Source organism: Abrus precatorius, unplaced genomic scaffold, assembly GCF_003935025.1.
Source record: "Abrus precatorius isolate BTA unplaced genomic scaffold, Abrus_2018 Scaffold9, whole genome shotgun sequence".
Classification (NCBI taxonomy): Eukaryota; Viridiplantae; Streptophyta; class Magnoliopsida; order Fabales; family Fabaceae; genus Abrus; species Abrus precatorius.
In genome coordinates, this window is record NW_020874439.1 from 2177465 (window position 1) to 2321643 (window position 144179).

The 144179-nt window shown below is 31.7% G+C and overlaps 6 protein-coding genes across 8 annotated transcripts in view; 4 read left to right on the forward strand and 2 right to left on the reverse strand.

The window, feature by feature from the left end:
• Positions 1 to 12725: 12725 nt before the first annotated feature.
• LOC113849552 (carotenoid cleavage dioxygenase 7, chloroplastic) lies at positions 12726 to 17981 on the forward strand. The gene is made up of 7 exons (XM_027479540.1): positions 12726 to 13482; positions 14911 to 15039; positions 15163 to 15294; positions 15928 to 16203; positions 16491 to 16573; positions 17139 to 17453; positions 17826 to 17981. The coding sequence occupies exons 1-7, from the start codon at positions 12726 to 12728 to the stop codon at positions 17979 to 17981; spliced, it is 1848 nt and encodes a 615-aa protein (XP_027335341.1).
• A 13430-nt stretch (positions 17982 to 31411) lies between these two features.
• On the forward strand, positions 31412 to 33825 carry LOC113849188. Its single transcript, XM_027478895.1, has 4 exons — positions 31412 to 31704; positions 32177 to 32312; positions 32698 to 32794; positions 33450 to 33825. The coding sequence occupies exons 1-4, from the start codon at positions 31427 to 31429 to the stop codon at positions 33704 to 33706; spliced, it is 768 nt and encodes a 255-aa protein (XP_027334696.1). The 5' UTR covers positions 31412 to 31426; the 3' UTR covers positions 33707 to 33825.
• Positions 33826 to 34454: 629 nt separating this feature from the next.
• Positions 34455 to 53260, reverse strand: LOC113849187 (nuclear pore complex protein NUP62). 3 transcript variants are annotated; one of them, XM_027478894.1, is made up of 10 exons: positions 51711 to 53168; positions 51498 to 51596; positions 49695 to 49794; positions 49069 to 49147; positions 39296 to 39418; positions 39112 to 39189; positions 37150 to 37253; positions 35530 to 35617; positions 35356 to 35454; positions 34504 to 34994 (listed from the first exon to the last, which is right to left on the reverse strand). In XM_027478894.1, the coding sequence occupies exons 1-10, from the start codon at positions 53134 to 53136 to the stop codon at positions 34902 to 34904; spliced, it is 2289 nt and encodes a 762-aa protein (XP_027334695.1). In that variant the 5' UTR covers positions 53137 to 53168; the 3' UTR covers positions 34504 to 34901. The 3 variants fall into 3 exon arrangements, with proteins under 3 accessions (XP_027334693.1, XP_027334692.1, XP_027334695.1); XM_027478892.1 differs by having other exon boundaries at positions 34455 to 34994; positions 51498 to 53260; XM_027478891.1 differs by having other exon boundaries at positions 34502 to 35162; positions 51498 to 53168.
• A 9761-nt stretch (positions 53261 to 63021) lies between these two features.
• LOC113849186 (elongation factor G-2, mitochondrial) lies at positions 63022 to 98961 on the forward strand. Its single transcript, XM_027478890.1, has 20 exons — positions 63022 to 63495; positions 64391 to 64612; positions 65038 to 65159; positions 65248 to 65398; positions 75547 to 75618; positions 76676 to 76771; positions 77462 to 77550; positions 77691 to 77757; positions 84563 to 84601; positions 84860 to 84920; positions 86253 to 86362; positions 86451 to 86525; positions 86609 to 86677; positions 86792 to 86913; positions 97007 to 97132; positions 97338 to 97458; positions 97589 to 97689; positions 97770 to 97830; positions 98448 to 98501; positions 98588 to 98961. The coding sequence occupies exons 1-20, from the start codon at positions 63106 to 63108 to the stop codon at positions 98690 to 98692; spliced, it is 2253 nt and encodes a 750-aa protein (XP_027334691.1). The 5' UTR covers positions 63022 to 63105; the 3' UTR covers positions 98693 to 98961.
• Positions 98962 to 117815: 18854 nt separating this feature from the next.
• LOC113849554 lies at positions 117816 to 118901 on the reverse strand. The gene has a single exon (XM_027479543.1). It carries the CDS (start codon positions 118899 to 118901, stop codon positions 117816 to 117818), a length of 1086 nt encoding a protein of 361 aa, XP_027335344.1.
• A 23929-nt stretch (positions 118902 to 142830) lies between these two features.
• The window catches only part of LOC113849558 (squamosa promoter-binding-like protein 7), a 5237-nt gene continuing 3888 nt past the window's right edge, over positions 142831 to 144179 (forward strand). The window contains exon 1 of the mRNA XM_027479548.1: positions 142831 to 143489. Coding sequence (XP_027335349.1) covers positions 142831 to 143489 — 659 coding nt within the window. The remainder of the gene's footprint in view (positions 143490 to 144179) is intronic.

Below are 144179 nucleotides of genomic sequence, written 5' to 3' on the forward strand. Positions count from 1 at the left end.
TATATATATATCGTGTATGAATTTTTATTTAGTTTAAATTTAAAAAAAATAAATTCAACAAAAAAATAAAAATAAAAAACTGGTTCAACCCAATTTTTTCCCTGTTTTCTTTTTTTACATTTTGGCCTATTTTTGTCTAATTTAATTGGTTCCTGACCTATTTTTAACTCTACCAATTTTAAATTTTTGGAATTGACCATTTTTTGGTCAAACTGATCGAATTGACAACTGTGACTCATTCTGTTAACTATGACTAGGATTTATAATCGTGAAAATTAAAGCACTTTCTAGTTATCAATGAACCTATTCCTATTGTATGCACAGTATAGATTTATAAAATCATGTTATATAAACACAAATTAAAAATATATTTTATTCAATGTACCTGAATTTTTTAATAAAAAATTGAGATTATTTTGATTTATGATGAGATTTAATACTTTTAACCTTTTTTTTCATATTTATTAAACAATTGGCTTTTTATTTGATAAAAAATGCCTCTTAAATTAAAATGAGCTATTAAAAAATTTATATAATAATATGAAACTTTATTCATTCTCTAATTAATGATTATTCACTTATTTGTTAAAAAAATTAAAGTTGTATCTCTTTTAAAAAAAAATAAAGCAAAATACAAAAAAAAATGATCTAATCAAAATTGTAAAGTATCATATCGAATTGGTTTATTTTTATTATTATTCTCAAACAGAAACATTTATTTATAATTAATTAGAATGATTTTTTTCCATCTCAATTCAAAATTACTCTTCCAAGATACTAAGCTGTACGAAAATATGCTGTCCTCAAATTAATTGGTCAACTAGAGAAAAAAGAAATTGAAAAAAATGAAAAACTTCTCGATATTTAGCTTGTCCACAATTTAGTAGTAGAGATTTTAGCTCATTTTCAATTTAAATTAAAGTGGTGAGGAGTGGATGCCGCAATGCATGAATAATGTTTAATATCGCATAAATATCTCAACACTGTAAGGTGGAGATGGCCGAGTTGGTCTAAAGCGCCGGATTAAGGTTCTCGTCCGAAAGGGCGTGGGTTCAAATCCCACTCTCCACAAGTTATTGGTATTTTGGGCGCAGATGTGATAATTAATATTTCATCCAATGCTTCATTTTCTGTGACCAACTTTGTTCTCTATTGTTTTGCTCGGGTATGGTATGTAACGTGGTCATTGTTTTGTTTCACCAATGTTTCATTTTCTGTGGCTTTTTCTGCAAGTCTCTTGTTGCTCTAGTTTAGTTGTTTCCAAGTTATCTGTTTTGTTTTAGTAACTTTAGTCTACTCTTATAACCGAACCAGTGCATTCTAATCTTAATCTCCTCTACTTTCACTCTTTTTTTTTCTTCAACAGGTTGTATATATGGTTATCAGTGCAACCATTTTCGGCTATAAGCATATTATCTGGAAATGTGTACAATTTCTTCTGGCCACGTATGTTTCTATAAAACACCACTATCAAATTAACATTTGAGTTTCTTTAACTTAGCTTAAAAGTGTTGATTTTGCCGACAATACTATCAATTTGAATTATTCTTCCAATTATGGTGATCTGTTCATCGAAAAACTTGCTGTGTGAATTTTCTCTAGCTATTTTAAATAATATTAGTCAAGTAATAACAATATTCTGTGCTTCATTTTCCTTTAATCTTGCATTTTTGGCCTTGTTTTGTTTCAATTCAAACGATTATGTTAATTAGTGTAGTTTTAGAACCCGGGCTTCTTTCAGTCTTGTTTTTGTTTTCTTAGTTTGTTTCTAGAATTTTGGCTCATAAATCCTAAGTACATCAGCTAAGACACATGTTTATTGTTCCAATTTTGTGGTTTCTGAAGTAATATGAACTCCTTAAAGAATGCAGCTTTTCAAAAATTGTACCACAGCTCATCATTTTTCTGAGGCTGATTTTTAATTCTTGGTTCTTCGTTATTTTTCCGTCTCTTCCTTAACCAATATCAGTCTATATTCAGAAAGCAATAGGTTCTTGGAGAAAACTTGTGTACTGTTTTATAGCGTTGTTAACTAATTAAAATTAGAATTTTATTTTAAAAATAATTAATGTTATCTCTAAAATAAAATTTAAATTTAGTTAATAAACAGTGCGCAGATAATTGGAGCTAAGTTTTATCCTAATTTTTTTTGTTTTAAACTTAATTATAAGATAATAAATGTTTGCCATAGTATTTTTTTTCAATTTTACATAAAAACTCATGTTTGATTCACGACTCAAATCATCTATGTTTGTTTGTTTCTCTTCTTTAAGTCGATTTAAATATATTTTAATTTTTTATTATTTTTTTTTGTCTTTCTGTGTTACAATAAGATATAATATGTGTTAGAATTATCTAATAATTGTTTTTAACTAAAATAAATTGTTATTGTTTTTAATAAAAATAGAATAAATTATGATTAAGATGAAGTGTACAAGTAAGTCAAATAATTAATTTAAATAGTCTATTTATTTAATATATGTATTTAATTAAAGTGAATTAAGGTTTAAACCTTAGCTGAAAAGTCTATAATGAAAAGAAACTAAGGTTAATAATTTATAGATTTACCTATATCTTATTTGTACTCTTCCAGTATTGTATAGTAACGTAGGTTGCTTTACAATCAAAAGTTATAATTTGATAGTGTGATTTAAAAAAAAAATTAGTATATCACTTATCACATAATTTAGAGCTTGAATACAATGAATTTTATTTAAAAGTTACGTCTTCAACGAGTAAATCTAAAATTTTATTATAATTATTATTAATAATTTTAATTATTTTTAGTATTATAATTTTATACAATGTTACATGAATATTACAAGACCACATATAAAATTTTAATTGAACATATTATAATCCTAAAATATCACTACATTAAACTTAATTTTAATTAAACATCTTAATCACAACCAATCAAATAATAGAACTCCCTCTTATAGATTTTGTATTGCTACAAAAAGTCTTGGGGGCCTAAAGCTGTCAATATGGGTCATTCAACTTAATTTGAAGTAAATAATAAGTTTATGCGAGATCCAATAAAAAAAACACTTCAAACCTAACCCTTTTCTATTTTGTGCAGGTAAGCTCTTTTTTTTTTTAAAAAAATTCTCATACTAAATTAATGTTAATTTTATTTCATTAAAATTCTCATATTCACATTTAAAAAAAATTGAAGCATAGACATTAACGAGTAAAGTCTTGTTAGAATATTATAATATCTATCTCCGTACTCATGTTTTAAAAAATTATTTATAATTGTGTTCACACTTGTTAGATAATAATTTTTATCTTAATTTTTATGAGTATCTAAATTCCTATATTTATTCCTTTTAATCACAATTTATTTAATTAAAATACAATTCATATTTTTTTTCTACAATCTAAGAGAATGATTTAGGTTTTGAATTTCTTAGAGCAATTAAACCCCGATTTCTCTCTAATTGCTAGATTAGAGAATTGATTACTGTCAATTGCTATTTAATATAACACTTGGAGATTAAGTAGGGGTTTTACCACTGTCTAAATAATAAATTAGAGAATAGTTTACCCTCCAATTTAACATTTACATAGCGATTGGATCTTAACCGTTTTGCAAATAGTTTTTAGTAATACTTACAACCAGTTACAAGATAGATTAAACGACATAAGCATAGATTAAATGACATAACGATGAGCTTGAAAATGTCTCGCTGATAAGATTGAATAGTAACAAAACTTGACAGATATTGAGAAAAAAAAAAAAAAAGATCTTCTCCATGTAATATTGTACTACACATTGTTTCTATACCACGTTATGTTTCCTACTATTATACAAAGTTTGAGATTTATGCGCTAAATGTTAAGTTTAGAAAAATTAAGGAGAAAAATAAAAGAAAATTAATAAAAAGTATGAATGTAATGTTATATATTATATAGTGTAAAATAATATATTGATAAAATAAATCTTAATATAGTATTATATATTATATAGCATATATATTATAAAATAATATATTGATAAAAAAATTAGAATCCAATATTATATATGCATGATATAATATACACATATATATAGTATAAATAAATTGGTGTAGATACTATACATGGCAATAGAATCTAGAAAGCTCAATTGATTCGGCCCTAGCCTTGATCTAAGTAGGTTAGGGCCAAAAAGTCTAATAAATCACTAGTCTTATGAATTAGAGTTAGGATTAAAGTTTTATAGGCAAAAAAATTGTATTTAAAAAACATATTTTATTAATGGAAATGTAGAACATAACATTGGTTTCATAGCAAAAATATCAGACTAGAGGTGCTGCAGAGAAACTAAGTGTCTAAATACAAAAAGTTAATCATAAATTATAAGACAAGATACAAAGCTTATATCAATACCTAATATTAAATAAATCTCCATAGAAGCATAAAAAAAAGTTTCCACACCAATATATTTTGGATTGGATTCAAGACCACATGCTTAAGAGATCTAAGCCCCTTCCACTCGGACCAACAGAACTTTGTGCATTATATTAGCATCATAAATATCATTCTCTTAACAACAACCTAAATTACATAGCATCCTTGATCTTAATAATACTTTTGGACCTAGTTACTTACACATGAACCATATCTTTCCTGAAATGAAATTCAGGTGTGCTCTGCAAAAACTCTAATCCATGATGTGTGGACAATAGTTCCCTCAAGACAAGTTTGAAATCATCCTACAACCAAAATAGAAAATGTAAACACATTTGTAATATATATCATAATAAACCCTTAATAATGTGTTGAGTGACAATAAATGGCAAAAGTAGTTAGGAATAAGGGTATAATATTTTATAAAACAAAGCAAAATTGTACAAGATTGTCTAACACAAGCAGAACATAAGAATTTAACTTGTGTAAGGCTTAATTTAACTCTTATTTCATACATAATTTTTCAATAATCACCACCAAGCCAATATTTACAAGAAAAAAAATCATATATTTTCAATACTAGAAGATTAAGACAAGTGCAGATCAACAAGCTAACGTTCATGTGATAAAAAGGTCATGAAATCTGGATTTTGGCTATAAGCACTTTAAAACAGTGTTTGCACAACTTCCGTTGCGTAACTTAAGATTTGGAAGATGGAATTAGAGTTGATTTGGGATTGTTCTGAGATTGAGATTAGGAATGGATAAAAATTAAGAATGTTTTCAAGGTCAGGTTAACTCGTGAGTATCTCCACCCTGACCCACGTATTATAGACTAAATAATTTAGAGTTTAATTATAATTTTTTGTAATTAATATAAGTGTATGGCTAAATGGGTTATTTTATTATTGGGTAGGACTGGTCTCAAGGCTTTAGACCTTTTTTACACCTCTAATCCTCACCTTGACCCACATATTATAGACTAAATAATTCAAGACTTAATTAATTTTTTATAATTAATATAAGTGAAGAGCTGAATGGATTATTTTAGTATTGAGTAGGGTTAGTCCAGGACTTTGACCATTTTTGACACCTCTAGCCATATCCATGCGTTGGAGCTCATTGAATAAGTAATTACTTCACCATTTTAAGTATTTTTTTTACAAGTACCCATCAAATAATATACCCATTATCATCATTAGTTTAATTACATTATCTTATATTTTGTGCATGTAAATTTTTTAATATTTAATTTAAATTTTAAATAAAAAATAAATAACTTAAAATTGTACGGTAGAAGAAGGATAATTATTTTCATCAGACCATGAATTTATGAGTGTTACTTCAATATACTTTAATACCAAAATTAAAACCTCGGCCCAAATTAAAACGATCTTATATTTACTCATTTATCTAAATTTTATAAGTAATTACTTCAATGTTTTTTATTTTAAAATATTTTAATTAATAAAAATAATAAATAAATAAATAAATAAATTATTTATCAATTTATATATTATAAATTGAAAGTCTATTATTTAGTTTATTTATTTTCATTCAATTAAATAGGATAATTATTTTTACAAACATCTTTAGATATTAATATCTTCTCCATAGGTATTAAACTCTTAAACTTGGAAATTGACAAACAAAATTTTTTTTTTAGGCTTTTCAAGATTCTTTTAAAAACTTGAATAATAACTCTTTTCTTCGTTATTTTTCTTTCTTTTATTTTTGAAAAGTAATTATAATTATAATTATAATGCTATGTGTTCTAAGTTTTTAACTGTAGTCTTAAAATTAATTGAATTATATATTACTTGTTTAATTTGTATACATTGTAAATTTAAAAAAGTTGTACATCAAATAAAATTTTTAAGCCAGTAGTTAAAGCAATAATTTAAATAATATTACGATTTTACATTTGATAAATTATTAATATAATAATTTTTACTAAAATTTAATGAATAATAAATTTTATTTAAACCATTTTTTATATTTAAAATATGATTCCTTCTAATTAATTTTGTTAAAAATAATTTAATAAAATTTATAAACAATCCCGTGCTTGCACGGGTATAATTACTAGTATAAAACTGATATATACATTTTCTAACTTTTATTAATTTGACTTAATTTATTATAAATTTGATGTACATTTTCAAACTTTCATATAAGCTAATATATATTGTGTTCTCATTTTACCATTTCATACATTTTAAAACATTAATTTTAACTGACGGACAACAAATAAATCGCATGTGTTTTATATTTTTTCTAAATAAACATTTGAATATCTTAAAAAATTATATTTATCATTCCATAAAACTAAACTAAATACATCCTTGATTATGTATATCTTTCTAAGGTATATAATTTGTAAATGATAGACTGAAAATAATAGTTACTTTTATCTTTTGTTGTTTTAGATTATTACAACTTTCAATCCTTTTAAAGCTCTAGAACTCAACTATAGGATCATACGTGTGAAGGAAATCAATTGAGCCAAACTGAAGAATACTCAAAAAGTTGTAAAAAGTTGGTTGAAAGGAGAGCTTCCATTGATGCCATATGCCAAAGAAGAAATTATGAATGAAGAGACATAGTTTGTAATGTGTTATCAATGACCTGTGAAATGCATATTATATTCGTTCGAAATAGATTTTTTGACATTGAAAATTATTGTTTTATTTTGAATATTAATTGGGTAAATGTACCATGTATATTTATATATTTGATATTTTGTAAATAACCAATATATTTTTTTAACTACTAAAAAATATGTACATCACATAACTTAATATTGAATTATTTATTTTTACATTATACAAATTAGTGATTGATTTAATTAATAATTTTGTTTTAAATTGTGTAATTAAATCTTAAAGTCTACGCAAAATGTAATAAAAGATTCTAAAATAAGTTTTCAGAATTTTGTCTCATAATAATTATTCCTAAGTATAAAAAATATTTTAATTTAATTGTTTGAACTAAAGATGTGTAATGAAATAAAATAAAAAAGAATTCAAATTTAAAAATAATTCAAATGAAATAAAATAGCACAACCTATGACAATAAATTATTCAAAATAAATTTTAAAGCATGAGTTCAACTTTACACTTTTTTATGTTTATTTTAAATTAATCCTAATTTTGATTTTTTTTATGATTATCAATCACTTATACTAAATCTATTAATACTTAATACTTATGTAATATTAACAATATTTTTTCTAAACTATATCTACAATGGTCAGGTAAGGCAAAAAGAAGAGAAAACATAAAAAAATTTATGAGTTTGTTAATTTAATAATAATTGAAAGAGAAAAAATTACGCTTAATCTACTTAATTTTTTGTCTTATTTTATCCTATAGATCCATTAACTATATGTGATGCAGTTGTCTACAATGTGATTAATTATGATATATTTAATAGTTGTCAATTTCGAACATATAAATTATAGCATAATAGGATAAACACCAATAAAAAAATTAAAATTATTGTTAGTCACAAAGATCACATAGAGTCATATAAATGATCTACCATAACCCTAATTATGAATTTAGCTAGATATAATATAATAGAAAATTAAAACAATAATAAATCAATTCATAATTATTCGAGAAATAAACACAAACTAAAAGAGTTTCCAATGGAAACGAGATTAAGCAAATTTTTTTATCGTAAGTCTCACTCCAAAAATTGTCAACATTTGACCAAAATCAAGATTATCAAGTCAACGTTCTCAAATTTCTTTGAATAGGGTTCCAAAATCCTAAGAGTTATTTTAAATTTGTTTCTCTCAATAAAAAGCACATCCATGCGTATCAATATGCATAATCGTGCATATGCCTCGAAGCTTGAGTGTGTTAACCCTATCTTTTATTCAATTTTAGCTAAAATGCATTCAAAACTCAATTATGATATTCAAATATTAAAATGCACAATTAATACAAAAATTGGTGTAAATTGCTTTCACATAAAGGTCAAGAACATAGAAATAGACTACAAAAGTATGCAAAAAATAAAGACTTATTAGCTATTAAATTTGGTTGCTAAATTAGTCAATAAATTTGATCTTTAAATTATTTGTTAAAATTTGTTTTAAGCATTGAAAAGTTGTTTAATAATTTTGAAAATTTGTTTAATGCTATAAAAAAATAGTTAAAATTAATGGATGATAACAAAATTTGAAATCTATTTAAGTTGTCTAAAGATTTAAAGCAAGTTGATTGTAAATAGATCTCTAAATTTAAACAAGACTCAAGGAAATGTTAAAAGATTTATGACTTAGATTTGTTGATAAAAGTTACTACCAAAATGATGATATTGATTATATAAAGGCATTTTCTTAGTTTAATTTTAAAAAAAAATTCTTTGAAAATTGTTATGACTTTAATGACTCATTATAATTTATAAGTTTACTAAACAAACATAAAGACTGTCTTTTCTAATATTGATTTGAAAGAAAAAGTTTTTATGGACTAATCTAAAGAATTTTTAATAAAAGAAAATTTAGTGTATAATTTGAAGATGTAAGAATTTATATTAGCTTCCTAACTATAATATTTTAAGTTCAATGATATATATATATATAGGGAATTTTAAATAAGAAGAGTTTGTTATTATAAGAAGTGAGAGATATTAATAATGACCATTGTATCAAAATAAAGAGTTTAGATTTAATATTGCTACTCCACTATCCGCTTTCTTCTCTTTTTTGCCAATGACCATTATATATTAATATCTTTCACCTCTCACTTGAAATGCCTATATATATATATATATATATATATATATATATATATATATATATATATATATATATATATAAATTAGTAAGAACAATATTTTTATTTTACTAATGTTGTCTTGTTACATAATGTAAAGAAATTTAAGTAAAGTTATAGAAATAAGAAATGATAATAGAAATGAATATATTTCATAATACTTTAAAATAAGTATTAAGATTGTCTCAAAAGTATTGTATCGAATAAAAGGTTAAAGAGAGGTACAATAAAAAAAAATGTTCATATGCCCTATCACAAAATCTTGCCTTAAAATGAAATGCAATATTATAGGAAGGATTTGAAAGAAAAACTATGAAGTTTTTTCTATATGGATTAAAGTTTGACAATTTAACGTATATTTATACATGCGCATGACTAGATACAAATTTTGCTATTAAAATCTTAAGCTGATTAATATTAAAGTAATCTTGAAGTATAACTATTTATAAAATTACAAAGAGAATCTTTAAATATTTATAAGATAAGAAGAATAACATGCTCACGTTTAGAAAGTTAGATCGGCTTGAAGTGATTAATTAGTCAAATTTAGATTGTATTGGATGTATAAACTAAAAAAAAAAAAATTTACTTTTAGTTACTTTTTTTATATTATTAGCTAGACGAACAATTTTATGGAAGAGTGAAAAAGTTTATCATTATTATGTTCCTATAAAGGCTGAATTTGTGGTTGTGACCAGACAATTAATAAAATTACACCACTGTACACAGTTAAAAAATTGAATCCTAAACTTGATTTTAGAAAAGTAGATAATTAAATTTATCCCATCCCAATCTTAGGTTGGGGTTAATCTTAACTTTTTAGGACCCTGTCAAAAACTAAAATTTAAAATTAATGATCAGTAAATTTAATTTTCTTTTGAAAAATATTGATTGATGGTGTTATTTAATAGCTTGATTAACAATAACCGATGAGATAAAGTGTTTTTTATGATCAAATTTAAAGTAAATTTACTATTATGTTTAAAAACTATGAAATAGAAATACTTGTAATTTTTATTATTTTTACTACATGAAGCATTTTGGCATTTTGTTATTACTTCTTTTCCGTATGTGGTAGGCGGTTCATAACACTAGTATTGTTGTACGTACGAATGTTAATAGACGCACATGTTACTGCAGAGTTTTATACTTTGAATTATTATAATGAAAGGCCAATTTTATTGTTAATATTGTAAAAACACCCTAAAATTTTGTCAAGTTTAAACTTTATGTTACAATTAAAATTAAGTTACCAATTTTATGATAAACTGAACATGAATCATAGCATTGATGGAGAAGGACAGCGTTTATAGCATTGTAATAAACAAAGGGTTCAAAATTAAAGAAAGGAACGGAGAAGCACGGTGATCATGGCATTGTAGCCAACAAACAAGGGTTGAAAAACAAAGAAATAAAAGAAGGGTAATTAGTGCACATATTTAAGAGTAGACCATGCAAAATAAAGTGGGCCACTAACCGTCTAACCAATTAACATTGAAAAACATGGGTATGGACTATGGTCAAGCAGAAGTTAGATTGCAAATTACAATATTAAGGTTAAAGTAAATATGGTCTGGCCAACAAAAGTAAAATTTGAATTTGGGAATCAATATTTGAGAAGGAATGGAATGACAGGATGAAATCAGCAGATTCCTCTATAGACGGCTAAAGCAGGGTATGTAGGCCCTTGGTTCTTGTCATCTTGTAAGCAGAATCACACCAACTACGAACTTTGGTATCAAAGATTGGTCATTATTTTATGTCTTCAAGTGGCCCTAATTATGAAGATTTCAAAGTCAATCCCGCACAACTGCCCCTGCTTCCTTTCCAAATCACTCTCCAATGCCACCGTCCCATGGCGTTTTTCCAGCTCTTTCTAGTCCCATCTATCCCTTGTTTTCATCATCACATTATTTTTGGTGACGTTTGTGCATTTCATGGTTAAATTTTACATATTTCTTCATTCTAATACCATGTGAAATTGCTGTATATTTCATATATTGTCGAAAATTTTATAATATTCATTTGATAAATTGATTATTATTAAATTTCATGATAAAATTTTATAATTGATACATTAAGTTTGGAAACCCTTCCTTCTCCTATGCGGACATTGCTTTCAGGTTATTGTTCTTGAGCATTTTAGGATTATGTATGTTATAACTAAGTTCAGTTAAGTGTCTATTGACTGCAGATTGAAATTAGATATAAACTTGGTTAACTTTCTTTTTTGTTAGTCTATTGTTATTTTTATTAAAACCTTTAATATTTTCTCATTCCAACTCTGTCTAATTGATCATTTGATGATTGTTATACTATCATTTAAAAATAAAAGATAAAATTCAATGATTGGAAATACCCCGGATGCTGGCAAAATCTGTGTCATATTGTTATTATTAAGTTAATGTTCTTTTTCGTCTTTCAAAGAGCAAGAAACCAATTAAAGTTTGAACTTGAGCACATGGTTTTAATAAGTTCATTAGCTTCTTTACTTTAGTTTATAAAAAGAGAGGTTCAAAGTTGGTGCAATTGTAAAAGTATAAAAAGATGACTGACTACCATTTTTTTTCTCTATTTTCTTTTTATTTTTTTGGCCATTTCTAATTGGTATCAATGGTACACGATATGGGGACAAAAATTAATGGAAACCATTATACATTTCTTGATTAGTGGGAAAGGTTTGTCTAGGATAAGTAGACAAGAAATAAACAATGTAACTTATTAAATACTACACCTAAATTCAATGATAAGATGACCATGAACGGGTCACACTTCACAAGTGATTTTAATTAGTGCAATTTATCTCTTTTCTTCCTGTGTGTATTACTTTGCCATAATTTTCTTGATGCCGTGGAGGTTTTGAGTTATAATAATGCAAATTGCACCTTTTCTCGTCAACCATCATAATTAGAAGGAAAATGATGTTTAGTACAAAAATATTTCGTACGAAATTAAATGAAGAGTTACAATGGGCATTTAGCACAATAAATGGTCATGAATGCTCTTTATCTATGCTTCCACACGACCTTAGTCACTTTCAAAATTTGTCAAAATTCTTAACATATCATTCGTACTCAATTGCCATTCTCTAAATATAGAAGGCCATATTGCGGCTTTTATGAACAAATTGGTCCTCTCAAAGAAAAATAACAGTAGGATAGGTGAGAAAAAAAATCTTTAACTCATGGAGCACCAAGCAACTCTACTCATAAGCCATTACAAATAAGCTAAATCAAAACAAGACAAATTAAATGCACAACCAAAGAAATTGAAATGCTTCATGTCTGCCACTTAAAATGCAAGAATTTTGGTGTCCACCACATTTTAAAATGCTGCCATATACTACTACCCCACATGAACATTGATAGAGCACAAACGAAAACAACCATGCAAAGCCAGGATGGCAAATCTGTAATTAAAGGAAACACACAGTGCAATTGCACATAGCAACTGTTCTACGTCCACATTTATATAGCACACGTCCGTTGCCACCTTCAATGCCAACACTTAAAATCAAAGCCTTCATAGTTACTCCCAAAGATGCAAGCTAAACTTGTCCACAACACCCGAACATACATTCCTCCACCCATTAAACCACCGCCTCCGGTGCATCAAGCACCCTCTCTGCCACCAACCAAGCCTGGAAAAACACCTATATCCGCACCCAATACACGGGTTCCCGTTCCAATTCCACCATTCAAGGAACCTGATGACTCAATAGCTGCCTATTACGACTACCAATTTTTGTTCATTTCACAAAGATCCGAAACAACTCAACCCATTAACCTAACCGTGGTGGATGGCGATATTCCGGTGGATTTTCCCTCCGGCACGTACTATCTAACCGGACCAGGGCTTTTGGCCGACGATCATGGGTCCATGGTGCACCCTTTAGATGGCCATGGGTACCTAAGGGCATTTACATTTGATAATGTTTCTAAAAATGTCAAGTACATGGCTAAGTACATTAAAACTGAAGCACAAGTGGAGGAGCATGACCCAAAGACCGACAAGTGGAAATTTACACATAGAGGCCCATTTTCAGTGTTGAAAGGTGGGAGAAAGGTTGGGAACACTAAGGTCATGAAAAATGTGGCTAACACTAGTGTACTCAAGTGGGGGGAGAAACTCCTGTGTATGTGGGAAGGTGGGGAACCATATCAGATCCAAGCCGGTACGTTGGATACCATTGGCCGCTACAACATGATGGACGGTGGTGATTTGAAAGATCTTGATGAGAACCACGGTGGTGATGTTTGGGAGGTTGCTGCCAACCTATTGAAACCTATATTATATGGTACGTATTGATTGATAGTTTCGAATGATTAAACAATATGATTTTTAACAACTTTTAGAGACAACCATCTCTCTAAAAGTTGCTCCTTTTACTTTTTAGATGTATTTCTTTTATATATACATGTATAAAGGATAAAAAAAAGTTAAGTAAAAGATAAAAAATAATTTTACATGATATTATGAATAATATCAATTTTTAATCATTCAGATTATTGAACCTAATAATTAAGTACCTACATTGGAGATTTTTTTCTTATATAATGAAAGAGGTTGGGATCAAATAAAATTATCAGTACTTACATTATTCAAATTTTGTTATGTATAACTGTACACTTATTTGTATTTAAGGAACAACTGGTTTTATTTAAACTTGAATATTTACTTGAATTAAAAATAAACTCAAGCATCTCACAAATTTGTGTGCATATATATGTTACGTATGCATAGTTAATCACAAATTTAAGTTGCATCATTATTGGTACTAAAGTTATAATACAAATTTCAAAAATTTGAAAGTGTTAGAGTTCTTACTTAAAATTCTAACAATATTGAGAGATAAAAAAAGAAAAGAGAGAAAAATATGGGATAGATGAGTAATGTGATAAAAAACAACTATAAAAAATGAAAACTTTAAATAGATATAATATCAGTCATGAAAGTAACAGACCTTTAACAACTTTGTATGAATTAATGTATAGAAGAAACCGCTCGCTCTTTCCTTCTCCATATATGAACAGAAGAGTTTGAATAATAATACACACTATAAATGTCTATGACGTGACAGGATGGGCACAATCAAAGTGAATTATTTTTCCATTTATTATATAAATAGACACAAGAAAGGTACCAGAAGTTGTGATTATGATGTTGAATAATGGTAATCAACTTGATACTTAACAAAATAAAAAACAACTTGGGTGGGAAATGGTAGTTGGTTGGGCATGCAGTACAAGTATGGGACTCTAATTAAGCAATTCATTATAGCCCTTCCAATATCTGCCCAACAAAATTTTAAAAAAGTGAGGCTTAATGACACTTTCACTAACAAAGTTAGTGGCACACAAGGAATACATTTCCAAGCTAAATGTTTGCTGGAGTACTTACAAGCCATGTGACTCCAAACAATAGTTTATTTTAAGGGTCATTGTAGTTTTCCATGGGGAAATTAAATATAACTTTTCCTGTCACTTTGGCATACTTTAATTAATTTACACGTTAATGACATCGAATTTCACTAATGGGATGTTCGTACAAGAATATAATCCGTTTTATAATATTCTATAATATTAAAGTATTTGTTTTGTTTTATTTTATTGAATACAGGAATTTTTTTATTTAACTAATGGGATTTTCGTACATGAATATAATCTGTTTTATAGTATTCTACAATACTAAAGTATTTGATTTGTCTTTATTTTATTGAATACAGGAGTGTTTAAGATGCCCCCAAGAAGACTCTTGTCTCACTATAAGGTGGATTCTAGTAGGAATAGGCTACTCACTGTGTCATGCAATGCGGAAGACATGTTGCTTCCACGCAGTAATTTTACAATTACTGGTAAGTAAACTTACCCAAGGTTTAAATAAATTCTGTTTAATTAAATTGAATGTTCATCTTAATTTCCTACGGAGGCTTAATTTTGTAGTTATCTTCTTAGATGTATTTATGTATATATGGCAGAATATGACTCAAATTTCAAAGTAGTACAGAAGCAAATTTTCAGAATCCCAGATCACTTGATGATCCATGATTGGGCTTTCACGGATACCCATTACATAGTATTTGCCAATCGCATAAAACTTGATGTACTAGGTAAGAATTGATTCGTGCAAATTATTATATAAATATTTCTTTGTTTGTCTGTAATAAATGTTTTAGGACGTGTGAATATCACAAAGTGAATAATCATTTTCCTAATTGATGTCAATAATATATAACTAGATCAAAGTCAAGTGGTAAAGTTATTTTCTAAGTTTAATACATGTTATATTTTACTAACGTTACATATACTAAATTTTAAAAATGTAAGCATTCGTACGTAATTTAATAGTAAAAAATTGTTTAAATATATTTTAAATAATATATTATATATTAAAATAAAAAATATGATACAATACTAATTATATTTTTAAATTTTATACAATATTATAAATTCAATTTATTTCGCAGGAATTTTCAATTTAATAATTAAATTAATGATATTTATCATTTATTAAAAAATGTCGAGACTTATATAAGTGGATCTTGTTTGATATATATATATATATATATATATATATAACAGTAACAAAATCTTGAGGGATCACTTTCAATTTGACTAGCTCTATATATGATAGTACGTGCGCATGGAAACAAAATAATGAGGAAATGAACTTTTTCTATGTGATATGTTATGTCAAACATATCTTAAATAATAGTAGCGCTTTGCTTAAATATATTGGTCAGGATCAATGGCTGCAGTGTATGGGATATCTCCAATGATATCAGCATTAAGAGTGAACCCAAGTAAGAGCACATCGCCCATATACTTGCTTCCTCGGTTTCCAGACAAGCCTAAAGACAAAGAGAGAGATTGGAGAGTACCCGTTGAAGCACCTTCACAATTGTGGTTGCTCCATGTTGGCAATGCATTTGAAGTTAGACATGTTCATGGGAATTTGGACATCCAAATACAAGCCGCTGCTTGCTCTTACCAGTGGTTGAATTTCAGCAAGTTATTTGGTATGTGGTTATATTGTATATATGTATATATGTTTATGTACGTGTTTAATGATAATGCATACGTATATGTGCATCAAAGAGAAATTCAAATAAACTCGTGACACTCCTAATAAATATTTTCCCCTAACTAATTGAATGTGAGTGGGGGCGGGGTTTATTAGTTTGCTAGGCCTTGTCTATGGTAAAATTGCAAGGGGTATTAATTGTGATATAAATAAAATAAAAATTGCTTTTCTTAATCATACCCACGTTTCTTTAATAAAAACTCTAATTTGGTTAATTATCAGGATACGACTGGCAAAAACGCAAGCTGGACCCCGCAATAATGAATGTTAAAGGTGGAAATGAATTATTGCCTCATCTTGTTCAGGTATTGATGCTCCCTCTCCTTTATTCTCTGTCTCTTTGTATGTGTGTATAAAGTTGTCGTTTAAGTAAAACATATATATAATAGATTATTTTGTCTTCAATATTATCAGTTGTTTCTGATTGAATATTCTAATTCATCTCGACATATTGCTTTATTTTCTCGTTATTTCAAATATTTTATCATGCCTAAAGGATTAATAATGTGATAGATACCCCTTTAATTTCTTCTAACGCCTTAATTATTTTGGACTCCCTAAACGAACAAATTTATACCCACAAACGTAGTTTCTTCCTTTCTCCAATATTTATGAGAAATGTAGCAATACACTGTTAAATATACTTTTTTTAACACAAATTCTTTATCATTTATTGAAATTTATTAAAATTCATTAAATTGTCAGTGATGTTCATTTTTAAATAGCGAAATCCACATTTTTTAGTATATACAATATGAACTTCAATTAAAACAAAATATATGTGAAAAAGGATGTGTTAAAAGTGTATGTTCTTAGTTTTACATTTATATAGATTGCTCTATGCTCAATACGTTATACAATATAATGTAGGTGTCTATAAAATTAGATTCTGACTACAATTGCCAAGAATGTGATCTCAAGCCCATGAAGAAATGGAAGAAATCCGCAGATTTTCCAGCTACCAATCCAGCGGTTTCCGGCAAGAAAAACAAATATCTCTATGCAGCAACAACCTTAGGATATCGAAAAGCATTGCCAAGTTTTCCTTTCGATACTGTTGTGAAATTAGATCTAGAGAGTGACACTGCACAAACTTGGACTGCTGGAAGTAGAAGATTTATTGGTGAGCCTATTTTTGTTCCCAAAGGTGACAAAGAAGACGATGGCTATCTTCTTGTCGTTGAGGTAAGGATGACTATAATAACGGGTTCTTTGTTCCATATAGGCCTCCATATTTACAATATTCTCTTAAAAAATTGAAAATAATAATAAATTAGGGATAACTATCTAGCTTCTTGAAGGAATATACTGTAAAGAATGCTTTAATGACAAAGACATTTTTTTTTAAATTTTTAATTAGTTGTATGCGTTACAGAGCTATATTTGCCTTTCAATATAAATTAATCTACATTTAAATCTTGTTTAATTATAATTTGGATGTTGACTATTTTGTAAAAGAGGTTTTATTTAGTGTGCATATATAGAAGTTGTGGTAGGTCTTCGAATATATAAATTATAAGATGTTTCTAATGATGACATCAATTGCTTGTTTTGCAGTATGCCGTTTCAATGAGTAAATGTTATCTCGTAATCTTGAACCCAAAAAAGATAGGAGCAGATAATGCCCTTGTTGCGAGACTCGAAATTCCAAGCCACTTACATTTTCCTCTGGGTTTTCATGGTTTCTGGGCAGCTAGCGAGCTGAAAATCTAAATGATAGATCTTCTTTTATTGTAAAAATTATGAAATTCCATTCAAGGTTCGTATAAATGATTGTAGTTATGTGATAATTATGTGCAAATATATTTTATTATTTATCAATATATAGCTGTAAGTATTTATCTAAATCGAACTAGTTTTTTTTTTTTTTTCCTTTGCGTCGTGAATTGTATATGCGATGTGCAAGGGCATGTTTGTTTAAACTTGTAATTGACACGAACGGCGTGATACCAAAAGCTCCCATAAGAAGTAAATGATTTTTTTTTCTTTTACAAAATGCCATTTGGAAAGAACTAGGAATTTTAAAAAAAGATCAAATAATATAATTATGATAATAAGATATCGTATATTACAAAAAATCACTAATTATTTATCATTCCATCTATTCCTTTGGAATTGTACTTTATTTTAAAACTGTGTAAGAATTAAGAAAGATATTTAAAACTTTCATTTTCATTAGAACTTTTATCTAATTTTCGATTATAATTATTTATCTCTCTTATTACTTAGTTACCTAAGTTAAGAGTATAATTGATAAAAAGATAATCAGTGCATACTCTTGAACTTTTACAAGTGGCACAATAAAATTTATTAAAAAATAACAAATAAAAAAATGAAGAGATTAATCACTAACTAAATACCTACTCGTTTTCGTCAAACAGACGAAATAAACAACAAGAGTAAAACCGAATTTAAAAGAACGAAAACTCTAATTGAAAGAAAAGAAGGGTGTGTGATTTGAATTGTTCATTGTTTAAGACCGTTTAAATTCAACTATTCGTTTGATTGATGTTTGTATGGCCTGATATAATACTATTGAAGTGGAACTCGTGATTGCTTCTTGATTGGATATAAATAGAAATTTCGCAAACTTTGAAAACAGTTTACTGTTTTAAGTAGTATAGAATTGTTTTATGTTATTTTTAATTTTAAAAAATTTCTAAAATCACAAAATATATTTTCACAAGTTAGAACACTTATTTTTTTTTTTTATTTTAGAATTGTTGGAACTATTTTAAATTTTAATAATATTTTAAACGTATTTGTAAGGATTTTGATAAACGATTTTAAAAGAAAATGAAACAAAAATGAAAAGTGACTGTAAAATGAATTATAAAATTTTGGACCTTTTTGGAACTCCTAAGTCATGTGAAATACATGAAGTTGATAAAGACATTGGAATAAATTTGGAAGATTGAACCTTTAAATAAGAAAATACCATGATTTTGACGGTAAATGAATGTCAAAAATTCAAAATATTTGACTAAATGAGTGGTAGGACCAAAGAAATATTTTTAACTATAATGAGACTTAGGTAATGACTTAGAAATAGGGGAGAAATGTGACATTTCAAGAACAAATGTAAGAGGGGGTTCTTGGCTGGTATGTTGCATCTCAAGCACTTATGAGAGCGGGGAGAAATTATCAATGCAATGTGGCATGGACAAAGACTGGCTCTTGGCAGGCTTCTAGTAGTAAAAGACACATAAATGAATCGAACATACACTGAAATAAGAGGGATTCAGAAACTGTACAGGTATGAGACTATACAGTTAATGATAGCTTAAAGGAATTGATTAATACTACATATATAAACAAAATGCATTTACTTTTCGATATCCTATCTTGATAAATTCATATTTTGATATATTTTATAACTTATATTCATACACTTAAACTCTATTTTATATATATTTACACTAATTATGTTATTAATTATTGCAGTTTAGCTTAAAGTTATCATTAGTGCATTATGGAGATATTCTGGATAAAAATTAGATATTTTTAGTCCTTGGCAATGCCATGTTAAGTTGAGTTTGAATTTTTAATTTAAAATTTAAACTTAGATATAAAGATTTGGAGCGATTCTGACTATAGATAAAATTGATTTGAAAAGATAGAGTTCAACCGATTGGAAACTCATGGCATAGCCTATATAAAGAGGTCTTATGCTCCACACTTGAGAAATTTTTACTTCTTTATACACATTCTTCCCCTTCTTAGTTCTACCCAAACTCATCTTTGAGAGTTATTGGAGACCTTTGGCAAGGACGACAAACTTTTCCTTGGAGTCTAAGCAAGTGATTGAGAGCCCTTGCGGAGAACGATAATTCTCTTCATCTTCTACCTTTCTGGTTTCTTTTGTTTGAGTTTTCCTTTGTAGTTATGTGTTTATTTATCACGTTCTTTATAGTTTATTTTATTATGAGTAACTAAACTCATAGCTAAGGTTATGACGGATCCTACTACAAACTTTATGTTATTTTTACTTTAATGTTTGATTTTATTCTATTGAATTATATTGTGTATATTAAGATTTGATCATCCTTAGTATTCCATAGTTAGTTGTATTGTAGTATTATAGGTGATTGATAAGTTCATATTTTTATATATTTTATGACTTATATTTATACACTTAAAACTCTATTTATATATATTTACACCAATTATATTATTAATTGTTACAATTTAGCTGGAAGTTGTTATTAGTGCATTATGGAGATATTTTGAATGAAAATTAGATATTTTTAGTCTTTGGCTGTGCTATGTGAAGCTGAGTTTGAATTTTGAATTTAAAATTTAAACTTAGATATGAAGATTTGGAACGATTCTTATTGTGGATAAAACTAATTTGAAAAGATAGAGTTTAACCAATTGGAAACTCAGGACACAGTTTATAGAAAGAGGCCTTATACTTCACACTTGACACTCTCACTTCTCTACACATCTTCTTCCCCTTCTTAGTTCTACCCAAACTCATCTTTGAGAGTTATTGGAGACCATTGGTAAGGACGACAAGCTTCCCCTTGGAGTTCAAGCAAGTGATTAGGCACCTCTTCAAAGAACGAGAACTCTCTTCGTCTTTTACTTTTCTGAGTTTCTTTTGTTTGAGTTTTCCTTTGTGATTATGAGTTTATTTATCATGTTCTTCGTAGTTTATTTTGTTATGAGTAACTAAATCCATAACTAGGGCTATGGCGGATCCTACTGCAAACTTTGTGTGATTTTTACTTTAATGTTAGTATTGGTTTTCCCTTAATATTTGGTTTTTATTCTATTGGATTATATTGTGTATGTTAAAATTTGATCACCCTTAGTATTCCATAGTTAGTTGCATTGTAGGCGATTGTACTGCGTATAATTAACGGAACTATAGGATAAAACGAGATAAAGGGTTAGGTTAATCATACTTAATAAATTAACAAACTCATAGGGACTTCATGCTTTCTCGACCAATTACCTTGCATGATCATTGGGAGTGTTTGTTCAGAGAAAGGAATATTGATATTGCATAATCATTGGGTGTTAATAAAACTAATTATGAGTGGTTAACAAATATTTGGATACCAATATCAAGATTAAATTAATTAGAACATAAAAAGTACAGTAGGTGAACCCATAAGTCTTAGGCTCATCTCATCTAATCTCTCTTATATATTGTATTACTGTTCTTTTAATTTATTGTTAACATTAAGCTTTATTTTTAGTCTATTACAATCCCGTTATGTTTAAACAATCGAATCAAGTTATTCTTGGTACTTGAAAATAATCTCTGTGGGACGATAACTTGGGAACTCTTTTCAAAAACTCTTTTTACTTTTTAATGGGTACACTTGCCCACGAACAAATCAAAAAGTAATAAAGGGTCTACCTCCTAACAGATTTAACGCATGTGCGAGGAGAAAGCTTAGCAATAACTTCTATCTTAGCAGGGTCTACCTCTATACTCCTATTAGAAACTTTATGCCCCAAAAAAATGCATTCATCAATCATAAACTGATATTTTTTCCAATTTAAAACCAAATTATCCTTTTTACATCTTTGTAAAACCAAATCAAGGCTATGCAAACAATTATCAAAAGTGTTATCGTAAATAGAAAAATCATTCATAAAAATCTCAATACAGTTTTCCATTAAATCAAAAAATAAGGCTATCATGCATCTTTGAAATGTAGCGGAGGCATTTCATAATCCAAACGACATCCGTTTATATACAAAAGTACCATAAGAGCATGTAAAAGTAGTCTTCTCTTAGTCTTCCAATGCGACAGGTATTTGCATGTAACCTGAATAACCATTCAAACAACAATAAAATTCACGCCCCGCTAATTTTTCTAACATCTGATCAATAAAAGGAAAGGGAAAGTGGTCTTTCCGGGTGGCCTCATTGAGCTTCTTATAGTCTATGCACATATGCTACCCAGGTACTTTCCTTACAGCAATAAGTTCATGTTGCTCATTCTCCATAACTGTGGTCCCTCCTTTCTTTGGTACAACCTGCACAGTTTCGAATAAGTTCATGAAAAAGAAAATAAAATATAGCAAAAAGAAAAGAAAAATGGTTATATATGAATGAAAGGAGAGAGGAGTAAAAATATTGATTAGATGTAAAATATAAAAATTACTCCAAGAACTTCATTTGTAAACTTAAAGGATGTTTATATTTTTTATAATTTATTACCCTTTTGTACATTCCCTTCCTTTCATTTATCTCACCTCAATTATTATAACTCCTTGGCCACATTATAACCTTAAAAAGACCTCATAATTTTTACTTGCATTTAATTTATTTAGTGGAGAGTCAGTTTATAGTCAACCCTACGGTAGTACACTTTTCTTTAGGAGAAGTGAGTGATATCTCATTTTGTCTCTTAATGAGAGAGGAAAGTAGAGTACCTTAGTTTGACATTTGAGTGAAAAGTATGAAAATATAAGATTCTAATTAGAAATTCTTTTGATTACATATGCTCAGTGATATTACTCTTGTTGCTCTCTTTATCTCCTTTATCTCGGGTTCTTTGTGTGGTATTATGTTTCAAGTTATTATGTATTCTCTTAACCAACACTTTGCTTGAGGACAAGCAAACAGATAAGTATGGGGGAGTTGATAAGTTAATCGCGAGTGTCGCTCTCGGACAAATTAATAAAAACTGAATTGCATAAAAATTATGTAAAAAGAGGTGCAATCTGAGTCGTCTCTCAACGATGATAACGTTATACAATTATAAAATTTTTAGAGAGGGTTTGATTTATAGAATAACTAATTAGAATCAAAAGTTAAAAATAATTTAAAAACTCTAATTCAAGAATTTAGAAGAACTACGACCACTCTATCACCGGATTCCAAGAAGATGCATCAACCAACAAATTAGTGATTAACATTAAATTCGAATGAAACTTCAATTCAAATTAAGCATTCACACGAGAACCCTCATGCATTCGATTAACACACAATTCGCTCAAAATTTAGAAACCTCTAGAACCTAATCGATTTGTGTTAATTTAATTCACCAATGTCATTAATCTTAGATCTCAAACCTGAAAATCGAATTCACACTCCATCAAGAATTAATTACATACATCAACCGAATAATATGTAATCAAACAATTACACAATTATCAATCCAAACGAAGAACTTCAATTCGAAATCATAATTAGCAAGAGGAGAAAGAAGGAAGAGATGAAACCGAATTTGTTGTTGAATAAATTGCGAAACCAATCCTCAAGAGTGTCACGTCCCTTTTAATCCTTGAATTAGATGGAAATCTAAGCCTCCATGGATGGAGGGAAACAAGTCGTAAAAGGGGAGAAAAAAAAATGAAAATGAGAAGAGAGGAGAGGAGCCAAAAAAATTAAAATTCAAAATTCTGTTTGTCACTTTGTTCAGGATCTGAGATATAGCCCCAATACTGTACCTTGCTCAGGATCAGCGACTGCAGCGTTCCGACTTTTGTCAGGCCCAGTTTTAGCTTCTTATCATCAGAATTGATTTCTGACCTTTTCATAGGAATTGTGCACATTTCTCTTAGCTTTTCTTAAAGGAGTTCTACAACTCAAGATATGGTCTAGAAACCAAAATAGTATCAGAATTTGGCAAATACTGGAAAAATTAAATAAAGCCCAAATAAAATTCAAACATTATAAAATGATCCAATTCAACCAATTAGGCACAAAAGAGGATTAATGAACTAGGAATTAGAAGAAATAATGTTATAAAAATCTAATTGATCGTAAGTCTGTAATTAGACCCTCTTTTACAGCCCATATATTCATATTTGACCTTTATTTTATTTGAGTTTTACACTAATTTATATATTAATTGTGCAGTTTGGTATAAAGAGGTCGCAAGTGGATTTTGGATGCATTCTGAGCCCAAATTTATGGAAGATTAGAGCTTCACAATAATTAGCATGCCCAGACCCATTTAATAAGCAACGGGGGTGCTTCGAGCCCATGCACAATCGTGCTTAAGGCCTTGCACGGCCGTGCTCATATGCGGAAAGCTGAATTATGAAAAATCTTTAGGGTTTTCAAACCCTATTAAAAGAGAGACCTCAAGCATCGTAGAAAGGGGACAATTTTGATACCTTGGCTTTTGCTCTTTCACCCTATCTCTCTTCTAAGGGGATCTTTGGCATATTCTTAGCGAGACTTGGAGCTTCGAGCGACCATACTCAAAGACTGGGAACTCATTTCATTCTAGTTTGCTTTTCTCTATGACTTTGTTTATGATTGTTTTAGTTTTTTTTCTTTAGCATGAGTAACTAGGTCCATAGTTAGGGTTATGGGAACTATCATTCATGAATTTATGAGATTTTGATGTTTGAATCTAAATTTGATTTTTGTTTTGTGATTAAATTTTATCATATTGCATTTCTCTCTTAATCTTAATTAATTATATCATTAGACAACTGTACCTCGGTTAATTAATAGATCTATAGGGTAAAACAAGACAAAGAATTAGGTAGACCAAATCAATCTTTCTCTTCTAATCATTATTAAATTTATAAGTTCATAGGTTCCTTAAACTTTCTTAAATTGATGTCTTGCATGACCATTGGGGATGTTAGTTTAGAGAAAAAAATATTAATATTGCATGACTATTGGGTATTAATAGTATTCGTATAAATAATTGGTAATCACAAGAAAATTGGATTTAGAATTAAACAGAAAAACAACATAAAGGATTGAATAAGAAAACCAATATGCCCTAGGTTCCTCTCCGATAAGTTTAACCAAGACGTGCATTGTATTTTTTGCTCTTAGTTTTATAGTTGATTTTATAAATTCTTGTTTTAATTAATCTTATATCTTTGAAGCTTAAACAATTGAATTAAAAAATTCTTAGTAATTAAAAATCAGTCCTTGTAGAACGATATTTTGGGAACTTAATTTAAGAATCCTTTATTACTTCTCGATAGGTACACTTGCCTTCGAACAAGTTTTTGTAAAACCTATCAATAAGTTCATGTATTGTAGGCGATCGTACCACAAGTAATTAACGGAACTATATGATAAAATGAGATAAGGGGTTAGGTTAATCACACTTAATTCCTTTCTTTCAGCTATTATTGAATTAACAAACTCATAGGATCTTTATGTTTTCTCAACCAATTACCTTGCCATTGGAGGTGTTTGCTTAGGAAAAAGAATATTGACATTATATAATCATTGGCTGTTAATAGAACTAATTATGAGTAGTTGGCAAATATTTGAACACCAATATCAGGATTAAATTAATTAAAACATAAAGAAGTGTAGTAGGTGAACCCATAAGTCCTAGACTCGTCTCATTTGATCTCTTTCATACATTCTATTATTGTTCTTTTAATTTATTATTAAAATTAAGTTCTGTTTTTGATCCGTTATAATCTCATTACGTTTAAACAATCAGATTAAGTTATTCTTGGTACTTGAAAATAATCTTTGTGGGACGATAACTTTGGAACTCTTAATTCAAAAAATCTTTATTACTTTTTGATAGATACACTTGCCTACAAACATATCACTTAAAAACTCCAATGTTAAACATGCTTAACTTGGAGCAATTATGGGATAGGTGAGGAGAAAGCACACATTGATGACATTCAATTTACTAACCTTGACATTCAATTCAGATATGAGAAATTCACTCAACTTTCATTGAGTAAGCCTAATTCCTAACTAAAGAAGATTAAAATATGATGTTAAAAGAAAGAGAGAAAGAAAGAGTAGATTCAAGTCCCAAGCCTGATTCCTCAAGAAATAAGCTTTGAAATTCATCTTAAGTTCTCTCTTTAGCTCTCTAAAAGTGTAGAAAAAAAAAGAGAGAAAAAGATCCTAAAAAATTTGAATTTCTGACTATTTATAACTTTTCCGTGCTTTTGGCATAACGCCCAAAATATATTTATGCAATATTCTAGAGTGACTACTCTTGGTACTAAAAGTGCATATGCACAATATCTATCTCATTTAAAAGTCTTTAGAGTGACTACTTTCATCATAAAAGTAGTTGTTCCTTCTCAAAAGCCTTCAGAGTGACTACTTTCATCATAAAAAGTAGCTACACAAAACTTGTTCCTCCTTTAAAAGCCTTCAGAATGACTACCTTTAACATGAAAAGTTACCACATACAAGTCATGTTCACTTAAAAGCCTTTGTAATGCTTACTTTTGGTGCCAAAAGTGTTTACGCTCAACCTTAATTATCTTTCAAACTTCTAAAGTATTCATTATTTGTACCCAAAGTGGTTACACTAGACCCATTTGACCTTTTAAAGCTTTCAATTCATATGTTTTCTTTGGAAATTCATGCAAAACTAATTCAATCAACAACATTTACATAAAAATCCTATTTAATTCTAACAAATTGAGTTACTAAAATAAAATTTGAATTATTTGAACAATTATATATTCTTATGAGATTTTCATCTTCTACACTACACTTTCTTATTAAAAATATCCTAGAAAACTAACTAAAACCTCATCAAAATCTGAATTTATCACTAGCAGAGTGAAACTAAATTTTGTATGGCTCTTTATAGTATTTGATTTATGCTTGTATTTTTATATGAAAATAGACACTTAAATAGAGAAAACTCCTATGATTTTATGATTTTTGGATTGGAATTTATTTAGTTATAAATTTTATAAGTTGGTGTATGAAATCTAGAAAAATCTAAAAATGGTCATGTCCATGATATGAATTGCTATCTAGTTTGAGGGATGTGTAATTATGATAAATTTGAATAAAATGGACAAATTGATGGCTATGATTTGTTTTACGATTATGAATTAATTTATAAGAAAATTGGTTGAAAATGTCATGTACAAGCAACGGAAAAATAATGTTAGTTTGACCATAAGAGATAACAAAGTGCCCAAGTTCTAGCAAATGACCAAATTTAGCTAATTTGTGTCGTAGGCAATAAGAAATATGTTAAACTATCCTAATAGGAACTAAGACATACGAGAATTGGTTAGAGTATAAACTGTTGGAAGTGATTATAATAGAATTGTGCACTAACATTTAGTTTGGGATGTTGTACTTATGACATTATTTGAATTGTGGGCATAAAACTCTCAATCTTCAACCCAGAAATTAAAGAAATGGATAATTAATTACTTTGTGGAGAAAAGTACAAAAACAAATATTACAATGTTTGTTTGATTTACAGAGTGATTAGTTATATTTTATTCATTAAGTAATTAATATTATCTTATGATGTAATTTATGAATAATTTACTCATTTTGTCTTTTGTTTTGTGTCTCTCAACTATGTTATGGGTATAGAATGAGCTTTGGGGGTACCTATTATTCTTAAGCAAAGCATGACCTTTAGTATGGAGGCTAGAAGTTGAAGTCATAATACTATTAATCAAACTATTATCTTTATTGGTTGTGTTATATTAACAATTACTTCCATTAACAATCTTGGTGTTGCTCCCATAGTTATGCAGAGCCATGTTAAGGTTGAGATTCTCTTTCCTATGTATTGCGCAGTAGCTTACTTAAGCCTTCATGACAATCCTCCTCTAGATGGACTAGAGTAGTAGATAAGGGCGAACTGTTGAAAAAGGTTATATACAAAATTATGTTTTCTTCGGACTTTTTCATTAGACATTCATTTTTCTTTAATTTGTAATATATTTAAATAATTTAAAAAAATTTAGGAGGTCTAAATAAAATTACCTACTTTTGGATATGACTACTCATATATATATATATATATATATATATATATATGTGTGTGTGTGTGTGTGTGTGTGTTACATAATATTAGTAAAGTGACATGACAACTTAGCAAATTGAGATAAAACTATTAATAGTAATAGGAATATTTCAATTGTCACCATCTTGACCACTTAACTATGAGTCATTGCACACTACAACCCATCAACCACTTAGCCAATTCCTTATGTTATAAAACCACAATCACCAATAGAAATTGTAAGTTCAACCACCAAATGTGCCTTTTTTAAACATAAAAATAAAAAGATGGATTCATTTTAATATTTTAGTATCCTATAAAATTCAAATAATTTTTTATTACATCAAAATAATAAATAATTTAACAAAAAATATTATAAAATGTTTTAAATATGTGAATTTAAAATTTATTTTCTACAATTAGTGTTACACATGCAAATATATCACAATACAATTTATTATATACACATCTATTTATCAAAATATATTATGCACTATTCAATTATTAACACACTGCATGTACATCAAAACATTTTAATGTAACGTGAAATAAAGAGAGAAAAAAAGGAAAAAAATTGATATTTAAATAAGTTAAAATAAGAGCAAAAATGATAAAAAAAATTTCTATTTGCTTGAATGAGTAGAAAAAGACTAAAAAAAATTTGAATTATATTAAAAATATTCATAAAAGAATAAAATAAATAAAAATATTATGTTAAATAAAAATTAATTTTATATTGTAATATTTTTTTAAAAAATTATATTATTTTAATATTTCTTAAAAAAGAAATTGGGGAGGGGAGAATGCTGTGGTGGGACTATGAAAAAACTGCTTCCTGTTCCAAACTCAAAAGAGATATTAATTTTTCTACCTTATTTCTTAATTTCAATGCATCTAAATAAAATGTTAACAGAAACAACTTAACTACAAAATTGCAACCATGTTAAAAAAATATATAACTTAACCATAGTCCAAAATTAAATTGATTATGACATATTCCAACACAATCTTGTGTGAAATCAATGTTCTCGTTTTTTGACGCATGTTTCTAATACATAACTGTAGATTATAAATCAGCACTTTATAAATAAAACATCATATTTACATTACAGGCATAATAACTATTTATTTCCATTTTTTATCCATGTTTTATCAATTAAATAGGCATAATAATAATATCTTATATGATAAATGTTTAAAATCTAGACTTAATTTAAATAAACTTTTTTTAAAAATATTATAACAGAAAAAAGTTAATATAAAAATGAATTATTTTTTTTCAAATAAGAAATAATTTATGTTTCTCTATTCTTTGAGAAGTTTTCTCAATTAATTTATATAAAATTTGAGAAAATAAATTATTTTTACCTTATATAATTTTTTATACTAATTTTTTTTATTTTATACAAATTTTTCTGAAAAATATCATAAATGGCCGTATTAAATACTCTGTGAACCAAAGTCATATTTTAATTATTCCAATGCATCCGTAAGATTCGCCATAGATATCTTAAATGTTAATGATGTCAGGCCTGTGATTTATTATTGAGTAATATATAATATTTTATATTTGTTAAATGTTAATTGAAGGATTAATTGGTATTGGAATAGATTTAGATGGAGTTTAAAAAAAAAAGTGAACAATACCATATGAACAGTGTCAATGAAGAGTAAAATCGCCTGTGAACAGTAAAACCGCGTATGAAAAGTACAAACCGTGTATGAACAGTAAAAACCGCGTATGTACAGTGACTGCTGACGTCATCAGTGACATTATCATGACGTCATGGCTGACGTCACATACGCGTATAGTGCGTGTACAGTACGCATGCACAGTATTTTTCAGCGTGAATAGTGCCCTGAACAGTGTTTCCGGCGATAAACAGTAAATTCCGACGGTGAACAGTAAATTTTGAAAATTTTCTATAAAAAGGGGGCTTCACACGAAATTTTCATTTTTTCATTCCTCTTCAAGGTTCTAAGGCCGTATACTACCATTTTCTTTCATACTAAACCCTTCTAAACTTAAATTTCTCGCCAGATCTGAGATTCTACGTCTATTTTGAAGGATTTGAAGTAAGTTTCTTTAAGTTTGAAGCTATATTTACCGTTCGTTTCTCTTCTCCTCCTCTTTCTCATAGAAGTTCATGGTGTTCTTAGGAGAAACTTCGTTCTGAAGCCGAATCTTCGGTGAATCTTGCATTAAAACAAATAATATTCGGTAGATCTAGTGTGAATCATCTTTCTGAGGTAAGGGGAGTTTACTTTAACCTATGAACTACGTTTTGAACGGTTTAATATGCTATTTCAAGATGTTTTTATATGATTTTGTTAGATCTATTGAATAAAAGCTATTTTCTAAGCTGTAACTGCTGTTAATTGATTTAAAATGCTGAGATTTTGGCTGATCTATCTTAAACTTGCCTTAGCTGAGCTGTTCAAAATAATTTTAGCGGTGTGCATCATGCTGATATATATGTTTTGCATCATTATAGAGTCGAGTTACATGTTTAGGTGGGTAGACGTGTAACGGTAAGTTCATGCTGAGCTGTTGTGCTGTGCTGTCTGGATCCAGATACCGGAATGGGTCGTCACGGACCGGCTCGGTTCCTTCTGGATTACTTAGGCTGTGAAACCAGTTAGAAACCGTTTTCATGTTGTGCATTAGATGGGCTGGAAATGCATGGGATTATTGCTGTGAGAAATATTTTGCTCTATATATATGATTTTATTTTAAGTTTGGTAAGCTCACCCTTGCATTTCTTTCTATGTCGTTGTGTGCGTGTGTACTGCGATGATCGTACGGTGGTACGTGAGCAGATGTAGCAGGTGTTGCATCTACTTCACAAGCTGAGGGGCCAGTGAAGAAATTTTAGAAGCTGGGGTCGAGTAATATTTCATCAAAGTTCTTTTTCCCTTATATTTTGAGACCTCATGTAAAGGGAACTATATAGTATAATTTTGGGTATTTTGAATATTATGAACTAAATGTAATATTATGTTATTCTGTTAGATATTTATTGTAAGAAACTTTGTTTTATTTTAATTGAGAAGAGAATTTCATACTTATATTTTCTATTATTTATTTATGTTAAATAAATATGCGATATACAACCAATGTTCTCAGTTCCTTACAAAAAGGGGTTGTGACAAATGAAATAGCATTTTCTTAAAAAAATCCAAAAATAACATGTCCATCATAGTATTCCTCCTGATGACATTCCGTAAGTACTATTATTTTTTTCCTTAGCTAAAATTCCTCATACACCGTATAATTAAAAGTACTCCTCGAAACTACAGTGCATTATCCAATACACAGTCACAGTTTATGCTGACCTAACACTGCCCATGGGCCTATAATTTTGTACAAGCCCACCCAATGATCCACACAACCCACCAATTATTAGCCGAAGAAGATTATGAAAAAGAGTAACAATTAACAAGTGCAAGTTTGGAAAGAAATCATCAATGGGAGGTGGAACCGTCATGCATTCTGACCATTCTGTGCCTAAGTTGAGAAACACCCTCAACAAGTTCTCTTCACCTTCTCCTCCTTCCAATATCAAGCCTCCACTTTCAACTGACAACAACTTATCATGTAGCAGTTGTCACACTCAACTTTGCACAAAACAGGAGCTGCTGGGTGGAAAAGAAGCCACGTCAGCATGTCGTTGTCTCTATAATCATGTATTTGAACCTGTTCCATCTCAAAGTGAAGTTGAGGATGCGGTATATGCTCTTCAAGAGTGAGTTCTAAGTCTTGAATTTCTTTTTTCTGTGTTCTCTTATGGCATCTCTAGAGTCTCCCTCTGTTGTTACAGATACCTTTTTGAGATTATGATCTTGGGCAGGTTTTAGATTGGACGTTTTCGTTGGTTCGGATATGTTTATCTTTTTTTTTTTTTTTTGGGCACTTAGCATGCTTCTAGGAATGCTCATGTGTTTGGATACATAGGTTTAGGATTTCTTGGAATTTCAAATGCAAGAAGGTTGTTGTTACTGTTATGGTAATGAATAGTTTGACTTCAATTTTATTATTGTCGTTTTCTATTGGCATAATTTCAACTCATGTATTATTTTGGTCAATTAGTGTTCTATCTTGAGCCCTGATGTTACAACATTTATTGTTACTCATGATTCAGCCTTATCTCCTTTGATGTAAAAGTCATTTCAGAATCACGTGGCAAAATTTGACGGTTAACAATTGTTAAATGATAGATTTATTCAAGCAGTATCATCCTCAAGCACACTTCAGCAGATCTTAGGCTCTTGTGATCCAAGGGTAGTGATGTCTCAGGGATATAAAAGACTTAATGATGCTCTTCAGTTGCTGCAAGCTGATCCCGCCATAAAGGTTTCCTCTTCACTTTAGTAGTTTTAAAACAGTGCAAAATCATTTCTATTTCCTGAATTGTACCTAAATGACCCCTTAGTTTGGATCAAAAGTAAAATTATAAAAATTCTCTTCTTTTTCAATCATATATATATATATATATATGTTGATTTTGAAGATATATACGTTCTTTTTTGCCAAGCTTTTGCACCGCATTTGTCCCATTAACTACCACTTTAAGGGATTCTTGTTATTAATTTATTATCCTCAATTTGAATGTATTTCTATGGCGCCTTGGTGATATTCATGCTTTTATTATTTTATTTAATTTTCTATGAATTTTGCTGTTGCTATTGTTATGTTTCTATTTAATTTGTATCTCTTTGGAATTGTAACTTGCTTGTAGAGATTAGTGGTTTCATTATCATCTGATAAAGCTCTTTGGGATGCTGTCATGAGCAATGTGCTGCATCAAAAGCAGCTCCTAGAGTTGCCTGATTCAGGTTTGTATGTGTGTTTTGTGAAGTGTAAAAGTACAGAAGTAAATAAATTAGTGGCAGTGGCTACTAACTGCATAATGCATTCATGCTTTTCAGAATCACCCCCTCCCCCCGAACATAAGAAAGAGAAGAAAGGATATAAGAGACATAATTGACAGTGGTTAAGCTACTGTTTTTGATCTAGTGTTATGAAAGAAGGAACGGAACCAACTATAGAAAAAGGTTTTCCGTTCTTTCATAAAATCTCTCCAGTGTTTGTTTCATAGAATATTAAATAACCCTGCTTTTTCACATCCCAATTTCTCTGTCCATCTCACACCTCGTTTTCTCCTTCTTCACTTTATATATATCTCTTTCCTATACACCCCCGACTGATGTGAAAACAATGTTTTTGGAATGTTGAAATACTAGATTGCATTACGAAAAATACACTCTTAAACCCATTTTCTGGGTGTAAAATGGGCGAAGGGAAGAGAGAGATGGGTAGAAAAATATAAAGGAAGAGAGAAAAAAGTAAAAAACGTGATTAATGATGTAATAGACAAGGAAAAGAGATAGAAAGGTGGGTGGGTGAAAAAGAGAAAATGGGTATGAAATTATAAGAATTGATTGCATTAAACTTCTACTAACTCATTTCACATTGTATTATTTCATCCAGTTGAATGTAGAAGGCCTCCCATTTCTGAACAAAATGAATTTGGCATAATATGCAGCTGGATATTGGATATCATAAAAGGAAAGATTTTGGAACTGATTGAAAGTTTCCAGTCACTTGTGAATGATTTGTTTCAATCCCCTGGGATGAAAAATGCTACCACCGATGCAACAGAGCTGGATGAAAAAGTTAGGTCGTCTTTCCTGCTCTCCATACTAATCCTCTTGATTGTAATAATGGCTCGATCTCAAAAGTTTTAGTCAATGGAGTATGAATATGACGAGTATTTCCTTGTAGATTTATAATTTGGACAATTGATCCATGTGCAAACTTTCACTTATTTTTTGTATTTTTTTTCTTTTTGTTCTAAAAATAAAATAATCGGGTAAGTTGATTTTAGCTCTCAGTCTACAAAAATAGCATATTTATGAATTTTGATATCACCTTTTACTTCTATTTGATTTTCACAATGTTTATTAATTTGATATCTGCAATATGTCAACAATACCTTCATTTCAAAAATGACACGGAATAAAAGCAATATGTCAATAATCTGCAACACGCATATTTAAGAATTTCGATATCACCCTTTTTGAAGGCTAGATTAGCTGCCTAAATCAAAATTTAGTTATTTGTAAATAATTTACTAAACTACTGGCAAATAATGTCTTAGTTCTGGAGTTGAACGAAGTATTACATTAGTCTAGTTTCCTTCAGTTCACCAGCAGTTCACGTGCCAACTAGTGATGATAATTGCCTCTAGATTCAACTAGGTCTCAGAATTTTAACTGGACTACATAGATATTTTACTCATTGACAAAGTCTACACTTGAGGCTAAATAATAATATCCTCGAAAGTTTGAGTACAGGCCCAAAATGCATCAACTAGGAATTTACAGATTTTAAATTTCTTTTATTAAATTATGCTATACTTCCATATTTTTTATTTAAATAATGTCATGATTAATTTAATCATAAATGCAACATTCTGGCTGTACCAATTTATCAAAATAAAATAAAATATAGCATACGTCATTAAAGCAGGAAGAATGAATCTAAAATTCTGATACATTAAATACCCGTCAAATATGAAAACAACCTAAAATTACTGCTCACAAATATCAGCCCAGATACAGGCTTTTCTCTTTAACGTAGGTATGGAGATTTTAGTATTTCACCCAGCACATTGCCATCCTGTTTCTAATATCTCTAAATTCGTAGGCATTAACTCAAAGGAATCTCAAACATTTTCATAGTTGAAAGTTGCTACAAAAAAAGTTAGTCCTTCGTGCTTTACCGCTAAATATTTGATAATGACAGCTTTTCTTCATAAGGAAATTATAGAAGTGATATCGGGAAGTAAATACAAAAATAGCCTCTCCATACAAATATAAATCTTGCCGGTATTTCATCTAATTTTGGAAAGGTTGATATAAACTGTACAAATTTGAAATATCAGGACATCCAGATTCCTGGACCCGTCAGTTCACGATCTGAAGTAGAACCTTGGTTAGCTAGCTTCTGAATACGGGAAGAAAATTCTTCAGCCTGAAGTGGATAGATCAAAGTCAGAGCAGTTGCAGCAAAAAACAAAACGGACTGTATGAAGTATGCACTATGCAGGCTTTCATTGGATGTCACGTGTCCCCATATTTCTAATAACTTGCAAGGGGGAATAAGAATAAGTTCACATACGGCAGAAGCATCTTTACACGGCTAATTGCACAATAATCAGACATTAAAATAGTGAAAAATGAATCTATACAAATTTTTAAAAAAAAAAAACACTAGACCTTGATCATGCTAGTTAATCTTAACCCTATGTGTGGTCCATTCTATGTAACTATACCACAAAATAGCTAAAAATTCCATTATATAAAACAAATAGCACAATGAAAAAAATACAAACCTTTTCATCAATCCACATAAGAGAGGTTAGTTGATTATTTAGAATTCGAACTACTGCATCTAATGGAGTCATTCCATCAAGTGTATCAAATTCTCCACCCTGAATGAAACATCATTGTATAAGCAAAATTTCTTGTTCTTTCATTTGAATAAATGAGCAACTAACGACCTGTACCTGGTTTGAATTAAGAGATTGGATAATTGATTTTATCTGTTCTGTCATCTGCTCTAGTTCCCTTTCTATCAATTCAGATTGCTCATACCTGCAAATGAAAATATTAGAAAAATAAATAAATCAAACTGATGGGAAGGGTCAGCAACGAAGTTAAAGTGGAAAAGGGAGTTGAAAAACGTAACCCTAAATCTCTGATTTCATTAGCATGCAAAGCTGAAAACTCTCAAATCTCAATTCCAAGGTCAGCAGAAACCACCAACCTTGGTGAAGATTTGCCATGAAATTACATATGATATACCAACAAGAATTCCTATATTTAATCACAAGTCAAACAATTGTAATGAGTAAAGTTAACCAAGTGAGCCAATCCCAGTTGGCAAACAAATGAAAGGTTTGGGCGTTTGGCATGCAAGATATGTTGAAACTAATCTACTAACTACTTAAATATTCTGAGTTTAATTTTAATTGTAGGTGACTAAACCTTGAAATTATAAAAATAAATTTTCACAAAACCACTAGTGTTTTTGTTTTTGGTATTTAGTGTTAGTAGGTTTCGACAACTGCAATTGGACAATGGGGATTGAATTATAGAATTCCACCAAGGACTCTCACCAAGACCTAGTTCCATGAATTATCATATTATTTAATCTCCGACCTCAGGACAGAGAAAGAAATAGAGAAAATAGATAACAAAAAGAGACAAAATTGTGTATTATTTTCTAGTATAACCCCAAGGTATTTGAGAGACCCTGTTCTCTCCTCACTCTTCTAATCCTTTCTAAATGAGAATAGATCCCTCTCATAACCTCCCCTCTTATTTATAGGCAACATCCCCTATTCAAACTATTTTACCTAACTATTCAGTAATATTAACATACTATAACTAACTACTAATGGAGGTTACCTAACAGATTTAAATAACCCCTACATAAGTATCATGAATAGTAATCCTCCATGTAATATATATTTCAGTCAACACCATGAAAGACCAATTTGTATTCAGTAATCAGTAGTACAGAAATAGTCGAAATCTAATGAGATTAATTAATGCAACTTGACTCAATTGTCAGTACGACAGCAAAAAGCTGCTAAGTTACAACAAATTATTGGATGTGATTTTGATAAATCTGACTATTAGCTTAAATTTAGTTTTATCATGTTGATTCTGCATGTCAAACTTATAAAACTTAAATAACTACAAAGCACATGATCATGCAGTTGATATTTTCATTTATCTGAAAATCATATTACACACGGATTTTAGGAGACTTTGTAGGAGTAGCCAAAAATATTGAGCCATTATCATGCATACTTGGTTGTTTTACAGTAATAACTTTTCCTGGTTTTATGAAATTAGGCATACAAGAGCGAGACATGAAAACTAAGAAAATAATTCAAACAGTCATATTAAGTCAAAATCACTTCCTATTACACACAAACCAGATTGAACTGAAAATTAGACTCTATGACAAAGACTAGGTTAAAAACATAGAATATAGATTACATCGGATTAAACCATCCATTTCAGGAAATTCATATTACACGGACTTAATATGTAAATCAGTCAGCCTCCAGTGGACCCAGATAATAGTCAATAATATTTGATGATTCAAAACTCACATTGCATCTCTTGTAGATGCAGCCTCATCATCAAGAAGTAGCCCACGCTCATCCTTGTAAATGCGTTCAGCTTCTTCCTCCATGCTTTGTAAAGCCTTATCAACCTATTACAGGGGCAACAATAAAATGCTTCTATCACATGAAACACATTTCAAAAATGTTTTTATGTGCACTGAACTATGTCAATCATTGTGAATATTTTGATGATAACCTTTACTTATTTAAGGAACATAAATTTTCTATCAGGTACTGAAAAACCCAACTTTTGACAGCCCTAAAGAAAAGAAAGTTAGATGAAATGACTATATAAACATTAGCTTCATTAATAAATTAGATATTAAAATAGAACCATAGTGGTCAAAATGGTAATTCAGATCATCTAAATTTTAGTTTTGGGTGGTACTTTTGATTGTTGGGTGTCAGGAAAATGCCATCTAGTGTCCCTGCTGCTTCCAGTACTCTTAGTGGTTCTAGACTTCAAGTGTAGCTGCTAGTGCTACTGGTTCTGTCAGTGCAGAAGTGCTATGGAAGAATGTAGGCTTAATTAAGTGTTTGGTCCCTACAAACGTTGCATAATTTGGATTGAGTCCCTATAAAAGTTTTTGTTATGATATAGTCTTTGTTTTCTCACAAACTATTGTTTTTAATACTTCTAACTGATGTGATCCATTCAGATACTAACAAGTGTTAGTTTTTGGTTGGATCACATTAGCCGGAAAAACTAAAAACAATAGTTTCTAAAAAAGTAAGAACTATATCTTGACAAAAAATTTTATAAGGATTATATCCAAATTGGGTAACTTTTGTAGGGATCAAACACTGAATTAAGTCAAGAATGTATATATTTAAAGGTTAGTTGTGACTGTGATTGTTAAAAAACTTAGACCTAACTCACTCCCAAAAGCTAGCTCATAGGAGAAGGACTGTCTTAACTCTTATAAGGAGTATTCTGACATAATTCCTAACCAATGTAAAACATCTTAACAGTGATTTTTAAGGGCATTTGAAAGATCTTATGGGGAGCTTATGAAAAATAGTTTATAGCTCCCATAAGATATTCTCAACTTATTTCAGTATAGCCTATCAAAATATACTCGTTTCAGCCTATTCCAATAAATTTTTGTCAAGTTTATTGTACACCCCTCATGTAATAAGAACTTATTGAATAAACACTGAATTGAATTGTGTTCCCAAACATGCGATTTATTGTTATTATGCTTTATTCTTGCATATAAGTTTACACAAGGGATAGGATCTTCCATCTTAGTGTTACAATCTCACATTTTATGTTTCTATCTTCTTTTTCTGATCCAAGGTAGGATCTACAATTTTGAAAACCTTGAATAGAATTATCTTCCTGAATTTCTGAATATATCAATTTCAATTTTGGACATTTCCCTTAAGATTTATTTTGATTTCTATATTCTAAATTAATATGTTTCACTAGCTAACTTCCCAGGTTTTATTTAATTTGTGAGCAATGGTGAAATTGAATTTAATAACCTCTGCTTGCTTGTTGAATCTGAGTATACCTGAATTTATAATTTGATTATGTTGGGGTGCTTAATATACCAATAGTGACCATTTGATTTTTTAAGGAATGTTCTACTGGGCACATTCCAATGTAAAGGAGCATGTCCTACATGTTCGATTTAGCAAGAATTAAAGGAAAAACAATTTTTTCAAATGCTCTCAAAAAGATTGTTTTAACATAAAACAAGCTAAGGAAGACAAGCATGATGTTTAGTTGGCACATAAATAACTTTCTAACCCCAATGGGATAGTATGTTACCATTAGAAGAAAGCAAGGATAGAAGTTAGATAACAAAACAAAGAACACTATAAATAAATACAAGCACAATATTTTTATTAACACCATACCATAACAACAAAAAGAAATTATCTCCTAAAATAGAAGAAGCTCAGAATAAACTATTTAGAAATAACTGGTTCTCAAAATACCTCCTGTTGATGAGTCTCTATCAACTCCAATTGCCGCTCCAAATTTGACTGTGTCTCAACTACTTTTGCCACTTCGATCTAAATTTATAACTTTATAAATAAACTATACAGTTATAATTGCCAAAATTTAGGCTGTTTGTATGTAGGAAATAATTAAAAAATTTATTAGTATATGTAGAAAAACCTCAAGCCTCAATAGAACATCACGATTGTGCAAAATCCTGCGATCCCACTCAGCAATTGCATTTGCTTGTTTTCTAAATTTTCCAGTTCGCTCTTGCAACTCAGCATTCCACTCCTTGATAATCTACATAAGCTTATAAGATTAGGAATGGGGCAGATATAAACAGAGGAACGATAAATTCCAAACACTGTAAAATATAAATGATGTCATTGTTACCAATACCTAATGTCTTATCCTTCATGCTATTATAGAAGTGATAAATATTGGATATAATATTTGTTAGGGGTGAGTTCTTTGAAGCAAGTTTGATTCATAGATATCAATCTCATATAATAGCGTGTAGTAGTTGACCCTAAAAATGCTATAGCAGTATAGCACATAGCAGGACAGCCACTATTCTGAAATTTTTTATACAGATCACATAATGTATACTATGTACATAAAAATGCTTAAAAAGTTAAAAAAAATATATATATTCAAAATTCATGACATATTCATAATTGATAATAAGTCTTAAACAAAACATTCCAGTAAATAGCAAGAGCTCTTAGACAAAATAAATTAGTCTAGGTCTTGGGAGACAGATGACAAAAGAACTCTCGGACTTGAGAGAACAAAAAAATTAGAACAAGCAGAGCACTCAGACAATAAAAAAGAATAGAGTCTGGAACCAACAAAACACAGAGAAAAAGAGAATAAAAAAAGAAGAGGAAAAGGAAAGAAGAACAGCAACCAGCAGGACAGTAAAACAAAAGGGAAAACAGGGCACTTGACCTAAAATGCAGAATAAGTGAGCCGAGAGCATGGGTTAATCAGAACACAGCAAGTACTGACCAGAAAATACTAGGATGTGGTCGGAAAGTCACCGAAGAGAAATGGGCTGACGAGTCGCATAGTAATAGAGGGGAAAAGACAGAAGAGAAAGCACTAAAATGCAACACAATTACATAAGAAAATATGCAACACAACACTGCTATAGCAGTGCTGTTGTCCACTATTGACAATCTATATTTGATTAGCTTCATTTTTAGAGAAAACGTGTCTTTTTGCCCCCTAAAGTTTTCACAATATAAGATTTTGATCATAAGTAACTTTGAACACAAAATTTGATAATCAAAACACATTTAAGCTATGGATTTGAACATATAAATTTTTCAATAGGAAAAAAAATGAGAAATTAAATATGCTTAAAATAAGTATATGATAGAAACTAGCTATCTTGTTAAGAAGTATTTAGGATGAATCCCAATTACAAGTGTTAGAACTGTGCAGAGGAACATATCATTGATGTCAAGAAGAGACCTAAAGTGTGGAAGGTTTATTTTAGGAGGAAGGGTAGAAAAGAGTCAGCTGCAGAAGGATAAGGCTTAGCTAATTTTAGTTAGTTTGTTAGTATTGATTAGTGTAGTAAGTATCGCACAATATGCGATACGATAAGGATTTTAGCAGCAACGATACAAATCAAGCGCAGTATCGTTTTGGATCCAAAATCGTTTTGCAAATCGCACAAATCAAACAAATCAGTGCTGAGATGCGATTCAGTGGGCAGCGCATGATTCAGGTACGAACCGGGTCGCACAAAAAGCAGGTTGGGTCAGCTCGACCCGATACAGTAAAACCCTAAAAAACCTCTCTTTTTTTTTTTACAGAAAGGCCGATTTTTACCTTAGATGGTTTCTGTTGACAGATCCACTACGTAATATTAAAAGAAATCCCTATTTTCTCATTTGCCTTTCATTCCCGCTCTTTCCTTTTCTCTTTTCTCCACGTACACATTTCAATATTCATGTTATTCCCTATTACATTGTTGTCATTATTGTGATTCTTCTCACAACTTCCCACTTCCTATTCAATATTTCTGGTAGTCCCCTCTCCCTCTACCACGGTTCCTTTTTTTTTATTTGGCTTCTCCTCTCTTTTCTACTTGTTGTTTGCTGTTTGGGGAGACAAATGGATCCTACCAAAAAAACAAATGAAAGTGATATCACATGGAAAGTGTCCCTCTGCACAGGCTATTAGTGAAATAAAAATATTGTTCTCATTCTTGTTGGGGTGGAATTGCAAGGGTGAAACATCATCTAGCTAGAACAAAGGCAAATATAAGTGCCTGTACAAGTGTTCCAGATAAGGTAAAGGAGATATTCATCAAACTTTGGAAGAGAAAGAAAAGAAAAAAAGTGAAAACAGCTTGGAGTTTTTTTAAGAAGCTAAGACCTAGGATGTAAGTGGTCATCAAAAGAAAAGTATGGATTCTTTTGTCAACAAAGAAAATGGAGGGACATCTAAAAATTTGAAGCAAACAACAATGAATACAATGTTCAAAGATAGAGATGTTGTCAAAATTTAGAGAAATACAAAAGTGAATGAGAAAAATGGGGCTACACTTTGATGTGTGATGGTTGGACAGATGAGAAAGGAAGGTCACTTACTAATTTTCTTGTTAACAGTCCTAGTGGGACTGTCTTCTAAAATCTATTGATACTAGTAATGTAATTAAGGATGCCAAGCAAATGTTTGAATTATTGGACAGCATGATAAATGAAATTGGGGAAAAAATATAGTGCAAGTTGTAACAAATGGTACTTCTAATCTTGTGGCAGCAAGAAACATGTTAGAAGAGAAGAAAACTAAATTATTTTGATCACCTTGTGCAGCTCATTGCCTTGATTTAGTTCTAGAGGATATTGGAGAGCTTCCAATTTTCTATGCTACCATTACAAATGCAACGAAAATCACAACTTACATATATAGGCATAAATGGATCCTTAATTTGTACAAAAAGCGTTCTAAGGGAAGAGAGTTAGCAATACCAGCCGTAACAAGGTTTGCAACTGCTTATCTCACATTAAATTGCATTATGCAACAAAAGAATGCTCAATCTATGTTTGCTTCAAAAGAGTTTGCTTCTAGTTCTTATGCTAATAGAGTTGAGGCTAACCAAGTGATGAGCATAGTGTTGAGTGATGATAAATTTTGAAAATTCATCAAATATTGTTTAAAGTGTGTAATTCCACTTGTGAAAGTATTTAGACTTGTAGATGGTGATTCAAAACCAGTCATGTCATATATTTATGAAGCAATGGATAGAGCCAAAGAGCAAATTGCTGAAAATTTCCAAAAAAAAGAGTCAAGGTATAAGAAAGTGTGGAAGATCATTGATTCTAGGTGGAATTTACACATACATAGACATCTCCATGCAGCTGCATATTATCTCAATCCTAGGTAAGTAGACATTCTTAATATCATAAATTTCATTTAATTGCGTATTCATCCTGACTCTTTTTTATTGTTTGGTTAGGTTCCATTATGACAAAAGCTTTAATCCAAATAGTGAGGTTTTGTATGGTTTATATGAAACCATTGAAAGAATGATTCCAGATAGAAAGACAAAAATTTTAATTGATCAACAACTTGAGAAGTTTATACATATGGCAATAGACACTAGAGACAAGAGGTAACTCTTCAATCTTCATACTTTGCCAACTTTACAAATAATTATAAACCAATAAGTAACATGACATACTTCGCTAATTATTTATACATATTTTGTTTTGAATTTTGATAACTCTTTGGTGAGAGAGTTATGGTAGAGATGATAAAGAGTTGCAAAAGGTAGCCATGAGAATTTTGAGTCTTACATGAAGTGCAACAGGATGTGAAACGAATTGGAGTATATTTGATCAAGTGCATACTAAAAGAAGAAATCGCTTGGAACAACAAAGACTAAATGCACTTGTATTTGTTAAATATAACATACAATTAGAGATGAGACAAGAGTGTAGAGAAGAGAGGGGAGAGACTTATGATCCCATATGCTTATCCGACATTGAATTAGATGATGAATGGATTATTGAAAAAGAGAATCCATGCTTATCAATTGATGCTTCATGGATGGATATACATGAGTGCTTTCCTTTTGAAGAGGGAGCTTCAAGGAAGAAAAGAAAAAGAGGTATTTATGCTGATTTAGAATTAGAACTTGAACAAAAAATACTAAAAATTTAATTACTCTGATACATTGTCATGCTTGTTCCATTATTTTAGTTTCATAGGTCCAAGAAACTTAAATGTCAAAGCTAATAAGAAGGAAAAATCTATGATAGAAGATGATGATAAAATTAAAGGCATTATTAGAGAGGGGGTGAAAGAGGAGGAACTTTTGATTTTGGAAGATGAAGAAGATGAACTAAGTGACATAGATCTTGAAGATGATGAATGATCATTCATTATCTTTCGAATTTTTGCTATAGTGACTTGCTGTCATTTTTTGTTTATCTTTTTGAAAGACTATATGTTGATTTTGAGCAGTCACTTTTTTTGATAATGTGATTAAGTGTTATGATTTGAATCTTAATTTGCTTACAAGTGTATGTCATATTGTTAGTGATATATTATTTACTTCAAAATATCAATATATAGATATTTTTTTATGTTACAATGCTATTATATTTATGTTTTAAATTATTGATCTTGAATCTTATGATTCAAAATACGATTCGATTCACAATTCAAAAAATAGGTCATCCAATTCACAATTTGAATCCCAATTTAACTACCTTGGTATTGATGATGCAGAAGATAAGGATAAGGCTTAGCTAATGTACTTAGTTTATTAGTAATGTTAAGATAGATATAAATAGAGTTAGTTTCTTTATTGAGGAATTATTGATTCCGTTGTTTGTTTTGAGGTGAATTTCATTCTCTCTTTAGAAGCTGTAAGCTATGGAGAATTCTTTTGTAATCCTAATTATTTCTAGTGATTAACAAAACCATTTTTTTCTTCAACCCTTACCTTGATTTTATCTCTGAACCCTAACAAGGATATAACACTGTAGTTCTTCAAGGGACTGCTCCCCCCAAGCCAAAGGCCCTAACTCTCACAATTCACAAGATATTTCCCCCGCATCCTGTCTACTTATTTTAGGCAGCATACCTAATTAACTAATTCAGGCTAACTGAGAAATATAATTACTAATGGGTAACTTACATTGTAACTAAATACTAATGGAGCATACCTAACTATACTTTCCCCTAAACATTCACCTTGTCCTCAAGTGAATAGCTATAGCAGCTACAAAAAGAAAGTTCTATTAGGATTCCATTTGTTTAAAATATTATGATTAAGCTAACTCCACTATTGCAGCCCCAAAATAGCCTCAACCACTCCTAGATCAAACACAAACAAGTGGCTGCATTCAATCTCTTCCAATTCTTTGTTTTCTGTGGTATTTTTGGCCATCAAACAGAACATCCATTATTATATTGAGATCCCATGGCTCCTTGTGAATTGCAGTTACAGCTGTGATTATCAATATCCTTGACCTTATTTTGCTTATGTGGTGGGTTTATTGTACTACCCAAACCCAAAACCTCCATTGTTGCTATTGGTTTAGTCCTTGACTCTCGCTCAGTGCCTATTAATATAATAAAGTCCCACATTGATGGACTAACAACAAATCAATGGATATATAAGTAAGAGGGTTACAAGTCTAAATTCCCTAAGGCATTATAAACAAATAAACCACTCAAACTTATAGCCCACTCTCACCTCAAATCTTGGATCTAGCACACATCAACGTTTTCAAATGGCAGCCATGGCAGATGGCAATGGCAGTTTCCATGCTCTCTGTTTTAGGCATGGCATTTTCCAGTGGCGGTGCCATGGCGATCATTATGCACATGGCAGTAACGGTGATAAAGGCAGAAAAATGGCAGTTTTTGAAGAAAAATGGGTTTTTTTTGCAGACAAAAGGGGTTGGGCTGTGGATCTAACCCAGCCCAAAGCAAAAACCCACAAGCCCAACCCTAATAATCTTGCCTCACTGCTTCATCTCTCACTTCTTCATCTCTGGTTTCTCTCTTCTTTGTTCTTTGTTCGAGGCTGTTCCAACTCCTGTGTGTGGGGCGGGATGGGTACTTAGATACTCATACCCGCACTCATCCCCATTAAAATTTGCAGATTTTTACCCATACCCGTACCCGTATAACGGGTAAATACCCTACCTATTGTGGTTAAATTTTGCCCGTACCCATCAAATACTTTACCCATTGCCATCCCTAGCTTTGAATTGTGGGATATACTAATGTTTTGAGTTAATTCTTTTCTATCATTTTCTATGACCTATAATATTTTTTTTTTGTTTTATTATATTCGCCGTAACCCACCATGGCAACTGCCATAATTTTATGACAGTTTTTTTGGTTACTGTCATCCACCATTGATAACCTTGGCACACATTCAAATCCTTATAGGGTAAAACATAGGGTCTCACTCAATTTTGGCCTCCTCTATGCAACCCAAAAAAAGAGCCATTTCTCTGTCATCTCTACAACTATTGTTCTTGATCTCAAGAACTTCATTTTTGTTTCTATTTTCTACTATTTTGTCTAGAATGTTGTTTGGTTGCTGTTGTTGGGTTTCTCCTAATTCTTGTAGCTTTTTTGTATTCATTTCTTCTCCTGGTCCTTCAATTTCTGGTTTTGTTTCTCTATTAACCTTCATTTTTGTTTTGTTTTCAGGCACCCAATGATCTTCCTCTTTGCTTCTATAATCTTGGACCAATGATTCATATTCGTTATCTTAGATACAAACGGGCATATCTGAGCCATACTCAAGCTGAAAAACTTTGATAGAAAAATGGTATCTTAAATACAATTCACAGAATAGAACACACTGTAGAACTTTGAGGGCCTGCACATCCCAATGCCAAAAGGCTCTACTTTCCTCTCACAAATGTCAAATCTCTTCTCTCTCAACCTCTCCCATTTATAAGCAAATTGAATTTTTCTGTCTTAGTGGATCTAGAAAGAATATAATTAATAACTCAAGTTCCAGACCATTTCTTTCCTGGAACCTATCTTGGGAAAAAGTTTTACTAAATTGATACTGTCTATTGTTTCATATAAAATTACAGATCGAACCAAAAGAAAATACTTTTTTTTGGTAATTGTGATCCATTGGACATATATCCCCAGAAAATATTTTTAATAACAAACTAACATTGATGAAAGATAGGACCATAGTAGTTAATCTCAGATAGCAACAAAATAGCAAATGGCGAGATGACCACTATTTTAGGCATTATAAATATACCCATACAAATTAAGTTACACACATATATATGCTAAAAAATATAAATTTAAGATCCAACTTAAAATCAAAACAGAGAAAAAAAATTGTTAAGTCACCAACAAGTTTGTCGTTCGCCAAAAAGAGATGAAAAAATGCCCCTTTCTTGTTAGAAGCCTCGCCGGAGATGAAGGTCACACTCCAACGATGGAAACAAAGAGAACAGAGATGAAATGAAAGGAGAAATGAGAGGAGAGCTGAGGAGAGAGTTGAGGGGCTAGCGTTTGCGAGAGAGAGGGAGAAGATTCAGAAAATAAAGGGGGGCAAAATCCCAAGATCCCCCCCCCCCCTTAAAAGCCTCTAATGTTAAAAAACAGAGGGTAGATTCAGAATTTTCAGGGAGGACAGCATAGCGGCTGCTACAGCAGTGATTTTCAGCCACTATTCACAGGGTCAAAACTGCGACACTACAAGGTCACCATAGCAGGACTGCGCCGCTCTGCTGCAATAGCTGCTATTGATAACTATGGATAGGACAACCAACTCCATTGACCATTGCATATTGCAACCTATTACCTCAACCCTATTTTACACTATAGTTATGGTTTTAAGGCTGATTTGAAGTTAAACTATAATAGTCAATAGTGGCCACTATTACGGTGGAGCAGCACAACACTGCTGTGGAGAGTTGGAGACCCCATAGCGTCGCAATTCAAAGGAGTGGCTGTCGCACCGCGAATCGCGACCAAAAATGGTAGAAATGGTGGCTATTGCGGCCACTATTCTATTCTTGCTGAAATTCTGAACTTACCCTCTATTTTTTAACATTTGGTGACTTTTAAGGACGGCAATCTAGGGATTTCTCTCTCTTATTTTCTGATATCTTCTCCCTCCCTCTTTCGCGAGCCCTAAACTTCTCATTTCATCTTTCATCTTTGTTCTCCACAATTCCACTACTTTTAGTGGCCTTCATCTCCAACAAGGCTTCTAATGCAACAAAAACATTCTCAGTTTGTCTTCTACATCTCCGGTGAAGCCTCCAACATGACCCAGATTGTTTTCAATCGTCGTCTTCATATTAGGTTGTCTTCTTCAAATTCAGCAAAGCTTCCAATGTCGTCCAAACATTTTCTAATCATCTTCTACATCTACGGCAAAATTTCCAACAAATCTACACATTTTCCAAGGACTGAACATTTTTTTCTATTTTCCTTCTCTGTTTTGATGCTCCTACTTTGTTCTATTTCAAATTTCAAAGCTTAAAGTAGAAGCCACGGCTGGTCTTGCACCGTTCACTGTTTGTTGTTTATCTCCTTCTCTGATTAGAGTTTCCCTTTTTTTTTTGTTCCAAATTTGTGTATTATTTTTATATTTTTTAGCATGTATATGTGTGCATTAAAACTTCAGAATAGTGGTCATCCTGCTACTGCTATCCCCACTATAGCATTTTTGTGGTTGGCTGCCCCACAACGCTATCCAAGATTGACTACTATGAGTTAAACATGAATTATATGACTATATAAAAAGGATAGGGGAAAGTGATGAAGAAGAAATGACATGAGTTACATGTGAATTATATTAAAACTTGAAGATTTTAAGGGAAAGAAGTAGTTTTTGGCATCAAGACAGACCTAAATGCACTTTAAAATAGTATCAAAAGTCGAACACAATGGTGGGAATCTTATGGAGATGAACATATTTTCTATTCATATATTGGGCTTAACATGTAGTTCCTCTAAATGTGACCATAATTAAAGTGCCTCTGCATTGGAAGGATTTAAAACTAAGAACTATATTTCATTTTTTAACTTGTTACTGGCACTGGCAATTAATTAATTGCATTTATATATTTTTCAGGTCCACACAAAGATACAGAATTGTTTGAAGAAACAAACTATGAATTATGTTGTTTATGTGATGGATAACTCAAAATTGGTCAAGAAAAAGACATCTAGGAAAACAATGAAGCTTAATCTTGATGATCTTTCATCTGATGATGAATGAAGTATGGATAATAAAAGTTCATCTACTGCTTATGGTGTAGATGTGCAAGACTTATTATTGGACTTGGAGTTGAATCCAAATGAAGACTTGGTCCAAGTTGGAGATGATGCAATGATGGTGGTGATCCTATAGGCTATTCAGATGATTTGGAGATTTCCACTTTTGATGATGACCTTGATGAAGTTGGACTCCATGGAGAAGAAGATCAAGTAGAAGATTATATAATGACCAAAACATGAATGATTTTGCCGGAGTAAAGAATAAAGATGTTTGACTTGTAGTTGGTTTTTTGCATTATTCTCCTTGGAGTTTTATGTGTTATTGACTTGAGAACTTATCGATTGTCTTTAATGTTTAAAATTATGTAGTGACTTAAATGTTCAAGGCTATTAGTTGTCTTGTCTAAATTTAAGACTTTTTTGTCTTATTTATCTTATTTTTTACATAAATAAGTATTTAAATATAATTTTACAAGTTAAGTGAGATCTTATGATCTGTGTAATGATTACACAATTTACATGTTTTCCTAACTTTTCTAATTCAAGGTAGGATCTTTATTTTACTACCTTGGTCTTAACCAGGCAAATAAACTCAATTTTCTAAGGCAAATGCACTACTGTTGATAGTCTTAATTACCTTCAAAGAATAAATAAAATATGATGTAGGGAGTGGATTAAAGAACAGGGAACACATCAAGTACCTCCTCCACAGTCTTCCCTGTGATTTCAGATGGCAATTTTGGTGCAGCAGCAACAGAAGTGCTGACAGTTGAAGTAGTTCTATAAGACAAGCAGAAAAGAAAGTATCAAAAGAACCTTCCTATAATTTATTAATGACTCCTTATGCACACACAACGTAAAGCATAGGGAAAGGAAATATATTGTGGAAAACAATGTGATTTAACAGAAAATAAAGCAGGTAGATTCAATGCAAAGAAAAACAAGTGTGGTCACTTTTACAAGTAGAATACTAACAATCAGTTGTCATGTGCAACTTGGATCCTGAAGGCACCAAAGTACACATGAATGTAATACTCCTACTACTGAAAACTGTGTAAGTAAAAACAAATAGAGGAACATTCTGAATGAGAATAACCGTTCCTTATTTTTTAAAATAAAAGTAAAATGCATATAATTTTCTGAACGAAAATAGCAACAACTCAATACCAATATAACCTATTGCAGATACATAAAAACAGAAAATCAAGAGTGAGACAGAAAGTAGAAGGTAACACAGATACAGAGTAAAGAAATACCTTAACTACATTTACTGAAAGGAAAAGAGAGGGAAATACTTCAACTATGACCCTATAAAATGTACGCATACCCACTGGTGGAAGCTACAACAACAGCAGATGATGTCTGAGTTGCACTAGTACTCAAACTGGAAATTGCTGGAGCAGTGGCAGCTGAAGAAGTGCTCACCCCTGCAAAATCAGTTCTCCAATGAACAATCAACCATCAAGTTTGAAAAGGATTTTGCATATTTTATAAAACAGAAAGAATTTGTTAGAGGGAAAAAAACAAAATTACAAGAATGAGAACAAGTAATTTTGAAAAGTGAAATAGAAAAAGGATTAAAAAAAATACAAAGATGACTCCCAACTTCATAAAAAGAAAGGCATCAGGAGAAACTGCAAGTTGTACTACTTTACTTTTGAATTTCTCAACAACTTAAGAAGTCTAGATCAACTGTATTTGGCATGTCATAGATATTAAAAGTTATTCACTTCAACTTAGAAAGTTTAAATTCTATAGTTGAGTAATTCTTAGAAATGGTTATGGAATTTCATCAATGCCTTCTCTTTCCCTTCAAAATGAATTTTTAAGACAAAACAGCTGAATTACATGCAATTTAATTGAAGCATGTGCTGTATCCCTACCTAAAGCCCAATGATATTTTAATTCCACGTTTTGGGGTGTGACAAAACATTGATAAAGAATTCATTATTGGAAACCTGTGCTTCACAGCTTTAACTTATACAAACAGCGTTTCTTTGTGTTTGTACAAAGAAGTAAAATCTTGGATAAACACTACCGAAGCAGTGAATCAAGGTAGCTCTCTCATCCTCTAGCTCAGCAAATATTCTGATATACTAGTACCAATAATTGAGGTAAAAAATGATTATTCCAAATTTGCTTGATTCAAAGTAAAACGTGGATCAGCTTCTTCCACATACCGTTCACAACAACTCATTGACTATAATGCTACCTACAAACTAAATATAGTAATATATCCTACCATAATACCACTCTTCAACCAACCAATCTAAATCACATAGTTCCTGTTTTCATTCAAAAAGTAGTTTATAGTGTTAGACAGAGGAAAATTGAACTTAACCTTTACCCTCAACTCACAATATACTCGAGTCACCAAGGTAGTGCTGAACAAACTGGCCCTTAAGCCCATAAGTAGTGAAATAAAAAAGCTTAACCATATTGGGAAACAAGTTAAAATTAGACCAAAGGAACAACACCCCTCACAACTAGAGTTTTCTGGGTTGGATACAAGGCAACAGGATATACCATCATCAAACCTCAATTAGAAAAAGAAAAGAGAAGATTATAAACATGTGGACTTTGGTAATAAGCATCTCCTAATATATTTGGGATTGAGGGATATAAAGTGGCCCTGTAATGGTCTTTATACCGAGATTTAGATTGACCAATTATGTACTCACAATGACAAGAATAATGTTACTACTTACTGCCATCAGTGCACAATCATGTAGAGCCCTCCTCCCCCTCAGAGTTCATAACAAAAGGCAGTTAAAGAACCACAGAGGAAATTACTGCAAGAATCAACATAAATTCTACCACAGAAAAATCAACATAAAAAAAAGAGAAGATAACTGAAAAATACTCAACTTACTTCAAGAGCAAACTCTTCCCCCTACACAGTTTTTTTTTCATTAAATGTAGAAAAGACAATCATCTACATTCTATCACATTCTATAAAAAGTTCATCTAAGCAACAAATTGATTGAAAGCAAAAATCAATAAAGAAGTAAATCATCGCAGAATATCCATTTCAATGATAAAAATAGGCCAAACATCTCAAACACAGCAGTAGACATTTTTTATAAATTTATATAGATATTCCTAAAAAGATTGAAATCGCGTAGCTCACCAAATGCAGGAGCAGTAACACTCGAAACTGCTGGCGTTGATGCCTTAGTTGCAAAGGAAAACCCGGTCCCAAAAGAAGCAGCAGATGTGACCGTGCTTCCTATGCCGAACCCAGTAAAAGATGATCCTCCACTAGCAGATGATGCAGCACCAGTGGTAGCCACAGGAATCGCGGAAGCCGACGAGGGAAAACTTGCAAGAGCAGCAGATGCACCCGTGGCACCAAAGGCAGGCACAGAAGACGACAAGGCCGTGCTGGCAGTACCCACGGTAGATGCAGTGGTGGTCGTCACCGTCGAGAACAGTGGTGCTGAAGACGTAGTGAAAGAAAAAGAACCTGCTGGCGTGGAAGCCGGTGTGCTGGTCGCAGCAGATGCGGAAGAAGCCGAAGCCGAAGCTGCATTCGGGAACCCAAGAGAGGGTTGAGAAGCAGAGGAAGTGGGGGTTCCAAAGGAGAATTCCGAAGAGCTAGAAGATGTCGTCGTGGAGGCTGGAGCAGATGGCTTTCCAAAGGCTGAAAACGACGTCGTTGAGCTAGAAGACGAAGCACCAGTAGCGAACGCACTTGAAAACAAAGGAGAGCTAGCTGCTGCTGAAGAGGAAGCTGAAGAAGCAGTGAACGCTCCAAACGGCGTCGTTGCAGCAGCTGAGGATGATCCTCCAAACACCGAAGCGGCAGAAGATGCCCCAAACGCGGTCGCTGCGGCATACGATGACCCACCGAACGCAGTAGAGGAAGTACTACCTCCAAACGGCGTCGTTGCAGAAGTTGTTCCAAGCGAGGTCGATGAAGAAGACGTTCCTCCGAACAGCGTCGATGCAGAGGACGTTCCTCCGAACGGCGTCGTTGAAGCTATGGTCGAAGCAGGTGACGCTACTCCAAACGTGGTCGAAGCAGGTGACGCTACTCCAAACGTGGTCGAAGCAGAAGACGCTCCTCCAAACAGCGTCGTTGAAGCTGAGGATGCTCCACCAAACGGCGTCGTTGAGGCTGAGGGTGCTCCTCCAAACGGCGTCGTTGAGGCTGAGGGTGCTCCTCCAAACGGCGTCGTTGAAGCTAAGGATGCTCCTGCAAACGGCGTCGTTGAAGCTGACGAGGCTCCTCCAAACGGCGTCGCGGAAGCTAAGGTGGCCCCAGCAAACGGCGTCGTCGAAGTTGAGGCCGTTACACCAAACGGCGTAGTTGAAGCTGAGGACGCTCCAGCAAAAAGTGTCGACGCAGCTGAGGACGCTCCTCCAAACGGCGTCGTCGAAGCGGAGGAAGTTCCACCAAACGGCTTCGTCGCAGAGGACGGAGCCCCGAACGGCGTCGTTGCAGAAGAGGATGTTGCCCCAAACGGCGTCGCTGCAGGAGAGGATGAGGATAACAAGGGGGAAGCCGAACTGGCGGCACCGAAGATTGGAGAAGCGGTGGTGGATGAGGAGGAAGAAGAAGCAAAGGAGAAAGTGAAAGGAGAAGAAGAAGCGGTGGAGGTAGGGTTTGCGGTGGTGGTGGAGAAGAGGGAGGAAGATCCAAAGGAGAAAGCAGGGGAAGATGATGAGCCAAATGAGAATGGGGAAGATGAAGGATTCGAGGAGGAAAATGGAGATGGGGAAGATGAAGACTGGGATGAAGCAGATCCGAAAGAGAAACCCGACATTATTGCGCGCTTTCTCTGCTTTGCCCGAAGGACACAAATTGAAGTGAGGACTGAGGAATGTTATTTGCTTTTCAAAAAGACTCCATTTCTTTAGGTTTCGGCCGGGGTTTGCCTTACTGGCCGCATGAGCAGCTTTGACTAGCTTCAAATAATTATACAATATAACTAAGATAGTTATTCATAATCATATTAATTTTAATTAATAATTTTATGCGATAACGTTACATTTGTGTTTTAGCTGAATAAGCATTATTTTTTGAAAAAAACAAGGAAGTAAATTAAATTTAAGTTTAAATATTTTTTTCTTCTTCAAAGTGGTTTTTTCTTTTCTTTTTATTTTCTTTTCGTTTTTATAAAAACATATTTTTTTATTATTTAAATATAATTATATGGTTTTAACATATAATAAGAATTAAAATACACAATTGTTATAACATTTTATATTTGAAAAAAAATATTTAATAAATAAATAAACAATGCATATCTAATCATTAAAAAAATTATACTTAACTTTTAATTTTAAAAATTTCAAATCACAGATTTTAAATAAAATTACAAGTAAAAATAATTAGACTTTACGTATGAGTTTATTTTCTTAAAATTACACAAATTTAAATAAAATAAGTTGTAAATTATTTAAAAATAATTCTAAATCTTTTTCTTATATATGTTTACAAATTTTTAATTAAAAAAAAGATAATGTGTATTTATGTAATATATTGTAATCATAATATATGAAACTTAATCATTAATCTATTTACTCGTTAATGTAATTTTTATTTTTTTTGTTAATATCATTTTATTAAAGGTAAATTTAGAGTACAAGTGATAATTTAACCCATTACAACTTTAAAAAAATTGACAACACATGTTAAAAGTACTGTTGCAAGCCACTTCTAAGAACGATACTTAATAGAATCAAACATTTCACTAATATTTAACATACTTTTATTGAAAAGAGAATATTATTCCACTAAAGCCAAATTATTCATACTATCGCAAATCATACCATTACAATTCCCCTCAATTTCTTTTTTTTACATTGGATTCCACACATACTTAGTAACGTTTCATGCAAATTTTCAGTTAAGCATAAACTGATATCAAATTATTCAAACACCATGTACCACAGTTTTATGGAGATACTGCAATGCAAAAAAAATGCAATGTCCTTATTTTTAGTATCACACAACCCACAAGCTTCTGAAAGAATCGTCAATCCACGTTTGGTTAAGTTATTCCGCACCAAGACTGCATTAAGCAATAGACACCAAACGAATACCAATACCTTTCTCGACGCACTGACCTTCCAAATATTGTGTAAAGTTTGCACTAGACCTAGCTCTAAACCACTACCTGTAATAAAGAAATGATGAATATAGTGATAAACCGGATTGCACACTATATTTTTTGTCACCATCACACTTTCACAGCAACATGTCATTCACATTTTCTCTCAGCCTCTTACCCTCTATAGTTTTCTATAACTATTGTTGCAAATCCTCCTCCCATGAAAACAATTGCCTTCTCCAATGAATTTTTCACACTCATTGACCCATCTTAAATCGTTTGTTATCCTTCACCCGCGTCTTTTTATTAGTTGTTACTAAAAACAGCCTTAAATATAAATTTGCTAATGTAATATTTCGTGCCCATTTATCTTTCCAAAAATTAAAAGAATAACTATTACAAAGTACTCATGTGAAATTAGAATCTATCCACCCATTAGCTTGCTTACAGACCTACACCACGTCCCTCCACCAATTTGAAGCACTTTAAGTTACCTCCAAAGAAATTAACATATCAGCACATGATTCATATTCGCCCATAACACGTCAAAGCACAACAAATTTGGAGAGTTCAAACCTCTCCAAACATATTTACCTAACAAGCTCCAATTGAACCATTTCATATTTCTCACCCCTAGACTGCTTCATTTTTTGACATGCATACTCGTTCCCATTTAAGTTAATACAAGCATATTATAATGTTCAAATATGAATATTTAATTAGAGATATTTAAAAACAATACCATTTAAGATTTTATGATCAAATAATTCATTTAATATCATATAAATTTATATTTACTGTTATTATTATAATGTTATTATATTCTCTTATAATAATAATTACATAATGCCTTAATTTATCAAAATAAATAATTTTGATACAAAAGATGTATTTATATTATAAAGACTTTCAATGTATATACTAGTAATTTTTCATTTGCCCTAAAACTAATTAAACATTAATAATTTCTTGATATAAATAAAATGTTACAAAATATTAATAAAATGTGAAAAATAAATTTATTATTATTTTTTAATTTAATAAATTGATTTATATAAAAAAAATTTTTTGATATTAGACAATAAGATAAACTAAATAATAATATCCTAATTTTCTCTCTCTTGATATACATATATTTTTATAATAATAATAATTATTATTATTATTATAATAAACCAATATATCTCTATATTATAATTAATATTTATCATATCATTCTCAATAAAAATAATTTTATTAGTATTTCTATTATATTAGTTATTATAGCAATCACTATGATAGATATTATTTATATGTAACTATGATAATATATATACCTTTTAATTAATACATAAATATTGTAATTTATTATTATCTTGTTTATTCAGAGAGTATTCGTCTTTATTTTCTAATTCATTTTTATTTATCTTTATAAATTCATCCGTAACTCCTTTTTATGATTCAATTAAAGTCTTAACTCTTCTCTTTTTCTAAAGTTTTGAATGGTTTGATTCATATTTTCTAGTTGACTTGTTTATATATTTCTATATGAAATTAAATATTATAATATATAAAGTACTAAATATAAGTATATTATCAAGAAAATGAACTTAATCATAATATCTTATTTTGATGTCTCTATTTGTCCTCTAGTAAATGTTTATATTTAATTTTCAAATTTCAATGTTTTTTCTTGAATCTACATAAATAAACCTCAATCAACAATCTTTTTGTATTTTTGAGCCACCTTGTAGGGTCCATAATACTTGGATGATGTGGATTCACTAAATCAAGATCAAGAGCAAAGTACTTGAAGTTTTACAAAAGTTCAAAACTATGACTGAAAAGTAAAGTGGCAAGTTTATCAAGGTTGTTAGGATCGATGGAGGAGGTGAGTACACTTCAAACTTATTTGAGGTTTTTTTGTAAAGAAAGTAGGATTCAATATTCTCTTATTTATTTAGAAAAGTTTGGATTTTTATTTCTTGATTTGCCTTACTCTTATCTTTTTTGTGTTAGTGATTGATTTTGTTCATTGATTTAAATTAGTGCTTAGAAAAGGTGAAAAGTTTCGCAAACCAATTTTTAACATGACATTTTTGTCCTCAAATTGTATGTATATATCTAATAAAATTATTAAAAATAAAAATTTTACCCATATGGAAGATCTTATATTTTCTTTTCCAAAACACTCAAAACTCTTTTTTCATCCCAAAATTACCTTATATCATTTTTCCTTTTGTTTCTTCTCCCTGTATCTTTAATTCTAATCTTAAAATTACCTAAAATGTAATAAATAGCATGACTATTTAATAAATCGCATGACCATTTGATTACAAGGCCAAGTATATTAATGGACAAAACTGGATTTAGTCACCCCATATTATCCCACTTGCACAAATGAAAGTTCAGATCAATCATTCAAAAAAAAAAAAACATTTCCTTCTTTCTATTCTATGTGCTACATGGTTGGCTCCAAAGTGGCTTGGGAAATTCTACACTTGCATTAAATGAAGGAAGTTTCTATTGTCTTGTCCTACCACCTTAGTAGCCTTCGAGGAAGGGAGAGCTTGCAAGTCTTGTCACCTCCCTTCTCCTCCACTCACATTTCATGCACTCACTTTCTCATACACCTAATTTTGTTCTTGGGATAGCACTCACCAAAATCAATCCATTTCCAAGTTACTTGGTCACTTTCATGCCAATTAGAAAACAAAAGGGAGTTCTCTCAAAAAGTCCTTTTTGGTTCTCTCCCCTATCCAACACCTAAACCATATTCCAATCTTTCATTTCTCTCTTCTCCAACTATGTCACTACCTCTCCTTACCTCAATCACACTTTGCAGCCCTTTTTCTATTGGAAGAATTTTAGAGAATACTCCTAAGGTGAGCCTCACCTTATTGCACCATACCACACATCCATCATTTTTCTCTCATCTATTTCCCTTCCCTTTCATTTTAAGGTACCTTGATACGTTGTTGTGAGGCAGGATCACTTCTTTTGCCATTTCCTTTCTTTTTTTCTTCTAAAAGAACTCCTCATCACAAGTAAAGGGGAGTCCATTCCTTTAGACCTTACTAAATTTTACCTTGCTTGCACATTTGGAGGACATCTCTTTCATTTTGGATGCTTGCATGTTATGTGTGTGGCATGTGCAGTACTTAAACCATGGTGATAGTGATAGATTGTGTGAAATTCCTCTTGCATGTTGTGTTTGGACTTGATGAATGAAGTGTTGAAACTGCTGCATGTTATGTGTGTGGTGTGTGCAACACTCAAAGTGTGGTGATGGTGATAGATTGTGTGAAATTCTTCTTGCATGTTGTGTTTGGATTTGATGAATGAAGTGTTGGAACTATTGCATGTTATGTGTGCAACACTTGAATCGTGGTGATGGTGGTAGATTTGTGAAATTCCTCTTGCATGTTGAGTTTGGACTTGATGAATGAAGTAGTGGAGCTATTGCATGTTATGTGTGTATGTACACTGTAAATAAAGGAAAAAGAAATTAGGATCCTAACTTTTTAACATAAAAATTTGGGGTGGTGAAGGCTGGACTGAATAGTCATCTAACTTTTATTCTTTTGGAGTAATGGTTTTAGTTAAAAAAAATAAGTTGTTAGGTGAGAAAAAGTTAAGGAATGAAATAAAAAGGAGCGAATGACAAATTTAGTGCAAGGAGGACCTTAGACAATATGAGTGAAAAGGATAAAAATAAAGACTCACTTCATCACTCTAATATGAAAAGAAGTGTTAAATTATAGTGTGAAAAGAAGGAATCAAATGAGGACCCCTACGACCTAAACGTCTAACTAGCTCTCACTATTATTCTTGAGTTTTAGATCTAAAAGTAGTCTTTCTACTAAGTTCAACTTGTAAACTAATTTACCTTTTCTCTCCTTTCTTAAAATCAGAATCCGTTAGGCTCTGGTACCAACTAGGGATGTATCGCACAACATTCAGATTTTAACAATTGATTTTAATGCAAATAGCATAATAAAAGTATAAAGCTAATAAAAAATATTAAGAAGATAATAAAAGAGTACTGAAACTTACAGAAACTGATATCAAATCTTGTATTGATGATCAAAAGCTCTTACAAAGTTGTTGAAGATTGATACAAAATATTAAAAAGAAAACTAATACAAAGATCAAAAAATAGTTTCAAAGCTTGAGAGAAAATGTGTATGGTTTAGATTGGCTATTTTCCATTGATGTCCCTTCCTGTTTCGAAACCAACATTATATAGAACCTTTCATCTTGTAAGGAGATTCCTTCTTATATCTTTAGTCTATTTTTACTATTTCCCGATTGTTGTCTGTCTGCCATGCTTTAATTAAAGTTATTGCCAACATTGCTTTTTACTGTTTAACAGATCCATGCACTAGGCCAAAATAGAGATGTTAGAGCGATTTTATTTTAATTTAGAAAGCGTTTAGAACTGCTCTAAAATTTCGCGCTATCTAATATGTTGCACTTAAAAGAGCGGTTTAACCGCTCTCACAAAGTGAATGTCATTTAAATTATACCGCGAATCTAGAATTTAAAATTTCTTTCTTCGTGAGTTTTCTATTTCAAACCAAAATTAATTTATTGTTATGCTCAAACTTTCTTCATTTTTATCACAAATCAAAAGTGAAACTTGTTGAATTTGTACGTTATATTAACCAAACAGTCCACATTTGCAACACTTTTAAGCAGAAAAAAGAGAACAAATTAGCAAGATGATTTGCAGTTAATAGAGGAAAAAATAACGGATGGTTTACTCCACCATTTAACTTTTATCACTCTTACTAATAGCTGAATTGAAGATTGTTATGCTAGTTTTGCGAAATCATATGCCCACATCACAATCCAAGAAATTTCTTGGCTTGCAAGAACTAATATAAATTGGTATTCTTGAGTGAAATTTGTCTTAGTGGTAAAATAGTGTAAAGCTATTTTTGCTTTTACAAGTAATATGCAAATTATTGGTCCAAAGTCATAGAGCCAATAGTCAAACCATTTAGGAAATTTAAGAGAAATCCCTTTTCTAAACCAGAGAAACCATGAATGGGTAGCTGGTCTAAAATAGGGAATGTTTTTCCATCCACTAATATAATCAAAATAATTGTATTGTTTTGGTTGATAATCAATTATAAAACTCTTGTAATGATAGAGACGTTGCCCCAATCTCATATTGTCAGAATATTGTTAATTTTGAATTTTGAGAATATTATTTCTTGTGTGATCATTTTGGTGAGTAAGTTCTATTGATTGTGTATCCACTAATATGAGTTCACAAAACTCTCTTTTTTGTTGTAAAGAAGTTGGTACAAAATGACAGTTTGGAGGAAATATTTTTTTAGCAATTTCTGATATTAGTAGAGAGAACCATTTTGGTTTTATTGGTAAAATAGTGATACAATCTAGTTTTTCAATATATGACGTCTCTAGTGGTTTTGTAAGATTTGAAGGGGTTAATATTGCAAATTTATTGGAAGTATTTGTTATTTCTTTGAGAGTAATTGGGATTGGTCGTTGAAGGGCTTGTAGAGTTTTCATTGCTCATTGGCCTTTTCTCTAGTTTGATAGGTGTTTGTGGTTGTTTTGGTTCAGTTGGTTTTGGAGGTCCATAACTTGTGCTAATCATTCTGGACAATTTTCTTGTTGCATAAATTCTCTTGAAAGATAGTTTGGGAAAAAGTTCTTATTTTCTTTTAAATGTATTATATCAAAATTGAAGTTTGATAATAATGTTTGTCATTAGACAAAAATATGTTTGGAAACTAAATTTTTAACACATATTTTAAAACTTGTGGTGCTGCTTTGCAGTATATTTTTATTAAAAAATTTTTATTGAAAAGATCATCTTGAAATTTTTGTAGACAAAGTACGATGAATAAAATTTCTTTTTTAAAAGTTAAGTATTTTTGTTGTGTTAAATGTCATATCCTTGAATGATATCTTACTACTTTCCTTATTTATTCAAGGAATGTACTTGTTTTACTTAACTTTCTTTGACCTTTTATGTGCATTATTGTTTACATGTTGATATTTTGTGAAGGCGTTTGTTTTATTGACCTTCTTTCACTTTATTTGTTTTTTGAATGTTGACATATTGATATCTCATGAAGACATTTACTTTCCTTAATTTTCTTTCACCTACTTCATTTCTTGGACATTTACATGTTGATATCTCATGAAGACATTTTCTTTTCTTAACTTTCTTTCACCTTCTTTGTTTCTCAAACGTTTACATGTTGATATCTCGTGAAGGAAATGGTCTTGGTTTTTCTCTATAAAAGCAAGTGTATGAAGTTGTGGTTGTGTGCAGTTTGGAGAGTAAAATGTTTAAGTTATTGTAGTGTCTCAATGTCGTGGACGAAGGCAACAAAGTGAGTGAAGTATTAACATTTCTTTATTTGCATTCTCACTGATATCTGCTAGCGATGACAGAACAAGGATGTAACATCCTTAATTTGTCTAATATAATAAGAAGATAATTTTGAAGTTAAGAAGGAAAAATTTAATTAAACTCATTTACAAGCCAAATACAACTTGTGGAAATTTTGAAACATTTCATACTACTTTACTCAACTTATAAAAATTTAACTGACAAGTAATGGGAATAGAAAAATTTAAAAAGAACCGTGAAATAACATTAATATATATTGTTTTAATGAGTTTACAAAAGGTTGACATTAGCAAGATATATATTAAAATACATAGGACTCGTCTATATCATTTACAAATTATAATAAGTCTTAATGAACAGTCTATCAACTAAGAGACTAAAGATGATACTAGTTGTCCCTATGCCATCCCGCTACCTCAGCAAGATTTTTGGAATCGAGATCATCATTTGATCCAAGATAGAGATCTCTGGAGTCTGCAGTGGCTTCCACAATCAAAACTTGCTCAAAGGTGACTCGAGTCAGCCTTCCAAGAAAGTCATGATCATGATAAGTGAACAAGTAGGTCATTGTTGATGGAGTTCTAATCGTGCATTAATAAATGTACATACATAGGGTGTGGTGGATCATATTATTTATAGGAAAATTTAAAGGCATACTATAGTGTAATTCCATTTCCATCATAATAATGTTACAGGATATATACAGCCAACTTAAAGTAACAAGTCCTTTGATACTCGTTAAATACATAATTTAACATATACTGTACAAAGCTATGTATAAGTCTAATTCTTTCTCTAGGTGTTGTCATCTGGTTCCCTAAAAGGTTATGTAAGGATGAATCTTTATTCTTATTAGCAAGCATACATTCATGATTACGTCAAACAACACAAGCAAAGGTAAAACAATACTCAATCATACCACACAATTCATATTCATATACATGCAACAATCATTATTTATTCAGCTTATTATAATTTCTTTCTATTAATACTTAGAGTTCTCTTTTCATACTTCCGCTGCTCCTGTGATCCCTCGAGGTTTTCCTTAGCATAGATAGTTACTGGATAGCCATAGCTACATGGATACAACGTGAGCTACATGGATACAACGTGTGCCGATCCGGCCCCTTTTAGCAAAAGTGTGGTCAGGAGTTTAAGTTAGGAAATGAGTGTGAGATATATGATGCTTTTACTCTCAATTGTTATGCACAATTTCAGTGTATCTTTGAATTATCTACACATGTCCTTATCATTTTCCTTCTCATTCCATTTTTCCTTCCTCATTTCATTTCTCTTTTCATATTTCACATCAAAACCCAACTTGGCATTTCTACCTTAATATTTTGTTCATCCTTTCCTCTATCTCTTTTATTCTACTTCATTATTTATATCACATACCAATCAAACATTGACGGAGGTTGGTCACCCTCAGACTCAGTCCACAACATAAATACATATATATGCTCAAAATAAAGGTCATTCATATCATCAAACATAGAAAAACATATTTCCATCCATCATCGTCCATCACACCACAACATTTTCATAAGTACAAATATACTATATTTTTAGTAATAAGATAAAGCTCTTCTTACCTTAAAATAGAAGTTTAGAAAAGATTCATGAAATATCTTACTTAGTTATTATTTAAGAAGTATAAATATAATAAAAATAAACTTTTAAAAAATATTTTATTTTAATTTTTTAAAATTATAAATATCACTTAATTCACAATTTTGTAAATGGATAAAATTTATGATATTTTTCATAATTAAAAAGGTCTGTTATCTTCTTTTTTACACGTAAAATAATTATCCTATTAGTTTTATACTAATAGATAGTTGGGTTAATGATTTAATTAAAAAATGTTAATTTTTTTTAAACTTTAATATATTAAAATAAATTACCACGTATGATTAAAAACGTATAAAATACAATTTTACGTTTATAATTAATATAACATATACTAAATAAATATTTTATTTTAATTTTTTTACTTTAATTTTTGATTGTTATTTTGTAAAGAAATTTGAAATGAATATTAATTTTTAAAGTATAAAATTAAAGTAAATTTTTTGTTAAATCAGATATCAAAATATTAACTCTTATAATGTAAGAGATTAAATAGATAAAAATAATATTAATAACATTTTTTAATGCATTCTTTTTTTATCTCCAGCGCGCCTGAAAAAGAAAAATCGAGAGCTCCGGAAACCCGATCCATTTCCTCAGGACTAGGGTTTTAGATTCATTTCTTAAGTTAAAACCTCAGAAAGAGTCAAAAGGCAAAACCTTCCACCACCATGGCACGCGTTTCCCGGTCCTCCGCCCCACGCCTCCTCTACGCCCTCTGCTCCTCGGCCCAGCGGTCGCCGGCGGCGTCCCTCCTTGGCGGCGCCTTCCACCTCCGGCACTTCTCGGCCGGGAACCTGGCGCGCGCGAAGCCGGAGAAGGAGCCGTGGTGGAAGGAGTCGATGGAGCGGCTCCGCAACATCGGAATCTCGGCGCACATCGACTCCGGGAAGACGACACTGACGGAGCGGGTTCTGTACTACACGGGTCGGATCCATGAGATCCACGAAGTGAGGGGAAGGGACGGCGTGGGCGCCAAGATGGACTCTATGGATTTGGAAAGGGAAAAGGGAATCACCATTCAGTCTGCTGCCACTTACTGCTCTTGGAAAGACTACAAGGTTTGTATAATGAATTGTTGTGAAAAGTCGCCGTTTCTTCACTTCAATTTCAACCGAATTTCTCTAATGTGCTTGAATTGAATTGAATTTTGAGTTGGTAGTGGGCTTTTAATCGAGACTACAAGGTGGTAGTAGTACTGTTTTGTCATTGTTTGTTATAAACGTCGCCGTTTGTTCAATTGAAGTGGATTTTGAAGTGGTGGTGAGTTTTTGATGTGAAATAAAGTTGGACGAATGGAATGAGTTTATGATGTTGGTTGAATTGAAATTTGAAGTAATAAGAATGGGGAAAAGTAAAGGGAGAATTTGGGGAGAGTTTGAGATTTGGGTTTAGGGTGAATTGTACTATTATCATTATCAATGTCATTTATGATTGTTCTCAAATTGAATTGAATTTTGATGTGGTAGTAATGAGTTTTTGAAGTAATAGGAATAAATAAAATGAAGGAGGAATTGAATGATGATTGATGAATCCCTCCTTGTGTGGCGTTTGAAGTTTCAGTGTTGTTGTCTCTACACTAATTATCAGAGTTAAGTATGACTAATGATTAATTATGAAAGAGAAAGGGTAGATATGTTGGAGAGTTATTCTGTTTCTGATCATGTGTAACTGAAATAGGTGGGGGAAAACAAAATATTGTGCTAAACCAATGCAGGTTTTCTTGCTTGTAGTATTAACTGCAAGGTAAATTAATGTAGTGCTTGTTTGGTTTAGTTTATTTTGAAGATTCACTTTCTCAGTTAGCTTTTAGAATAACCAAAAACTATTGTTTTTCAAAGTTAATCCATTCTTGAACATGCTAATATTCTTCAATTGATCAGATAATGACGTTTTCTCCCTTTTTTCTTGCATGTTTATATTTATATATAACTCCTGGAAAATGTGTTGTTGCAGATTAACATTATTGACACACCTGGTCATGTTGATTTTACCATTGAAGTTGAGAGGGCTTTGCGTGTTCTTGATGGGGCTATTCTTGTTCTTTGTAGTGTTGGTGGGGTGCAAAGTCAGTCCATTACTGTTGATCGACAGATGAGACAATACGAGGTTCCAAGACTAGCATTCATCAACAAGCTTGATCGGATGGGAGCAGATCCATGGAAAGTTTTAAATCAGGTGCATTTTAGATTTATGGAGTTCATTGTAGACAATAGGTTTTATAGTTTTATGGCCATTTACACAGTTTTGGTTAGTTTGGGATAAGGATTTTGGAAATGTGATCACCTATTATTGGTCCAGTGGCATTTGAGAGATGAATAAAGTGATCATCTTGAAAAAAATTGAATTTGAAACTCTTTTAAAGCAGTTTCTTTATAATAAACTGGTCATGATTAGAAAACATCTGTCTCAAAATTTAAATGTAGAGCCTTACTTATAAGTTAATATTTTGCATTATACAAGGCATAAACTATAAAATTTTAGTTTTATGGTTAAATGACCTTTAGTATATATTTATCATCATTCTTTTGCATTTTCAAATTAATCATTATTGAATTAAAACTGTATCCATTATTGACACCATTTTGTTTAATTTTTTGCAGGCAAGATCTAAGCTTCGGCATCATAGTGCTGCAGTGCAAGTTCCAATAGGCTTGGAAGATGATTTTAAGGGACTTGTTGATCTTGTGCAGTTAAAGGCCTACTATTTTCATGGTTCAAATGGGTTAGTTTCAAAATTTTCTGCATTTTTTATTCCTCAGAAGTCTACTTTGGCATTACACTTCAACTTACTCAACTGTTGCTTATTGCAGTGAAAAAATTGTCACTGAAGAAGTGCCTGCAGACATGGAAGCCTTGGTGGCAGAAAAAAGGCGTGAGCTCATAGAAACTGTGTCAGAGGTTGATGATAAACTTGCTGAAGCTTTTCTCGGTGATGAGACCATTTCTCCTACTGATCTTGAGGTATGTGGGTAACTGTTATTTTTTCCCGTGTTTTGCATGCTAATTATTTGGTTAAAGTGAATCATAGTTATTCTACTTCTAACATGTTTGGCAAATTGGGATTTGAAGATTGAATCAGAAGGTTTATTTTCAAAATTGTGATTCTATCTGTATTTGTGAATCATAAGAACAAAGGGCATAACAAATTAGTTTCTCAGTCTGTTGTTTGAACTTTGAAAGTGTTTTGGACCTTGTGGTTTGATCATCCTAGCTGTGCATCAAGAGAAAACAGCATAGATGTGTCAGCTTGTAATGATCTCATTATTTTAACAGAAAGTCTATCCCATTTTCCCTTGATTTATGTATCAGAGGAAATGTGGTTTTATGTAAATTGTAAGAATGATGCATCAGTTTATGTTTTATATTCGTCACTCACTTTGTCCTATGGTAATAGTTGCAAACAGAGTTTCTTTCCATAGATAGTTGTACTACTTTCTCCTTTACCATAAGGATTTAGCCATGATAATAGAGCAAGGGGTATATAGTTTACTTTCACCTAGTATCCAAGCTCCAAGAGATATCTAGGAAACAAAAGCAGCTGGATTGCTTGTTTGAGCTACAGAAGTGACAGGTTATTGAACTGCATGGCTACTTTGATTTGGAGATACTTGTTATAGTCGGCAACAGACAGGGAAGCCTTATCCTATGAGTCAGTGGGGTAACCTGAACGACATTCATGGTTTTAGATTGTTGGTTGGCCTTGGTTCTGCACTGGTCCTTAACATGGCGAAATCACTTGCAATACCTATAACATATGGGAAAGGTTTGGTCCACAGCCTCCTCTGTCCACCACCAAGGTAGTTAAAATCGGTATTTTACTTCAAATCGTTAAAGGAAGTAAAAATCGTAAATTGAATTGTAAGATTTTACAAAAATTATATATACATGCATATAAGTTCATATTCTGCATATAAAATAGCTGAAATTAAAAAAAAAAAACATTAAATCACTAAAAGTACTTAAATAATCCATATTCCATAAAAAAACTATCAGGCATAATCCATGATGTAACAAGTTAACAATCCAAAATAGCCAAATCACCATGTTTTTGGTAAATTACAAAGCACAAACACCAAAATTAAATAGGAACTACTAACTAGTAATATTCTAAGATGTCTAATCTAACAATTATGCCACATTAAGTTCATAAAGATCCACCATATGGTATTCATCTTCATCTCCATCAACTTCATCATCCAAATTTAGCATATCAACATCATTCTCAACAGCATTGTGTTCAGCTTGGTTTTGGGCTAAGTTCTCATCTCCATCTAAGTCCAGATTGTGTGCATCCAAATCCAACCCTTCAATATCCCCAACATCATTTTCTGCAATCCACTCATCCATTGTTGTTAAATGTCGGTTATGACCGCGCCATGGCGGAATGGCGTGGCGGAAATGACAGAGCCCGTTACGAAGATGGTGTGGCATGGCGTAAATGGCAGAAATGGCATTTTTTTTTTTGAAAATAAGGTTTTTCTGCACTTTTGGGCCAGACCCGACCCGACCCAGTTTAGAACCCAACCCTAGATGCAGGTTTTTCCCTCTCTTCTCCTTACGATCTCACTCTCCCTCTCTTTGCAATCTCACTCTCTCATTCTGCAATCTCACTTTCCTCTCTGCTCATCTCTTTTCTCTCTGCCCTCCATCAAGATTTCATTCTCTCTCTTTCTCTACGACATCTCTCTCTGCTTTCTCTGAGAGATCTCTCTGCTGAGATCTCCTTTTTTCTTGGGCTCCTTGGGTTTTTTTTTTGGTGCATTTCGGTCTCCATTTCTGGCGACTGCACCATCTCCGGCGACTCAAACCTCCATTTCCGGCAACTGCACCTCCATCTCCACCGATTCCATTTTTTCTAGTAGCTATTTTTTTCATTTTTCCTTTCAATTTTTTCGTTATTTTTCTCATTTAAGTTTTACCCTTTCCGTCCCGCATCTCTATTTTTTCTCTGATTTTTCTAAAAAAAAAATTCTATTTATTTCAGCTACTCTTTACATGGCTCAACATGAGTCTTCATCAAATTGTTCAAAAACTTCTAATCGTTCTTACCTGGGATGGAAATATGCTCAATTGATGAAAGATGGAGATACAAAAAACATTGTATGTAACTTTTGTGAAAAAGTTATGAGTGTTGGAATCACTAGAATGAAACAACATTTAATTGGAAAGAAGAGTAATGTGAAAGCTTGTCCCAAGTGTCCCTAAGAAGTTAGAAAAGAGATTGAGACATATCAATAGGAAAAAAAGAGTCAAAATAGTTTTGAGATGCCAAATGTGAGAAGCTTTGAAGGTATAAGCTATGATGTAAGTGAAGATGAAGAGGATACCCAATCTTGTAGCGTTGCCATTGGAAATCAGAAAGGGCCAATGGACTTGTTTTGTAGAAAGCCAGAAGGTGCCATTGAGACAAGAAAAAAGGAAAAATTGAGACAAACAAATACAAGAGAACAATGTGACAAAGAAGCCAAGGCAAGCAATGTTGTCAAGATCGGGATCTTTCCTAGGATCGAAAGAGGGGTAAAAAATCGTAAATCGTGGGATTGTAAGATAGATCGTAAGATCCTTCAAAAAGTGTAAAATTATACTTAAAACATATATATAAACTGAGAAAATTACATAGATAAAAAGTTAATGTCTAAATTACTTAATTTAGTTAAATATAAATTTAAAAATCCTATATTTAAGATTCAATATAACACATAATTAGTGAAACTATCCATGCTAAGGTGAGAGAACACATAATAGAAAATAAATAGAAGAATATTTTTTTAAAAATTAAAAAGATCAACAAGTTATCCAACTTATAATACTTTGCAATAAATAATATTAAAGTATTAGCTCTAGTTAACAATGTTTAGATTTATAGTTAAATACGTGAAACTTAGATGCTTATAATGTTTAATAAGTTTTTTATAAAATATGATATTCATTAATTTTTTATAAAATATTAGAAAAAATAATTTTATACCATTTTACATTTAAGTTAATGTCTTATTGCACTATTTTATTTTAATATATAATATATTATCAATAAAATTGAAAATTAATTTTAATAAAATTATTTTTAGGTAGTACCACTATTAAAATGTTTATTTAAATTAACCTCAATCACAGGTTTATATTGAAAGGTGTATTTATTACAAGACATAAAAATTCATTTCTACTGGGAAACAAAACTGAAACAGTAGCTCATGGTATATCTAGAGAATAGAAAACACCCAGAAAACGTGAACCGCCAATTGAAACAGGCAAACATCAGCTCAAGAAACACCAAAAAAGAAAACGCGAACCACCCACGCAGAGAATCGAAGGATGGCAGTCGCGGAAGAGAGAGAAAATGGAAGGATGTGTGTCGCGGAAGAGAAGAGAGAATGGGTGTCGAGGAAGAGAGCATCGGTGGCGCAGAAGAGAGAATGGGCGTCGCGGAAGAGAGAGTGGGAAAGAATTTGGGGAAAAATAACCTAAATAGGTTTTTTAAAACCGGGTCAGAAAAACCCGACCCGGAAACCCAACCCCCCATAAGCCCAACCCAAAAACCCAACCCAGAACCGACCCAATAAACCTGCCCCAATAATTGAATCGCATCGGAGATCCTGTGATCTTGACAGAAAAGATCGGGATTTCATCCGATCTTCCATAAGCGATCCCAAGTCCAATTAAGATCGTCCAAGGCGTATAAGATCGTAAAATTGTACAATCCTGCGATTTTTTAATCACGATTTTAACAACAATGAAGGCAAGGGTTCATCTATACATAGCTTGATTCCAAAATCAAGCTGGCCTTTCCTTTAACCTTGTTAAATTGAAAGGCTTTCAAGAAATGCTCACAGTTGTTGGTGCCTTTGGTTCAAATGTACCGGCTCCAAGTTATCATGATATTTGAATTACACTTCTTAAGAAAGAGCTAGAATATACTGGTTCTTTGATGAAAGATCATAAGGAGCAATGGAGCAAACATGGTTGTTCTATCATGTTAGATGCATGGACAGATCAAAAGCAAAGATGTTTGATTAATTTCTTGGTTAATTCTCCTGCTGGGACGATGTTTATGAAGTCCATTGATGGATCTAATTTTGTGAAGACTGGTGAAAAATTATTTGAGATGCTTGATGCTGTTGTGGAGGAGATTGGAGAAGATAAAGTGGTGCAAGTGATAACGGATAATGGGAGCAATTATGTCTTAGCTGATAAGATGTTGAAAGCAAAAAGACAACATCTTTATTGGACTCCTTGTGCAGCTTATTGCATAGATCTTATGCTTGAAGATATTGGAAAGCTTCCCTTGATAAAGATGACAATTCAAAGGGGAATATCAGTTGTTGGCTTTATCTACAATCATTTAAGTACCTTGAGTTTGTTGAGAATTTTTACAAACAAGAGGGAGTTGTTGAGACATGCAATTACTCGATTTGCAACTTTTTTTCTATCATTGGAAAGGCTTCACCAAGAAAAAAACAAATCTTAGAAAGATGTTTACTTCTGATGAATAGTGTAAAACCAAGTTATCAAAGGAAGCTAAAGGGAAGCAAGCAACAAAAATTCTATTAAATCATGTATTTTAAAATAATGTGGTATATACTTTGAAAATCATGGCTCCTCTTGTTCGGGTGTTATGTTTGGTTGATGGGGAAAGAAGACCAGCCATGAGATATATTTATGAAGCAATGGAGAAAGGTAAAGAAGCTATTATGAAGTCATTCAAAAATAATGAAAGCAAATACAAAGATGTGTTTGAAATCATTGGTAATAGATGAACTTATCAGCTTTATCGTCCATTACATGCAGTTGGTCATATTTTAAACTTGGAGTTCTTTTATGACAACCCTCAAATAGAATTTGATTTGGGAGTTACAAATGAGTTGTATGATTGTATCAAGAGGTTAGTGCCAAGTCGGGATGTGCAACAAAGCATACTACTTGAATTACTAATTTATAAGAGTGGTGATGGTCTCTTTGGATCTGACTTTACAAAATCACAAAGAAAAAATATTGCTCCTGATAATTCATCAAAGTCTTCAACATTTTAATTTTATGGTTATAATTCATCTTTAGTTATAATTTATCTTTCATTTTATAGCTCAATGGTGGAGAATATATGGACATTCAGTTCCATATTTGTAGCAACTAGCTTTCAAAATTTTGAGTTTGATATGTAGTGCATCCGGATGTGAACGCAACTAGAGTGTTTTTGAGCAAGTAATTTCTCATCTTTCAAGCTTGCTACTTTCTTCTAAAAATTATAAAGAAACTAATTAATATTCTTTTAATTCAACTCATGTTGCAGATTCATTCAAAGAAGAGAAATAGGCTTGATCAGAAAAAATTAAATGACTTAGTTTATGTGAAATATAACCAACAACTCAAAGAATGTTACAATCTTAAAGATGTAATTGATCTAATTACACTCAATGACATTGATGAGTGTAATGAGTGGCTGGTTAAAGAAATGGATGATGATGCTCATGATGAGGATATTGAAAATGACTTAGTTTTTGATGGTGATAACACTTTAAATTGGGCAATTGTTTATAAAGTTTCTAGAATTGGAGAGCCTACAACATATTCTAGGCGTCATTCTAAGAAAAGAAAGAGGCCATCAAGTGATGTCGGAAGATCAAGACATGTTCAACAGCAAAAGGAAAAGAGAAAATGGTTCTCAAAGATGATGATGAAGAATTAGAAGATGAAGAGATATTGGAAAAAAACAGAAGATGAATTAGAAATTAATCTTTCATAATCTGAGGGAGAAGAGGAGGAGGGATATGCTTCGGTGGATGAGAAAGAGGATGATTATGTTGGAGTTGAAGAAGAGGACTAAATTGATAATCTGTGTTTTTATTGTTAACTTGACATTTGATAATTGTATATTCTGTATTGAATTATACTTTGGATTGTAGGTTATGATATATATATTTTTAGTTAATTATTTTCTATCATTTTTTGTGACTTATAGTATTTTTTTATATATTTTATTATATCCGCTATAAATCTGTCATAACCTGCCATGGCGGCCGTCATAACTTTATGGCAGTTTTTTTGGTTTCTTCCATGAGCTGGCATCCGCCATTGATAACATTGCACTCATTATCAGATGAAACATCATTAAGGTCTAGCTCACGAGCTCTTCTAAGTTACTTCTTTCTTACATATTTTGAATTAGCCATGACAAAGACAGCATCATTCATGGTCTTTTGCTTGAAGCGATTTCTTCTCTTGGTATAGACCTAAACACATCCAAATATGTATGAGAGATAATTGAAAACAACTTTACTAAAAATATTACCATCTCAAATGCAGTCCAATTACGATCTCATCCAAAGGAACATGTTAAACTTAATACACGAATGGCAAACTTTTAAAGCTATGGATGTTCATCTCCATATGACTCCTACCAATCAGTTGGGGCCTTCTTTTGAAGTGTTGCTCTAGCTAAGGGGCTACTTAAAAACATTTGTTTTTTCTTGAAATCATTAATTTGAACATCAATCTTGGCATGTTCTTCAATATTTGGCACCATCCTTGCCATACAATTATATAGTTCTCGTTTAACTTCAAGATTAACTTTAAATCCAGGATTATTATGTAATTGAGGGTTGAAAAAATAGCCAGCAGCATGTAAAGGCATATGAAATTTTTTGTCCCATCTAGTATCAATGATATTCTATAGAGACATGTAACTAAAGAATAAATAAAATGGGTTAATATTCTAACAATGAATAAAAGACTACAAAATTTTAATTTTAATTAAATTTTATAGATAATTAATTACTCTATATGGATGGCTTCTTTAGCTTGGTCCATTGCCTCATTAACAAAGCCCATGGCTGGCTTCTTATTTGAATAAACCAAATGAAAGACTTTAATTAAAGGATATGCACCCTTTAAGCAGATCAGAACATTCTTCCAAAACTGATTGTCCATAACAACTTCCTCCACTAATTTCCCCTTTCTTGTCCTAGAAAACTTCTAGACTTCCATTTGTCACATAAGAACATTCTTAATAGAGCTCCCCTATTCTCATGAAGGCACCCCAAAGTTAAATATGAAGTGGCAAATCAAGTGATACCTGGTTTCACCAAATCTTTTTCTTTTGTGAAGCATTACAATAATGAAATAAGAGAAGTCCTTGAATAATTATAGGTTGTGATTTTTCTACCTTTTGGAATGGTTTCCTTGTGGAGGGGTATCTTTTTCTCAGTCATCCAACATTAGATCAATGTAGTGTGCAGCACAAAAAGTCCAATATAAATTCCATCTTTTCTCCATCAACATATCTCCAGCAGCTTTATAGTTTGCTACATTATTAGTTACAATTTGCACTACTTTTTCCTCACCAATCTCTTCCACAACTTCATCGAGCATATTAAATATTTTGTCAGCTGTTTTGGTGATGTGGGAAGTATCGACTTTAAAAATACTGTATCTTTGGGTCTGTTCACTAAGAAGTTCAGAATGGTTCTCCTTGTGTCAATCCACTCGTCTGTCCTTATCGTGCAGCCAACACTCTTCCAAACAGCCTTATGTTCTTTAATAAGTTTCCTTGTCAACTTCACTTCTTGCTTCAAGTACTTCACTCTAATCTCGTGATAAGAGGGTGGCTTAAATCCTGTGCCGTGTTGTGTAATTAACTCACACATGGCATGAAATTCTTCACTTCTTGCTGCATTGAAAGCTAGGGCATTGTTGTAGAAAAATCTTGCAATTTCTTGACATGCATCCTCCCTTATACCCTTCTTGAATATGCTGTTTATTGTGGCTTGTGATTGCAAAACTGTTCGATCCCAGCACTCTCAACTTCAGCACCTTCAATGGTTTTTCTCTTTTCACCAATTTCCAAAAAGTCATCTTTATTAGCTGCTTTTTTCATCAAGGAAGTAATAATCTCAATCATCTCCTTATTCACATCCCTCAGGAACAGATTTTGCAGAATTTGCACTTAACCTTCACAGTTCCTTGAACTGAAAATCTATATTTTCATCTCAGATCACCCCTGTTTTCACAAGCATTCTGGGGAACCAACCTATGAGGCACGCTTGAAGAGCCCATAGCAGTTGAGTTGTCGGTTGCAGTTGGGAGTGACCCAGAAACACTACCACTTGAACTTTGACCACCAGCCATGTTTGAAGCCATTCTTGAACAAATGAGAAAAAATAGAGCAAGAAGAAAAAAAGTCGTTGTCGCCTGGTTGGTATAGGGTTCCCTGAAGAAACCAGAGGAAGATGAGAAGAAAATAGCTAACGAGTAGGATTTGGGTAGAGAAAACCAGAGAAATCGTGAAGAAGAAAAGAAAATTTAGCTAATAGTGCACATGTAGTCGCTCTGAGCAAGTCTAGGGTTCGACAGTGAAGAAAAGACATGGGACTTCATTTGTGGAAGAAGAAAAGAACACGGGACTTCAGTCGCACCTAATTAAAAAGCTGGGTTGGGCTCAAGTTATAAAGGATTTGAGCCGAAATCCAGATCTAACCCGTATTTTGTTGAAATCGGAAGCAGATCGAGGTATTACCGATTTTATGATCTAAATTGCGATTTTACTGCAATTTCACTCTGCTCCGATTTCCGTTGCAATGTGAATTGTTTGGTTACAATTTTACGAGTCAACTCCCGATTTTAACTACCATGTCCACCACAACTGCTAGATCTAGAAACCAGTGTAGATGTGTCAAGTGTAGATGTGTCAACAGGTGGAACAAAAACTTGTGGGTTGGAGTGGAGATATGTGATAGTTACTTGGAGAGAACCTGAATGTTGACTTGTAGAGTTTTGGGTGCAAATTAGCAAGGGCAAGTACCATGAAGGCATGTTTGAAATGTTTGTTTGCATTTGTCAATGAAATGCACATGGGCATCAAATTTAGCAATCAAATTATTAAGCTTTGTTAGTTTGCATGTCCACTTATTTACTATTTAGTTAGAAACAATGTTATGCTGGCCTTTGACATCATTGGAGTGCACTATTTTGGTCTTCTCTCAAACATAATAGCATGTCCTAAAAGAGCAATATGGGACTTGTCCGTTCAGTCCAGTGAGTGGGAGGTCGTCGTGAATGAATGGGTCTTTTAGAGGGTTCAGTTCCCACGGGTAAGATGCTTATGAGTAGGTGCGGGTTAGTAGCAAGAAGGCTTTATTACTTAAATGAGAAAAAAAGGAAATCTGTGTTGTTCGACCCGAAACTGATTCAAGAAGTTATATAGAAATCCATAGACTGCCACAGAATGAGGATTCAATTTGTTTTCACCTATTTTTGTCCCCAATAGGAATATCCTTGCCTCGTTTGATGATTGTGATGGTCACTCTACAGCAGCGGCCCAAAAGTAGTAATTGACTGTGCGCACATTGGTCACATGGGATTAAGGGGATAGTGGTGAAGTTGATGGCAGAAGGTGGGTTGGAGAAAATGCTACAGGTAGTACATACTTTTTTGGATGAGGATTCGGGCTCAGGTAGCTGGGGTAATAATGACTTCAAGGTTTGGGTTGTATGAACAATGCACAAATTATTGTAAATGGGTTTGCTAATTTGGGATGGAAACAGGGAGATGAGGTGGGAAAAGGATGAGAGCATGGCTGGTCTGGTTTCCACAGAATTTTGGTGGCTGGAAGAAGCACCATGCGATGGCATGTGGGAGGACACAAGTCACATAACATAAAATACACACAAGGGTGCATGTGGATGTCACAGGTGGTGGGTCATTGGAGGTTGGGTCAGTAGATGGTGTGGTTGGAGAAATTACAGCTGGTGAATTTGCAACTGTTTGCTTGGGAATAGATCACTGCAATTACTGGTGAAACTGTGGTATGAAGGATCATTAAGCCACTGATACCATATATTAGTTTGAGGACTGAGGTAAAACTGTCTCTAATCAGTAATTGTTAGTAAATATAAATAATAAGACAAATCAAGTCCTAAATTAGATCTAATCAGCATTAATCAACTGAGTCAGTACTAATATAGTATTTATTTGTACATGTGTTTAAATCTGTCATTTAGTTCTAACAGTGTTTTATATAATGATATATTAATAGAACTCGTTAGTCCCCATCCTGACATCCCTCTTTCAACATTGTTTTTAGATAGAGTTTAATTTTGTTTATTATTATTTTTGTGTAGGAAGCAGTTCGTAGGGCTACCCTAGCACAGAAATTTATACCAGTGTTCATGGGTAGTGCTTTCAAAAATAAGGTAACCATTAAATTACCTTCAGTACATTTGTATATTGGTGCACAGTCATCACTGCCTTCTTTAATCTTCCCCTTTATCTGGTTGATGTATAATTCCCCCTCCCCCACTTTAGTTTTGACTTATTATTGTGATGATTATGATGTAATATAGTTTCAGTCTTTCTAAGATTTTACTATTGTAAATATTGAATCCATTTGTAGCATTCTTGTGTGCAGCATTCTTGCAATACATACAACTATCATATTGGCTGTGTGTGCAACCATGACCAATCATAAATCATAAGCTTCTTCATTTCCTTGATGTGATTATTTAGTGGAAATTTTTGACATATCTCTTTCTGCCTCCACCCCCTCCGCTAATCTCTGATCTATTTCTCTTATGAAAGCTGGGGGCTTTTTTTATTTCTCTCTCTATGATGGCAATCTTCCATAACTTCTCTGTTGGATTTTTTTCTTGCATCTGTTAATATTTCCTTGTTAATATTGTTTGTATTTCACTCTTACTATACATACATAATCTGTCCAGAGAGAGAAGAAATTACACACAACAAGGAATCCAAATGCAATCATTTTGTTGGAATTATTTGGTGAACTTTCTAATTTACCCTTTGTTAGTGCCTTAGTGGGTCTCTTTTTGACCTTTAGGCTACTCTGCGAATGTAACTGCTTTATTTATTGTACTTAGAATTTCAATATGGATAAAAGGGTATTAGTAGAAAAATAGGGATTAATATTATCTTGAACTTCTACATGAACAGATAAATAGGAATAAATTTCTTCTTCTCTTTGGATAAATAAATTGGAATAGGGTTGCGTTTTTATGTTTTCTTATACTGGTTCTTGGTATTAATAGTGGAAGGAACCTTTGCTCTCTCAAATCCCAACTCTCAATCTTCCAAATGTTTTCTCAAATACATGTATACACGCTTGCTTGTCCAAAACTGTAAAGTTTCAATATGATCCAAACTTGAACATTTAAGATTTCGTGCATACTCATCTCTTGTTTGTGTCATTATCTTTCTATCTCTTGTATTTTTTAATCTTTTTGTATTGGACAGGGGGTACAACCACTTCTGGATGGTGTAATTAGTTATTTGCCATGTCCAGTTGAAGTTAGTAATCATGCCCTTGACCAAACTAAGAATGAGGAGAAGGTACTTGTCTCATAGAAAGTTTATCCGTTTTGCTTTAATAGTATGCAGCTATCATGATTGTTGAAATTCCATATGACTTTTTATTCGTAGGCCAAATTTTGAATCACGAATTATAAGACGTACTATGAAAATGATAAAAATTGCTGTGAATGTGTTTTACGTAATGAAAAATATCTTAGTCATTCAAAAAAGTGAAAAATATCAATGTTAGACATAATAATGCATACATACTAGTATAGTAAAATTTTAAGTCAATAGCAAGAAAAGAAAATGAAACATGCAAATCCAAATTGTCATAAAGAAGATTTAAATCTTGGGAACAGTAATTGCTTTAAAATTTGAAATATAAATAGGCGCTTATTAAAAGAGGGTTAGATCAGAAATGTTTTGCTTCCTCTCTTGCTAAAAAAGAAATACTTTTTTCAATAAAAAAAATAAGGTTTATGATTTCAAGATAACGTTGCTATTTAAAAGTATGGTAAGAACTAAGAAGGTTGTTAGGTTTTATATGAGCTTGGGATGAGTTTAAAAGAGTAAGCAATCACATGTCTAAGAATATTATCTAAGGATGATTCCTACAGCTTATGATCTAGCGAGACATAATCATATTGAATTGTGATATGCTTGTTTTAGGTAACTCTGTTTGCCTTGCTATATATTGGGTTATTGTGTTAGTCTATGCTTATTTAGGTTGAGCTGCGTGGAAGTCCTGATGGGCCACTTGTGGCTTTGGCTTTCAAGTTGGAGGAAGGGCGGTTTGGTCAATTAACATATCTAAGGTATCTCTCACCAAAGGAGGCCATTGATCCCATTTTAAACTGTTTCTTCTTTTATAATATTGATCTTCTGTTTCAAATTTGTGTTAACCTTTAAAATAGTTCTTTACGCATAAGCTAATGGATTTTTTTTTTGGGTGAAGAATCTATGAGGGTGTGATTCGGAAGGGCGATTTTATTATTAATGTAAACACTGGCAAAAAGATTAAGGTAAATCTTTCACTGTTCTAGTTTGATTGTGTGAGTGTTGTTTGCAAGTGTTCTGCTTTATGGACCTGATTTTCTTTCTGGATATGTTTTGTATTTATGTTTAATCATATTGAAGATAATGCTTGAGGGGGGTGAATTGAGTTTGTGAAACTTTTTGTAAATGTTAAAAATTTTCACAAATTTTTGAACACTGGCAGATAATGCTTAATGGATATTGAGACTATTAATTTTATATGTATATGGACTAAAAGGAAATGAAAAATTAACCTAGTGAATATATACAACATATGCAACAATATAAAAAGTGCAGTCAATTAAGAGAAAATGTAAGAAGAATGCAAATCAATTTATCTTGGTTTGGCTACCAACCACTTGTGACCTCCAATCTTCAAACATTTACCTGGGATTTTCTCCACTAATCAAACAATGATAAAATATTCTTTGCAAAACTTTGAGATACCCCACCCTAATGCCAAGAGGGATATTTTACCCTTCCAACACAAATATTTTCACAAATAAACCAAAGGAACACTCCATGAAATTAGTTTATACAACTTGAAGTGCTATTAATAATCAATAAGGCTTAAGGATGAGCATTTGTGTCTCAAATTTTTGTTCTATATTTGAAACTTGAAACATGTATTTGTAATATAGAATATGTTTACATTTAAAACTTTATTATGTTTGAAAATATTAACTCAAATAATCAATTTAAATCGCCTCTGATCAATTATCCTTAGACCTCGAATTGACTTAGTAAGCATGTAAGCCAATTGGTCATTAAAATTTACAAATGATTAATAATCTCACCAAAGAGAACCTTCTGAACCAATGAAATGGCAGTCAATCTCTATATGTTTGGTCTGCTCATGAAAGACATGATTAGAGTCAATATGTAAGGTTGCCTGGTTATCACAAATAAGCCTCAGGTCCTACCTCACAAAACTTTAACTTAGAAATAAGTAGCATTAGACATACAAGTTTACATGAGGTATTGGCCATTGCTCGATATTCTGCTTTAGCAGTGGATCTAAATAGAAAGATTAAAGTTAGCCCAAGCCCAGAAGCAATCAAGCCTTGGAAACTAGTTCAAATAGAACAAAACTACAACATTCTGCTTTTTACTCTTCCAAGCAATAAGGTTACCTCCATCCAATACACAATATCCTGAAGTTGATTGTCTATCACTTGGACAACCAGCCCAATCCACATCTATGTATGCAACAATATCAGTATGGCCTCTGTTTTCATAGACTAATCCCTTTTGTGGGAACCTTTGATATGTCTCAAGATTTGAATCACTACATCCCAATGACTATCACGAGGGGAGTTAAGAAACTAGCTCACAATGTTGATTGTGAAGGATATGTTTGGCCTAGTCATAGTAAGATAATTCAGCTTTCCGACTAATCTTCGATATCTATTTGAATCTAAATACAACTCTCCTTGATCTGGCATAAGCTTGACATTTGGATCCATAGGGGTATCAATCGGCTTACAATCTAACATTCCTGTTTCCTTCAAAATTTCAAGAGCATGTTTTTTTTGAGATATGGCAACACCAGTTTTTGATTGAGATACTTCAATCCCACAGAAATATCTCAATCGACCTAAGTCCTTGGTTTGGAAATGTTGAAACAAATGCTGCTTGAGTTGGGTGATACCATCATGATCATTGCTTGTGATAACAATGTCATCTATATAGACAACAAGATAAATGCACTGGTTAGTAGAAGAATGTTTATAAAACACAGAATGGTTTGCCTCACTAGGAGTCGTTCTAAACTGTTGAAGAGCTGTATTAAATCTACCAAACCATGTTCGAGGACTTTGTTTAAGGCCATATAAAGCCTTATTTAACTTGCAAATCAATCCTTGTGACTCCCCTTGAGCAACAAAACTAGGAGGTTGCTCCATATAAATCTCTTCTGATAGATCACCATGGAGAAATGCATTTTTGATATCTAGCTGATAGAGGGGCGAACAATGTATGGCAGCCATGGATAAGAAGAGGCGAACTGAGGTCATCTTTGCAATAGGTGAGAAGGTGTTGCCATAATCAAGCCTAAAAATTTATGTGTAGCCTTTAGCTACCAATCGAGCTTTTAGCCAATCAGTCTGTCCATCTGGGCCCACTTGGATAGCAAACACCCGACGACAACCAATTGTAGATTTTCGAAGGGGAGAGGGAACAAGTGTCCAAGTCTGGTTGGATCTGCATCTTGTCAATCATAGCCTATTGCCACCCTTGATGGGAAAGTGCCTCCTTGCCTATTTTAGGAACAGTAATAGAGGAAATAGCATACACAAGGCAGAATGGGAAGAGCAATGTTGTCAAGATCAGGATCTTACCTAGGATTGGAAGAGGGGTAAAAGATCGTAAATCGCAGATTCGTAAAATAGATCTTAAGATCCTATCAAATATGTAAAATTATACACAGAGAAAATATGATAGACAAAAGTACTAAAATAAATGTTAATAATATATTTATTATTATTAATTAAAATTTATTAAAAATTGTGAGTTATATTTATACATATAACATATCTTAAATTTACTAATTTCTTATATTTTTATGATTTATAAATTTTAATTAATAAATGAAAATATATTAAAATAAATGTTAATAATATATTTATTATTATTAATTAAAATTTATTAAAAATTGTGAGTTCTATTTATACATATAAGTATATAACATATCTTATTCAATAATTTCTTATATTTTTATGATTTATAAATTTTAATTAATAAATAAGAATATATTAAAAATAATTTTAAAATAAATGATAAGAAAACTCGTGGACAGTAAAGCCACATGTACATGAAGCTACACAAATAGATTTGAGCCTCTGAATGGTAGAGTGATATTGTACCAATTTCTAATAAGATGTGCCATCTACCTGACAAAGTTATAGTTTAGCAGCAAACCCACAGACCACCCAGAAAATACCCAAACAACACACAGAGAACTGGGAACCACTCACAACCAGAGAGCTGCAAACCATCCACGCCCAGAGAGGAGAGAGCCCAGAACCACCCATGTAGAAGCACCAAGACAAAGAATACTTCACTCACGGAAGCTCAAAGATGGAGAAGAGGAAGGAAGTGGTTGCCACATATGAGAAGGCTTCCAAAAGTGTTAGCTGGTCAAAAAACTAAGGAAATTAGGTTTTCTAAAACTGGGTTGTTATATTTGACCCAAACATCAGAATCGGATCAGATCACTGATCTCACGATCTTGCTGGAAAAGATCGCAATCCCAAACGATTCCAAGCAACTCTGATCTTTTGTGCAATCTAGATCGTTGAGGGTGAGAAAGATTGTAGGATCATGCAATCTCATGATCAAGATCCCGATCTTGACAACACTGGGGAAGAGGATAAACGATGATAACTCAAGAAATTATAAATGGGATGAGGATTTCAAGTTGAATGTGTATATTTTTGAAGGGCTATTGGCAAATCAGCAAGTGTCTCAAATGGATCTGGAGTAGGTAGAGCAATTGGCGTAGGAAATGAGTTGTCTGGATCTTCAGAAACTACTTCCTCCAACGGAGGAAGACAAGGTCTACGTTGGTAGGTAGCCAGAGGACAAGGAGTAGCAGGTGAAGAGGGAGGAGGAACATTAGGAGTCTCTGGCACATTGGAGATTGAAGGATTAGTGAAAAGGGGAATGTAGTAAGGAATGGGAATAAACCTGGGAAACTGATTGTGGAGAGACTGGTGTGGTGAAATATGAGAGAGGTGAGGAACCATGTTCTTCAATTTATTTAGACCTGAATGACCTAGATGACAATGCAAGAGAAGAGGAGAATCTGTGACAGTGCAGACAACAGAGGAAGGAGGGTGGAAATAATAAAGACCACACGATTTAGATTTTACTCCAATCGTCTGTCCCGTACTCCGGTCCTGTATAAAGAAAGATTTAGTAGTAAATGTTATGGAACAATTATAGTACGAGTAATTTGACTAACTGAGACCAAATTAAAGGGGCAACCAGGTACAAGAAGAACTGAATTTAAGGATAAATCAAGAAGAGGGATAGTTTGTCCAATGCCATGGCATTAGCTTTTGAGTTGTCAGCAAGGGTGATGTAGTGTGCTGTTTTAGGTTGTGACAGTTTTGAGAAAAGAGAAAGATTACTAGCGATGTGGTCAGAAGCACCAGAATCTAATATCTAGGGTCTAATAGACGATGAATGAGAGAAGCAAATTGTAGAGTTACCAAATTGAGCTATGGAAGAGGAAGATTGCTGTGCTGCTATCTTCAGCTGGAGCTACTCCTTATACTCCATATCTGACAAAATATTCTGGTTGTCTCCACCAAGTTCAGTTTACTTTTCCACAGTGGAAGACTGAGTACGTCACATTGGCTGATTTCTCAGGAAACCCAATCAAGGAATAACACTTATCTTGGGTGTGGCCCATATGTTTACAATAAGAGCATTGTAGACGATTTCCAAGAACGCCACCACCTTGACCACGACTTCGACCTGCACGGTTGATCATATTAGAGAGGAATGTAGAAGACTCCAAACCTGGTTGGGAACCATTTCCTGACATTGTTTCTTGAGAGGGAACATGCAGGAGATGATCAATGAGATTCTTTGCTGTAGGTACATTGGAATTTGTCAAAATTTGGTTTTGAATAGATTCAAAATCTTTGTGAAGGCCATGAAAGATGAACACCATGCATATGTTATCAATCTTGTCTAAGACTTTTTGAAGGTCATCACCTATCAAGACCAATTTAACTTCATCAATGGTGGACTGTGCTTTATTCAAATATGATGGGAGAACGTTATTTGTCATTTTAAGTGCAGCCAAATTATGTATGACGTCATAGAAATGCTGAACATCATTTGAATAGACACTACGAGCTCTCGTCCATATATCGTAACATGTCTTATACGTACAAATTGGTTCTGTGGTTAGCGCGCGTGTGGGCTGCTAGAAGATGGCAGTGATTGATGGGACAACCGATTAGAGACTTTTGGGGCTAGTGCCGAAGTCACAGGCCAAATGGTGGTCAGACGTCGAGACAACTAGGGTTGATGGTTTTGTGCGTTTTGTTTTATCAAGCCCACAGATTGTGAGCTCTGATACCAACTTGAGATAGAAGCACATAAATTAATTAGGGTAAAATCTGAGTATCCTCATTGTCATTCAGCAATCCTTATAATTACATTCTGTACAATCTGAATCCCTTGATTATGGGGATTGACTGAGTAATAACAGCTGACCCCTAATTACCTTATTTACATTATCAATCAGATTTCTATATAAAAGAAAAGAAGGTAACTATATTAATAATGAAAATAAGATTCTCAACAATTGCTATTGATTTTTTTTTTATTTTGTTTGTTTTCATCAAAATTTTAGCCATAGGGCTAGAACAATTTTCATTATTTTTCGACACACTTATTGAAAATTCATTTTAATTATAGACATTTAAAATGTTTTTAAGTTATTTTTAGATAAAATGTGATTTTGATAAATAATCTTAAGTAATGGATTATTTTAGAAGTTAATGAACAAAAATGGTCATATATGTGTCCTTCAACATTTTTAATCCGTTCTTCAATCGACTAACATAGATTTTAATAGATTAAATAATCAATTAATGGCCTGTGGTTTGACTAAAAAGGTTGAATTGGTCATGCAATGAAAATAAAAGATTATCTAATCCATTAATACTTATTTTATGTGATTAAATAATGGATTAAAAAAAATAAATTAGAAACTGCATAAAACCATTTTAATCCATTAACTTCTAAAATAATCCATTAAAATCCATTTTAATTGATTAGATATGACGTAATTGATTATCAATGCAATATCTTAAAATGCATTTTAATTGATTATTACTTAAAAATAGCTAATCATAATAATATTTTATCTGAAAACAAATTAAAAACATTTCAAATATCCAGGGTTAAAGGGAATTATCATAAATTTTTTTATTTAAAACAACTTTGAGACTCAATCTATTTTTGATAATCTTTAGAAAATCAAAGCTATGAAAAAACTTTGAAGTTTAGAGTAACTTGATTGGATCTTTCATGATTATCTTTGAATTTTTATTTCATTTGTCTTCATCAAAACTTTAGACTTGGTGCTGTGACTATTTTCATTTACAGTATAACCGTTCAGGCTTTTATTCATTATATCTTTTCCAAGATCAATCTACAGTAATGCTAGTCCAAGAATGCCTTTTTTGTCTATCAACATTAATTTAACTTCATTTTCATGGAAATCTTGGTAATTCTTGGATTCAAATCTTTTAAGCGTAAGTGCATGGATTTAAACTCTTACTAGCTACTGTCTTACTAGCATTATGGAATAATTTTAAAGAATTCATCGTACAGGATAGGCATCTAATCTTGAAGAAACTCATCCTCTTTCATGTCCTTGTTGGAGGAAGTTAAATCTCCTCATTTATTACCTCTTCCTCTTTGGCTTGAAATTTTTTATATATCCAAAGACAAGTGTTGAATTTGGGCTTTTAAGAATATATCAACCCTAAAGCTAGCTTGTAAGGTTATGATTGCCTTAGCTTTTATAAGCTCTTATTTAGCCGTATTTATAGCCGTTGTGGGACTTTGACTATAGAGATACAATAGATGCAACCAAGACTTGTACTGTTTTCATTTTTATTAAGTAAGCATCAGCCAAGATAGATAATTAAAAAAAAAAAATGCAGTATCATTCACTAGTAAGATCATAGTCATGTCTCTGGTTTTTTGTACTACATTCCAAGACTAGGGTGGTTCGTGGTTGAATCCTTTCTTCTGTGAATGCAGGTTCCTCGCTTGGTTCGCATGCATTCTGATGAGATGGAGGTTTGTTTTTAGACTTCCAGTATGGTTAGTCAATCTTATTGAATAAAATGCCTCCGGAAACATGTCTGTTTTTCTTTTTTTTTTTAAGGAATAAGAGGTATAGTTAGGTAATTAGGTAAGGTCATAGGCTATGATTTTTGTTGACAGATAGTAAACTTGTAGGGTTTTATTTATCTGCTAAATACATTCTGAGGAATTTTAATATATTCAGTTATTCTCTTCATTACAATTTCTGGAGTTTTCTCCCAAAATCTGCAGGACATTCAAGAGGCTCATGCTGGACAAATAGTTGCTGTATTTGGTGTTGACTGTGCATCAGGTTATTCTCTTGTCTTTGCTTAAACCTATGCATTTCCCAAATTCTATATTACTCCTGTTTTGGAACTTTTTTGGGTGGGTTGGTGTTTGCCAAGAATCTGTTGGTTATGGTTTAGATATCTTTAAAAGAGGGATTATATTTTTTAATTGGAGAATAAATTTTACACAAGGGACTGAAAAAGAAAAAACTGAAAATGCAACGTATGTATTGTAAAAGTAGAAAGGAGGAAAGTGGCTGACAAAATGCAGAAAAACTGTGAAACCTTTCTGGGTTGCATGTCATGAACAACGAACTACTCCTTATTGAATATTCTCAGTTGGGATTGAAATGTCCAAAACTCAGGAAGAAGAAGAACTAATGCATTGATTAAATCCTGGGATTCAAGAGCCTGATCTCTCCCAACCATGTATGAACTGTCTAGCTGAATGCCCCTTACTCCCTGACTCCTATTTATTTAGCTTATAAATTATTACATGTAACATATTCAGTTATTTACAGCTGTCTCAACTATCTAACTGGGTTATACTAATCCGTTGGGCTGTGGTCCATTTCTACCTCTTCTTTCATAAACTTACCTAATTGAGGGGCTGTTAATAACATAGACGTTCACATTCCCATTCTTTCTAGAGATGAACAAATTTTGAGTTAGTTCCCATAAACACAATCCAATCTAATGATATGTAAATAGAAGATGTCTTTAAAATATAGTCATTCCTCACCAATAATATGCAAGAAGACCCTAAAACCTAGCTTGCACACTGCTCCATAACTTTTGGCTCTTATTCTTGTTACAGTCTTTGGAATATATTAAGATAAACTGTTCCTAGGTGAAATTTGGTTTTTCCACTGAAAACACCAAACGATTAGCTGTAATTTTCAGCAATATGTGGCCGAAAAATTCCAAAGTCTAGTGCTAGATAACTTTGAAATGTTTACTGTTAATTATTTATTAAATTTGATAATGTTTCTCAATTTGACCTTTGTGTTTAACAGCTAGGGTACCTCCCACTGTCAGAATGCAAAATGATAAACACATTGAAATCCATGTTTAAGAATTGTAAATAATCTAAGTTTTTTCACTAAAGGCTTGTTTCACCTTTTTTTTTTCTTCTTATTTTCTTTTGTTGGGAGGATCTATTGTCTGAATCTGTTAGTGTCAGTTATCAGTGTTACATTTTTTTAACCGAATCTTGTAGTGCTTTCTGGGTTGTATATGCTAAACATGTGTTATTAGGGCAATCTTTCTGTTCATTATTTATTTCTTCTCATATTTATATTTTTTGTTTAATTTTGATTATATATTAGTCTCAATATTTCTGTCTTGGTCATCAGGAGATACTTTTACTGATGGTTCAGTTAGATACACAATGACTTCTATGAATGTTCCTGAGCCAGTAATGTCATTAGCTGTACAACCAGTCTCAAAAGATGCTGGAGGGCAAGTGAGTTGTATTTAACACCCCAACCCTCTTCCCCTGCTTGAGAAAAAGTTGTATCACATAATTGACTTTCTCCGGGTATTGCTTATAGTTTTCAAAAGCTTTGAATCGCTTCCAGAAAGAGGATCCTACTTTCCGTGTTGGTTTGGACCCAGAGAGTGGGCAGGTTGTCTTGAATTTTCATTACCTTTCTGTTATAAGTGACACTATCATTGTTCTTATCATGATATATTATACTTTTGTGGGTAGACGATTATTTCTGGAATGGGGGAACTGCATTTAGATATCTATGTTGAACGCATTAGGAGAGAGTATAAGGTACCCCTTTTATTCTCTCTCTCTCTCTATATATATATATATACACACTTTCTTGTTGATGCTGGCCAAATGTTTGCTTCTTCTGAAGTTTCATTCTTGTCTTTATCTGTTAAGGTTGATGCTTCAGTTGGAAAACCCCGTGTAAACTTCAGAGAAACTGTTACACAACGTGCTGATTTTGACTATTTACATAAGAAGCAATCTGGAGGGCAAGGACAGTATGGACGGGTAATTGGGTAAGCATTGATTAGAGTCATTCTTATTTTATTTATTGTCGATCGTAATTGAGCTTCATGGGAATTTATGTACACTTGCAAGCACACCAAAGAAGATTACAAATAAGAAAAGAAGCCATTTCAATTACCATTACAATCTTAAAGAAAATACTTATGAAATGTGTAGGTTTATGTTTCTAAGAGAGTTGTAATGTACCAATGTCAAAAATAAATACATGAACAGAAATCATGAAATTAAAGCATAATAACACCACTAACACTATGATACATAGATTGTTTAATGGAGTTCCATTTCACAATCCTTATACTCCTCTCCAGAAATGGTGCATTGAGAGTGAGAAAAGTCATCATAGAGAGAAAAAGTAATGGTTGAAAATTTGAAATGACTGTGAGGATGAAATTAATCAGGTTGTCTGGAAATTGTGAGCGTATACCAACATAGGCTAACCTGAATTGAAATAGGCATTTTGAAATAAAAAAAGCTTTTGTAATATAAAATAATCTTACAAGTTTCCTTGCAATGCTACTGAGATCTGAATCTTTTATTTTTATTGCTCAGGTGATTTCAATGTGCTAGTGTGATAACAAAATTGCATAATATTGCTATCTTAACAACCTTGGTATTGGCCTTAGTTGTCTAATCTCAACAAATATTGAGAACCAGGAAGCTGTTTTGTGCTCACATTTGTTAAATAACTTAAAAAAAAAAAGACTATATATAAGATGTTTGTGCACATAAGTTGAAGAAAGTGTTGATAGCATTATTTTTAATTCAAATTTTACACAAGGCATGAATAAGATCCTAAAGCTTTGATTTACAATAAGAGAGTTAAGAGGAATTGGGTCATTCCATGATGCAGAAAATATTAATATGATGGAGATCTAAAAGAACAAAGTGTCAGTCATGGAAGGGAAATGGGCTTGTGTTTTTAATAGACATGGCACAATGATAGAACAGAGGATATTTTCTGCATTCTAAAATGCTTTTTGTATGATTCTCGTTATCAAGTTAGCAAAAGTTCGATAATAGTATTGCTAGTCAGGTTACTACCTGATTGACAGTGGCTAGTTTCCTCAACTTGTGGCTATGTAAGACTGGTTTATTAAGTGGTGGAAAATGGGCTGGCAGGCTTGCTTGCCTCAAAAATAATTTAAAAATAGAAAATATTTGAAAAAGATAATAAAGCATAATTATTAAAATAATATAGAATTATAAAATTAGGACTGGTAGTTTAGCAATAAGTAAGTATATTTTAATTACTTTAAATTATTTGAAAAAAAAATGTGGCTTGATGGGCCAGTCTGCCATTGGCCTGCATTTTTGCAGGCTGCTGAGCGTAGAAACCCCAACCTTCCTCACCATTTTTTTCTTGGGGGGGGGGGGGGGAGGGTAAATGGGCTGATCTGTCAGCTCAAGCCCATTTTTTACCCCCATTTGAAGTTTTACAAGATTAATGCTTTAATAACTTCATAGATTTGGCCACTGCCCTATTTTTCCAAGTTTCTAGTCTTATGTGTTTGAACCCTCTTTGACAAACTATAGGAGTAATATTGTTTTTCAGGCACAGAAGACATCGGAAACCTTTAATGGTCCTTTTATTTATTTTTCTCTTTTTCCACTTACACATTAAGATCAGAAAAAAGTTGTTATGGGGAGATGATAGAATTTTGGATAAGGATTTTCCTTGAAAGTTATTTCCCCATGTATAAAGCATAAACATCATGAATGCCAAACTGGTTTCTTAGCTTCATTGTGATGCTTGTCAAATGGATTTCTTGGTTGAATTTTCAGAGAATGCAAGCTTTGCTCACTTAGTGTTATTTTCTATAATATATATTACTTTTCTTCTGTGCTTGTTCCAAAAAACATTGAATTGACGTGTTGATTAAAAAGAAATGAATAATAGCTTAAATATGATATCTCTTGTATTTCTTATAAGGTCCTACAATCATCTACAAATAGATTTTCCAAACTGATGTTTCTTGACACAGTAAACTACCGCTTCTACCTGGCTGCTTTATCAATGTAACAAGGTTTTAGCAGTACCTAAACATTGCGCGCTTTCAATTGGTTTGGGCCTTATAATTTAATTCCTTTCTGTTTTAATACTTCCTTTTTTACTGGACTAAGAAGACATGCAATTCACTCTCCTCACTTGTGCCTCAAAAAGTCTTCTATGCACATTACCAAACCACTTTAGACAATTTTCAGTTAAGTAATATTCTCATTTCTTATAGGTGCTACACCCAAGGTAGTCAAAATTGAGATCCTACTTAGGATCGGAGGGAAAGGAAAACACGTAACTCGTAGGATCGTAGAGTGGATCGTAAGATCCTACGTAATGTATAAAACTATATTTAAACATACAAATGCATACAAAAAAGAAGATAAATGAGGAACCAATAGTCTTAAATTCATAAAAGACAATCACAACTCAAACATTAATGACAATAAATATATTCTCAAGTCAAATTACACATAAAACTCAATAGTACTAAAGTAAAAACAAACTAGTCAAAGTGTCCAACATTGGTATTTTTTACTCTAACAAATCATTCAAGTTTTGATCATAATAATCATCTTCTATTAGGTCTTCATTTTCTTCATCTCCAACTCCATCAAGATCATCATCAAAAGGAGGAATCTCTAAATCATCTAAATTTACAGGATCATCATCAACATCATTGGAATCATTTCCAACTTGACCCAAGTGTTCATTTGGATTCAAATCCAAGTCCAATAAGTCATCAACTTCTAAATCATCACCATTGGATGAACTTTCATTGGCCATAATCCATTCATCATCAGATGAAAGATCATCAAGATTAAACTCCATAGCTTTTCTGGATGTCTTTTTCTTGGCCAATTTTGAGTTAGCCATCACATAAACAACATCATTCATAGTTTATTGTTTCAAACGATTTCGTCTCTTTGTGTGGACCTAAAAAATATATAAATACAATTGATTATTTGCTAGTTTTTAATAGGTAAAGAAAAAGAATGTAATTTATCATAGTTTTAAAATCTTACCATCTCAAAAGCACTCCAATTACACTCACATCCAGAGGAGCTACATGTCAAGCTCAATATACGAATAGCAAATCTTTGAAGCTCTGGATGTCCATCTCCATAAGATTCCCACCATTGTGCTGGAGTTTTGATATTAGTTTTAAGTGCATTTAGGGCTGCCTTGCCACCAAAAAATTTCTTTTTTGCCTTGAAATCTTCAAGTTGAGCATCAATTTTAGTCATTTCTTCATCATTTTCTACCATCCTTTCTATACAATTATATAATCCACGTTTAACTTCAAAATCTACTTTAAAACCAGGACTGTAGTGTAAAAAAGGGTTGAGGTAATAAGCTGCAGCATGCAATGGCCTATGGAGTTGATTGTCCCATCTTTCATCAATGACATTCCATAGAGGGAGATAACTAATATATGAAAAAAATTAAATTAATTTTAAAAAAAAAATAACTAAAATTTTTAATTAAATTTAATAATTTATTTATCTTCTTTTACTCTCATTGAAGGCCTTTCCTATCTTCTCTTTAGCTCGGTCCATTTCCTTATAAAGGAATCCCATAGCTGGAATCTCATCCGAATCAACCAAACGAAGGACTTTGATTATAGGATATGCACCTCTTAAGCAAACAACAACACCTTTCCAAAAAGTTTTATCCATAATCACATCTTCAACAAACTTTCCGTCTGTTGATTTAGCAAACCGGCTAGTCTTCCATTGATCAGATGTGAACATTCTAACCAATGCTCCCTTATGCTCTTGAAGACATCCCAAAGTAAGATAAGACGTAGCAAAGCGAGTCATGGCTGGTCTCACCAAATCCCTTCCCTTTGTGAAGAATTGCAATAAAGAAATTAGGGAAGTCCTTGAATAAATATAAGTCGTAATTTTTTTCCCCTTTGAGATTGTCTCTTGATGAATAGGTAACTTCTTCTCCAGATCTTCCAATATCAAATCTATGCAGTGAGCAGCACATGGTGTCCAATACAATTTTTTCCTTTTCTCCATCAACAATTCACCCGCAGCCTTATAATTTGCTGAATTGTTAGTTACAATTTGAACCACGTTTTCTTCACCAACCTCCTCTACAATGTCATCCATCATTTTAAACAATTTATCAGCTGTTTTAGATATATGAGATGCATCAATTGAAGTCAAAAATACTGTACCCATAGGGCTATTAACTAAAAAATTCAATATAGTTATCCTTTTCTTGTCGGTCCAGCCATCCGTCATTATTGTGCATCCTGTTTTTCTCCATTCTTCTCTATGTACTTCAATAGCTTGCGTGGTCAAATTCACATGATGTTTCAAATACTTAACTCTGATTTCATGATAGGAAGGTGGCTTGAATCCAAGCCCATATTTTGTCACCGATTCTAACATCTTATGAAATTCTTCACTCCTTGCCACATTGAATGGTATGGCATTGTTGTAAAAAAAAGAAGCAATATCTTGACACACTTCCTCTCTCAAATTTTTTTTGAATATGTTATTGAGAGTGACTTGATTACTTACTCCTCTCTTCTTGAAAATGTTCTCACTGCCCTCAACTTCACCCCCTTTTCTTTTTTCACCAGAATCACTCCCACCATCACCTTCTCCAAGAAGTTCGTTGAGTTTGCTATTTGATTTCTTCATTAATTTCTCTTGTAAGGAGGACACAACGAGCCACATTTCTCTCCTCACTTCATCACTAACCGAAGAACAAGCACCCACATCTTTTTGTGTTCCAGCCAGATGATGTTTTAATCGGTAAACTCCACCAATTATTAATTTTCGACAATAGTTACACTGAATTTTTCGTGCATCTCCATCCACAGATGATCCATGTTGCCATGCCACATCACTCCTGTTTCCAGGAGCATTTTTTCGCAAAGAACCGGCCACAACTGCACCAACAGAGCAGCTCACTGAGCCAGTAGAAGTGTGACCAATGGTAGGACTTGCAACCACTCTCCTACTTTCTGGTTGCCCTCTTTGGATTGCAGGTATACTTTTTCCACGTGCAAACATCTTCAAACAGGACAAAGAATGGGGAAAACAGATTCGCTGTATTGGAGAAGAAGAGAAATGTGCGTCGTGAGTCTAAGGAAGAAGGGAAGTGTGCTGAAGAAGAGAGTGTGGGTCGGATGCTGAGGAAGAAACACTTTGCTGAGGAAGAAGAGAGTGTGGGTTGGGAACTAAGGAAGAAGACTTTGGGTTGCGGTCGGCGGTGCTGAGGAACTTTGGGTCGCGGTCGGCGGCGGTGTTGAGGAAGAAAACTTTGGGTCGTCGTCGCCTGTGTTGAGGAAGAAAACACTGTGTCGTGGAGAAAGGGGCAGCGAAAAGGGAAGAACAAAAAAAAAACCCTAACATCTAAGATTAAATAAGTCGGGTAAAAAAAAAAGGCCGGGTCAAATCGGGTAATCGGGTTTTTTAAAGAGTATGGGGCTCCACCAAACTCGTCCAGGATCGCACGCTTCCACGATTTCACGAGGAAGATCGTGCGATCCCAACAATCTTGAAAAATCGCGTCGCAAGGCAGGAACGGGATCGGAGGCGCTGCAAAAGCTCGTGAAATCGTCCGATCTTACGAGTAAAATCGCGATTTTGACTACGCTGGCTACACCAATATTCTCACGTATACTATCATTTCTTATCCTGACTTTTTTTTGTTCTGACTATTCATCTATCTTAACATTCTTATTTTTGGCACGCCTACTTTTCTCTCGTGTTGTTCCTTTAAGGTCATTCATTACTATATAAGATAGCTAGTCGTATTGTAGTAAGTAAAACTTTCCTTTCAATTTGATAGGTACTTTGCGGTCACAAATAACTCTTGATGGATGCCTTTCTCTACTTTAACCTATTTTATGAGTAACATCTTTATTAATTTTTCCATCATTTTGTATAATTAATTCCAAGTACCTAAACCTGGAAACTGATGGTATAATATCATCACCAATTTTACCTTCTAACGTATGTGCAAATCTTGTTTTTTGTTAAACTTACAATGCATATACTCTATCATCCTTCTACTCATTTGAAAACCTTTAAATTCTAAAGTTTTCCTTCATAACTCAAGTTTATCATTTATCTCTTTTTTCAAATCCTTAACTAACACTATGTCTTCTGCAAAGAGCATGCACTTAAGGATAATCTTTTGATGTCACTTGCACATCTAAGACTAGAGTAAAAAAGTGGAGCCTTGTTATAAACCTATATCCATTGGGAAGTCCTTAGATATGCCTTTAGAAATTCTCACACACATATTTACCCCCTCATAAATGTTTTGTATAGCCCAATGTTATCAATGGTGAATGGCAGCGAATGGCGGAAATCCAAAAAACTGCCATAAAGTTATGGTGGCCGCCACGGCGGGTTATGACGGATATAATAAAATATATAAAAAAAATACTATAGGTTACAGAAAATAATAGAAAATAATTAACTCAAAATATATGTAACATAACTTACAATTCAAAGTATAATTCAATACAAAATATACAATTATCAAATGTCAAATTAACAATAAAAACAAAAATTATCAATTTAGTCCTCTTCTTCAACTCCAACATAATCATCCTCTTTATCATCCACCAAGGTATATCCCTCCTCTTTTCCCTCAAATTGTGGAAGATTAAATTCTAATTCATCTTCTGTTTCTTTTGACATCTCTTCATCTACTAATTCATCATCATTATCTTCAAGAACCATTTTCTCTTTTTTTTTTTTGCTGTTGAACATGGATCTTGGAAACTTTTGCAGCTTTGCTAGTGATACCACTTGATGGACTCTTTCTTTTATTAGAATAATGCCTAGTATATGTTGTAGGCTCTCCAATTCCAGAAGCTTCATACATAGTTGCTTAATTTAAAGTGTTATCACCATAAAAAACTAAGTCATTTCCAGCATCCTAATCTAGAGCATCATCACCTATTTCTCCAACCAACCATTTATTACACTCATCGATGGCATTGAATGTAATTGGATCAATTACATCTTTAAGATTGTAACGTTCTTTGAGTTGTTGGTTGTATTTCACATAAACCAAGTCATGTAATTTTTTGTAATCAAACTTATTTCTCTTTTTTAAATGAATTTGCAATGTGAGTTTAATTATAAGAATATTAATTAGTTTCGTTCTAATTTCTAGAAGAAAGTAGTAGGCTCGAGAGATAAGAAATTACTTGCTAAAAAACACTTTAGTTGTGTTCACATCCAGATGCACTACATGTCAAGCTCAAAATTTTCATAGCTAGTTATTTCAAATGTGGAGCTGACTATCCATACATTCTCCACCATTGAGTTATAAAATGAAAGATAAATTCTAACTCTAAAGATGAAATATAACCTTAAAATTAAAATATTGAAGATTTTGATGAATTACTAGGAGCAATGTTTTTTTTTTTTTTGTGATTTTGCAAAGTCGAATCCAAAGAGACCACCACCGCTCTTATAAATTGGTAACTAAGTAATATGCTTTGTTGCACATCCCGACTTGGTATCAACCTCTTGATACAATCATACAACCCATTTGTAACTTCCAAATCAAATTCAATTTGAGGCTTGTCATAATAAGATTTCGAGTTTAAAATGTGACCAATTGCATGTAATGGACTGTGAAGCTGACAAGTCCATCTATTACCAATGATTGCAAACACATTTTTGTATATACTTTCATTATTTTTGAATGACTTCATAATAGTTTCTTTACTTTTCTCCATTGCTTCATAAATATACCCTATGACTGGTCTTTCTTTCCCTATTAACCAAACGTAACACCCGAACAAGAGGAGCTATGTTTTTCAAAGTATATATCACATTATTCCAAAATACAGGATTTAATAGAATTTTTGTTGCTTGCGTCCTTTTAGCTTCATTTGATAACTTGTTTTTACACTATTCATCAGAAGTAAACATTTTTCTAAGATTTTTTTTTTCTTGAAGCCTTTTCAATGATAGAAAAGAAGTTACAAATTGAGTAACTGCATGTTTCGCCAATTCCCTCTTGTTTGTAAAAATTCTCAACAAACTCAAGGTACTTGAATGATTGTAGATAAAGCCAACAACAAATATTCTCCTTTGAATTGTCGTCTTTATCAAGGGAAGCTTTCCAATATCTTCAAGCATAAGATCTATGCAATAAGCTGCACAAAGAGTCCAATAAAGATGTGTTTTCGCTTCCAACATCTTACCAGCCAAAACATAATTGCTTCCATTATTCGTTATCACTTGCACAACTTTATCTTCTCCAATCTCTTTAACAAGAGCATCACGCATCTCAAATAATTTTTCACCGGTCTTCACAAAATTAGATCCATCAATGGACCTCACAAACATAGTCCCAGTAGGAGAGTTAACCAAAAAATTAATCAAGCATCTTTGTTTTCGATCGGTCCATGTATCTGACATGATGGAACAACTATGTTTGCTCCATTGCTCCTTATGATCTTTCATGAGAGAATCATTATATTCTAACTCATTCTTTAGAAGTGAAACTCAAATATCATGATAACTTGGAGCTGGTAAATTTGGACCGAAAGCAACAACAGCTGTAAGCATTTCTTGAAAACTCTTCATTTTAATGAGGTTAAAGGAAAGACCAGCTTGATACCAAAATCGAGCTATGTATTGATGGACCCTTGCTTTGGCTTCTTTGTCACAAACTTCTCTTATATTTGCTTATCTCAATTTTAACTTTTTCCTTTTTTCAATTGCATTTTATGGCTTTCTGCAAAACAAATCCATTGGCCCTTTCTGATTACCCATGGCAATACTATGTGTTTGGGTATCCTCCTCATTCTTACTTTCATCATAGCTTATATTTTCAAAGCTTCTCACATTTGGCATCTCAAAGTTGTTTTGACTCTATCCTTTTGATATGCCTCAATCTCTTTTCTAACTTCTTCAGGACATTTGGGGCAAGCTTTCATGTTACCTTTCTTTCTAATCAAATGTTGTTTCACTCTAGTGATTCTAGCACTCCTAACTTTCCTACAAAAGTTACATACAATGTTGTTTGTATCATCCTCTTTCAACGAATGAGCGTATTTCCATCCCGGGTCAGATCGTTTAGAAGCTCTTGATATGAAGATTTTTGTTGAGCCATGTTAAGAGAAGCTGAAATAAAGATAATGGGCTTTTTTGAGGATAAATGAGAAAAAACATACATGTGGACGAAGGAAAAATTGAAACATGGAAAGAGTAAAATAGAAATGAAGAAATGAAAGAAAAAACTGCGAGAGAGGGAAATACAAAAAAAGATTGCTATCGAAATAAAAGGGTTGTCGGAGATGGAGGTTTAGGTTGCCGAAAATGGAGGTTCAGGTTGCCGTAGATAGAGGAGATGTCGCGCTGGTGAACAGAACAAAACAGAGCAGGTCAGAGAAGAGAAAGATCTAAGATAAGGGCAGATCTACGTCGGAGAAGACAAATTGGAGAAGAGAAATCGAAAAAGATGATGGTAGAGAGAGGTCCGAGACAAATAGAGATGGGAGACGAGCAGAGAAAAGAGAGATGAGAGATGAGGGAGAAGGGTTTGAGTGACGGAGAAGAGAGACTTACCTTAGTTTATGTGCGGGTCAGCCTTGGATTGGGTCGAATTTGGGCCCAAATAACGAAAATCTGCCATTTTTCACAAATTTCTGCCATGGCCGCCGTTACGCGGTAACGGCTGCAATGGCGCCGCCACGCAAAACGGCCATTTAACGGAGGCGGTGTAACGGCGGGGTTGAAAGCTGCCACTGCAAGCTGCCATGGCGCCGCCATTTCCGCCATTTGACAATACTGGTATAGCCCAAATATATGTTGCATAGACCCTTTTTTTTTTTTTTTTCCTAAAGCTTTTGATAACATTTCTCTTGGTACTTGATCATATGCTTTTTCCAAGTAAATAAAAATCATATCTAAGTCTTTTTCTTTGTTGCAACCCGTTTCCATCCTCTTTCGTAAAAGATGTGTGTATATGTTATCATGTGTGATTTGTTTTTAATCACTCATTTTGGTAGAAGCTAATTGTGGTTCCACTTCTCTAACCCCCCTTCTATTTATAGATGACATATATTATATTCAATATGTTTGCAGGTATATTGAACCACTACCTGCTGGGTCAGCAACTAAGTTTGAATTTGAAAACATGCTGGTTGGTCAAGCTATTCCATCAAATTTTATCCCTGCAATTGAGAAGGGTTTCAAGGAAGCTGCCAACTCGTGAGTTAAAAATTAATCATTGCCTAGTTCTGCTTTCTAAATTCCAACTTCAAAGTTCATTTTTGTTATTCTTCATGTAGTGTGTTGTACACTATCAATAATGTAACAATCTAGATTTTTTTGGATTATACAATCTGGGCATGCAAGTATGATAATTTGATTAAACTTGTATATATCACAAACTCTGTTGTGCTCTTCCGTACAGTGGTGCCCTAATTGGACATCCAGTTGAAAATCTCCGAGTTGTCTTGACAGATGGTGCTGCACATGCTGTTGATTCCAGTGAACTTGCATTTAAATTGGCTTCTATCTATGCTTTTAGACAGGTCCTTCTCATTTGTTATCTATATTTCATAAGTAACGTGGCACATATTCTTTCAGTAGTCATCTATTGATTCCTTAAATAATAATGATGGCCTAATTTTTGATAATTTGTCGTGCTATCTTTTGTAACAGTGTTATGCAGCCTCCAGACCTGTTATATTAGAACCTGTAATGCTTGTTGAGCTGAAAGTACCAACAGAATTTCAGGGAGCTGTTGCTGGTGACATCAACAAGTGAGAATTCTTAATTTTTTTATCTGGATATTGTGGTAAATTTCAGAATTTTCTTATGTATTTTTATTACTCATGAAAAGGAGAAAAGGAGTGATTGTTGGCAATGATCAAGAAGGAGATGATTCTGTCATTACTGCTCACGTAAGTACCTAATATTACGATTGGAGTATGGTTTGAAACAAGAATATAGTGACATTGGTTCCCTTATTTTTTTAATTTACATAAGTCATTCAGCCTGAACTAATTCTTATATTGTTTGGAAGGCACGAATATCAGTTGTTTCCATAAATGAGGATGCTTGCATGTTTTGGAGGCATCCAGAATCACGTCAAGACCTTCAAGTGATTGCTTCCGGAAAATACAGCTTTGGTTCTTGATGTGATGATGGATGATCCTGGATGTGGAAGCTAAATATGACGACTACTGCTAGTAGTATTTAGGATGAAGCCCCCATACCCATAGCATTTTGGTTTTTGATGTGGAACTGAAACATTATACAATTGTTTGTTGCTAGCTCAGTAAACTACAATTGTGAGCATTCTCTTGCAGGGTTGGCAATATGGGGCTTATAATCGTGAAACTTACGGGTAGTAGAAAAATATTATGTTGGAAGTTAGGAAATTTCCTATACAATGATTTTTACCTTTGTGTATTTCGGTTTATCATGTTCATTTTAAATGTTAATGTAGTTCGTGAACTTACAGCCATAACTTTCCATTTGTCCTTGCTAATTAGGTTGCTGTTATTAATTATTTCAGGTCCCTCTTAACAATATGTTTGGATACTCTACTGCTCTTCGCTCAATGACACAGGTGAATGCCAGTCACCCAAGAATATTTTATTTTTTAATAACTTATATTTGTTTCTTAATTTTCTGTTGTCTCTTCAATAACTGCAGGGAAAAGGTGAATTCACAATGGAATACAAGGAGCATTCACCTGTTTCTCATGATGTACAGATGCAACTGATAAACACATACAAGGGCAACAAGGCAGCTGAATAATCAGGTTTTGTCGAAGTACAATGCCCTAAAATTTGTTCCAATCATTTATCTAGAAAGGAAAAAAGTTATGACGATAATATAGGATATAGGTTTGATTCATTTTATAGCATCAACCAATTTTGGAAAGTAAATAAAAGTTTCTGTAACTGTGATAATATGGTGTACGAAAAATTTATTTTAGATATGGTAGTTGCAGGTTTATATCTGACATCTCTATGTAAGTTTCACGTGCTCGTGTGTTTGTTAATGAGAATGTCTCTAAGATTGATTCAAATCTGTTCGATAAGTAACTAAGTTTATTACAATACTTTCGATTCCTAGATTTTTGTACTTGAATTACTATTTAATTTAATCTAAAGTGCTGGCTTGTAAAGACCCATAAGCTCGGGGATCTGTCCGTCAGGTTTGAAAGCTTGAAGGAATCAAGTTTGGCTACTTCAGGCAGTAGGTTTTTTTATTTGGCGAAGCGTAGGTTTTCCCTTTATAGACGAAAAGATAAAAGGAAATGGAGAAGGAATTCTTATGCACTACCTTGCATTACTGTCTGCAGATTTAATTCTGGAATCTATAAAATAAATTTTGGAAATTAAGTTTGGAAACTAATTTATAAATCATTGCTTTATAATTTAAACTTCAGAAGTGATTTATAAATCATTTTCAAAATTTAATTTGAGAGTGAAAACAGCTTAGATGCGCATAAAATTAACTGAGGGGACTGCAAAATGAATTTTCTAGTTGTGGACTGTCATATAATCTCACGTGGCATGTTGTCAGGCTGTTATGTGCCCCATTTAATTCATCATTTTCTACTTTCTAGTCTTCACATCCTTATATCAATTTGGATTTAGATTCTCCCTCGTGGTGGTGCAAATGTTCAAACAATCATTTTTATTTTTACTTAAACTACGATAAAATAGACTTATTTATGTAAAATTGCATAAAACAATTATGTAGAGAGGGAGAGTTGAGTATAGAAGGAGTGAGATGGGGAGTGGGTTGGGTATTGGGGGAGGGGGTTAGGTATGGAAGAAAGGAAGATTATGGAGGGGGAGTTGAATATGGGGTAAGAGGAAGAGGTGGTGGGTGTAAGGGAAGAAAGAGGGCAAGAGAGGTAGTGTGTGGAATTCGTTTAAGTGATTTTTGGTAATTTTTGTTGTTGTTTTATACATTTTCTCTTAAATAAGTTTATTTTTATTTAAATAAAAATAGAATTAAATGTTCATTTCGTGTTAATGATAGAAACTGAATCTATATTAATTTCATAATTACTTATTCCATCTCTTCATTAATATTTTTAAATTGGATTCACCATTGAATTAATGCAAATATTAGTTAATGATTACTCTAGTTAAACAAAGGTTATATATATAAAAGGAAGAATGAGAAATGTAAGATGAATATGTATTTTGATTACAACGAAACATATAATTATAATGAGAATCATTAATAAATGATATACAGTTAAATAATTACTATAATTATAAAGATACTAATTTTATTATTTACAATATTATTATAATTACATAATTGTAACACTCTTTATTAAATTAGAGCATATAAATTATATACTCTAAATTTATCATATATATATATATAGATAACTGATTTGAAGATCTCTTAAATACTTAATATAGATATCTAGTAGTTGATCATGAGAATTTACGAAACTAGTATTAAAAATTGACAATTTATTACTATATGTTTAATCTTCTCTTGAAAAATAAGATTTGATATAATATATAATATGAGTAAACTTTCACTTTAGTCCTTTAAATAAGTAGCATCGTTCGAATCAATCCCTTAAATTTTGAATTTAAATTTTTAGTTTTTAGAATTAACAATCGTTAATCACATTAGTCTTTATTGTTAAAAGATATTAAAATTAAGTAACGGAGTGATGACATAACAATTCATTCTTGATACAAAACAATGTCATTTTATAATATTTTTAAAATTTATTTTTATTCCTAATTTTAACATTTTTAGGCAATAAGCTCTCTCATTGTCATTCTGCTCTGTCTTCTTCCATGGTGTTTTCTTCCTTCTTTCGACAATGGTGTAATGACATTTACGCTGTAAAAGTCCTTCGTCTTAGAGTTTTTTCAGTTTCATTATCAGATTCAAGTCTCAAAATTTGTGAGTGGAAAATCAATTGTGATCGATTAAGTGAAAGTCTTAAATCTGTCACTTTAAGACTTCTTGATTCCCTTGATGTCCTAAAAGCTGCCACTTGTGAAATCCTTATATCCTCTTACAATGATTCCTTTGTAGTTTAGAACATCTTTGAGGCTAATAAGGAAGAGATTGTCACAGTTTTCTTCACACATGCTATCGAAAATGTTTGTTTCATCATTCCTACATTTGGCAGTCCATTGTAGTGGTGGCTGGATGAAGGAAGAAGACGCCGTGGAAAAAGGTGAAAAAATAGAAGATAATGAGAGACTATATTGCTTGAAAATATTAAATTGGAATAAAAATGAACTATTTTTGAAAAATTTTAAAACAATGTCATTTTGTGTCAAGAATAGACTTTCATGTGTCATTTAACGTGACAAATTATCAATTTTGTTATCCAATTTTAATGTTTCTTAATGGTAAGGACTAATGTGATTGACGATTGTTAAATTCAAAGACTAAAATTTTAAATTTCAAAATTTGACGACTGACTTTAGTTAAGTTGCATATTTTAGGGATTAAAGTAGGAGTTTACCCTATGTAAAACTACTTGATTATCACAAATAAGTGTTGTCAAGAGATTTCACATTGAAAACTTTAATTTTTCTTACCAGACAACTTTCCCTTCTCGTTTTCTCTCTATTCTGCAACCTTATACTCTCAAAGCAAAACCTTCTTGAAACCCAACTTCTTTCCGTTCTAAGTGTGAACATTTGTTTCATACAGATCTAGGTGAGTTTTCAGAGCTTAGTTTTGCAACTTCACTCCTTATTCCTTGATTTCTCTTCTCAAGGGTTTTTCTATTTTGCAATAATAAGGAGATTTGAGTTTTTTGGGTGTTGTTTCTCTTTTTGGGACTCACGAGGATTGTGATCTAAGAAAACCTAGTTCCAAGTAAAGGGAGCTTACCCTAGATGACCTTTATTATCCACTTGGATGTCATGATATTTGAAATATAAATCTTGTTTTAGCTAAGAACGAGTTGATGTATGGAAGAACCTTAGGGTAGAACACAAAACATGTGTGATGGGTCTGTTAATGGTATAAACTGTTCGTGTCTGAGGCAAGTGTTTGAAATGTTGTGTCATAATATGTTGAAATGCTTAATATATACTATAAAATTTTTATGTCGAGACTAGTTGATAAGTGTTGTGGTTCCACACTAGTTGTGGAAAGTAAGAAAATGCTGTAAATCGCTCTATTTTACTAAGAAAGTATATATATATATATATATATATATATATATATATATATATATATATATATATATATATATATATATATATAGCTGTGCCACATTATGCTAACTTGCATAATTTCAGAGTCAAGTTACATGTTTAGGTGGTTAGATAGGTAACGATAGGAAAACGTTGAGCTATGCTACGTCTGGATCTAGATATCGGAATGAGTCACCCCAAAACCAAAAAATTTTAGATTCCTTTTGGATTATTTGAGCTGTGAAATTAGTTGGAACTAAAGTGTTGCATTAGATAGGCTGGGAATGGGCATAATTACTACATTACTTTGCTGAGTATTTTGATGTATTAATGCATATATTTATAATTACATTGTATTAATATATGACTATGGCTATTTGTTGTGTAAGCTTACCCTTGCATTTTGTCTATATTGGTGTGTGTGTTGGGATGACCATACGGTGGTACGTGAGTAGGCGTGACAGGTGGTGCGTCCATTTCCCATGCTGGAGGGTCTGGTTGAGGAGTGATCGGAGTCTAACATTTTTGGAATCTATAGCTTTATTTTTTGTTTCTAGGTATTAGTTGAGTCTAGATTATTCAGCTACCGATTTGTCCATGGAATGTAATTTTGATTATAATTTTTATTTTGAGCTCTGTATCGAGTAACTTTTATGTAAATACTGTTAAAGAACAATTATATATGTATATATTCAAAATTTTATGATGATGCCCTTGAGACCCTATTATGTTATTGAAATGTTGAGTTTTTATTTTTTGTTGAAGGTCCTGAATTAAGTCTCAATTTTTTTTTTAAAATGTAAAAATTTTATACAGATTTTGACTGGATAGTATGTCACATCATTCCCAAAAAAGGGTTGTGACAACACTTAAAATGAGAATGCGATTTGTCTAGTTTGTGAGAGCAAGCACAATCACTACTTTGAAAGACTATGGCAAAAAAGTCTAGCAAATTATTTTGCTTAAAAAGATTGAATTTTGGTGCAGAAGCTTGAGCTGAGACCTTGAAGTTGATATTTAAGTGAAGAAAGTTGATGAATTGGGCTTAAAAGATCAAGAATCAAGTGTTATGTCTTGGGCGTAGCCACTTTGGGTGCATAGAGTTAACATTTTGAAGAAAAAAATCCATGAAGAGCAAGTGAGTAGCAACTCTAAATGGTTAGAGTGAACACTTCAGTAGCAAAAATTTTAATGACCTTGCGCATGTTCACTCCAAACATCCAGAGTGATAACGCCCAAGGCTAATTTGCTCAAGATGCGCGTTAATACTTTAAGTGCTAAGAGTGTCTACGCGCAGTTGCGCATTAACACTCTAAGTATTCCTTCTTTTATTATAGTGACCGAGTAGTACCTGTCTTATCCAGTACACTTTTTTATATTAAATTAGTCTATATTTAAACATCATGGTATTATTTAATATATTATTCATTCTAATATTTTAAAAATAATTTTAATCCTTAATGCTAGTTACAAGGCAGGTGTGATTCAATTTACAATTTGTATAAAAATGGTTTAAAAATATTTAAAATTGTTTTTAAAAATTTTTTTGTATTTTTTTCAAAAAGACTAGTGTATATAAAAGTGTGTTAATAATTTAAAGATTACATTAATTACAGGGTAGTTATAACTTTTACATATAATTGATACGATATCATGGGATAATTGTTTTGCACAATCTTATCCTAAAAGTTATAGTGTGTTGCATCAAATTCTAAATAAGATAAAAGTTTATTAAACTTTTTATCCTCAATCTTATCTTATTCATTAAATGGATTTTATTTAATTTTTTAAAATCAAAATAAATTTTTAATCTTAATTTTATTGAGAGTTTTGAAAGAAAAAATAATAGTCTCTTAAAACACGTTTTGCAAACATGTCAGCAAAAGGTGATTGAATTAATTAGTTAGGTAGGTATTATTAAGTAATTAAATTATTCGTTTTTGTGAATCAAGAGTATCATTAACAAATAAACAAGGACTAATATTTCGGAATATAAATTATTGGAAGTGGATTTGATTTCTCTGAATAACACCTTTTCAAAAACAATTAATTAATAATTAATCTCTAATCATTATACCTAAAGTAGACATAAAAATGCATGCACCTTCTCGATTGAGTTGGGAAATAATAGGGAGAAAATCATTGGTCTAAAAGAATATGATGGTGGGACGTGGGGCCCATTACTGGATAGAAGTTTGGAAATTTGACCATATCATGAGCATCAAAGTATGTTAGAAACCTTTTACGAATGTGAGGTACACATGGCTATGTGCTCACATAATTGGGGGCCAACCAAAAAAAGAAGGGACAAGTTGACGAGGTCTGCAAAAGGAAGCCATATGTATATAAGAGTCAGATCAATCCACCACAAAATTCAAATGATGAACTAAGTTCAAGGCCTGAGTTACTTTCACCAGTTTGGTTAGACAATTGGGAGGACCCTCCCTTTTATAAGGACCCCATCTTGACTCAGCTTGATGGAACATCTTATGCTTTGTCTCATCTTTTTTGCTACTTTCTAGAGTATTTGTGCTGTCTCCTTATTCTTTTTCTCTCTTTCTCTTTAGGTTTCTGCTAAGAAAAGATTGGTGGGATATTTGTGGCTCATCTCAACTCTTGTTTTTCCCTATCGCTTGCCTTCTTCTTTCCTTGATTTTTATGCATTCTATCTTTTTCTTTTTCACTTGTCTTCTTTCGCTTTCAAAGCATCTTTGTGGAACTCCCATCATATTAACATCACCGTTAGATTTCAAACATGTATCTCATGGCCCTTCCCCACCAAATTTTGAAGGAATCATTTCCACCGAATATGAGAAATCGTAGTAATTTTAATTAAAATGCTAACTTAGGCAGTTAAAGCTTTACCATATGACTTCATTCCAATGATATGAAAACCAACCGTGGCAAGGGATCTGGTATGTATTATAATTTTATCAACAGAAATAGTTATTATACGAAGCCTACCATTACCAACATCTTTTACTTCTCCTTTAAGATTTATCTTATTAATCCTTTCTTCTTCATTCTACTCCTTAAACCTTTGCACTTTTCTTCTGCTAAAAATAAATTTAGAAGCCTCCAAGACGTGGCAACATAGAATGACTTGCATGATAATTTTATGTCACTAGATGCTCTTTGCATGATAATTTTGAGAGAAAAAAAAGAAGATAAATCAAAATATTCTTGAAAAAATACAATTAAAAATTTGAGATTTTTTAATTAATTATTACAGACCAACAAAAATAAATATAGTGACATAATAAAAAATTAATTCATCATCTGTGACATCTATCCAATGTTATTTAATTTTAACATTTTTCATTCATTGTTTTAGCATATTTCAAAAAATTATATTTATAATCAAATATTATAATTAATTATAAAAAGTAAATTTTATTTTTAATTGTGTTAACTAAAAAATAAATTTAAAACGATTTATATAGTTGAATTATATAAAAGAATCAATTTGAAGTAAAATTACAATATATATATATATATATATAAGAGAAAGATCTTTTCATAGACTACCAATATAAGTTTAAAAACTCTTACACTTAATTTGAACTTTTTATTTAACTTACATCTAATGGTAAATGAAGTAATAAATTATAATTTATTAGATGTAAGTTAAATGAAATGCTTAAATTGAATATAAAATTTGTTAGACTTAAATTAGTATAAGAAGATTCTGTTCTATATATTATGTATAATAATTAATTTTATATTTACAATAATTAACTATTAACAAATAATAAAAAAACTAATAATTTTTAATCATGAATTTTAAAATTTGTCTTATCTAAAATAAAATATTTTATAAAAATATATTTATAAATTATAAATTAATTTTTTAAAAATAAAAAATAAAAATAAATAAATTATTTATACATTTTAAATAATAAACTAAAATAATTCAATTCAAAACACACTAACTGTAAATACGCAGAGTCTTGAACTTGGACAAAATTCGAGTTGCATTGTATCGAGAATTCATTTGATGATTAAAATACGATTCCAACTTACCCACTCCTACAGATATACATATGGACATGGGCCTGCGGACCAAATGTTATCTCTGTAAGACGTATGAGCTATCGCATACATCGTTCAATAATCTTTTTGTACTGTTTATAATATGCCTTTATGATTATTTCCTTTCAATTATTTTTTTTCCATTAATTTTGAACAATTAAATAATTAACTCTTCGGACCTTTATCCAATAACATGTATTTTTATAATAAATAATAAACTTAAATATATTTTCTTTTCTTTACATTTCAGCAAATTTTTTATTTTAGTTCTTTTAAATGGTTTTTTTTTAATTTAGCCCTTACTTTTTTAACAATTTTTTGTTTTTTGTATAGTCAAATAAAAAACTAACATGTAATAGTATTTTAATAAATCCGATTTGTTCCTACTAGAGAAACACTAGTCTTCAAGTCTCTGCTTAGATAGGGTGACATCCTTCCGTATTTTGTTGACGTTACTTGATGTGGGGAGGGTACTTGCAAAAGGTACTCCGATAGTGAAGTCAGGATTCGATTCTGAGCAATAAATGCTATTTTATATTGAAAAGTCTACACTTTACCTGTACTTCCTACCTTCTTTTTATAGGCATTGTTATGAGCTAATGGACTTGCTGAGTTAGCCTTGGTTTTGGCTCCTTAATTAAAGTAGATAATATCTGATTATTACCCTCAATTAGATTAATTACCTTTTAATCTAAAAAAGGGTATTTGGCTATATTAGACCGAAGGGATACTCGATTACCTTTTCCTAGAGGTAAGAGCGAATAGTGCCCTATCTAGTACACTACTTCCCCAAGCTTGAAGAGGTACGAGGTGAGAGCTTAGTAATGAATTTACCCATAGCACTTTGACGGAGGAGGTATTCGGTTGTAATGAAGAAGTAAGTAGGCCAAAGGGGGTGTTAGGCGCCGTTCATCCAAGGATGAGGCTGAAGGGGTGTGTTAGGTGCCATGCATCCAAGGATGAGGCCGAAGGGGGTGTTAGGCGCCTTGTATCCAAGGATGAGGCTGAAGGGGTGTGTTAGGCGCCTTAAATCCAAGGATGAGGCCAAAGGGGGGTGTTAGGCGCCATGCATCCAAGGATGAGGCCGAAGGGGTGTGTTAGGTGCCATGCATCCAAGGATGAGGCCGAAGGGGGTGTTAGGCGCCATGCATCCAAGGATGAAATAGACAAGTTTACTTGTGTATGAATGGTAACTTTTAAAATAACGTTTAAAAATGAACAAGTTAAAAATGATTAGTATCCATGATACTTGTAATTTTTTTTAACGACTTGAACCGAATACGTTACACAACAGCAATCATTCCTTATTTAGACAATAGCTGAGTGAGGCATGTGTCAGCGAACATTCGAACAGAATGGGTACTCGTAAATGTAAATTTTACCTTAACCGAGAGGGGTTGATAGGAGAAAATAATCAAACTTTTAATCAAGCGAGGTACTTGGAAATATAGATACTAACCGAGATAGGTTATCTAGAAAAAGTCATTAAATCTTATTTGAGCAAGATATCCGAGAGATATTAATTCAACCTTAGCCGAGTGAGGACCCGAGAGGGAATATTGATTCAACCTTAGTCGAGTGAGGTATTCTAGAAGAAATATTTAATTCAACCTTGGCCAAGTGTGGTTGGGAGGGAATATTTAATTCAACCTTAGCCGAATGTGGTACTTGGGAGGAAATATTTAATTCAACCTTAGCTGAGGGAGGTACTCGGGAGGGAATATTTAGTTCAACCTTAGCCGAGTGTGGTACTTGGGAGGAAATATTTAATTCAACCTTAGCCGAGTGAGGTACTCGGGAGGGAACCTCTTGACCGAATCTGTAACCTTCATTAGCAGATTCATTTTTTGTGGTTTCCCTGATCAAACTAGAAGTTACCAAGGAACCGTGCAAAACACTGAATAGGGAGCCGCCGAATACACCAGCTACACCTAACATGTGAAATAGATGCATAAGAATATTATGCTCAGCCTGAAATACAATCATAAAATTGAAAGTACCAGTGAGGTACCTGGGAGGGAATATTTAATTCAACCTTAGCCGAGTGTGGTACTCAGGAGGGAATTTTGATTCAACCTTAGCCGAGTGAGGTACCCGGGAGGGAATATTTAATTCAAGTTTAGCCGAGTGTGGTACTTGAGAGAGAATATTTAATTCAAACTTAGCCAAGTGAGGTACTCGGGAGGGAATTTTGATTCAACCTTAGCCAAGTGAGGTACCCGGGAGGGAATAATAAGAGATTGTTGACTTATTTTGATTCAATCTTAGCCGAGTGAGGTACCCGGGAGGAAATAATAAGAGACTATTGACTTGTAAAGAAAGCTTTGTCATTTTATTGATGATATGTCTCGTTAAAGACCTTATCTGGAAACCTCTTTTCACGTTCTAAAAAGAGGACAAACCCGAGTGAGGAAAGAGTACACTAAATTTACTAAGTACAATTTCTAGCCCGATTGGGAGTGTTTGTGCGCTTCGGTATTGTCAATATCTCTGTTGCTAAAGCTTGCTTGAGTACCTTGGATCGGCTGGTGTTTAACGTTGTGTAACTTACAAACCTAGGTCTCCTCAGGAGACGTTTAGTTCCGATCTTTTGATCCTTGTTTCCGTGTTTGTTTCTTGCGTGTTCGTTCCCTTCAGATTCTCTTCAACTGGGCACTTGCTCCATCTGGGCCTGGTTGTGGAACTCGGTCAGTTCTTCCATTTGCATGTACTTGGTTGCTCGACAACGTAGTTCATCTAGGTCGACAAGGGTTTTTTGCAGATATTGTTGACAAACAGCCCTGGCCTAAGGGTTGTTGTGAGATGGTGCATCGCAACTGCCGGATCCAAGTTGTGGATAGAGAGGGCCATTTGCCCGAAACGTTCCATAAACGACCTGAGTGTTTCCTTCTCCTGGCGAATATTAACCAAAGCCAACGAGGTCAGTCGATGAGGATGACTAGTGGCAAACTGTAAATTGAATCGTCTGGTGAGGGTTGCAAACAAATCAATGGATGAAAGGGGTAGCCTGGTGAACAAACTGAGGGCCGATCCTCGGAGTGAAGTAGGAAATATCCTGCACCATAAGGCATCATTTTCTGTATACAGACCGACATGAGTTGTGAAGATATCCAGATGTTCTCCAAGGTATGATGTTCCATCATACTTTTCTATTGTTAGGCCTCTCCACTTGTCTAGTAACTTGGCATCCAAGATATGGTGAGCAAACGAGCTTCGACTTACTACATCATCTCGGTCAGTTTGGGTTCCAAGTTGCTGAACCACCCTTGGCTTCTCTTGTAACGTCGAGGACTCCCCTTGCTCTTGGGCGAGGGGTGTAGTTTGAGAAGGTATGTGGGTTATTATCTCTTCCCTTAAGTTGGCATTTTCCCTTCTCAAAACCAAAAGCTCAAGAGCGTCTTTCTCCCTTTCCTTTTTCATTTCCATCATCTCTGCTTTGAGTTAACTCAACACTGCAAAGAGGCTTTCATCGCTACCTCCCTCCATTAGAACTTCAAGGATCAGCTGATTAGGTGTAGTATCCTCCTGCTGCTAAGAGGTTTCGCCTTGTTGAGCCTGTCCGTCTTGCTGGCTTCTTGTAAGTACCATGATTACTCTTAAAAAATGAGATAAATCGTGCTCCACAGTAGGCGCCAAAATGTTCCTACTAAGGAAACACTAGTCTTCAAGTCTCTGCTTGGATAGGGTGACGTTCTTCTGTATCTTACTGACGTTATTTGACGTGGGGAGGATACCTGCAAAAGGTACTCCGATGCTGAAGTCATGATTCGGTTCTAAGTAGTAAATGCTATTTTATATTGAAAAGTTCACACTTTACTTGTACTTCCTAACTTCCTTTTATAGGCATTGTTATGGGCTAATGGGCTTGCTGAGTCAGCCTTGATTTTTGTCCCTTAATTAAAGTAGATAATATTCTGATTATTACCCTTAATTAGATTAATTACCTTTTAATCTGACAAAGGGTATTCGGCTATATTAGATCGAAGGGATACTCGGTTACTTTTTCTTAGATGTAAGACCGAATAATGCCCTATTCAGTACACTAGGACACTATCCTGTACAAGATTAATATTAAAATTAAAAACAAAATTTATAAAAAAAATAAGAATTAAAATAAAAAAATCATTTGAAAGGACTAAAATAAAAAATTTACAAAAATGTGTCGATAAAAAGTATATTTAAGTTTAAATAATAACTAATTTTTAAAAAATATAGAAAAATAGAAATTTATTTTTAAATACAATAATTATTAATTTTTTATATTTTTATTTATTATAACATTTGTGTTATAAAATAGATATATTTATATATTTAATATGTGAGTCTCCTATTTAACTATTTATTAGTAGTTTTTATTTTTATATGATGTTTAAATATAATATACTCCACAATATAAATTTTGAAAAAAAAATTACAGAACGTAAAAACTCAAGATAACAACTTTTAATGTAGGTGCAGAAGTTAAAAGATGAAATAGTTAAAATTTATAAAAAAATATTTAAAGTACTAAAAATTGCTATTAAGTTTTTTTTAAAAATTATATATATATATATGTAAATTTATGACAAATAATTATTCTTTATTAATCTTATTAAGTTACTTAATTCTTTTTATAAAAAGAGACTTGAAGAGAATTGTATAACATTTTTATTTCAATATATATATATATATATATATATATATATGTGTGTGTGTTTTAAAAGTGTTAGTATTGTTTGAGTAATTTTTATTTAATTTCTTAATAAAAAACATTTTACCAAAAAAATGCCTAATTTATGTATTCAAACTCCTATCCCAAAACTTATATAGACACAATAATTTGTTCGCAACCGAATATATGTGCGTACGCAAATTCTAATACATAAACTTGGACATCGTCTCTCTTTTATATACAACACTGTCATTGAATGAAAATTCATATTCTCTGTATAAATCATAAAGTCTCAATAAAAAAATTAAAAATTGCTCTATAATAAAAAAAAGCTCTTTTTATAGTATTAAAAATTTCAGGGGACGAATAAAATACTAAGAAAAGGTAATCAAATTCAAAAAGCATCTATAAATAAGGTAGGTTTGAAATTACCATATGTCAAATGTACAAATAAAACACTCTAAATCTTCGCATAATTTTATAAACAAAGTTTACAAAATGCTAATTAAAATGCATAACGGTCCATGAGGGATAAAAAAGGTATGAAGTTTTAAAATAAATTTTAATATAACAAAAATCAATCATGAGTCATGCTTACGTTATCCTAGTTAAATCGAAAGTGTCTGTTACTATTTTTGTTGTTCCCTTGCTATTTTGTTATTTTTTTTTATGACTCGAAGGGGCTAAAAGTCCAAAACAGAAAATAGGATGAGACTAACTACCTTTAACAAAACTAGTACCCTATCTGTCTGCTAACAAAGGTAAACTAATGCAAACAGGGACAGACTTAAAAAAACTGAAATTATAACGCATTTCATGCCCAAATTTAGACATAGCATCAACAACGAAGTTTTGCTTCCCGGAGGACATGGACACACAAAAACTCTCCGCGTTGCATCAGACACTTAATAGCGTTGACTATCGAATAACAGGGGTGAGATGAATAGCAACCAAAGTTCACAAATCTGACTACACAAGAGGAGTCTGCTTCAATAATAACTCTGTTAAAGTCATGATCCAGTGCAATCTTCACACCATGATAGATTCCCCACAGTTCAGCATTTGTAATTGAGCAGGAACCCACTTTATATGAAAAGACACTAATGAAATCGCCATTTCCATCTCTTAACACACCTTCACACGTAGCTTGGTTCGTTTTTTTGACGAATGATTCGTCAGTGTTGACTTTAATCCAATCCGTAGAAGGATAGCTCCACTTAATGCTTCTACCCTCATAGGAATATTGTTGTTGCAGAATCGATGAAGATGGCTGAATTGCATGAACTATTTCCCTGTATTTCGCCCAAACGGTCTAAGCAATGTCCTGGATAATCAAAGACTTCCCTTTGAAAATAAGAAGGTTCCTGCGTAACCAAAGAATTTCCAGAACACAGCCAAATAATATAGTTCAGTCAGTAATTGAGTTAACAACATAGTTAGAAGCTAAGTTGTCCTCAATCCAGTCGTGCAAATTAGTTCCATAGAAAGCACTCCAATTTGATGCTGTAACAAAAAGCCTCCAGACCTTCTTCACGTAGGGACAATCTCGAAACAAATGGAGCATTGTTTCTTCACCATTGCATAGGGACAATCTCGAAACACATGGAGCATTGTTTCTTCACCATTGCTGCATAGAGGACAGGTTCCATCTTGAACCAAAGATCTTTACCTTCTATTCTCATTTGTTAGTAGCGCATTGTTGAGGATCTTCTAAAGCAGAATTTTGATCCTTTGTGGTCCTGGCCAAGCCCAAACTTTCTTAAAAATCACCTGCTCTTCATTTCCTTCTTGGCCATCTGTACAAGTATAAGCGGAGGAGATGGAAAACCAGCCATCATTTGTTAGATTCCAGCCAATGCAATCTTCCTCACCTGCAATAGAAGGAGGCATATAAGAAATAATATAATTAATTAAATCTTGGGAGATCTTACCTGTCATATAACCAATATCCCAAGCTCCTGACGGTGAAACAAGCTCACAAATCTTTTTCTCCTGATCCAGATCTTCTATAGTACAAGTAGCATGATTTAACAACACCCCTGCTTGTTTTTATCCACAAGTCTTTCCAGAAACAAATTGTTTTCCCATCTCCAAACCTCCAAATAATGTTATCCTTCACCTGGTTCCATCCTTTGCAGATTGCCCTTCCAAGTATTTGAATCATTTGCTCTTCGTTTTATTATCGGAATTAGATCATCCTTGCACTTATATTTATGTCAGATTGTTTGAACCCAAAGTGCATCCCTCAGCATCATAAGACCCCAGCCAAGCTTCATCATGAAGGAAATGTTCAGATTCCTAGCTTTGCAAAGGTCGAGGCCTTCAAAAGTCTTTTGTCTACATATGCTGTCCCATTAAACAAGGTGGATTTTTTTCTTATCTTGAGCATCTCCCTAAAGGAACGACCGGCTAACGCTATCTAACTTTTTACAGATACCTTTAGGGACTAAGGAAGTCTGCATAACATAAGATGGCAAAGCTCTAAAGACTGATTGAGTTAGACTAAGGCGACCTGCAAAGAAAAGAATTTTGCTTTTCCAAGAATTTATTCTATTGTTAGCTTTCTCAATAACATACTGAAAAGTACTTTTTGAAACCCTTTTGTGAAATAGAGGAATACCCAAATACTTCCCCAAGTTATTAGTCCTTTGAAAACTAACAACATCACTAACCTGCTGACGAACATTATTATGAACATTTTTGGAAAAGAAAATTCTAGTTTTATCTTTATTAACTTTACTTCCTGAACTTTTACAAAATAAGTCTAAACAAGCAATAATAATTTCCACCTGCTCCATACTAACTTCAGAAAAGAGAATTAAGTCATCCGCGAAAGCTAGATGGGAAATTTTTGGTCCACCACGAGTTAACTAGATAGGTTTCCAAAATTTATTTTCAACAGCAACATGAATAAGTTGAGAAAGACGCTCCATACCTAAGACAAAAAGATAGGGGGATAAAGGATCTCCTTGCCTAATACCTTTCTCAGGGGTAAAGGAATCAAGCACTTCACCATTCCAAATTAAATTCATAGAGGAGGAAGAGATACATACCAGATGAGCTGAATAAGGGAGTCACCAATCCCTATATCCCACAGCGTATCAATCACAAAATCCCATTTCAGCATGTCATACGCCTTTTCCATATCAATTTTAATCGCCATGAAACCCTTTTTACCTTTCTTTTTCCTCATGGTATGAATAGCTTCTTGAGCGACGATAATATTGTCACTCCCATGGCGCCCCAGAACGAAGCTGCACTGGTTAGGACTCACAATATGGTGCATTATACTACGAAATCTAGTAGTTAACATTTTAGTAATCACTTTATACGAGACATTGCATAAACTAATAGGTCTAAACTGTTTAATATTGACAGACAACTCAATTTTAGGAATCAGCGTAATCAGTGTCACGACCCCTTTTTGTAAGGAACCGAGAATATTGTTTGTACATCACATACTTATTTAAGATAAATAAATAATAGAGAATATAAGTATGAAATTCTCTTCTCAATTAAAATAAAACAAAGTTTCGTACAATAAATATCCAACAGAACAACATAATATTACATTTAGTTCATTATATTCAAAATACCCCAAATTATACTATATAGCTCCCTCTACATGAGGTCTCAAAATATAAGGGAAAAAGGACTTTGATGCAATATTACTCGACCCCAACTTTTAACATTTCTTCACTGGCCCCTCAGCCTGTGAAGTAGATGCAACACCTGCTACATCTGCTTACGTACCACCGTACGATCATCGCAGTACACACGTACACAACCATCTAATGCATAGCATGATAACGGTTTCCAACTGGTTTCACAGCCAAAGTAATCTAGAAGAAACCGAGCCGATCCGGGAGCGACCCATTCCGGTATCTGAATCCAGACAGCACAGCACAGCAGCTCAGCATGAACTTACCATTATACGTCTACCCACCTAAACATGTAACTCGGCTCTATAATGATGCAAAACATATCTCAGTATGATGCACACCGCCAAAATTATTTTAACAGCTCAACTAAGGCAAGTTTGTAGTAGATCAGCCAAAATCTCAACATTTTAAATCAATTAACAGCAGTTACAGCTTAAAAAATAGCTTTTATTCAATAGATCTAACAAAATCATATTAAAATATCTTGAAATAGCATATTAAACCGTTCAAAACGTAGTTCATAGGTTAAAATAAGCTCCCCTTACCTCAGAACGATGATTCACACTAGATCTACCAAATATTACTTGTTTTATAGCAAGTTTCACTGAAGATTTGGTTTTAGAATGGAGTTTCTCCTAAGAACATCATGAACTTCTATGAGAAAGAGAAGAAGAAGAGAAACGAACGGTAAATCTAGCTTTAAACTTAAAGAAACTTACTTCAAATCCCTCAGAATAGACGTAGAATCTTAGATCTGGCGAGAAATCTAAGTTTAGGAGGGTTTAATATGAGAGAAAATGGTGGTATATGGCCTTAGAACCTTTGAGAACCTTGGATATGAGTAAAGGAATGAAAATTTCATGTAAAGCCCCCTTTTTATAGAAATTTTTTGAAATTTACTGTTCACTGCCGGAAACACTGTTCATCGCTTTACTATTCAGGGCCCTATTCACGCCGAAAAATACTGTGCACGCGTACTGTACGCGTATGTGACGTCAGCCATGACGTCATGATGATGTCACTGATGACGTCAGCAGTCACTGTACATACGTGGTTTTTACTGTTCATACACGATTTGTACGTGGTTTGCACTGTTCATAGGCAGTTTTACTATTCATACGGTACTGTTCACTTTTTTTTTTTAACTCCATCTAAATCTATTCCAATACCAATTAATCCCTTAATTAACATTTAACAAGTATAAAATATTATAGATTACTCAATAATAAATCACAAGCTTGACAATCAGCGTGTCATTAATATCTTTAATCTTAGAAGGATTAAGGAAGATATCTTTAACTAAACTGCAAAGAGAAGGGCTTACCGTATCCCATTGGCTCTGGTAAAAAATAGCCTGCAAACCATCCTTACCTGGCACTTTATAGCCACCCATAGCAAAAATTGCCTGTTTGATCTCCTCATCACATATGTCCCTGTTAATTAATCGCTGTTGCTAATCGAGAAGAGGAGGGAACGCCCCATGAAGGCAAAAACTGTCATAACCCGTGTTGTTCCTGTAAAAGTCTTTAAAATAATTCATTGCATGCACCTCCAACTGATCCGCATTAGTAATCCAATCTCCCATCTCATTTTGCAATGATTTTATCTTATTTCTTTTTCTCCTAACCAAAGTGGTACCAGAAAAAACTTTGTGTTCCGGTCACCATATTTAATCCATTTGCACCTGGATTTTTGGAACTACAAAATTTCTTCTTGAATGAGAATCCTATCATACTCATGCCATAGATCCTTTTGAAGTTTTCCCAAGAAACTGTTGTGACCACCGGCCAGATTTCTTTCAATACCATTCAATCTCTTCATAATCCTCATCTTTTTATAAAAGATGTTACCAAAAACTTCTTGGTTCCATTTCTAAAGGCCCTGTTGAGTAGCAATAATCTTTTCTCCCCACGAAGACCCTGAATTCCAGAAAGCACTAACCACCGAGGATAGCTCATGGTGCGTAAGCCATGAAGCTAGAAAACGGAAGGGTCTCCTTCTTCTATTTTGACCTTGTTCCTCGCTGAAGACCAGGTAGAAAGGGTTGTGGTCTGACTTCAATTTAGGTAGATGGTACACCATCATACTTTCATGCATAACCCTCCAATCCATATTAAAAAGGACCCTGTCCAGCCTTTTGTAAATATTTCTCCCAGCCCAAGTGAAGGGGGAGCCCACAAATCCAACATCAATAAGATCACAATTTCTAATGACCTCCTGAATTCTAGCACTATCACTGTTAGAGCGATTAACATTACCTCCCTTACACTCGTAGGAATGGAGAGTAGTATTGAAGTCGCCCATAATGCACCAAGGCCCATGAACCGTGCTATGAATACCCTGAATATCACTCCAAAGAGCTCTTCGAGAATGCATTTGAGGACTACCATAAATTGCTGTCAAAAACCAAGGATCTTTATTACCCCACTGAACCCGCAAATGCACATACTGAAACTTCTTCGAAATGACATCAACTTTCCAAAGATTAGTGTCCCAAAGACACCAAATTCCATTTGTATAGCCACGAGCTTCATTAACAGCAGAACCATCAAACCCAATTTTTCGAATAATTTTTTCTACCTTTTCACCACTGGTATGCGTTTCCATCAGAATAACAAAATTTGTACTATGCATATTACAAAGATCTCTAATAATTCCAGGAAAACTCTTACTGCTATTACCCCTACAATTCCAACATAACAAGTTCATGAGTACCTATTTGGGATTTGGCTCTCAGAGCCACTGCGGCGTGCTACCAGCATCTCTTCGTCACATTTCCTGGATCTGCTGGAGTCATTGCAAACTTCTATCTCCATATTCGAATTTGGGGTTGCAGATGGGTCTAGAAGGTCTGGCGGCTTCTCTACTGTACCTTTTGTAGAAGCATGATTTTGAACGAAGTTGATGGCATCTCTGTTAGGAAGAATAGTGTGAACCGTGAATTGTTCCAGTGAGTTGCAGTGCATTTTTTTCAAAAATCTTCATAAGATGCAAAGAGCTTTCTTTTCTTCTCTCTCTGTTCGACGGTGATTTCATGCTGTGAAGAGTTCACGGTCTCTTTCTCAGAGGAGCCAAGGACGCTAGTTGGAGTGATGGAGTTGGGCTTATTTTTCTCTAATGATTTAATTTTCTTTTCAAAGGGTTGGGCCTGAATATATTTCCCACTCTTTTGTTGAGGATTCTTGCCACCATATGGGCTTTTAACTTTACTAGACTTGGCCTCATTTCTTCTATTATTTTGAGTGAGGCCACTCTCCTCATGTTGCACGTGGACAACATGGCTTTCATGCATATCAGTGACCGTTTCAACCATAATCTTCTCAGCATCCATTTCAGATTCTTCTTGATACAAAGCATTAAAGCGTGATTCCTTGACCTGGTTACCCTTATTTCCTCCTGCGTAATTCACTTCTCTTCCTTGCGTAGTGATTCTTTCCTTTTTTTCTAACCGCACGTTTCACAAGCATCCAAGGATCAAACGAGTTTTCTTTTTCCTTGGAAAGATTCTTTCCATTCTCAATAGCACCAGACAGTGTAATCAACTCATTATTATTAATCATCACATCTTTCTCCTTGATTTGCGTTGTATTTCCCAAATTGTTTCTGACAGAACTCATCTCCATGGCTCCCTCCTTCGGTTGCACTACTGTTGGATCCACCAGAGGATCTGGATTCTTTTCCGAGCACCACTCTTGTTTATGACCGTAACGACCACAATTAAAGCAAACTTGATGGAGACCTTCATATTCTAAATTCACTGCAACACCCCAAAGTTTAACTTGAGGAACTAGCTTCTTCCATATATCTAATTCAACGTAAATACGAGCAAATCTTCCTCTAGAATGTATCGACGTCATTTGATCAACCTTCAACATGGTTTCTATCTTCAACCCAGCTCTTCTCAGAAAATTTGTGTTATAAAGCTCCATGTTAAGACTTGGAATCCTCACCCACACTGCTATCTTTCGTACCTTTTGTTCTGTTTCCAAAAAGAACAGCCTCCACCTTTGAACGATCAAGTAGTGGTCAGCAACCTTCCAAGGTCCTTCATAGAGTGCATGCTTATAATCATTTTCATCCGTGAAGCTCACAATATAATAGTCTCTAAGCAAGTCAATGATTTTTATGGATCCAGCCCTTACCCAATCCCTCTTTAACTTGTTCTCCAATATGCGTGGATGAATTCTTTTCCCAAAATCTTTCACAATCAGGGAGCCCCTCCATGGTTTATACCATTCTTTGAACTCTTCTTGCGACACTTCAATTTCTAGGCACGGATCGAATTCCTCCTCTCCCCTCATATCCTCATCCTGTTTATACCACTTGTTCTCCGGTAGATCCTCATCATCACTAATAAAACCTCCTTGGGACTTAGCACCAATGCTATGCATAAGGGAAGCCATATAAGAGACATGATTGTGAATTAATCCTTCTTTCTCCATTTTATTAACCGCAACAATAGCATCATCCATTGGTTTTTGAGTAATAAGTAAAGGATTGTCGACTTTGACTTTTTCATGGATCTTTCTTTCAAATCTTCTTCTTGAACAGAGGGTCCCTCATCCTTTTTTCCATTAACAGAGACAAACCCTTGAAAAGTATTCATTCTTTTTTAAGTCTAAAAGATTGAGTTATTGTTATTCTGTTATAGTAGTTTTCATTTGTAAGCTATTGTTTATTGAATATTTTCGGCAATAATGATTGTTGTCTAATTCATGGTCATGGAATATTAGAGGTGGTTAAGGTTTTCACTTTCATATCGCTTGTAATCTATGCCCTTACTTAACTTGTTCACGTCCAGCAAAGACACAGATCGATTCACGAGTAAAATATTTTTTATATATATTTTTTATTTTACAAAAACTTATCGACAACTCACTCATATAAAATATTTATTCTTCTTAATGAAATTATTTAATTTTTTCTATGTTGCTTTTAATTTTATATTTTTTAATTTCTAATATAAGAAAATATATTAAAAGTTATATAACCATTAGTATTTGTGTTTGTCTGATATATGTGTGAAACGGTAAGTGTGTTGCCGCCGTACATCATCAACAAAATATTAGAATTTAACATGGACGATCCAATATTGAAGAGAGAAGAGCGTAGTGTTTAGACTTGAATTTGAGAGATTCATTTCTTTAAAACGCTTTAAGCAGTTTTAGATTAAAGACATCTCTTCTTATAATAATGGGACTTGATATTTTAATAAAGGAGGTTTTATTAATATAATCATTTGTAGTTAGAAAAGATGAAGAAAATGAGAAATAATTTAAGAAAATAATGATTAATTAGATGGTGAAGTAGTTGACTGCAAATGATCTAAGAATTGATGGTGCTTTGGTATGTGTAAATACGAGGTATCCCAGATTGGGGCGAAGGAGAATTGGAAAGACGAGGAGAAACAAAATTGCAACGTGAAAAATCCAAATGGTCCCCTCCTTAATAGTTATAAACACATCACAGAAGATTGAAAAGGAGAATGGTCCCCTTAAGGTCTCAATTACCCTATCCCTCTCCATCTTTTAATTCTGCAAAATCAATGTGTCTCATTAAAAGAAACAAAACGCTCCCATGTCTCTCTATTCCCATCTTGTTTGGGTACAGGGAGTAGCACTTGAAAAACCTGTGGACGAGTACACGTGTCAGAAACCCACATAATTGGTTTTTTCTATCCACATTTGTTGGAACTGTTGTTTGCTAGTGTTGAAAATTAAAGGCTTAATTTTCCGTGTAAAGAAAAGGTTAAAAAACCATCAATGAAAAGGTGACTCAGCATGTTCCCTCAAAGCCTGAGGTGTACCCTCTCTGTTGCTCTGCCTTCCTCTGCACTATCCTCGGCCATAATCACCGTACACGTGGCTCTATCACACCGAATACACTTCTTTTTCATTCAATTCGGTCCCACGAATTTATATTTCATCTCAGACGCCTCTCTCTCTCTCTCTCTCTCTCTCTATATATATATATATATATATACACGTTGAATATTTTTTTTTTTTTCCAATACAGAAATTTCAGAATCGACGTAACCTATATTTAGATTTAAATAAATTTTAAAATAAGACTTTTTATTTTTATTAATACAATTATTTTTTATTTAATTATTTAAATTTTTAAGATATTAAATTATTATATTAAAATATATTTGATAAAAATTTTAATTAATATTAATTATAATTTATTAAAAATATTATTAAATAACATGAATTATTGATACTGTTAAACTCTTACCTAATAGTAGGTGATTAATTTAATTAATTTTAATGTTTATAATATTAAACTATAGAAGATATATGTTTTGTAGATTTTGTTAATGTGTTTGTAGGATTTATTTTAAATATTCAAAAACAGTGAAATTTATTAAAATAAATAAATATTATTTAAATAAAACTATATTTTTTTAATTAAAAGTCATCCTTAAGGGTTTATACTAACAGTTTTCATATTTTTTTATATGATTAATAAAATAATAAATATCAACTAATGTTATAATCAAAGTAGCTACTAATTAAGAACAAAAAATATTATCTTAAAATAATTTTTTATACAAAGAAAAGAAATATTTTTTAACAATGTATATGATAATATTTTTATTTTTATGTAACAAAAATTATTAATTAATTATATTTTAATAAATTTGAAATGAAAACTTTAATTATTTAATGTTTGAGTAGATCATCAAAATCTTATATGTTGTGTTTGGATTTTCATGAAGCATACCTTCAAGGTTAAAATTAAAACTAGTTAAGAAAATAAAAATAAGCTTTTTTGTCAAAATATAATAAATATACTTTTCTAATGATTTTCAAGCAATTCAACATAATTTTTAATAAAAATAATTTTACTTTTAATTTCTTAATCAATATGTTAGGTACACTAGTTAGTAAGACCTTAGAAATAAATATACTAAATCATGTTAAAAGGTTTTGTGGTTCAATTTCTCTTCAACGAATGGGCAGAACTTGTAATCAAAACAGTAGATGAGTACGTATATAGAATATGAGACTGTAGTTTTATTGATGTTAGGCTGAGACATGAAGAGCAGAAGAAGGCTGTCAAACAATGTCGTAGTAAAGCTGAATAATAGTTACTCAAAATGACAAGTCACTACTACTGCTTTCTTACTCACTATGGACTAGAGTAGAAAGAATTACCAAATTTGAAAGCCTCACACTACATGTACATTATCATAAATAGTTCATTTAAATTACCTTCTAATTTTTGGTTTGAAAATTTATTAATGATCTATTTAACTAATTTAAAGATTTGTTAATTATTTAATTAATTATATTTCATGTCACATTATTTAGTTATCAAAAGCCCATTAAAATACCATTAAAAAAAAACATTTCTAAACTGCTGTCCTTGTGTTCCTGTAATTTCAGGCCAGCCTTGTGTCCTTTTGGTTTCCAAGAGTCACCGAGAGTCAGATATTTTAACTATATAAAGACACGGAATTGTACGATTAACTGAAAACAAAATAAACAAGTATGATTTTCAATACTTGAACTAATTAAAATAGTGTTCCACGACATTCTAAGAACAAATTATTTACATACAATTATATTATATATATTATATAATTAACTTAGTATGAAAAATGTGTGAATAATACTATTCCCGTTTGCAATTCCCATTCCAAATTTTGCTATATTCTGTTTTGAACAAGAATGTTATCAACACAACTTTTTATACTTCATTTTAACGTTTTTGTTTATAATTAGTTGAAATTCATAAAGACCCTGTATGTAAAATACGAGATTCAACTGTGCTTTAAAAATAACATCTCCTCACAAATAATACTTTGTGTGAATGAGTGCTCAAATAAAGAGTAAAAAATAAAATTAAAATAAACTAGAAAAGATATATTATTTAGCTAGATAAAAAAAATGCATGTGTTAGAGAAATAAAAGAGAAGGATAAAAAAGAAAATGAGAATTAACAAACAAAATTCTCCCTTTTAAAAGAATTTAAAAGCATAAATTTAAGAGATGTTGAAGGGTTTATAAAAACTTATTCCTGTTTAAAAATTATCAAACAAAAATTATAATAAAATAAGTTTTATCTTTTTTTCAAAAAAATTGTATTTGAAAAAAATTAAAAATACGAATTTAAAAAGTTATAAAAATTTTCAAATAAAAGTTACTATCAAATAAGTTTTTGTTTTTTTTTTATCTTTTTAAAATATAACTCTCAAACAAAATCTTCGATATTTAAAGTGTTTTTTTTATGTAACTTTGTGGTCATTACAACCACCAGAAATATTCTTATTTTTTATTAGAATATTCTTATAGATATCTTTGACGTATACTGTAGTTATAATTTGGTAGAATACTTATATTTTTAGAAAGAATACTTTAAACAAAAGGTGTAGTTTCCTAACGTGTTCTAACTTAACAATAAGGGAAGTGTATATCAGCAAAATTAGCATCAATCATGGCTAATTACACAAAGGAGTATGGTAGTACGTTATAATTAACTCTTTTTTTTTAAATTATACTCAAAATGTAACTTACTAAAAAACACTCTTCTTAAAAAAAATATTCCGTTTATGGTGGTTGTCTCTCTCTCTCCATATAGGTATAACAAATCCCACAAAATAATAAATGACTGAAAATTAAAAAAATCTCTCCACTTATCTAGATAAATAAAAAATAAACACGTTGTATAAAAATATATATATATATAATAATAATAATAAATTTAGAAATTAATATAGCTTAATTTTGCAATAAAAAATTATTTATAATTTAATATTATATAAATATGTTTTGAAAAAAGACCGGTAATCGTTACCGCACAATCCTCCCCTTTCTGACTATGCACATTTCACGGCAGCAGACGAATGAATTTAAATTGGTGGGATTTTCTTTGACTAGCTGACAAATCATTTAACAGAGGAAAATTATATTTTCTCCACAAAATCACACCCTCCACTTTCTTTGCTTTCGAAATTAATGCATCCAAACAATACGTACGAGTTGAGATTAACAATCACTTAAATTTTAACTGAATTTATGTAACTACAAACGATAAAATCAAGGTTGCCTGCAATTATTAAGAAGAAATGTTGGTCCACATCTCTGACTCTCTCAGGTTAATTATGTGCGCGTTGCAGAGTAATTTTGAAATGGTGGTTTTGATGTTTCTATGATTCTGGCTTTGGGGCTGACCTTGGGGCTGACCTACTTATGTAGATATTGCTTCTCTGAGATGATGCAGAGAAGCAAAACCAAAACTGTGCTTGGCAGGGGAAAGTGGGAAACCCTGCTATAGATAAACCCGTGCATTGTTCTTAGGATGATGTTTAATACTATTAGATTTGGCAACAACTTTAAGAAACTCCTTGCTTGTTCATATCACTCGTCAGAGGTTAAATGTCAGGCCCTGAATTACTGACTTATAAACTGCATGAATTTGGATCACAATTTTATAGGTGCTGTGCTATGCTATGCTAATTACTCATGTCTTGTGACATTCTAGTTAAGTTTTGCATCATCATGCAGTTCAAAATTTACATGGCATGCATCCCAATGACACTTGCTAAAAACAGTCCTAATTTCTTAGCATCTTTATTTCAGTTAATTAAACTTTTTTCTCTCTTAAAAATTCACTCTTTTTATTCAGTTTTCCTTAAATGAAAAACAAAAACAGAATGTGACATTTGTAAAGACAATTACATCATCAACGGTTCATTTAGGAAAAAATTAAAATAAAATGATCAAATGAAAAATCGTACATTTTTTAAAATTAACTTAATCAAAACCCTTAATTTTTATTTGTACCTTTCATTTTATTTTATTTTTATCACTAATATTTAATATTTAATGGGAGAACGTACAGTTGCAGCCTCTAAAACAAACAAACTTGTTTTGTGACCCGTGCTGTACAATTGAAGATCGGGTTTGGAAGCACTAATATTACCATTATGTAATAGACTAATTGTCCAGTATACAGTTGAGCTTTAAAGCGTCGATCCTCTAACTGCGTTTTTCCTGTACATTGATGGGAAAACAAAGCTTTGAGTCGTTTAACTGTTTTTATTTATTTGTTTATGGTTCTCCAATTTAATTTCAAGTAAAATTTTAATTATAAAATAACATCAAAATATTTTTAAAAAACTGCAATTAAAAATTCTCTTTCACTTAATTTTCACTATCTAAGAATTGAAGAATTTTTTTACTAATTCATGAAATTATTCTTAATTAATAATATTAATTATTTTAAAGAATGAATAAATTAATTTTTCTCTTTCCTCATTTAATAAATAAAATCAAGTATGACCCTTCGATTAAACTATCTTTCCTCTCTTCGTTTCCAGTTTTTTGAATTAAATAGAACTCAGAAATGTTTGACAATTCAATTTTGAGAAAAAATATTAAAATTAAAAAATTTAACATTGTGTCTAGAGTTTTTTAAATCTTTAAGGAAATTTTACAGAATTAAAAGGTTATTTTATTAATGAAGTTATTGCGGAACATGTACCTTCAAAATAAAGCTTTATGAAGAGTGGGTGTTGGAGATGATTTTCCAAAATAGAAAATAATGAAAAGGAAGAAAAGAATAGAGCATAAAATGTTGGAGGAGAATAGAATAAAGCAGAGAGAATTTAAGTAAAATTAAGAATATAAGGGTAGTATAAAACGCCATATTACGTACAAAGCTAAACGATGGTACCAAAATGGGTCTAACTAGTCCTAACAAAGATATTCCATGCAATGGAAAGGAACATCTTTTTATTTCCACTCACGCAGTTGGTGTGTCGCAGGTAGCAGCAGCTCTCATCTCTCACGCGTTGGTCACTGAGGGCAGTGATATGTGACAGTAGCAGTGCAGAAGCAGAGTTAGGGCACGATTCTGTTGGGTGGGTCTCAGATTCTGAGAGTGAGGAATCATTCATATGAGTGTGTTAGAAGCTCAGCGAGTGACCTTAATTCAGGCCATAAAGCACATCACACTACGTAGGGATTTTCTTTTGACACATACATATTATACTTGTTAACGAATCCGCTGAGAGGTCAAAAAGATTCGATAAGTTCATCTTCATCTTATAATAAAAATAAAATTAATATTTTAATCAAATAATTTTGATCATTTCTGTATAAGTACACTAGCTCTTACGAGACATGCTACTGTATACATTAATTCATACTGATGCAAATTATATTTATTTATTTTTTCATTCAAAAATATTTTATTGAATATAATTTTATCTGAAAATTTACTATTAATATATAAGTAAAATTCATGTTTTAGTCTTCTAACTTTAAAGTAAATTTCAATTTCAACTTCTAACAATTTTTTTTTATTTTAATTTTCTAACTTATAAAAAAAATTTAAATATAAAAATGTTAATTCTATTAAAAGTTTTTATTGTTTTTTCACATGTATACTTTGTAAGTATTGTTGATCATCTTTCTCTATATTTTATCTACATTTCCTTTATCTCTCACATAAACTAGGAAACTCTCTCAACTTCTCATATATTTCTTTCAATTCTTGGTTATTCTTCCATTCTCACTACCACCCATTGTCATTTCTAGACTTGTATGAACCTTAGGAACCATTTCGTAATAAGATAAAATCCAAATATAACAAGTTAAGTGATTTACTTATCAATTAATTAGTGTTTACTATTTCACCCCAACAAAAAAAAAAATAATGTAAACAACTTGCAAAATTGAGAAGATAAAGACGACTCAAGCTATTTATATGAATTATGATAGTGAAACGACAATATGGTATCATTATCATCATGTGATTCACTATTAATGTAGCTATAGTTTCCTTTAACTTTTTTTTTTGGCTTAATATTTTTTAATAAACTATGGAGAAATTATTTGTGCTGTAATAATTTTTTAATATTTTTTTAAAGGCTATGATAACTAATAGAGTGGTTGTGATTGTGAAAAGAACAAGAAGAAGATGATAGGAAAAAAGTAAATAAGACATGGATAACAGAGATATGAGGAAGATATTAAAGAAGACCAATACAGTACATGTGGCAAAAAAATAACAAAATTTTTTAATCGAATTAATACTTTTAATTAAAAAAAATCTATTTGAAGCATTGTTACTAGTTAAGAGAAATAAGATGGACCCAAAAAAATTAGATGAAGAAATCAAAACTTACTTTAAACTTAAAAGAATAAAAGCAATAATTTCTCATATAATATTACTTACGTTTCAAACATAAACAAATTAATATATTTAATGGTCCAATAATTAATTCTTTTCACACGCATATAAGTTAATTTAATCTAATAATTATTTTTAACAGTTAAAATTTGATTTAATTAAGTTTGTTCGATTGATTATTTATTAATGTTGCGTAATAAAGACCTCTTAAGCAACTTTCATTAATTATGTAGGCTCCATGGAAGTTTTATAATTTTTCCTCTTATCTCCCATTTCGTCCCACGTCACAGCACACGAATGATGAACATGAGCATTGAGCAACTCACGTAATAAATTTTCATTTTTATTTTCAAATTGTTTCCTTTTTACTTAATAAAACTTTGGCTAACCTGGTAACGCCTCAACCCTTTATCTTTTTCGCTCTCAAATTTAGCAAGGAGAACGTTAACGAAATCTACGTTCCACATAAAAAGAAGAAGAAGAAAATTTTTACTATATCGCATTCACATAGTCATAATCGCACTAAATAGCTGCAGAAATATAATTATAATCGTACAAACTATGATTTGTCCTTAACGGTAAACACCGAAGAAGTATTTCCTTATTTTTGTAATTCGAACACCTCTCTCTCTCTCTCTCGTTTTCAATGTGAGGGGAGACTTTCTCATAATGTTTCAGCGATCAAAAAGGAATGGCATTGAGTAGTCACATTCACATCTGAGTCTATCGTTGTTGCAATTGTTGAGATATCTTTAGGTGGAGCCCATTTATGACATCTGTGTGGCTATCCTGTTCTAATTAAAGACTGCATCAAACCCTTTACAGTCTGTTATAATTTGCATTCAATATGAATGGACCAAACTAAAGAGAAATATGGTGCCGGTCTTGTTTAATATTTTTTTACTGAAAATTTAGATATTGATTAAAATAAACATTTACATCAATAATTTACATGTGTTACATTGTATAAGATGACCATGTTGTTTTTAAATTGCTATTTGTATGTATTACAAAGTTCAGTTTTCCATCATTTAATTTAAAGAAATTAAAAAGAAACAAATTAATCATCGTAATTTTATTGTACTGACAAACACCAATCCTTAATCTTAAAAATCCTTCTTTTTCCATGCAATTTTCTTTTGAAGGAACCAATTCTATTTAAGACAATTTTCTTTAATATAAATTTGAAGCATAGTTTATTATTTTATAAGAGATTAGTCTCTTCCACTATAGTAAGAGTGACATATCTTGAAATATTTGTCTTGTGGGCCAAATTGACATGCTCATTGACGATCATAGATTAAGAAATTTAAATTTCACTCTTTTAAAGTAAATAAATGAATAAAGTACAAGAAAAAAGCATATTTATGATTATTTCACCATACCAAAATTGTATATCATAGCACACGTTTTATAGTTATTAATTTTGTAAATGTAAAAGATAAAAAGGAAGTATATATGCATACCTGATTCCTCCACATAGGATAGACTCTTTATTAGCTATTGAACACATTTGCTAAGGAAGACATGAGTCAACCTTTACGAGCAGTTTCAAAGGAAGCCAATAAAAAAGTTAGTTTTCCTTTTTTAGTAGTTTTAAAGAGAACTACTAATAAAGAGTATATTGTAAGGAAAAATAAAATAAAACCTACCACTTTCTTTCCTAATTTCAATTTAATGATCAAGATATGACATTTATATATGATTTGAAACCCACCTATTTCTATTTTATCTCTTTCTCTATATTTAATCATTCACTCACTCGTACTCTCTCTCCTCGTCATACACACACTAATGTTAAAAGAGACCAAGCCAAGATAGCTCTCATTATCAATGGCCTTGCATGGCTTAGTTAGGAGCTAGTTGCCAATCACCGAGCACATAACTTGTGCCTCCACACGCATGATCATTTTTGGAAAGAGATTGTGATGATATTCGTCTCCTAATTTATTTAATATGCTCAAATAAAGGGATTTTTCTTTGTATATATGTTAAATATGATATTTTAGAAAGAATTTGAGTTGATAAAATGGGCTAATGGGTTAATCAACACATTTAGGCTAATTCATTAAGGACAACGGACTTTAGCAACTGCAAAAAAAAGTTTAAATCTAATTTAGTCTCACAAAAATAGTTTTCAGAACGAGAAAAACTTAATTTTTTTTATATATATTTTTATGTACTTATCCTGTTAATTGAATTAGGTTAAAAAGGCTTGAATTTAATTCAAATTCTAAATTTAAAATTCAAACCTTACATTTTGTCTACTTTATTTAGGCAACCCAATTGGATTTATTATGTTATTTTTTTATACACATCACCTATTTGATGGTGGTATAATGCTTGATACAAGGTTTGATGGTTTTGCTTTAGAGTTACCTAGTAATGTAGGTAACTCTTATTAGTGGTTTACACTGGACTTATCAACAAAGTTCCTATTTAAAAAAATAAAAAATAAACTACTTTAGCGATTCCTCTAAGAAACCTCAATATATGTTCACTAAATTAGCAATTCAAAACCTTCTAACATAAATACAATACCTGTATTAAAAATAACAAAGTTAGTAGTTATTACAATTAATATAAATCTTTTTTTTTTATTTTTTTATCTGATTTAATCTAGATTTAACTTGGGTCATACACCTAGATGTGATGGGTGAGTTTATTACTAAAATTTTTTTACATACACAAGAACTCGAACTCGAAACCTTGCTTAAATAATACCAAGTTGCTTGCCAAACACTTTTAACCATTGAAATTTTTTTCTGTTATTAATTTAAAGTGGATTGAGTTAATGAAATACTTTAACTCAAATTAATGTACTTTCTCACTTTTTAAATAATTTAAAAGAACTAAATTCAATAAATTTATATATTCATTTATAGATATGCATCAATGATAACTTCCATATTTAAATATTTTGTTGTATTGTTTTTTACTTTGATATTGACTAATGCATTCTTTTATTTATATTCATCTTTTCATTTTTATTTTTTTTTAGTGGCGTTGATGGATTGAAAACTCTTTGACATGATTAAGTGATTTTGAGACTAATTAATGGTGTTGGTATTTAGTTTCACATAATTAAATAATCAAACTTATATGTACAACAAATTTAACACATGTAATATTTTTTGAGTTAGTAAAGAATGCCAACATCCTTACAGGTTAGTAAGATCACACTTTAATAAAATCTACTAAACTCTAGCATGCAAATACACACACTAGTATCTTGTAACTTGACTTAAAAATTAAATATACAATTTGATCCTTAAAAGTGATATTTTATTCATCATTAGTTCTTAAAAGTTTCAATTTGTATAATTTAGTTATTGAATATTTCACTTACATTTTAATCTTTTTTTACAAATATGTAATATATGTGGAGTAAAATGCAATTAAAATTAATATGTTAAGAGATCAAATTATATACACCAACATTTTTAGGGATCAATTAGTTCTTAAAATAATTAAAATGTGAGCAAGCTAATATAATAATAAAAAAAATATACCAAACATTTTAGAAATCAACGCTAAACAAAATAAAAATTTCATCAACCAATTTGTACATTTACTCTAAACAAAATAGTTGACATTATTTTCTTTCAATTCTTCAAGCATACAACTTAATCTACATAGTTGTTTCTAGCATACAACTTAATATAAATAGTTGTCTCCTAAACTAGGTATATGCTCAAAGAATTCTTAATAAAGTTATTCTTAATGCATGAAAATACATAAACTTTGCATCTTGATGATATTCATTTCAACTATCGGTCAACTTTTACAAAATCATCCTACATGTGGTGGAATATCACTTTCTTTGACTATTTATGCTTATTAATTATCACTAAGCACATAATTTTTTGAAAAGGATTAATCAATTACTATAATTAATGATGCAAGATTGATAAAGTTACAAACATACTTAGAAAACTATTTATTATTAACTCATTAACTAAGTTATTATGATGTTTTTAGGAATCATGTATAGGATAATGACAATAGAATAACATATATTTCTATTTGTCCAAAATTAAAAGAAAAAGGCAAATCAAAGCATTCATACATGTAAAAGGGTTCTTGAAATACCTTGTTAGTAACAAAAAGAGAATTGCCAATCATTTCTCTCAAAGTTTCTACACAAACACTCCTATTAAAATCCTCCACCAACATTGTTCTAGTAAGTAAAAGAGGAATACAATAATGCACATTAAGATTTTGCATCTAATGTTACAAGTAAAACCTTAATTGAAAATTAACTAAGCACACCTATATCTTATTGAAATAAAGATATTAAAAATAAGAGAAGAGAAGTTTAATTTATTTTTAAAAGTTTTTCTAAACTTTAAAAATTATGCTTTCATAATGTGTAAGATAACCATGTTAGAAAAATGAACACACAAGATGTATATCGATTCATCCTTAAGACTATTAATTGGTTACATCCAATCCTTAATCTTAGCCAAGATTTTTACTATTTCAAAGATTTGTAAATAGATATGTCACAACCTAGGTATTCTTGCACAAGCTTCTTTATGCTCAAATAAGTCCCAAATATTCTTTTGTATATTATTTTTTTAAGTAAATAATCTCTCTCAAATACTATCACTCACTCTCTTCATGCTAACATCATTTCTATATAATAAATAAAAAATTATATGCATAATTTTTTTTAACGAATGATCTTACTTTTCGTTATGTATGTGCTTCTTATTAATTTCTATTTGGAGGTTACTCTAATTTATAGTAAATTTTCAAAAGTTTAATTTAGCCACTACAATGTGTATGCAATACTTAATGGACTTTTTTGCTAAAATTTTTCTGATGTGTGTAGAGATTTTTTTTTTTAACGTAGAATGTTTTCTATCCTTTTCTTTTTTATCATTTTGCTATTTTACTATAAGATGCGGGAATAAGGAGAAAACTATGATTTTGTCTTTAATAAATAAATGTAACATTATTCTTTTTGATGATAGTTATGCATTCAAGGTTAGCTTTTAAGTTTTCGTCCATCTTTGATATTAAAAGTCTTTAAGGTTTTCATTTGCAATTTTTTGCTTGAATAAGCTTACTTCTGTTAAGTCTTGATACTTCAATAACTTTCTGAATTGTCTTTCAAACAATATGATCTTGTTTTAGAAAAAATTTAGACTTTAAGTTTGAGTGATCTATTTATTTGTCTATAATGCTTTAGAAAATTTAGACTCATGACTTTCTTATTTATATATTCTTTGATTTGTAACTAAACCATCAATATAGAACTTGTTTTGCCTAACAATTCTCGTTAATTTCTTAAATACTTCTTAAATAATTGTCCATAATTCAAAATAATATAACCACACTTATATTGTAATACATATTATAAATATAACATTTCTTACTAAATTTTTTATTTGGTAAGTACAAAGTAATAAAGTAACTAGATAGTTTTATAAATATTTATTCAAGATTCATATTCATAAGTAGAATATCTATAAAAAGTATACATATTATAATTATTTAAAAAATTCCTTACTTAGTTTGGAAGATGTTCAAATCCTTGATCCAAGGTGGGAGTTAGAATTGTTCTAGTGAATGTCTTTAACTATTGATGTGGTGAGAATTTGATTAGAAGAGGGGGAAGGAGGATGGGAGATGTTTCGATTTGAAACTCTTCAAATATCAAGTTAGTAAGTGATTTTGTATTGTTTTTGTGAGGAATAGAATGAACATATCTAAGGCTTTACAACTTCTTTCTTTATATAGATGTGAGCTCAAATTTATGATTTCCACAATTATGCTTGTGTCAATTAATTGGTGCCATTCAAGATAGATTTCCTAATAAAATAATACTACACACACATGTCTTTGGAGTGATAATCACTACACTAGAAAAAAGATGTAAGACTAGTTTTGTTTTAACTTAGAGAGCATCTAAAATTACTTTAAAATCTTGTGTTATCCAATGTGTTGAATTTAAGGGAGCAATTAAATAACTGCTCCTTAATATTGATATTAGAGGGCAGTTATACATGAAACTGCTCTTAATAATTATTTTTAGAGTGATTTCAAGTGTAATTGTTATTCGAATTGCATACTTTGCAGAACAATTTTGCTCTCGGAAGCTTTAGAGTAGTTCAAAGTAAAATCGCTCTCCAATCTCACACTTCTGAAAGCAGTTCCACTGCAATCGCTCTCCAAACTCCATTTCTAAGAGCGATTATTTATGAATCGCTCTCTAAAGTCAGTTTTTGAAAGCAGTTATTTATGAACCACTTTACCTTTTGAAAGTGATTTTTTTGTAAACCACTCTCTTTAAGTTTAGGAAAATTTTGTCATATTTTTAATAAAATTGATATTATTTCAAATTTTAGCATATATAGTAACCTATATATTATTCAAAAATAGTGCAAACAAAATAGAAATGGAAATATAGAGCTTGATATACTAGAATTTCAATGCAAAAGCTCATTACCTTTATCAATCAATTATCAAATCAAATTGGGAACAATTGAATATCTTAAAGTAACATAATAATACACAAAAAGGTACCTTTGATTACAATTACATTGAACTACAGCAAAAATTGAAAGCCTTTGAGTATATACATTTGATTACTAGCTCATGTAAAAAAGCTTTAAGAATCTGTTGTGCTTAATGTATCATTTAAATATTTATAGTACATATATGCAAACCACTCCTTTTAAACTTGATGAGTTCTATTGTTAGGAAATGTTAAGATTTGGAACTTTGAAAAATATTGAAGACAAAACAACAAAACACAAAGTTTCATTAAGTTAAATATAAACAAAATGGGCAAATATTTAATTAGAAAAAAATTGAAATGATTAAGTATTTGGATATGGATTCCTCTTACATTAACTGGGATGGTAGTTTGTTCATGGTGCAAAGCATCTCCAATGAAGAGACACATATAATATCCACAGTCATCATTATTTGTTTTCCTAAGACATTTTGTGGAACAAAAAAAAAATATAATGATTCATTTAATTATTATTTTGAATCTTAAACAAGAAACTATTGTTTCACTCAAATTTAGATTTCAAATCATAATTTTTAAAGTATAATCACTAATAATTTACATGCATTCATAACATTTAAACAGACATAATAATGTGCAGTGACATTACATCTTTTATCAAACAACAAAACATATAACAAACTAATAAAAAATAGACAAAACATATAACAATAATATGCATTGACACGTTCTAGCATTATTATTCAATTAGCAAAGATCTATTTTGTGTAATTTTATTCATAGTACATAGAGCAATTTCACATAAATGGGGGAAAGCACATATATTGGAAGAATAAAAAAAAACACAAAAAAATAACTTATGCTATTAATTAAATTTTATCAATTTTCAGAACAGTCAAATGCAGTTTCAGAATAATCACATGCTTTACACATAACTAGTTTACTAATATAAGGTTCAAAAATTCCTAAATAAACAAACCAACAATAGCTAAGGTTAACTAACCTAAAGTTTCACATTTTGAATATAATTTTTACTAATGAAAAGAAAAATCCATGGTCTCTATTAGTCAGTAATCAAAAAGCTACATATAATAAGTTTATCTATAAATACAAAAATATTTAGATTCATTAACCTTAAACCAAAGTAGTTCCAGTACTTTAGTCGTAGTTCACTAAATGTGAAGGTGCATCTCAAGTGCGTCTCAGGACGAGGGGATGTAATAAACTATTCAATTAAAAAATTCAGTGCATCTTAATAATGTAACTTTAGAGAACACAGAGACAGTGATGAATATACCTTGGGAATATAAAGGCAATGTTAACGATGTAGATGATGGTGTAACTATGTCTCAAAACATGATGAATAGAGAGAAATTTGAGGGTAGAGAGTGAGCGCAATGATAAGTCCATATTTTGATATATTTTATGACTTATATTTACACACTTAAACCCTATTTTATATATATTTATATTAATTATGCTATTAATTGTGTAGTTTAGCTGGAAGTTGTTATCAGTGCATTATGGAGATATTCTGAATAAAAATTAGATATTTTTAGCCCTTTGGCCGTGCTATATGAATCTAAGTTTGAATTTTAAATTTTAAATTTAAACTTAGATAAAAATTTAAATATGAAGATTTGGAGCGATTTTTAGGTGAGATTCTAAAGTCAAGATTCTAATTGTGGATAAAACTGATTCAAAAAGATAGAACTCAACGGACCAGGAACTCAGGGCACATCCTATATAAAAAGGTCTTATGTTCCACACTTTTCTACTTCATTCTACACTTTTTCCACCTTTTCTACATACCATCTTCCCCTTCTTAAGTTCTGATTCACTTCATCATTGAGAGATATCAGAGATCAATGACAAAGACAACAAACTTTTTCAGAGTCCGAGCGAGTGATTGAGCATCCAATGGAAAATGAGATTTTTTTTAATTTTTTTCCCTTTTGGGTTTCTCTTGTTTGAATTCTCCTTTGGGTTTTATGGATTGGTTTATCATGTTTTCCGTTATTTATTTCATTATAAGTAACTAAATGCATAACTAGGGTTATGGTGGATCCTAGTGCATACTTTGTGTGATTTTTACTTTTAATATCAATATTGATTTTCCCTTAATATTTGGCTTTTATTCTATTGAATCATATTGTGCATTAAGAATTGATCACCCTTAGCATTCCTTAATTAGTTGCATTGTAGGCGATTGTACCACATGTAATTAATGGAACAATAGGATAAAACGAGATAAGGGGTTATGTTAATCATATTTAATTCCTCTCTTTCAATCGTTATTAAATTTACAAGCTCATAGGGTCTTTATGCTTTCTCTACCATTTGCCTTGCATGATCATTGGGTGTGATTGCTCAAGAAAAAAAATATTAACAGTACATGATCAGTGAGTGTTAATAGAACTAGTATGAGTGGTTGACAAATATTGGAATACTAATACCGAGGTTAAAATAATTAGAACATAAAGAAGTGTAATAGGTGAAACTATAAGTCCTAAGCTCATCTCATTTGTATTTCTCTCATTCGTTGCATTATTGTTCTCTTTAATTAATTGTTAGCATTAAGTCTTTTTTTAATCCAACGAACTCTTTTTGCGTTTAAACAATTGAATCAAGATATTCTTGGTATTTGAAAATAATCTCTGTGAGACGATAACTTTGAAACTCTTTTTTTTTTTTAAATCTTTTTATTACTTTTTGACGGGTACAGTTGTCTATAAACATGCAAAGATATGGATGATAAGGTTTTGAGTTTAAGGTTTAATTTGAAATACAACTTTAGATAGTAGTTAAGCAATAAGTATTCTCTAATCTATACTCTGAGAGTGGTTACACATGTAAATCGTTCTCTAAAGTTTTATGAGCGTTTCCACGTGTTAACCGCTCTATAAAATATTAACCTTTTGAGAGTTGTTATTTAGTAACTGCTCTCCAAGTTTCTTTTAGAGAGTGGTTCATTTATATTTTCTTTTAAAAGTATAAATTAGAGAGCAGTTTCCAATGATCCGCTCCCAGAAGTTTACATTGGAGGGTAATTCAATGCTAATCACTCTCTTAATGTATTATACAAAGTAGTTTTTACTAACCGCTATCCAAGTTAGAGCTCCAAAAGCTTATTTATGGCATAATGAATGTATTGGATTGATCCACCACGAGATCATTACATGAGTGTTATAAATAATTTGTAGTGTGATATTAGTAGATGTAATCCTTTAACTTGAAGTCACTACAACTCCAAGTCTTACATGTTGAGCACTATATTTTAATCTCATTGAACGTCACTTGTAATAAAGTGATATAATAAGATTAGAGGTTGGTAAAGTTAGACTATGAAATGTATGACTATGCTTAATAAAATAAATATAAGATATTTATTTAAAAAGCGTTTGCTTGGATATCAAAAAAGTAAAAATAGACTTTTCAAAGTGTATGTTCTATGTCTTGTGTTCAATTATATATAAAGACAAATAAAATAATCATATTGCATAAATAGGTTATGCCTATTTAATGATATTTTTACTATTTAAAAATAATGATATATGATTGGATATTACATTGTTATTTATGATATTAAATATAAATAGTTCATAATTAATATCATAAATTAAATATTAAAATAATTATTATCACACACAAAATTGTTCGGAGAGAGCAAATGTACCCGTCAAGAAGTAATAAAAGGTTCTAAAATAAGTTTCCGAGATATTGTCCCACAAAAATTGATTTCTAATTACAAAGAATTTCTTAATTCAATTATTTGAGCCTAAAAGATGTGAAATTAAATAAGAATTATAATTTTATAAAATTAATTATGAATAAAAGCAAATAACGTAATACACATCTTGGTTAAACTTATAGGAGAGGAACCTAGGGCATATGAGCTTTCTCATTCAATTTTTTATGTTATTTTTTCGTTTAATTCTGAATTTAATTTCCTTATGATTAGCAATCATTCATACAAATACTATTAATACCTAATGATCATGTAATACTAATATTCTTTTCTCTAAAGTAATATCCTCAATGATCATACAAGACATCAATTAAAGAAAGCATAAAACACTTATGAACTTGTTAATTTAATAATAATTGAAAGAGAAAGATTGATTTGGTCCATCTAATCTTTTGTCTCGTTTTATCTTATAGATCTATTAACTAATCGGGATACAGTCGTCTAACGATATAGTTAATTAGGATTATAATTATGCACAATAGATTAAAGCTAATCACGAACGGAAACTAAATATAGATTCAAACTTCAAAATTCCATAAATTCATGAACAATAGTTCTCATAACTCTAGCTATGAACTTAGTTATTTATTTTAAAGAGAAGAACTAAAACAATTGTAAACAAAGTCACAAAGAAAAGCAAACTAGAAAGAAATGATTTCTCGGTCTTCAAGTATGGTCGTTCGAAGCTCCAAGTCCCACCAAGAGTATGCTAACAATCTCATGTGAGAGAGACAAGATGAAAGATGTATCAAAGAGTGAAAGAAAAGATGTAAATAGTGTGCTAACAAGAAGCCTGAGGTATCTCTTTTTTAGGTTTAAAAATCCTAAAAGCTCTTTATAATTGGGTTTCCCGCAGATGAACACGGCTACGCAAAAGTCTTGTTGAAAGGGCCTGACGTGTTGATTGCTGGCAAACTCTGATCTATTATTAATTTGGGCTTAAAACGCACCTAAAATTCACTTGTAGTCTCTTCATACTAAATACTAAATTGTATATTTAACATATAAATTAGTATAAAATTCAATTAAAATAAAGGTTAAACATAAATATATGGACGGTAGAAAAGAGCCTAATTACGGACTTATCAAAGATTAAATCTATTAAAAAAGTAAGATTAAAATTATTATCTAATTAGATTAAATTCATAAGAAATGAATTAATGAACTGAATGATGCTCATTGGAGTTTTTCTTTTTATAAAAAAATATGTGACATTTGACAAAATAAAATAACTATAAACTAAAATTGTATACTTATGCATGCTTTTAAATGTATAAAAACTTGAACATTTAAAAATTATTATATTTTTGTTACCGTTACCATCCACTCCAATCTCAACAATATTGAGATATACGCTAACTTTTATATTGTATAGATTATAGATCAGCTTCTACTAATTTAACAATGCATTCATGACTTATTTACTAAGAAAAAAGTATTATAAATATTACCTTCATAAGTATTATTAAGTACAATTTTTTTCTTTGTAAACCAAAACACATTCTTGTAGTTTATAGTCCTAAACTGAAAAGCTGACTGTTTACTACATTCTTTATCATTCATTCTCAGTTATGACGAGGTCTGCGAGAATTGAAAACTATAGGGGTTCAAGGTCTAGGCAGTGGGTATACTTGTTGAGATACGGTACATCACGCAAATAGATAAACAAGTTGAGATGGACATGAAAAGAGAACAAAAGCATTCCCTGCAGTTCTTTATACGGTGTAGATGAATCGTCCATATTTTTAGAGATTTACACGAGAACATAAATTAAGTTATAATAATTTTAGATGACTTGATTCACGCATTTAGTGGTAAAAAATAACAATTTTGATAAATGTTAAAAATCTATAATATTCCAAAAACCATGAAAAAGTTGTAGAATAAAATGGATTAAAGGAATGAACATTATCAATTAAACTAAATTCAGAAATCGAAAGAAAAATAAGATGGAAAGCACACGAAATGAATTGGCCTCATTGTATTTCGGTATTACCTATTTGTTTTCAGTTGTTTGAAAGTGATGAAAAATACTCCCAAAATAATGAACTCAGCAACGGATTTCAGAATAATTTAAACTATCATATTGTTATCTACATTGATATTGATTTTAAAAATAATTTGCCATTTGATTCATTCTAAATTTATACTATGTTGATATACAAATCAAATCAAGTTTTAAAATCAAACTAAATATGTCAATGGACTATTTCAGTCGATGGGTTTCAGTGAATGCTTTACAATAAAAATTAGAAACCTGAAACTAGGATCGGTGTTGGTGGATTTTGTGTCATGATAAAAAAGGAGGATAAAATGGGACCATAAAGAGTGAACAAAATACGATAAAAACATTAGATAAAGCATTGACCAAAATGACGTTTCAAAATATTTCATTAATTTTGTTTCATTAAGTTAGTGTTGCTAATACTAATTTAAAAATATAAATTATCATTATGTTTGAATAGGGCCAACAAGAGAAAGCAATCGCCGTCAAAAAGAGTCAACGACAGGGTGACGGTGCCATTGAGAAGAAGCTGACAAGAGCAACTGAGCAAGCACCACGGAATAGAGAGAAAATGTTCGAATTCAGAATACTAATTAAAATATTTATTAACAGAAGAAAAGAATTCTTAATCTGAAAACATATATATAAAAATCACTTTGGTTTAATTGGGATTGGTTCAATTAAAAACAAATAAAATAAACCTAATTATGAGATAGAAAAATTGAATTCATTGGATTAATGAAGTTGATCCAACCAAATGAATCTCCCTGTTAATGGTCATACCTAATTTGAAAAGTGATATAAAAGGAAAATCTATCTTCCTCGATCGGTGGATCTTTGCCAATTGTTGAAGTAGAAGCCAAAATGTGGAAAGTGGTCCTGCAATTAATCTTTTTAAGGATAGTCGTTGGATTTTAAGCTTCATACAAAACGTGCTATTTCAAAGATCATTTACGATTATGTGTACCTAACTTTCAAGTCATGACTTGAATATTTGCAGGCAGGTTTGAACCACCAAGTCTATTTCCTATTGATGTAGCAAATCCGTTGGATTGAGTACTTACTATCGAATTCAAAGACTTAGTTTTACTCAATGTACGGTTTTTTTTTTCCCTTTCCAGTTATGTCACAATTTGATCTCACTCGAAAATAGAATGTTGGCCAACAACCAACAAACATCATTCACGAAACTCCCTATGCAAGAGTTTGTTGTTAGTTCTACTTACCACACAACTTTTATGACTCTCAAAAAATACTCAAGGTAAAAAACAAAATGAATTTTTCATGTTTTTCTTTAATTAAGATTAACATTTTACGTCAGCAATCTTTAATAATATTGAATAACTTTTACTAAAACAAAATTTAAACAATACAAATAACACCTAAAAAATAAAATAAAAATCTCTTCCTCTTTTAAAGCCGTACTCATGATATTAGAAAACAGAAATTGAAATACAATTTGGAGCTTGAGATTCTCTTGGACCACAGTGTTCAGCTATTAGTGACTTGCTCACGGGAAATTCAAGTTCAATTTCTTGGATTATCTTTTGTTGTTACTTATTTATCTCTTTTTAAAATTATTATGTGTTTCTCGGTTTCTTAATTTAAGATTGATCAATATTTGTCAAATGTTTTTTCCGATCAGGAGTAAGTATTTGTATGAGTAATAGCGTGATAACCTGTATCATGCATAAACGTTTATTGTGTATAATATAAAAATATAGCAATATAAAAAAATGTAAAATTATGATTTATAAAAGAAAACAATCATGATAGGACGTGTAAAAACTTGCAAAAAAAATTATAAACTAAAACTATTTTGAGTGAATAATTCATAAAAATGAAAAATTATAATTTTCAAAAGATTATAAGAGTAAAAATATTACACAATGACAGAGTATAATATAATCATTAAAAAGATAATATATATGAATGGAGTAAATTTAAACTAAAATTTATTTATTTATATAATTTAAATATTAACAATATTTCAAATATTATCTATTTATATGTTAAAAGTTTGTAAGAAATGAGGGTAGTAATATATATATTCTTATATCGTTTGATAAATTTTTATTAGATAATTTAATTTAAAATTTAGTTATTAAATTAAAAGTTTTAATATTACAAAATTTTAGATTAATTTAAAATTATTTAATATTTTATCATTAAAAATTAGTATAATATAAACTTTTGAAATATATAACAATAAAGACTATTTGATTATATTTTTGTAATTATTTAAGTTAATAAAATTTGAGCCAAATAATTAAAATAAGATATAATTATAATACAATAATTAAATTGATAAAAATTATATTTTATATAAAGTTATTATCCGTACAAAAATATGTATAACTTACACTGATATAAAAATATAGTTTTTTTAATCACATATTATATCCAAATTTACATATTTAATTTATAAAATATAATTTTATATAAATTTTATATCTATATAAAAAGTGGCCATGTATAATATTTTAGTTTGAACACCAAGAATTCTGAACTACTTACAATAGTATTAAAAAATATATATTTTATATAATTTTTATTTATTTAAATTTAGTTCATATTATTTTGATTCAGGCTCTTCTGAGTTTGATTAGTTCATTATTTTTATCAGTTTTGTTAATTTCAGTTGTTTGTACTGAATTTCAATATTTTCAAAGTGTAATTTTTTTATTCAAAATATAATATTTATTATATATTTTTTATTCGATAAATTTTTTAATAATAATTTATTACTTTTAATTATTTATTTTATTTACGTATTAATATTTGATTTTTTTTACTGGTAATGTATTAAATTTATAATTTTCCTTATATTGTAATTCTAAATATACCATATTATTAAAGTGATAATTTTGAATGAAAATTATTTAATATAATATTTATTTATCAAAATATTAATTCTTAATAACGTATGTCAGAACTATTCAAACCAAGGGAAAAGCATAAGAATAAAAACTTCATTGAAATTATATTTATGTTTTCAAAGTTAAAATTTACTCAATTGGAAGGCCATATTTGATAATAAATTTATATATATATATATATATATATATATATATATATATCATAAGATGTTTAAATTTAAATAATTAATTTTTTTTTCTGAATAAGATTATTGTAAAAGAAATATTGATTAAAACTTAAAGTTAAAACCATAAATTAAATAAAAATAATTTCATGCAATTTAATTCATTTATTTCGTCATTAAGAAATGCTTTTGTGATAACTACAATTAATTTTAAAAAATAAACACGCTTTTGAAATGTAGGATTTGTAAATTTTTTATTGACAATTTAAAAAGATTTCATCTTATAAATTAAAAAAGAGAAAATTTCAAGTCATTTTTAGGATACAGATTATTTGGAATGATTTAAAATAAAATATTTTATCCTTAATTTTACCAAAAATTTACAAGAAATATTCGATTAACATCACATGGAGGGTGCAGCATCTTGAAACCTAATTTAAAATAGTTGTTTTTGGAATACAAGCAAGCAGCATTATTCAGCTGAGAAACAGAGTGGGGAGAGAGAGTGTCCTCTGATCCGCTTATGTCTTATCACTCATTTCTCTCTCTCTCTCTCTCTCTCTCTCTCTCTCTCTCTCTCTCTCTCTCTCTAGCTTTATCTTTGATCCATTTACTATCATTACTCATTTTCCTCTTACGTGTGGTTTTGGAAGCACTTCACCCGTTCCCCTCTCACTCTAGGAATCACTAGCCCTTGCAGCTTTTCCCCCATTGAGAGAGTACTTTAAACTCTCTCCATTGTACCAAAACAAAGCAAGAAACCTCTCTCTATACCCTTTTCATACCAAACTAAAAAGAAAAAGAGAAAGAAAATATCTCACTCAGAAATGCTCCTTCCCCCGTTCCACTTCTGTTCATCGTCATCATCACCACTATCATATCATCACCGCTAGGCCTATTCCCATAGCTTCCGTATTTCACACCACTGTTCCTTTTCTTTGCATCCTAAAATTAAAAGTTTTTAGAGAGAGAGAGTGATGGAGTTTGAAGGGAACATGTTCTGTCTTGGCAACAGAGACCAAAATGGAAACAGTAACAGTAACAGTTTTGCTTGGGGTACATGGGAAACAACCACCCCCACTACTGCTGCTAATAATAACAACAATAGTAATAACGGTTCCAGGTTAGTCAACGCTTTTAACAACACCGTCGTTGGCGGCGTCACGGCGGCGGAGAGTTCTGTCCCCGCGAACCGTCACGACTCCGCTGGACTAGCCAACGCGCTCATGTTTCTCCCCCGAAACGACGGTGTTCTGCGTCAGCGCCAGCAGCAGAATCCGTACGTGGGAGATGGGTCGCACGTGCACCCGGACCCGCATCTCATGTGCTTGAAGCTTGGGAAGAGGCATTACTTTGAGGACGCCAGTGGGAGTGGTAGTGGCGGCGGCGGAGGTGGTGGTGGAGGATTGGTGTTGGGGGATAAGAGAGGGAAAGGGTATTCCGGCGGCGGTGGTGGGGTGAAGACGGTGGGGTTCACGGCGGCTACAGTGCCGAGGTGTCAGGTGGAGGGATGCCACGTGGCGCTGCTGAATGCGAAGGACTACCACCGGAGGCACAAGGTTTGTGAGATGCATTCCAAGGCTCCCAAAGTTGTGGTGTTAGGGATGGAGCAGAGGTTCTGTCAGCAGTGTAGCAGGTCATTTTATCATTATCTCTCTCTTTGTTCTTCTGCATACTTTACCTTGATTTTTCCTATTGTTTTTTAATGACCCAGAACAATGAAGATGGAATATTATTTAATTCTGTGAACTCATTTCTCGGAGGATCCTGTTTAAATCTGATATTTCTCGAATCTTTTGTTTAAGAGTCTAGATTTGTGATTTGTAAGGGTAACTGAAAAGTATCATTTTCTTAATATATATTTATTTGTATTATATTTTGTTGTGACTATTTCGGAAGAATAATCATATGATACTCTTGTGGATACCTTTCAAACCTTGCATGTTTCTTTTTTACACAAATCTACCTTGCCTTGATATGATTTTTCGTTTTATTTTGCTGTGACGCTTCCGGTATCTGAAGAATAAAGATGTTATATTCTTTAGTTTAACAATTAAATCTCTCACAAACTTTAGTTGTTTGAGTTTAGTCTTCTGTTACTCTTTTCTTCTTGTGGTTTAAATGAACTTACTCAAGACTTACCCTTTTTTCTCATTATTTTTCACTTCAAATATAACTATTCTCTAACGTGTTTTTATAGATTTGAATAAATTTAACTAACAATTAGCTGAATTATGTAAAAATAATATTAACTTTTTTACGAATGATTTGAATGCCACTTGGATTGTCATAGGACTTCTATCTTTTTGCTTAGGTGTGTGTGTAT

What these genes read in the sequence shown, in the direction of transcription:
- LOC113849552 (XM_027479540.1), top strand. Translation starts at nt 12,726, where the DNA reads ATGCAAGCTAAACTTGTCCACAACACCCGAACATACATTCCTCCACCC. An exon ending in GAATTTCAGCAAGTTATTTG is followed by an intron (nt 16,204 to 16,490) that starts GTATGTGGTTAT and finishes GTTAATTATCAG; the next exon opens with GATACGACTGGCAAAAACGC. An exon ending in GCTATCTTCTTGTCGTTGAG is followed by an intron (nt 17,454 to 17,825) that starts GTAAGGATGACT and finishes CTTGTTTTGCAG; the next exon opens with TATGCCGTTTCAATGAGTAA.
- LOC113849188 (XM_027478895.1), top strand. Translation starts at nt 31,427, where the DNA reads ATGGGAGGTGGAACCGTCATGCATTCTGACCATTCTGTGCCTAAGTTG. An exon ending in AAGCTGATCCCGCCATAAAG is followed by an intron (nt 32,313 to 32,697) that starts GTTTCCTCTTCA and finishes ACTTGCTTGTAG; the next exon opens with AGATTAGTGGTTTCATTATC. An exon ending in CCTAGAGTTGCCTGATTCAG is followed by an intron (nt 32,795 to 33,449) that starts GTTTGTATGTGT and finishes TATTTCATCCAG; the next exon opens with TTGAATGTAGAAGGCCTCCC.
- LOC113849187 (XM_027478891.1), bottom strand. Translation starts at nt 53,136, where the DNA reads ATGTCGGGTTTCTCTTTCGGATCTGCTTCATCCCAGTCTTCATCTTCC. An exon ending in TGTTACTGCTCCTGCATTTG is followed by an intron (nt 49,795 to 51,497) that starts GTGAGCTACGCG and finishes CTGATTTTGCAG; the next exon opens with GGGTGAGCACTTCTTCAGCT. An exon ending in CAGGGAAGACTGTGGAGGAG is followed by an intron (nt 39,419 to 49,068) that starts GTACTTGATGTG and finishes AAGCTTATGTAG; the next exon opens with ATTATCAAGGAGTGGAATGC.
- LOC113849186 (XM_027478890.1), top strand. Translation starts at nt 63,106, where the DNA reads ATGGCACGCGTTTCCCGGTCCTCCGCCCCACGCCTCCTCTACGCCCTC. An exon ending in ACACTGGCAAAAAGATTAAG is followed by an intron (nt 77,758 to 84,562) that starts GTAAATCTTTCA and finishes CTGTGAATGCAG; the next exon opens with GTTCCTCGCTTGGTTCGCAT. An exon ending in GTTGCTGGTGACATCAACAA is followed by an intron (nt 97,690 to 97,769) that starts GTGAGAATTCTT and finishes ACTCATGAAAAG; the next exon opens with GAGAAAAGGAGTGATTGTTG.
- LOC113849554 (XM_027479543.1), bottom strand. Translation starts at nt 118,901, where the DNA reads ATGGATGATGCTATTGTTGCGGTTAATAAAATGGAGAAAGAAGGATTA.